At 42.8% G+C, this 144,179-nt stretch overlaps 6 protein-coding genes across 24 annotated transcripts in view; 3 read left to right on the top strand and 3 right to left on the bottom strand.

Moving 5' to 3' along the window:
- LOC118936488 (sialic acid-binding Ig-like lectin 14) overlaps positions 1 to 4,340 on the bottom strand; it is a 9,945-nt gene extending 5,605 nt beyond the window's left edge. For 2 of the 3 annotated variants that reach the window (XM_036973679.1, XM_036973681.1), the window contains exon 1: positions 462 to 678. The gene's annotated coding sequence lies outside the window, so the exon portion shown is untranslated. Of the gene's footprint in view, positions 1 to 461; positions 679 to 4,228 lie in introns of those variants that run through there. The other variant, XM_036973680.1, reaches the window with a different exon arrangement.
- LOC110516494 (sialic acid-binding Ig-like lectin 9) lies at positions 3,570 to 9,767 on the top strand. 5 transcript variants are annotated; one of them, XM_021594930.2, is made up of 7 exons: positions 3,570 to 3,714; positions 3,885 to 3,951; positions 4,075 to 4,413; positions 4,715 to 5,044; positions 5,147 to 5,434; positions 7,080 to 7,191; positions 8,716 to 9,767. In XM_021594930.2, the coding sequence occupies exons 2-7, from the start codon at positions 3,885 to 3,887 to the stop codon at positions 8,822 to 8,824; spliced, it is 1,245 nt and encodes a 414-aa protein (XP_021450605.2). In that variant the 5' UTR covers positions 3,570 to 3,714; the 3' UTR covers positions 8,825 to 9,767. The 5 variants fall into 5 exon arrangements, 2 of the variants coding, with proteins under 2 accessions (XP_021450605.2, XP_021450601.2); XM_021594926.2 differs by having other exon boundaries at positions 3,882 to 3,951; XR_005042247.1 differs by lacking the exon at positions 3,570 to 3,714 and having other exon boundaries at positions 3,734 to 3,951; positions 5,147 to 5,460.
- Positions 9,768 to 28,581: 18,814 nt separating this feature from the next.
- On the bottom strand, positions 28,582 to 46,536 carry LOC110516373 (myelin-associated glycoprotein). 5 transcript variants are annotated; one of them, XM_021594848.2, is made up of 13 exons: positions 46,383 to 46,536; positions 40,124 to 40,265; positions 38,978 to 39,123; positions 38,630 to 38,705; positions 37,623 to 37,991; positions 37,053 to 37,349; positions 36,510 to 36,767; positions 34,399 to 34,659; positions 33,954 to 34,256; positions 33,565 to 33,664; positions 32,857 to 32,959; positions 32,440 to 32,493; positions 28,582 to 31,721 (listed from the first exon to the last, which is right to left on the bottom strand). In XM_021594848.2, the coding sequence occupies exons 4-13, from the start codon at positions 38,673 to 38,675 to the stop codon at positions 31,560 to 31,562; spliced, it is 1,953 nt and encodes a 650-aa protein (XP_021450523.2). In that variant the 5' UTR covers positions 38,676 to 38,705; positions 38,978 to 39,123; positions 40,124 to 40,265; positions 46,383 to 46,536; the 3' UTR covers positions 28,582 to 31,559. The 5 variants fall into 5 exon arrangements, with proteins under 5 accessions (XP_021450523.2, XP_021450541.1, XP_021450529.2 ...); XM_021594854.2 differs by having other exon boundaries at positions 31,560 to 31,721; positions 40,131 to 40,265; XM_021594861.2 differs by lacking the exon at positions 32,440 to 32,493 and having other exon boundaries at positions 31,560 to 31,721.
- Positions 46,537 to 52,756: 6,220 nt separating this feature from the next.
- Positions 52,757 to 76,735, bottom strand: LOC110516464 (lipolysis-stimulated lipoprotein receptor). Of its 5 annotated transcripts, XM_036973651.1 has the most exons (20): positions 76,721 to 76,735; positions 76,118 to 76,560; positions 75,262 to 75,309; positions 74,501 to 74,770; positions 74,240 to 74,275; positions 74,072 to 74,128; positions 72,544 to 72,610; positions 72,281 to 72,298; positions 71,618 to 72,158; positions 68,057 to 68,113; positions 60,303 to 60,632; positions 60,006 to 60,125; positions 59,388 to 59,444; positions 57,867 to 58,013; positions 57,053 to 57,256; positions 56,746 to 56,805; positions 56,288 to 56,416; positions 55,627 to 55,963; positions 55,019 to 55,493; positions 52,757 to 53,744 (listed from the first exon to the last, which is right to left on the bottom strand). In XM_036973651.1, the coding sequence occupies exons 10-20, from the start codon at positions 68,085 to 68,087 to the stop codon at positions 53,709 to 53,711; spliced, it is 1,926 nt and encodes a 641-aa protein (XP_036829546.1). In that variant the 5' UTR covers positions 68,088 to 68,113; positions 71,618 to 72,158; positions 72,281 to 72,298; positions 72,544 to 72,610; positions 74,072 to 74,128; positions 74,240 to 74,275; positions 74,501 to 74,770; positions 75,262 to 75,309; positions 76,118 to 76,560; positions 76,721 to 76,735; the 3' UTR covers positions 52,757 to 53,708. The 5 variants fall into 5 exon arrangements, with proteins under 5 accessions (XP_036829546.1, XP_036829552.1, XP_036829547.1 ...); XM_036973657.1 differs by lacking the exons at positions 71,618 to 72,158; positions 72,281 to 72,298; positions 72,544 to 72,610; ... (4 more) ...; positions 76,118 to 76,560; positions 76,721 to 76,735 and adding an exon at positions 67,586 to 67,632 and having other exon boundaries at positions 68,057 to 68,080; XM_036973652.1 differs by lacking the exons at positions 68,057 to 68,113; positions 71,618 to 72,158; positions 72,281 to 72,298; ... (5 more) ...; positions 76,118 to 76,560; positions 76,721 to 76,735 and adding an exon at positions 62,159 to 62,231.
- LOC110516351 (serine/threonine-protein kinase Nek8) lies at positions 62,103 to 111,969 on the top strand. Of its 5 annotated transcripts, XM_036973677.1 has the most exons (6): positions 91,422 to 91,548; positions 99,234 to 99,379; positions 109,110 to 109,248; positions 109,445 to 109,552; positions 109,724 to 110,215; positions 110,384 to 111,969. In XM_036973677.1, the coding sequence occupies exons 2-6, from the start codon at positions 99,234 to 99,236 to the stop codon at positions 110,912 to 110,914; spliced, it is 1,416 nt and encodes a 471-aa protein (XP_036829572.1). In that variant the 5' UTR covers positions 91,422 to 91,548; the 3' UTR covers positions 110,915 to 111,969. The 5 variants fall into 5 exon arrangements, with proteins under 5 accessions (XP_036829570.1, XP_036829571.1, XP_036829572.1 ...); XM_036973675.1 differs by lacking the exon at positions 91,422 to 91,548 and adding an exon at positions 62,103 to 62,222 and having other exon boundaries at positions 109,724 to 111,969; XM_021594836.2 differs by having other exon boundaries at positions 91,424 to 91,542; positions 109,724 to 111,969.
- Positions 111,970 to 125,215: 13,246 nt separating this feature from the next.
- LOC110516341 (serine/threonine-protein kinase Nek8) lies at positions 125,216 to 130,679 on the top strand. Its single transcript, XM_021594818.2, has 5 exons — positions 125,216 to 125,288; positions 128,481 to 128,626; positions 128,797 to 128,935; positions 129,129 to 129,236; positions 129,407 to 130,679. Exons 2-5 carry the CDS (start codon positions 128,481 to 128,483, stop codon positions 130,370 to 130,372), a joined length of 1,359 nt encoding a protein of 452 aa, XP_021450493.2. The 5' UTR covers positions 125,216 to 125,288; the 3' UTR covers positions 130,373 to 130,679.
- Positions 130,680 to 144,179: the final 13,500 nt, after the last annotated feature.

Raw genomic sequence — 144,179 nt, 5'->3', positions numbered from 1 at the left:
AATGTTTGACCCAAGTTAAACCATTTAAAGGCCATGCTACCAAATACTAATTCAGTGTATGTAAACTTCTGACCCACTGGGAATGTGATGAAAGAAATAAAAGCCAAAATAAATCATTCTCTCTGCTATTATTCTGATATTTCACATTCTTAAAATAAAGTGGTGATCCTAACTGACTTAAGACAGGGAATATTTACTATGATTAAATGTCAGGAATTGTGAAAAACTGAGTTTAAATGTATTTGGCTAAGGTGTATGTAAACGTCCGACTTCAACTGTATATAAAGCCTTATGAAGCAATGTGATGTAATGCCCTAAATGATTCATAGAAAATTACCATTACATTAAGTAGTCATAATCAAGTTTTAACAGTCATTCAATGTAACAAAACAAAAATATATAATGGTTGAATAGCTTGTCTTTCGATCCATGCAGAAAGTTAGACTGAATCAGCACATTACCTCTCTGTGTGCTCTCTCCTCCTGTTGATCAGGAGCCCTGTGTCTCTCTGATGGGTGTGAACTGTCACTTCATGTCCCCATTCTGTTACTCTCTCTAACTTGGTGCTGCAATCCAGGAAGTCCCTCTATACTGTATACCGCCCAGCCATACTGTATATAGACCATAATCAACCAACCCATCAAACCAACTTGGTTGACATTTAAGTCATTAAGCAGACATTCTTAACCAGAGAAACTTACAGTAGTGAGTCAATGCATTTTTGTACTTTTTCCTGTATTGGTCCGCCGTGGGAATCAAACCCACAACCCAGGCTTTGCAAGCACCGTACTCAAACAACTGAGCCACAGACTGCGATCCCAACACACACTGCAATACCCATGCCTTTTATATTTACATGCAGTTTTATTTACCATAAGAAAGATTTATACAAGAAAATGTGTACATATTTAAAGATTGGCTGTTTGTAACAAGTACATGTGAATAATATTTCAAATGCCTTGCATTGGATAGAGATACACTTGCAATATCCTCTATCTTTTTTAACCCTCTGTGGTCTGATGGATGAAGTCATTTCCCCAATACGCAAGATCTGCTGAGAAAAGGGTACTTACCTTTATATGAGTTAAAAACACATTCGCTGACATATTCTTCATTAACTCACAAGCATGCTGAATGCATTTATCATGAGCGACAGGTAGCCTACAGTTTAAAAGCGTTGAGACAGTAACTGAAAAGTTGCTAGTTTGATTAACCAAGCATCCAAAGTGGAAAAATCTGCGAAATAGGGTTTAATGTAGAAGACAGATTTTGGTTGAATGCATTCAGTTCCGCAACTGACTATGTATTCCGTTCATTATTAACATTAGAGGCTACTGGTTTGTACTCAATATACACTGCATGACCGGTTTGGGCCGTCCCCAAACTGTTTCCACAAAGTTGGATGCACAGAATCATCTAGAATGTCATTGAATGCTGTAGCGTTAAGCTTTCACTTCACTGGAGCTAAGGGGCATGGCCCGCACCATGAAAACAGCCCGAGGCCATTATTTGTCCTCCACCAAACTTTACAGTAGGCACAATGCATTGGGGAAGGTAGCATTCTACTGGCATCTGCCAAACCCAGATATGTCCGTCGGACTACCAGATGGTGAAGCATGATTCATCACTCCAAATAAAGCGTTTCCTCTGCTTCAGAATCCAATGGTGGCGTGCTTTACGCATTGCGCATGGGGATTTTAGGCTTGTGTGCGGCTGCTTGGCCATGGAAACCCATTTCATGAAGCTCCCGATGAACAGTTATTGTGCTGACGCTGCTTCCAGAGGCAGTTTGGAATTCGGTAGTGAGTGTTGCATCTGAGGACAGACAATTATTAGGCGCTACACGCCTACCAATTTGCGGCTGAGCCATTGTTGCTCCTAGACATTTCCGCTTCACAATAACAGTACGTATAGTTGACATGGCAGCTCTAGCAGGGCAGAAATTTGACGAACTGACTTGTTGTAAATATGACACCCTATGATGGTGTCACGTTGAAAGTCACTCAGCTCTTCAGTAAGGCCATTCTGCTGCCAATGTTTGTCTATGGAGACAAACATAGACAAACATGACTGTGTGTTCAATTTTTCCATTTGTCAGAAACAGGTGTGGCTGAAATAGCTGAATCCACTAATTTGAAGGGGTTTCGACATACTTTTGAAAAAATAGTGTATTTTGTGATGATTTTATAGCTTATTCAAAATCAGCAGCAAATTAGATTGTTTTTCTTCCACAATCATTCACTTATACATTTATATCAGAACCACATTTGAGGAGTGATGATTCCTCTTTCACAGTTGCATTATTTTTTAAACGTTAAAAAAAATATTTGACCATTACTGCAATTCCTCTAAAAACAATATTACCGTAAAAGCCATTATGCCTTCTTGGTCTTCAACTCGGTTTCCCATTACATTTTTATTGTATTTTAACCAGACATGTTAGTGCATCTTCACAGAGTTTGACCAACCCTTACAACACTCTGTGGGCCCTAGTTTAGTTCCTCTTCACACTTTGTGACTGAGTGCTAAAGTTTTGCTATATTTGTTAGGTGGGGTTTAACTTCTCCTAAATACTTCCGTTTAAACTCTACACCATGTTCCCTGAAATATATGTGTTTCTGCTGTTGAAAAAGGGCGTAAAGTACAGGTCTCCTGAGCAGGCCTCATGCTGCAGCAGGGACAGTATAGCAAACTGTCTTTACAATACCTGCTATCGTGACTTTTATAAGGGATTCTAGATATGGCTTCATTTGGGCTCAATTCTGGTGGCATGAGCCTCAACCTGTTGGCTACTCCTGCAAATGCCTTCCAAAGTCTCTCATCAGTATGCACCAAACTACAGATACTCACACAGTTGGTACCTAAACTAAAAGCCTTGTAGAGTTATTCTAGCCATTGTAAGTCATAGTCAAACTGAATGGAATTTAAATGAAATTTAGGGTAAACCTAAAGTGTGTTAACAACTAAGTAAAACATACTCAACTGATGCATTTGGCACAATCGTTGTGACCAAACGGGGGTTTTCTGCACAAATATAATTACATAAGCGTTGGAAGCCTGCAGTGGTTGTTTGAACTCTTTATTGTATCACCAAAATATCAGCTATCACAACCATGGTGTCAAATGCGTCGTACATCAGTTGTACAACCTAAGTGTGTATGGGGCCCAAAGATATCTGTTGAGTCAGATATTAGTGAACTATTAGTAAAGATCAACCAGCAGCATAAAGTATAGTTGTATATGGTCTACCAATGACTTTTGGTTTGAATTTGGTTGTTTTTGTAATACATTGAGATGCACTAAAAATGCATTCCCAGGATAAAACTGACCAATGTGAACCATATGCACAGTTATTTTCATCTGAAATATGAACTGCCCTCATGCATTAGTTCAAAGACTAAACAAACAAGTATACCAAGGCCCTGAATGTTAATGCAGTATTTTAGGTTACTATGCTGACTTTAGTATATTCTACAACTGTTTCGAATTGTACTGACATTAACACAGTGTTGTACTGTGCAACAGTTTATATTGTTTCAACACAAAATTAGGTTGTGAAAAGGGGGAACTAAAGATAGATACTGACTCGACTCTGGCCTCTACAGATATTTTTACATTTCCCGCAGCCAGAAATGACAGAAAATATTTAGATATCTCCACCGAACAAAGAGAGCTAAGTGAGACAGACAGAGGGCTGGTACACAGTAGGGAGTGGTAAGTTGATTTATAACAATATAAACAAGTCATTAAGCCAGCATATTATGAAGTGATGAATCATTTGTGCATTTGGTTAGCTGTTGAGGGAAATAAATTGTATACTCTCTATTACAGCATAGATTTGTATCTCATAAATCCTGATTTCTTATGTCTTGTGATAAAAGAAGATGCTGGTTGAGATCTGCACCGTGGCTATCTGCTGGGTCATAACAGCAAGTTGTAGTCAGTGCATAGGTACAGTATAATGCTCTATGACTTGACAAAAGAGTATAGTAACATGTTTTGGAATAAGATTACTCTCTTTGTCAGCTTTGGCGAGTCAATTGTTAAATGTATTACTATACTGGACATTTTTAGAGCCTCGTGAGACAGGTACAAACTTCTCCATCACAGTGACCCAAGACGTTACAGTAGAGGCTGGACGGTGCATTCCTATATCATGTAAATTCACGTACCCAGGCAACATTACTGAATACGTACGAAGAGTCTGGTTCAAAGGAGATGCACTTACGCCTGTATTTGAAAAAGATGCAGAGGTGTGCGGTGTTGTTTGGCAGTCCCTGAGAGGTCCTGAAAGGTCTTGCAGCTTTTTCCTCGAAGACCAACAAGAAGGAGAAAGCGAGTATAGATTCAAGTTAACATGGGGAGGTGATCAAATGTATGTCTTTCCTGAGAGGGTACGAGTCTCAGTGTCTGGTACGTCAGAATCTATGTCAACAATATACTACTTTCCTTCTCTTAAATCACACTACAGATTATAATGAGTATTACTGTATTGGTCTTTGCCTGATGAAAATATCACCTTATGTGTCCAAGTGAGAATAAATGTAGCCTACACACTCTGAATTCTAATCATGTTCAATTCCAGCGTATTTTGTCACTGATTCAGAACCTCCAAATGATAATAATCGTGTTCTTCACATCACAGCACAATCTGAATTAAAATGCTTGAAAAATGAATTGTCAAAGTGATCAAACTTTGCCAAATTCTGTTTAGCTCTAACCCAGAAGAAGCCCACTGTGGAGACACCCCCTCTCACAGAGGGAGAGAGGGCCACACTGACCTGCAAAGTATATTCACTCAAACTAAATGACCTCTGCCCGCAAAGACTGGAAGAAGATTTTGTTGGAATAGTCTGGAGAGGGACAGAGAACTTAGGCATATATTTTGGGATAATGAAGCCATCAACAGCAGAAAATACATTCAGTGTGAATAAGTTGTATTTCACTCCTAAATCCGAACATCACAACATCAACCTCACATGTATGGGCATCTACAAGAAGGCCAACATTACTGTGGAGAAAACGGTGACTTTAACAGTAAAATGTACATTCACCTTTCAGAGCATTCCCTCATTATCAAAATACATTACAGTACTTACTCTTCAAGTCTCTGTTAGGTAAACAAGTATTTATTTGTCTTCCCTAGACCGTCCCAAGTTCCTGAATGGCTCGGTGTGTGTGGTCCAGGCAGAGGTCCTGACCTGTGTGTGTGTCAGTCAGGGGGTTCCCTTACCAGTGATTGCTTGGCCAATGTTAGGGGTCTATATTAGTTACAGTGTCATCGTCTCCAGGAGTGCCCAAACCGTGAACAGCACCATCACCATGTCTGCCTCAGAATACAAGAACAGCAGCATGGAGTGTGTCAGCAGAAATGTAATTGGCCAGACCGAGATGGAATTCCCCGTACTACACCAAGCTGAAGGGAGCCTGACACGTAAGTTCTTCAGTTGAACATTCTATGTATGTATAGGACTAGTGTTACATTTTACAATTTGAGTGAAGATGAATCACTAATTCATTTCTGCTCAAATTCAGCTCAAATCACACCGACAAGGACGATGACATTTTCATCGTGCAAAAGTTGTGTCAAGTGCAAAATTCACCATTCATCTCATTATAATGTGGCAATGTGTTAATTTTGAACTTTTCTTCAACAATGTTTGTAATAAATAGGTGACTACTCATTATATGCTGTTTATACTCAGTTTATGCAGAGTTGAAAAAACTATAGTTTCATGATCACCTCTTTATAAAGCACATTGTTTCATGGTTCGGGCTAGGCCCTTTAGTTCCAGTGAAGGGAAATCTTAACGCTACAGCATACAATGACATTCTAGACGATTCTGTGCTTCCAACTTTGTTGCACGTTTGGGGAAGGCCCTTTCCTGTTTCAGCATGACAATGCCCCAGTGCACAAATCGAAGTCCATACAGAAATGATTTGTTGAGATCGGTGTGGAAGAACTTGACTGGCCTGCACTGAGCCCTGACCTCAACCCCATCGAACATCTTTGGGATGAATTGGAACACCGATTGCGAACCAAGCCTAATCACCCAACACCTCACTAATCGTCTTGTGGCTGAATGGAAGTATGTCCCTTCAGCAATGTTCCAACATGTAGTGGAAAGCCTTCCCAGAAGTGGAGGCTGTTGTGGAGGCTATCATAGCAGCAAATGGGGGACCAACTCCATTTTAAAGCCCATGATTTTGGAATGAGATGTTTGACGAGCAGGTGTCCACTTACTTCTGGTAATGTAGTGTATGTCAGATACTACATTTCCATCCACAGTTTTTATGATAGTAAAGTCATACCGGATTTTTTAAAAAGTATGACATCTGTGATGGAAACAGGAAGTTTCGATACAATTTTATAAATGCAGACAGATCATTTGTTCGTTCGACATGGTGGGATATCTATGCGAGAAATGGCAGTGGAAACGCCTTTATCCGCAAATATTGAAATAACCACCATAATATCGAAGTATAAAGTTGGACTCAAGCACTGATATGGTGTGTGGTCCTCCACTACGATTCAGGAAACCATGCAGTTTATTAGGCTACAAATGAAATCAATGATGAACTTCACAGGGTGGTGCACGGTTATCCTGATTCTACTTTGAAATAAATATCGAAGGTCTTATTCTAATGACATGATCGTTGCTTGACTGCCTTTTGACGAAGATAAATATTCTCGCTCCTGTCCATGATAATTTCATCATGTAGACTAGCCAACCAGCACAGCCTTCCCACACTGTATATGTGAGCTGTTAGTCTTTATGCATGTGCCAAAATCAGATTAGGCACATTTGCTATTTACCGCAACAGTTTTTTTGACAAAACTATCGCTAAAGTTATTAGGTAAATGACAACTTAAGTGAAAAACAACATTTTGTCTGGACTGCGTCATCACACACTGATTATATCTGAAACAAGTTCGTTTGCACATTTGATTCTGCATGAACATCTGTCGCCAATTGGATGGAAACCTAACTAGTGGGGTAAAGAGTAAAAAGTAGAATAGTGTTGGATCAATTAAACAAAGTGTTTTTGTACCAATGAATTTGTATCACTTCCCATAGATATCCCTGGGTCAGAGAAGAGGGATGTTGCAGTCTTTCCCTGGATAATCGTTGGCTTGTCCCTCAGCCTTAATGTGGCCCTCCTTGTCTATCTGACCAGCGCTTGTAAATGGTAAGAAAACATTACAATACCACAGTTTCATACATGAGGACATACGACATAAATTCAGGTGGCATAAAATGCTTATCATTGTTATACTGAGCTTTGGCGCGCTATGTTCAGAAATCCACAGGCTCGAGCGGTCACGACATCGCAGACAAAAATTCCAAATAGTATCCGTAATGTTCGTAGAAACATATCAAACGTTTTTTATAATCAATCTTCAGGTTGTTTTTACAATATATAATCGATAATATATCAACCGGGACTGTAGCTTCTTCAATAGGAGAGAGAGAGAAAATGGCTGCTCCAAGCTGTTGCGCATGCTGCTGGCACTCAGCCATCCCCTTACACGATGTGATCTTTCTCGCTCATTTTCCAAGCCTGAAACTATCTCTAAAAACTGTTCACACCATGGGGATGCCATGGGAAAAGGAATCTGGTTGATATCCCTTTAAATGGAGCGAAGGCAAGCTATGGAACAGAGAACTTTCAGGAAAAACGGGTTGGATTTTCCTCAGGTTTTCGCCTGAAATATCAGTTCTGTTATACTCACAGACATTATTTTGATGGTTTTGGAAACTTTAGAGTGTTTTCTTTCCTAATCTGACAATTATATGCACATTCTAGATTATTGGCCTGAGAAATAGGCAGTTTCATTTGGGTATGTTTTTCATCCAAACATCAAAATACTGCCCCCTACACTCAAGAGGTTTAAATGGACCGCCCTAGCCCGTAAATTCGTCACTCGTTCATTCCAAGATCACTGCCACCGGTAGCTTGTGGGTGCTTTATATGCACAACTGTCAATTATGATTGCATGTGTACTTACATTAACTATATAATCATTAATATACACCTACTGTACTAAGCTAGCAAATTAATTAGCTACCTTACATTAGCCTGCCTAGTTACTTCTGAAGAAGGAAACATTTTTATTTCTGCAATTTCCAAAAGCTAACCAAACAAAAACATGATTACTTTTATGAGACGTGTTTGTTCATTAGTAGCACAATTTCTAACTTATTTACATGAGTTTTACTTACACTTGTATGTTGACTCCATATTGATGTTGAGGTTCTAAGTTTTGGCTGACTTTTCTTATCGGATGTACAATCATTGCGATTTGAGTTATGGGGCGTTTCAGGCTCCGAAGTGAACATAATTGTACACTCGCAAACTCCATTAAAAACGAGGGCTGAGGGGCTTACGTTGCAAACTTCCCTTGGCTAATCATTTGGACCGATGACAAATATGGCCGCAGGGGCTGAGGGTTTAGGGGCCGAGGGCTATCTATCTCCCTTGAGTTTGAAACGCTACCCACCTCTCCAACAGGTTTATGTATGTGTGTCTTTCAGGGGTTGGGTTAAAAGAGGTTGGACCTTGTGTGCAACTGACCATTAAAGAGATCTTATTCTTAAATAACAGGTTGCAACATATCGTACAGTAGATGTTTCCTTTATGTTATTATTTTCAGTTCTGCACAAATTGACCCTAAAATCATCTCAGAGAACAATGTTTTTGTGACTTAAATAGCAAAAAGGGTGGACAGAAGAGAGCTAAAGAAGAAGATAGTACCTACATCTCATTGGACAAGGCAGACGTGTCTCCTGAATATGACATCATCTCCCCGAATCCCCATTGATCCTCTGCTTGTGATAAACTTCTACTTTATTTTAGCGTTTGGTTCTGAGACTTGATTTTGCTCTTTTATTTAAATTTCAATTATTTTCTATTGCTATACTTTTGTTGCTGTTGCTTGAGCCCTGAAAACATTTTGACGTGAATAATGTCTCAGGATTTATGCACAAAAAAATAACTAAATTGTAACAGTTTTTCTGTAAAAGCACATACGGAAGCTACAAGTTCGTGATATCTTCCTCATGTTCAACTATGTTAATCAAAATGGTATGCAGATAATCAAGGTACCACAGTATAGAACGCCGTTTGGGTCTTTCCGTGTCAAAAAAGATACACATCAAATAACACTATTTGACACATTGAATAAGCTTATAATTTGACATGTCAAATAAAACAGTTTAATTGTAGAATGTTGTGTTGGACCGCAACGTCTGGGCTAGCAGCTAGCTTTAGCTTAGTCCCTAGCAAGAGGTTGCCACATGTTGTTCGCCTGTTGAAATTGAACTTCAGTTCACGACAAGAAATAGCTAGCCAGCTCCTAAACCCTGGTGCCCAAAGTTAACGTTATATACTGCCAGCTAGCTTCATGATGCTCGACCAGACCGGGTTATGTGTTGTGAAGCTAGCCACAATAAGGAGTAGGCATAATAGTGGAATTTGCGATTTGACTTCAAAATAAAATTCCTCTTTGACAGTGATGCAGAAGGTAACAACTGGTGGAATCATGCCATATTTAGATTAGATCATGTTAAACAAGGTTGGAATGTGAAGCAATGAAATGGGGTATCAGCCTACTCGGTGACACCCACAGAACACGACTGTGAAGAGTTTACTCAAATATTAGCGCTGTAGCTCTTATTGCGGGACTGTGACTGTGAAATCGCCTCCCCAGTCAGCCTATTGTGTGTATTGACATTCATATTGTACTGTACAGCTTTACCTAAGGATTGGGGATCAATGAAATAGGGTATCAGTCTACTCAATACCCAATATATTTTTTCACAACGTCCTCCTCAGAGTTATCAGACTCCAAAACATCCACACAGTATTGTTTTTCCTCTGGAATAGTGTTCAATACACATAGCTTGACAATAAATGTGTCTCAGTTCAGTTGTTTCAGAGTCCAGCAATAAGAGCTACAGTACGACAATAATGTTCTCTGGGTGTCCTGAGTAGACTGAGACCCCATGTCATTGATCCACAATCTACAGGTAAAGCTGTACTGTGAAATAAGTATATATTTTAAAAGTTTTAATTCACTTTTATTTAACCGGGTAGGCCAGTTGAGAACAAGTTCTCGTTTACAACTGCGACCTGGCCAAGATAAAGCAAAGCAGTGCGACAAAAACAACAACAGAGAGTTACACATAAACAAACGCACAGTCAATAACACAAAATATATAAAAATAGAAAAAGTTATGTACAGTGTGTGCAAATGTAAAAAGAATTATACAAATATATATGAAATATATATGAAGAAAACTGATATATACAAGGGACGGGACAAGACAATCAAAACAGACATCCCCACTGCTACACCACATTGGTTTAGTATGCTCCCAATGCAATTCTAAAGCATAATCCATCCAGTGTGATTTCAACAGATTTTTGTCAAATTAACAAATTATTGTATTTGGTTGATTTTATATAACAGCATTCCAACCTCTTTTGGCATCATCTATTCAATTATGGCATAATTCTACTATTTGTATTAATTTGCATCACTGTCAATGACATACTTTTATTTTGAAGGTTAACCGCAAAATCCACTATTGTGGCTCATTCTTATTGTGGCTAGCTTCACATAGATGGGCCGACCACCATTAATCAAATAAGAACTGTCTTATAAATTAGGGTTATTTTAGATGATGACACCTAGCTATATAGTTAGCTAGCTACTATAGCTACAGAAAACAGATTATTTCGTTTTGCTATGTTTTTGGGGAAGAACATTGTTTGCATCCATAAGCTAGCTAACTTTTTTTATGACCAGCACTGTAGGTGCGCAGAGAAAACTTTACCAGCATCTTTTATATTATTTTGTATAAAATATATTTTTTATTCATAATACAAAAATCAACTTACATTGCTACATCAAACATACATCAAACAAGAAAATACTCAAACATACAAAAAATCTATAAAATAATACAAAAAATAAACAATTTTAGTGCAATTGTATTAACTCTGAAAATATCTTATTATAATGATTCAGGAATATGTTATTCTTGTTGTTATTCACTAGGGTTAATGTTTTAATAAGATAATTTAATTCAATCAGAAAAATGTGTAATTTTGGTATAGAATTTTGGAATTTTTGTTTGTGTATAAAGTATTTGGCAAAAATAATAAAAAAATTAACAATCATTTCAGTGGTTTTGTTATCATTGCAATAGTAACATATTATATCTTTCATGTTAAAAACATAGGCAGTGTTCATAATGGTAAATAAGTATTTTGCAAGGTTTTCCATAAATTCTAACACAAATTTACATTCAAAGAACAAGTGAGACAGATTCTCACCTTCTTTTTCACAGAAAACGCAGATATCATCAATAGCTAGCTATACATTTGGACATCATAGAATTACATGGATATATCTTATGTAAAATTTTGAAATGCACTTCCTTTACTTTGTTTGGTAAACAGTATTTGTAAGGCCTTAACCATGGATTTTTCCAAACAATGTCAGGAATAAGCATGTTCCAGAAAAACCTTCCTCTCGGTGTAAGTTGGTTTTGTGAATTAAGAATTTGTCTTATATATTTATTAGAACACGATCCCTCAAGAAAGCCCACGCCTTCCAATCTGAGTTCTGGATAAACTTTGTGATCATTCCTAAAATGAAGATGAGTTTTCATAAGTGTAATTAGACCACTGGGAACAGCTTTGATCACAGAAATGAACTCTCTGAAAGGTATTGGAAACTCTTTCAATGTTATAAATTGTTCATATGTGAGAATATTACCCTTGTTGTCTAAAACATCAAGAACAAAGTCAATATTCCTCTCATGCCAGCTGGGGTAGAACAATGACTTATTCCTTACAGTTATGTCTGAATTATTCCACAAAAGAGCTTTATGTGGGGAAAGATTGTACAGGAAACATATTTTCCAGGCCATTAAAGCTTGTTGGTGAAATTTAGCCAAATTTAGCAGGTAATCTTTCAGGAATAGAATTACATTGCAGTAAAAATTGAAGACCTCCAATTTATTAAACACATTATTTGGAATGAAATACCATATTGAATCAGTATTGATCAAACATGTTTTCAACCAGTTTATCTTGAAAGTGTTATTTACGTCAACAAAATCCAACACTTCTAGACCGCCTTCAGCTCTTTTGTTTGAAAGGACAGATTTTTTTAGTTCGTGAGACTTATTTTTCCAGATGAAGTCAAGAAAGGTCTTATTAATCTCTTTATAAGTAGCTGGATTTACACATAACAATAATGAGGGGTACACAAAACGAGACAGTCCCTCTGCCTTGGACAGAAGTACTCTCCCAAGTATAGAAACATCTCTTTGTAGCCAATTATTAAATATATTTTTAGTTCAAATTCAAATGTTGTCTGACTAAGTGGTTTTTTGACAGATGAATTCCTAAATATTTAACAGGAATATATCATTTACAGGAATATTTTCTCTTTCTTTATCACCCGAGTCAAATAAACATAAGATTTCACATTTAGAAACATTCAGCATTAATCCTGATGCAATAGAAAATGCAGTTATAGCATTAAGGGCATGGGCGACCTGGTCTTTGTCTCTTAAGAAAATAATAGTATCATCAGCCAGTTCGGAGATTTTGATTTCTTTGTTAAAAATGGTTAAGCCATACAAATTTGCATTATTCAGAATATCTAGAGATAGAAGTTCCACAACCAAAATGAATAAAAATGGCAAAATTGGGCATCCCTGTCGTGCACTTCTGTTGATACTGAATCTTTTGGAAGTATTAAGGTTTAGTAGCACAGAACTATTTATATATTTGTATAAATAGTTATGTGCTACTAAATCCAAAAAGTTTAAGAGACCAAAAGAGAAATTCATGTTCAATTGTGTCAAAGGCTTTACAGAAGTCCAGAAATAAGACAACCGCATCTGAGTCAATTGCATCTGAATAATCTATAAGGTCCAAGACTAAACGAATGTTAGAGTTTATCTGACGGCCCTTCATAAATCCTGTTTGGGTCTCATTTATAATGGTATCTATTCTATGTCAATGAGAGAAGGGTCTTTATCGGGAATCAATGAAATAAGGCCCTGTTTCATAGTGGATACCATTTCCCCATTTTTTATGCAATCTTGAAACATATTGAAAATTGGGTCTTCTCGTAAATCCCAAAACTGTCTATAGAATTCAACTGACAGGCCATCAGGGCCAGGTGATTTCCCATTTTTCATTGAATTCAGAGCCTCTCTAATTTCTTCAATTGACACAGGTGAATCGCAAACTGAGTGGAAATCATCCTCAATTACAGGGACATAATTATGAATGTGGCAAATGTAGCTTTCACAACCATCTTCCTGAAATTGAGAGCTGTTGAGGTTTTCATAAAAGGAATTGACAAATGATGATATTGTAATGGGATCTTTGCATAAAACATCATTAGTTTTGAGTGCAGTTATACATTTTCTTTTGTAGTTTCTCTTTTCAAGTGCAAAAAAGTAACTAGTGTTTTTCCCCCCCTCTTCAATCCATTTTACTCTTGACCTTACAAAGGCGCCCTTTGCCAGATCCATGTAAAGCTGTTCTAATTCTAGTTGTCAAGAATTGAACATAGACTCCTCTTCTTCAGATAGATGATCTTTCTTTAGAAAACTGTCAAGCTTGCTCATCTCCTTTTCTCTAAGGTTCTTTAATTGCATCAGCTCTTTGGAGCGTTTAATGGCTACCACTCTGACTTTATATTTGTCACGTAAATCTAGAACAGATTTATTCCTAACTTCCCCTTTTTTGTTACAATTTGTTATAGATGTAGATCATCAGTTGGCTCCCATTTCTGATCATCACTTGATTTACCTGAATTTACAAGATACAAAAAAATCAAAAGGTACTCAAGGATATTGGAAATTAAACAACACATGTCTTCAAGATACTACTCTCATTGAAAACATCAATTCATTAGCTAAAGATATATTTTTTGAAAGAAAAGACTTGGGTCATGGAAGTAGATGGGAACTTTACCAGTATCATAGCATATGAAATATGAGTTATAGTGTAATCAATGTGTAATAAATACATAAAAAATGATTTAATGCGTCCAATTATTATGTGACGTGCATCATTTTCAGGTCCTGATTGGTCAACAAGCTTTTTTAGTGTTATTTAGTGTTATTTGTTATTTGACGTGTATCTTTTTTGACACGCCAAGACCCAAACGGTGTTCCATACCACAGTTGCAAATATTATCAAGTGAAATGGTTTTAAAAATGCTTTGAGTGATGTCGCTTCTGCAAACAATGAGGGGTGGTGTGGGAGGAATAACTGTTACATACTGTATTAATTTAGTCATACTAATACATGGAGATATAGAATGTATTTGGGGTGTATTTTCCTTACTGTTTTGGGTATGAGAGAACAGATAACACACTATATAGATAAACTGAGTGGGTCACATTCTCTGTTGTTTACTTTATTTATTTGTTGTTTGGACCCAAAGAAAGATGGCTTTGCTTGAGGCGGGACAGACTTGTAAAATAAAGAGAGTGATCAAACATCATCTTAGAGCTCATATTGTCATTAAGTAATAACAGTGGTAAGTTGCAGAAAGATTGAAGAAAGATTGAAGAAAGATTGCAGGATTCTGACTGGCAGCTTCATTAAATAGTACCCGCAAAACACCAGTCTCAACATCAACGGTGAAGAGATGATGGCCTTCTAGGCAGAGTTCCTCTGTCCAGTGTCTGTGTTATTTTGCCCATCTTAATCTTTTCTTTTTATTGGCCAGTCTGAGATATGGCTTTTTCTTTGCAACTCTGCCTAAAAGGCCAGCATCCCGGAGTCGCCTCTTCACTGTTGATGTTGAGACTGTTTTTTTGCCGGTACTATTTAAGGAAGCTGCCAGTGAGGCCCTGGCCTTGGTGAGGATCCTCAAACCCATGATGGCCTCCACCATGCAGGCCACCAGGGGAACAGGGATGTCTGACACCTCGCCAGAGAGCAAGGTGGCCGCCCAGACCAGGGTCTTCAAGGCTTCCCTCTTCTGGGGTACCAGGGCTGGGGAGAGAGTGGGTAAGGCCAAGAGGAGGGCATGGGCCTGGATCTCTGGGAGGTCCCTCCATCTCCTCCAGGAGGCCTGGGAAGTCAAGTTTCTTCAGACAGGAGGGCCTCACTGGGAACACCTTAAGCCAGATACGGCTAATCAGGAGGTTTTCCACAGCATCCTTGATGTCCGACAGCTTTTAACACTTAGAATAAAATAATTCTAAGTGTTAGGTAAACAAACACACAATCTTAGATCCAACTAACTGTCTGGTCTACAGTACTAATGCATACTTCCTCATATGCCTTACCTTTGACCTGGATGGAAAACCTGAGGACAGACCTTAGTAGGGAAATACATCTTCATTATTAATAGCAGATACTGTATATCCTCAATACAAGTGAAGTATGCTGACTACGTCTGTTAGATCTATATACAGGCTCTGTACTGTGAGTGGAACATTCTAACATTCTTAATACAGTATGAGTCCATGATGCTCACACTGACAAGTGGCAGGTGATGTAATATGTAAATTAACAGTTTTATTTTATTTTAGTGCACACAATATCGTGTGAATGTGTAATAACCGTTGATCTTAGCGCCACCCATTGAATTGTATTGACGACTATGATGGTATCAATTCAAACATATAAAAACATGACTAGAGCTTTCATTGTCTGTGAGTACGTAGTACAACCATTGAACATTAGGAAAACACATTATTACAAAAAAACAAATTCCCTCTCTGGACATTAATATTTCACTCCTGAGCAAGGAGGATGTAAACGAGTAGGCAACGTTATTGCCTCTAAACCAATCAGCAAAAGTTGTAATTCCTTTCCCAGTTTGGTGTATTTATGTATTCAAATTTCTGTTTGACTTCCATGATAATGCTTTCATTTACTCTATTGATACTTAGTCTGAAGTGAGTTTTCAAACAGGGCCTCATGCCCGATATCTGCAAAAGTATCACTTCTCTAAAACAGGGGTTCTCAACTGGTTTTGCCTGGGACGCAAATGGAGTCACGACCCAACATTATATACTGTTGATGACTCCATTTTGTAATGTTGTATTGCAGCTGCCTTCTCGGGCAGGCTTCACTTGCAAAATAGACTCCATCTCACGGTCTACTCTTATGGCATTAAATAAAGTCATTACACCGCCATATTAACTGAGAAAACATTAATTATAAATTCAAGACAATAAGCCATTTTAATTAGGCGACCAGTTCAGGAGTGGGGTGTAATAAATGACCACTCAGAACATGACATCATAACCAGTCCAATAATGTTAATGAACAGTAACACATACCCTCTTTTAAAATGTATTGAACTGGTTAAAAACTTTAAAAACTTTAAAGTTGTGAAACTATTCACATTGTAATGGATGATTAAGATTTCCTAATGATTGCTGTTTTTTCAAATGTAATGTGAATGTCAGTATTAATTAACAATAACAATTAACACAGTGAACAATAACTAATTAATCTGTTTATTTATTGTGTGTGTCTTTGCATGCGCAAATAGTTTGATAAGTTTATTGAAGTCTGGGGTGTTGATCAGATTATGAATCCCTAAATCAGCATTAGGAAACATGTCAATACTCCCGTTCGAAACATGATTTGCCCAACCGGTAAGCTTCATCTTGAAGGCATCCATTACATCCCTCTGTACAAATCGATTGTGCCCCCTCCATTGCATTGACACATTGAGAGAATTCAGATGATCAAAAATATACACCAGGTAGGCAACCTGTGCGAGCCATTCCTCACAATCGAAATGTTCGGCCAGAGGTGACTTCTTTTCCGAAAGACATGTCCTGGATTCTGCTCATGGTGTCATTGGATAGGGGTATGGTTTTACGTTTGTTGGCGGCTGACTCTCCCAAGATTTCAGTGCACATATCAATCGCAGCAGGGAGTATGAGATCCTCTGCGCTGGCGTGGGCTTTTTTGCATTTAGAAATGCGGTGGGCCACAAGGTATGATGCGCGAAGTGCCTTTTCTTGTACTGTGCATACGATCTTCAATTAAACTTGTGAGGCCTCTAGATATTGACACCTCAAGAACGTTATTGTATTGATCAGTGAGTGTGGGCAGCGCGAAAACCCACCAAGTCCGAACGCAGCTTGTCATTTCACCACTGCGACTCGCTTTCACTTATGGGACGTGCTCCAAGTCAGCAACAACAATAAGAGGCCGTATCCTTTCAAAATAAACGTTTTGGTGTGGAGGTTACCTTTCAAAATATTTTTTTATTTAAGTCCCACGACCCCTAAAATCCTGCCCCGGCGACCCCCCAGTTGAGAATCCCTGCTATAAAACACAACAACTTCAAAAGAAACAACCCCCACAAGAACACAACCAGACTTTCAGTGTGAAAGGGACTTGAACAGTGTTCGTTTCCTGCTCCTGTAACCCACACCACACACTTGGGTTTTATGTTCTGTGTCAAATCAAATCACATTTTATTGGTCACATACACATGGTTAGCAGATGTCATTGTGAGTGTAGTGAAATGCTTGTGCTTCTAGTTCCAACAGTGCAGCAGTATCTAACAAGTAATATCTATCAATTCCACAACAGATACACAAAAATCTAAGTAAAGGAATGAAATAAGAATATATACATATAAATATATGGATGAGCAATAAGAGAGTGGCATAGGTAAGATGCACCAGATAGTATAGAATACAGTATATACTGTAATGAAACAGGTCTTGAACCCTTGACCTGCCGGGGCGGCAGGGTGGCCTAATGGTTAGAGCGTTGGACTAGTAACCGGAAGGTTGCAAGTTCAAACCCCCCAAGCTGACAAAGTACAAATCTGTCGTTCTGCCCCTGAACAGGCAGTTCCTAGGCCGTCATTGAAAATAAGAATTTGTTCTTAACTGACTTGCCTGGTTAAATAAAGGTAAAATAACAAAAATAAAAAAAAACCTTCTAGCCCGAAGTTCAGTGCGCTATTGACTGTGCCCCAAAAGCATGCTCGAGGGGCCAGAGTCGATATCCGCGCTTATAAACCCAGGGTCGTTACAATACATATGAGATGGGTAGTGCAAGAAATGTAAACATTATTAAAGTGGCATTATTAAAGTGACTAGTGTTCCATTTGTGCTATGTTCCATAGCAGCTTCTCGGTGCTAGTGCTGGCTGTTTAACAGTCTGATGGCCTTGAGATAGAAACTGTTTTTCAGTCTCTCGGTCCCTGCCCTGACCTCACCTTCTTCACCCCGAATCATAGCGGGGTGAACAGGCAGTTGCTAGGTGTTGTCCTTGATGATCTTTTTGACCTTCCTGTGTCCTGGGGGGCAGGTAGTTTGCCCCCGGTGATGCGTTGTCAAAACCGCACCACCCTGCGGTTGTGGGCAGTGCAGTTGCTGTACCAAGTGGTTATACAGCCCGACAGGATGCTCTCAATTGTAAAAGTTTGTGAGGGTTTTAGGTCAAAATGTTCAGCGGAAACAAAGGAAACCATGCGAGAAACCTCTGCGGACATCTGAGAGTTTCAGGGTTAATTGTAAACATCTGCGTTCCAATCAGAGCCTGTTGTTCTGTCTTCACTTACACCAGCAGATGGTTGAGATCACCTTAAATCAGTTTCCTTTTCTGATAAATGAGTATTATGATAAAAACTCAAACTGAGAAAGGGTTAAGAAGTATGTAGGATTGTAAGTAATGTGGCTTTGCAGTTGTCATGTTTAATGGATTGTCTCCATCTAGTGGGGTTGTTGGTAGGATATGATCTCGAACCATAGAGATAGATGGAGGACTCTAGCGCCCAAAATCCGGTTTTAGCATGGGCAGAGCCGTTGAGGACTTTCACCATTTTGAAGTTGTTAACTGGGAGGGACTTCCTATTGGTTAAAGAAGGATCACATGATTCCATCTGGGTCATCAAGAGGGATCAGCCAATGAATTATACCTGTGAGCAAACATTCCCTACCTGTTACGTCCGTCGTTAGAAGAATGAGACCAAAGCTCAGCGTGGAAAGAGTTCATGATTTTTAATAATGAACTCCGACAAATAACAAAATACAAAAACAAACATAAAGTTTGGCAGGCTCCACAGCAACTATGCAAAATCATGATCCCACAAACTAGGGTGGAAAACAGGCTGCCTAAGTTTTGATTCAATCAGAGACAACGATAGACAGCTGCCTCTGATTGTGAACCATACCCGGCCAACAAAGGCATAGAAAACTAGAATGCCCACCCAAATCACACCCTGACCTAACCCTGACCTAACCAAATAGAGAAATAAAAAGGCTCTGTCTAAGGTCAGGGCATGACAGTACTCCCCCCCCCCCCCCCCCCCCCCGCCGACCGTCGCTGGAGGCTCTGGACTGCCGACCGTCGCTGGAGGCTCTGGACTGCAGACCGTTGCTGGAGGCTCTGGACGACAGACCATCCCTGGAGTCTCTGGACTGCGGACCGTCGCTGGAGACACTGGACTGCAGACCGTCTCTGGAGGCTCCAGGCCATGGATCATCACTAGAGGCTTCGTGCCATGGATGATCACTGGAGGCTTCGTGCCATGGATCCTCTCTGGAGGCTTCGAGCCATGGATCATCACTGGAGGCTTTGTGCCATGGATCATCACTGGAGGCTTCGGGCCATGGATCATCACTGCAGGCTTCGGGCCCTGGATCATCACTGGAGGCCTGGTGCGTGGAGCCGGCACAGGATATACTGGGCCGTGGAGACGTACCGGAGGTCTGGAGCACAGAGCTGGAACAACCCGTCCTGGCTGGATGCTCACTTTAGCCCGGCAAGTGCGGGGTGCTGGCACAGGACGCACTGGGCTGTGAAGGCACACTGGAGGCATAGTGCGTAGAGCCGGCGCAGGATATACTGGGCCGTGAAGGACTACTGGAGGTCTGGAGCGTAGAGCTGGCACAACTCATCCTGGCTGGATGCTCACCCTAGCCCAGCAACTACGGGGCGTTGGCACAGGACGCACTGGGCTGTGAAGGCGCACTGGAGACACGGTGCAAAGAACCGGCACCAATTGTACCGGAACGGTGACACACACCCCAGGGCGAGTGCGAGGAGGAGACACAGGACGCACCGGACTGGGGAGGTGCACCGGAGGCCAGATGCGTGAAACCGGTGTCCATGACACCGGACTGGTGTCACGCTCCTCAGCACACCCGCTCTGCAGTGCTCTCAACGCCAGCACCTCTCTCCGGAATATTGCGTCGAGCTCCTCCCACGACACCCTGACTGGCTCTGGTTCACCCCTCGGCTCCGCCAACCACTCCGTGTGCCCCCCCACCAAAATATTTGGGGGCTGCCTCTCGTGCTTGCATCGTGTCCTTGATTCCTGGTCTCGTCGCCATTCCTCTCTCGCTGCCTCCGCCTGCTTCCATGGCAGGGTCTTGTCCCCTGCCGTTACCTCCTCCCAGGTCCAGGATGTCCTCCACTCCTGGGCACGCTGCTTGGTCACTTGGTGGTGGGATCTTCTGTTACGTCCGTCGTTAGAAGAATGAGACCAAAGCGCAGCGTGGAAAGTGTTCATGATTTTTAATAATGAACTCCGACAAACTACAAAATACAAAAACGAACGTAAAGTTCTGCAGGCTCCACAGCAACTATGCAAAATCATGATCCCACAAACTAGAGTGGAAAACAGGCTGCCTAAGTATGATTCCCAATCAGAGACAACGATAGACAGCTGCCTCTGATTGGGAACCATACCCGGCCAACAAAGAAATAGAAAACTAGAATGCTCACCAAAATCGCACCCTGACCTAACCAAATAACGAAATAAAAAGGCTCTCTAAGGTCAGGGCATGACACTAACTGCATGTGGGAGTATATCGCCAACCTTGGCTTTATACCTGTTCATATAACACACTCTTGGTGGCAGTATGCACCCTTTCATTTTGCTTGCCAACTCATAGAAGTTGGAAGAAGAAAATTTACTACTTCAAAATGGAGATGGCATCAATGGCGCTGTTCTTGCTCTCACGGACGCCCTAATGGGACAGATATAATGATGCGAAATCTATCTGAGTCTGTGTCGAACAGATGCATGTTCAAAAGTAAACGTAGAATAAATGGTGAATGAACTGAAATAGATCTATAATAAGCATTTCTTCATTTTGAAGAAGAAAAAAAATCTTCTGATGAAAATGTGTTTTTTCCTTTATTTAACTAGGCAAGTCAGTTAAGAACTAATTCTTATTTTCAATGACGGCCTAGGAACAGTGGCTTAACTGCCTTGTTCAGGGGCAGAACAACAGATTTTGACCTTGTCATCTCGGGGATTCAATCTTGCAACCTTTTGGTTACCAGTCCAATGCTCTAAATACTAGGCTACCTGTCAGGGACGTCCAATTGGTGGTGCCCCCCCCCCCCCCCCTTTTGTAGGACCACAGATCAATTTCCAAATACCAAAAAATATACAATAATAATATTTGTGGGGAGGGGAACTCAGTCGAGGTCTCAACTTGCTGTTGAGGTGCATTTTCGAAATGTGGTTCTGTATCAGCAGTTTTTCTCTTGTTATGTCATTCAATGACAGTCACTAAACTAGACCATGTCAGCCAAAGATCTTTTCAATTGGTTAGTTAGTCTAGCGGCCAGCTAACTAAACTTGTCACAATCATGGTCGAATTACCAACCGAGGGGTCTCCATTGATTTTGTTAGTCACTCTCACTCAGATATCATATTAAAAACTGCAAACCTTTTTCTCCACCCTATTGTAAAATCTGTAGATTTGCAGCAAACTTGCTTTAAAACTGCAACATTTTCTCTATGACCCATGGCAAAATGTGTAGTTGCAGGAAATTACCTCTAAAACCTACATTTTTTCTCTCCGCTGTCAAGAGGGGAGACCTAAAATGTTGTGCTCGCAAGATGGGGGAAACAACATTTTACTTAGGGCTCCCAAAAGGATAGGTCCGGCTCTGACTACATGTGTGTGTATGGGTGTGAGTATGCAGACCCGTGAGCCACTGCGGCCCCCCGTGATGCGTTCATATTTATTGCGGCCTCCACCCCCATCAAAGTTGCCCGTCCCTGATTTATACCACTGATAGCCTAAAATTACTCTTGAACTAAATTTGTGGAGATGGTAGGTTGGAAATAGCAACAACAAAAAATACACCATTAAACATTATTTGAACAGATTTTGGAGAACAACAACTGAAAATACACAAAACCATGAAATGAGGTAGTGCCTCCATATAAAACAATTCTGCAATAATGCACACTTATAAATAGAAAAATATTCTCATAGATGGGATAGCTGACAATGTCATAAAAACGATATGCATGAGGATGATTCCGGATGGCCAGATATCTAGCATCGTAGGTGGCACGTTCCAGCATGTTTTATGTTGTTCTTGATACTATTTTTTTTGCTAATTTGTCAAGAAATTGAAAGCCAGCTACCAACAACTGCAACAATGTATTTGAGAGACAAAAACTACTCATTGTGCAAATGTCACGTCCTGACCTTAGTTCCTATTGTATGTTTCTATTTTAGGTTGGTCAGGGCGTGAGTTGGGGTGGGCATTCGATGTTTTTGTTCTATGTTTGGTATTTCTATGTGTTTGGCCTGGTATGGTTCCCAATCAGAGGCAGCTGTCAATCAATGTCTCTAATTGAGAACCATACTTAGGTAGCCTGTTTTCCCACTCTTGTTTGTGAGTGGTTATTTTATGGATAGTGTTTGTTGCACCTGTCAGAACTGTTTAGTTTCTTCCATTCACTTCGTTATTTTGTTTTTGTGTGTTCATTTAAGAAATTAACATGGACACTTACCACGCCGAGCATTGGTCTGAAATGTCATACTCGTCATCAGACGACGAAGAGATCCGTTACAGAACTACCCACCACCAACGGACCAAGCAGCGTGGGGAGGAGCAGCAGCGCTATCTGGAGAAATGGACATGGGAGGAGATACTGGAAGGCAAGGGACCCTGGGCACAGGCTGGGGAGTATCGCCATCCACAGGAGGAACTGGAGGCTGCTAAGGCTGAGCGGAAACACTACGAGGAGTTGGTACGGCTGGCAAGAAAGCCCGAGAGGCAGCCCGAGGGAGGAGGAACACGGGGAGTGTGGCAGAGTCAGGAGTCAGACCTAAGCCAACTGTAAGGAGCCAAAGATGGAACCAGAGCCGGTCAGGGTGGAATTGGAGGTGAGCGAAGGGAGCGAAGCAGAGAGTGAAGGAGTTAATGGGGAGATTGGAGGAGAGAGTAATGAGGAAGTTGTTGTGTTGGTGCATGAGGCACGACATCCGCCCGACGGAGCGTGTCCAGGATTTGATGTCACCTGAGTCAGCTCTCCATACTCGTCCTGAGGTGCGTGCTAGCCGTCTGGTGAAGACTGTGCCAGACCCACACACCAGGCCTCCTGTGCGCCTCCCTAGCCCTGCACATCCTGTGCCAGCTTGGCGCTACAGCTCTCCAAGCCGTGCTTACCGTGGCGGGCGTCGTACTGGTCAGGCACCGTGTTATGCGGTGGAGCGCACGGTGTCCCCAGTACACGTTCTTAGCCCGGTGCGCTACATCCCAGCTCCCCGCATCTGCCGGGCTACCTCCAGCTCTGACCCAGAAGTCCTCAGTGTTGACTCCTCCTCTGACAGAGGGAGAACCAGCTACTCTGACCTGCATCGCCCCGGGGATGTGCTCTGGAACTCCTCCTAACATCACATGGACATGGAGAGGAACAGGAGACAACATCACTGAGCTCAGAGACAACACCACCATACAGATAAGAGAGGACCTGGCCATGGGACAACAACCCACTTCTCAACGTTGACCTTTACCCCTCAGCTGAACACCACAACATGATGGTTACGTGTCAAGTAACCTTCCAGAAAAAATATCAAATTGAAGAGACAGTAACTTTGAATGTGACATGTGAGTACCGCTTATCCTACTACTTCACTAGAGATGAGTGAACAGGCACACTTTATTCAGGCAGACGAAAAACACCCGGACGCAACTGCGTCACAACACTCTGGAACAAGGAACAAAGTGATAGCGCAAAAATACACAAAATGGCACAAATAACCAACCCACGGGTTATAACAATACCCGGCGCAAAACCAGCCTGAAGAGACACACACGTAACAAAAAAACAATACCACACACAGACATGGGAGGAACAGAGGATAATAGACACGTAGAGTAATGAGGGGATGTAAACCAGGTGTGCGGGAAAACAAGACAAAACAAATGGAAAGGTGGAGCGGCGATGGCTAGAAGACCGGTGACGTCGACCGCCGAACGCCTCCCGAACAAGGAGAGGGACCGACTTCGGCGGGAGTCTTGACACTTCATAATAAGGGAGACTTGAGGGGGAACTTGGCAATTGTGAACTGTATACAATTAATTACAATAATAGGTTGTCACTGTAACTGGTAATAATAGTCATAGTACAGCTCCCTGTGATTTTCACTTTCTTCAAGTATGTATATGAACTTGGAAGTCTGAATTGATACTCTCCAGCATCATTCTCTCTGATGTCGTTGATGATCACACTACAGTTCTTCTTTGTCAGATCAGTCTCCAGTAGAGACACTCTGTTTAATACCCTCCTGAGCTTGAGAGGGTTCTTTGGAGTGGAACATTATATTTTCATCCTTATCACATCTGTCACTTGTAGTGCACTTGAACCATACTGCAGCGGTAGGCTTGATGTTATCAGGGTGAGTGATAGTACATGAAATAACAGCACATAGTCCCTTCTCTGCTGTTATTTCTGCTGGACTGAAGGTGATGGTCCAGGATGATGCTGTTGGTGGTGCTGCCAGTTCTGATGGAGTGAAATGAATACAGTCATGAGTAATACAGAAAGCACATCACTTGTTCCTAACATTTTTCAATTGCGACTTCCGGCGAGCGTTTACAGTGAACACTGAGGCTGTACCCTTACAGTTTTAGACAGTAGCCAATAGGCTTTTGTGACTATTTGAGCATATTGTTGGCACACCAATAAAATCAATGGAGCAAGTCCAAAAACATTTTTACATGGAAATAGCTTTTGATTTCTATTATATAGCCTACAGTAGCCTATATGTGGTGTCCAGGCCTACATTGCATGATACCTTTAAAGAAGTTTCTACATTATGAAGGGCTTGACATTAATTCATGATTTTTTACTTGGTCTGAAACTCCATGGACCAAATAGGTGACTGTAAATTGCATTGTATTGTGTTGTATGATGCAAGAAACCACTTTACAAAATAAAAATAATAATTATTACCATAAGAAAATTAGACAATGTAGGCTACCCCTCTGCCTATTTGCATATTCAAGATTGTCTCAAAATACAACACTGCCCCTTTAATTAAGACTTAAGCTTTTAACCTGACTGGCTTTTCAAAGACAGCTTGAAATGTAGCCGACAGATTTTGTGCTCTTGTAGGAAGCAGTAACTCCCCATTGCTGACCTATACTTCTCTATAACTGGGCTAATAAATTGCTAACTAGCGAAACATATCATCAAATGTGCACACACGTGGCTCTGATCTTTTCTGAAAAGCGCATTCATTCGCTGCTGATTGAAAGACCGCTCGTGGGCTACCCAGACAATATAACTCTACTCCGTTGCGCTCTGGCTCTGCCTACAACAAAATCACAGTCTCAATCTTGCAGTTAGATTTGTTTTCGTTTGTTGCATTGAAAAGGGGTTGATATAATGTTGATTCGATCACAGAAAAAAACGTTGATTTATATAGTACAAACTAATGGAGCGAACTCGGTGAAGTTCAACCTCTTGCCTCTCTGCGTGCAACTTTGTGCCCAGCCTTACTGTACTGTAAATATACCATAATCAACCCAAATCCATCAGTGTATTTGAAGAATCATCAGATGACCTGAACGTAATATCTGGCTATATTGAATCCTATGTTTATTTGGTGATCCCCCAAAAACATGTAAGACATTTCCTAACAACAAAGCATGGGTGACCAAAGAATTGAAAGTGGTGTTTAACAAGAAGAAACGGGTTTGCCTCTGGGAATCCACTCGAAAGAAAAGACCAACAGAGAGCTGAACAAATAAATAAAAAATGTGAGATGCCAGTACAAGGATAAGGTGCAACAGATAATGTCACAGGGAGGCTCTCGGTCTGCCTGGATGGTCATTCAGAATATGGCAAACACCCCTTCAAAGGGAGGTGCCCTGTCTTGAAACAGCAGTGTCTTCTGCTCTCTTCCAGCGGTACCTGGATACATTGGTCCAGGCAGAGGTCCTGACCTGTTTGTGTGTCAGTCAGGCAGGGGGTTCCCTTACCAGTGATTGCTTGGCCAATGTTAGGGGTCTATTTTAGTTACAGTGTCATCGTCTCCAGGAGTGCCCAAACCGTGAACAGCACCATCACCATGTCTGCCTCAGAATACAAGAACAGCAGTGTGGAGTGTGTCAGCAGAAATGTAATTGGCCAGACCGAGATGGAATTCCCCACACTACACCAAGCTGAAGGGAGCCTGACACGTAAGTTCTTCAGTTGAACATTCTATGTATGTATAGGACTAGTGTTACATTTTACAATTTGAGTGAAGAAGAATCACCAATTCAAGTCTGCTCAAATTCAGCTCAAATCACAGACATCGAGAACAACATTGTCATAGAACAAAAGTGCAAAATTCACCATTAATCTCATTATAATCTGGCAATGTCTCAGCTCCTGCTTTTCCTAAGTTTCTATTTTTCTCACCCTCCTGGTATTGACCCTTACCTGTCCTGACTGAGCCCGCCTGCCTGACCACTCTGCCTGCCCCCCTATACCTTTGTCTCTACTCTGGATTACCGACCTCTGCCTGCCTTGACCTGTCGTTTGCCTGCCCCTGTTGCTGTAATAAACATTGTTACTTCCACAGTCTGCATGTGGGTCTTATCTGAAGCATGACAGTACAAACTGGCCATGACTGACCCAGCAGACTTGGACCAGCTCCGCAACGCCATCTCCTCCCAAGGAGCCACCATTGGTAGGCACGAGGAGTTGCTTCGCGGTCTGATGGAAGTGTTCCAGGCCGTGGTCGAACGTCATGATCTAGCATTGGACGCATTGCAGGAGCAATTCCGTAGGTTGCCTACTAGGCAGCCTACCATGATGATAACCTCCCAGCCCCAGCTGGTAGCAGCGCCGTCACCCCGGTTCCCTGGGAACCCTGCTTACCTCCCTCGGAGCACTACGATGGAGATTCCAGAACCTGCCGGGCTTTTCTCTTCCAGTTCTCCCTCGTTTTCGAGCTGCAGCCTTCTTCGTGCTCCTCGGACCAGCTGATTTCCGGGAGTGTATTCGCCTGGGCCACGGTGGTGTGGGAGCAACAATCTGTCATCTGCCTCAGTCGGAAGGGATTCGTGATAGAGGTGAAACAAATTTTTGAGCCCCTCACCCAGACTGCTGTCCTGTACATTTGCCTCTTCTCTGGATTACCAACCTCTGCCTGACCTGACCCTGAGCCTGCCTGCAGTCCTGTACATTCATCCCGCTACTCTGGATTATCGACCCCTGCCTGACCTGAACTTGAGCCTGCCTGCCGTCCTGTACCTTCGTCACGCTACTCTGGATTATCGACCCCTGCCTGCCTTGACCTGTCATTTGCCTGCCCCTGTTGTAATAAACATTGTTACTTCAACACAGTCTGCATTTGGGTCTTACCTGAAGTGTGACAATTATGAAGTTCATCGTATTTTTTGTACTTATTTTCCACTTTGAAAATGTCACCTGAAGTGCGAAAAGACAATTGATCAAGAAAAAGTATATCAGTAAACACATTTCCATCCAACGTTTTTTACTAGTAAAGCCATAACGTATAAAAGAAAATCATGACATCTGTGATGAAAACAGGAAGTTTCGGTATAATTTTATAAAAGGTAAAACTACAATCCCACAGTTTCACACATGGCATAAGGTTGGGGCGGCAGCGTAGCCTAGTGGTTAGAGCTTTGGACTAGTAACCGAAAGGTTGCAAAATCGAATCCCTGAGCTGACAAGGTCTGTCGTTCTGCTCCTGAACAAGGCAGTTAACCCACTGTTCCTAGGCCGTCATTGAAAGTAAGAATTTGTTTTTAACTGACTTGCCTAGTTTAAATAAAGGTAAAATAAAATTATTATCATTGTTATATTAATCTTTTTTTATCAATAAATTATGCAAAGTAGGACTGTCTGAGCAAGATAAATGATACTCAAGGAAATCCTTTTAGCTCTGTTATGGTATCTGAAATTTGCAACTAGAGACCGTAGCCTACCAGTTAGAGAGACGAGCCAGCAACCGGAGGGTTACCAGTTCCAATTCCGCGTCCGATGGGAAAACAGGAGGGTTTCTGGTATAAAATTCTAGATGCCATTGCCTGCCATTGTGCCCTTGAACAACCCTCCACAACAACAGCTCCCCGGGCACCAAGTCACAGGTTACTGTTTTTTGGCATGAATCTCATTCTGGAGGCAGCTCTGCAGAGTGGTCAATAGCTGACACAGCCCCAAAGTCATAACATCTGATGTTAAACCTAATTAACCCTTGCCTTAACCACACAGCTAAACCTAATGCCTAACCTTAAATGACATTTTCCATTGCTTTACGTTTTTTGGTGTGTGTGGAAGCGCAGAAACCATTTTTATGTGAATGAATTAAAACCTTTTTCTGAGTTAATGTCTCTGGTTTTATGCAACAACAAAAAAAAGCAACATTTTAACCAAATTATGTTGTATTTTAAGTAAAAGCACATAAGGAAGCTACAAGTTTTTGTTATCTTCCTCATGTTCAACTATGTTAATAAAGATGTTATGTCGATAATCAAGGTAACACATTTGCACATATTATCAAGTGAAATGGTTGAAAGAAAAGCTTTGTGTGATGTCGCTTCTGCAAACAATGAGGGCTGGTGTGGGAGGAATAACTGGTACATACTGTATTAATAAAGTCATACTAATACATGGAGATATAGAATGTATTTGGGGTGTATTTTCCTTACTGTTTTGGGTATGAGAGAACAGATAACACACTATATAGATAAACTGAGTGGGTCACATTCTCTGTTGTTTACTTTATTTATTTGTTGTTTGGACCCAAAGAAAGATGGCTTTGCTTGAGGCGGGACAGACTTGTAAAATAAAGAGAGTGATCAAACATCATCATAGAGCTCATATTGTCATTAAGTGAAAACTGTGGTAATTTGCAGAAGGATTGCAGAATTCTGATCGGAATTATTGTGTCAAAAATATAAAAAAAAAAAATCATCACAATAACAATAATGAATACCACAAAGTAAAGAAAGTACAAATCTGCTTTCCAACACACTATGTGACAAACAAATTAGATAAGACATGAACAGCGCTTCTCCATTTTGTTTCCAGGTTTAGAAAGAAATTAACCCCCCCATGTGGCGTTCAAGAGAACTGACGACAGTAAGTGTTACTAAACTGATGTCCATATTGGCATGTCTCAACGTTGGGTAACACATCTTGAGCACTCTGACATTACTTCTAGTGACTAAACCATGTCAGAACAATTACATAAAATATGTTATTAACAGTCATGACAGCTGACATAAGCTTGACAGCTGACTTGACACCTTCATGGCACAAATCTTTGCTTCAGTCAGCTTATTGGCTTAGGATACCGCTAGCCAACTAATTTACATAAATATCCATTTGTGTCATGACAGTGTAAAGGGTTGTCAGTATTTTGACATCAGTTTTCACGACCGAAAATGACATGTGTTATGTTATGACAGCGTTATGTCACCCTTATGACAGCGTTATGTCACCCTTATGACAGAGAAGTCAGTTAAAGTGTTACCAAACCTGTATCCGACTTGCCTGTGTAAATCATTGTTGTAATACTGAGCATGTACTGTACATACCGTAGTATTTTTACACATATGGCTGACAGCATAATAGTCATGCAGGGTATTTATTTACATAATGTATACTGGTATCTTTTTACCCATCCATATGCAGCTTATTAATATTGTATTAACAGTCATTGTTATCAAGTGATGCCATTAGTGAGCTTGGGGATTACATTACATGAGTTGATCACGTATATTTGAACAGCACAACCAACTGGTATATCAGCTTTAATGTTGTGCCACTCAAACGCCTCATCTGATACAACCGTATAGGATTAGGCTTCGATTTCACAATTCACAACCATTGAAGAAGACATTTTGGGAGAAGCGGTCTCCGGTAAAGTGATACTTTGAAACACTGTGATCAGTGTTCGCTGATCTTTCAGCACTGTTTGCACACACACACACACACATTGTCTCAACGAGATACATTTTGGCCTGCTGTGCAAGTGCTACCGTGGAGTCATGTATGCCAGATTGATCCAAAAAATGTATTCTAACCCATTGGTTCCCATTTAAGGATAAGTTAACACTTATCCTTAGCAAAACAGAGAAATCGTCCAAAAATGCTATAATTAAATCATGGGCAACAGCATAAACAGAACATTCTGTGTTAGCCCGGCACAGTTCCCGAAGAGCAAACCACAATTCAACCAGTGCTTATAATGCATAAGAACTAAAAAATCAGCCCACTTTCTTGGACGAACAGAACCTTGTGTTCAAGGCTGGACAAACCTCTAAGAGTATCCATCTTCTCTCTTTATATAAAATCAAATAAATATTCATTTCTCATCATCATCAAAAAGCCACTGAGTCACAGCACACATCACTATTGAACTATATGTGGGAGCAGAATATGTGAGATGAAGATGACTGGCTTCAGTTGGATATGTATCAGGCCTGACGTTTGTTGAACACTGGTCAGTGTTGACAACCACTGGATCAGGAAGAGAGAAGAGATCCTTCATTTCCTCCAGGTCCAGGGTCAGAAATAGAGATAAGAAAGTAAAAAGCACAAAATACACCCCTTTCCCAGACACTTCGACTGGCAGCGGACACAGTGGAGAAGGACTATAATGGACAGATCTAGATAGTTAGCCTGGTATCCAAGCTGATTGCGTTGCCTTTCACAGGAAAACTGGTGAGCGCAGCGTTCAATCTGGTTTAACCAGGCTAGCTATAAGTATGATATAGGGTGACATACAGAAGGGGAGCCCCAGAAAATGTGTTACTGTGTCCCAAGCTTGATAGCAATGCCAACAATTAATGGTATAGAGATGGGAATAGCAACATTGAATCTAGATGATACAGTACAGTAACTAAAACATTGTACCTGTTATGAGGAAATGTTGTGACTATGACCAGTAGGGTAAGAGCTGGGAGACCGAGAGCTGCTGATAATACAAAGATCTTTTTACATTGTCCACTGGGCCGTGTTCCGACCTTGCAAGTAGCTACCAGCAGTCCTGGGTGGCGAGATGTCACTGGGGCTCCCCCTGGAGGCTTGGGGGTCAACTAACGGGGGCATCATTTGAAATGAGTCAGGGACGGGGGGAGACGATGGGGGATCTCGGTGTGATGGTGAAGGGTGGTGATGGTGTCCACGGGGGAGGGGGGAAGACGTTTGAAGAGGGGGTGAATGACGTGAGGAAGGGGGCGACAACATGGCTGCCACTGTGTCCCGCGGTGACGATGGGTCAGGGAAGGATCGCGATTCATTTGGCCTTGATCTCGGTGTAGTCGCTGCCGTCATCCCCCCTCCCTGAGGTCCCCCCATCCCTGGAGCGCCCCCCCAGAAACTCCAGGGCGGCATAGTTCAGCTCTTGCCTCTCCAGGTCTGCCATAGAGCCCACAGGTTGATAATCCCCGTCTTCTCCCTGTTGAAGGTATGGAAAGAGAGAAGGCCCATTCAGACTCACAGGTTATACCTGCGCAGTGCCACCAAAGCCATTGACACCTCAGAACATAGAGTGTATAAAGGAATAACATGACAGACATTGAAAGAGGAGAAAGGAGGGTTAGTGGTTATTGGTGAGCAGAGGCGTAAGACAAGGAGATTGAGGCGGTTTAGCATTTCCTGTTAGTATCGAGGCAGCCATGCAACAACAGTCGTGGAAATGAAAGGAGATACAGCGCATGGAAGCGGATCTCAGACAGCAGACGAATATGGGCCAGATCTGGTTGTTTGGTGACACATACAGTATAGCTCAGTTTTGGCACCACAATGCGTCATATGGCCCAAATATGGTCCGAATGTAGGAGCTGCGAACTGGGGGAGGGTTGGCACTTTGCTTATGGGCCATCTCTGGCTTGATTTAAGTGGCCCTAACAACATCCCATAGTTATTGGGCTACTTTTGGTCAGAATGTGGGCCACATCCACCTTGCCGGGCAAGGTCTGGACATTTCATGCTACAGATCCACTTCAGGACCGTAACACCAAGTGGTGAACTCGGCCAAACGGTAAATCATAATATTTTAGATTATGGCCGAATTTGGGCCATCGTATAATTTTGCTGTCTGGGGTGTGTGAGGGATGCTGTCTACCACTGAGACTTGGAGTTGGGGTTGGGGCGGGGTTGTTCAGGAACCTTACCGTGCTCTCCTCTAGAATGGAGTTAAACTTTGAGCCCAGAAGCTCTGTCTTAAGCTGTGCAAGAGTTAGGAAAGAGAAAAAGAGACAGAAGAACGCAGAGAAGCGATGAAGCAGAAAACAGTGGTTTGGAAAGGTTTTGGTCGCAGCTACCCCAGTGGTACTGGGACTGATAGCTACAGTGGTACTGGGATTCTCAGGCTAGGCCAGTAGTTGGCTGGGGAAGTTTACATTTTCTCTTTAACATGAGAAGTTTGAGTATCTCCACGGAATTAACCTTACTGTACATCAAAAATGGGACATGATTTGAACGAGTATAGTATCAGTATCAGCAACGGGTAAGCTATCATGTTCCCGTCTAAGACAGATCTGAGAATGGTCATTATCTCCATTATTGTCATCATCATCAACATGTCTCACCACTTTCTTCCTCAAACATTGTTTGTCCTTCTTGACTGTGCTGTAGTACAATGCTGGGTTCTCCAGTTTAGAGACCAGGTCCTGCCCAGGGTTGCCATTCTCTCTGGGGGGTGGAGTCACAAGATCAGACTCGGTCTCATGGCCACTAACTAACTCAGGGTGACACTCCAAGCCTGGGCATCCATTTTAAAACAAGGGCCTGTTTCCCAACATAGTTAATGATCTACAGGCCTATGGTTCATGGTTGTGGTCGACGTTCATGGTTGTGGTTAATGTTTCATGGGTTTAGTAGCGGTTGAGCCGACACCCTCTCTTAGAGCGACTTCCTGTAAAAGCTTTTGTCTGAATGTGATGTATAGCTAGCTATAATGCTGAAGCACCTTAGTTAAGTAGGCTACCATGGCTGTATTTTTAGCATAGCAGGTCAAGGGTACAAAGCAGTATCAAAGCAGGGAATTGAGCCTGCAAACTTTAGGCTACAGTTAGTCTGGCTTGCTAACCCGCTAACTCGCTCTGGCGTTAGCATAACTAATGACCATGATTCTCACGTGCGTCCATCGATCAATCATTCACTCATGAATACACACAGAGGTGTTTTAGAATGGATGGCTAGGCTGAAGTGTTTCCTTATCGTCAATTCAAACAGGAAATGACCACCTGTAACTCGCATCGACCCCTGTCACAGTTAGTGGAAGGGTGGATACTCACTTCTTGTTGTTATGGCCCACATATCTCACTGCTGCGATGATGAAGGCGATGACAGCCACTCCACCGATGGTGCCAACGATCACTGCCATCATGTACTTCTCTAACGTCGGACAAGAACATCATATTGAAGACAGTGTAGAAACAGAAAATACTGTTTAACTAGGTCATGGTACTGTAACTTATTTACTTCGAGATAATTCCATTTCAATATCAATCCAATGGGGTAGCCAGTTGGTGGTCTTACTTATACAGTCAATCTACATATCATATACATGTGCTACACATCGCATTTCAATTCAATCTCTCATGTATGCTTGGCTATACAATTGTTTGCCTTTTAATGGTATGCAGTTCTGTGTTTAACCATGAACCTGAACTTGTGTACTCACTCTCCTGCTGTAGCTCCAGATGAAAGCTCTCCGACCCGTACGTGTTGCTAATGCTGCAGTGCACATTGACAGCACCGTTGCCCAGGCGCTCGCCCTTCTCCCGTAGTTTGATCATGCCCGTGGACGTGTGGCCGTCCGTGTGCGTGTAGTAGTTGTAGCGGCCGTCCGTGTCGTTGACGGTGATGTTCTTGTCGGGGAGGTAGAACTCGATGATGGGAGCAGGGTTACCCGTAGCCATGCAAACACACTGGACTCCCTCCCTCACCACTGTGCACTTGGACTCGTCCAGAAGGACTGGGGCGTCTGAAGAGAGGGTGGAGGTAGGGCTATGACTGACATGTAGAGTGGGATGGGATGGTGTAGCGTAGTGTAATGTAGTGTGGTACAATACGGTGTGATATGATACCACATGTTATGATACATCATGACATGATGACCCACTCACATTCCACAGTGATGTTGAGGGAGCTGCTGGCTCGTCCGTGTTCGTTCTCTGCCAGGCAGCGGTACTGTCCGTCTCCCTGAGGGGTGAGCTTCAGAAGCTCCAGCACAGACACCTCTGCGGCCGTGATGGTGCCCACCAGCTCCCCGTCCTTCAGCCAGGTGAGGGTGGGCGTGGGATTGCCTTGTGTGCTACATTGCAGGGAGATGGAGGAACCTTCCAAAATGGTCAGGGAGCCATTTACCACTGGCTCACTGGGAGGGTCTGCAAGGAGTATAGAGAGGTGATGAAAGGTAGAGTTAAATGAGGAGAAAGAAAGGAGTTGAACAAAGGAGTCAGTTACAGAGGATGAAATGTTGTGCTGTGTATCAACAAGAACAGGAAGCTATGGGCCAGGTTTATCACATAACTAATACATTGTTATATATATTGCGCATTACTACTTCACAGGAGACACATTTGAATTTTTTTAAATATTTTTTTAATTCATAAAAATAAGTTTTGGGGCAGAAATGCCTTCTGAATTATGTGCACTTTCATGTGCCTTAATATCAAACTTGTATGCCATCTGTAAATATGAATATAATTGTTAAATTACGAGCCTAGTTGGTTTAGCCACAGAAAAAGAGGGAACTAGCCATGATTGGCTGAGATAATGGATGGGCTGGACAGGCTGAGATAATGGATGGGCTGGACATGCCGAGAGATGAGTTCGGACTGGTCTGCCATGTATGCTTCTGTCTATAATGAGTTGCTCAGTATGTCTAGGTCATCCTTTCTAACACAGATTTTTCTGAAAGATAGTTCTCCACTTTCTGGAGGACCGAGTTTTGAAATCAGTGGAATTCCCTGTGGAAGCAGAGCATGATAGCTAAGGAGATGGAGAAAATGTAAGCGTTTTATAGCAAATGTGGAGGCAGTCAAAAAGAAAACACGGAAGTCTGCTGTATAAAACACATGTCTCCGGATTACATCTTCATAATTAAGGGCAACCATGTCATCCGTGACAGAGGGAGAAGCGTTCATCCATGTACTGTAAGAGAGTATAGCTAGCTATATTTTCAGATATTATACATTTCTAATTTTGTCAGAAAGTCGTTTTCATTACAAGTTAAAGCGTACCGTTAGCTAGCTAGTTAACGTTAGCTGGCTGGCTCGCTAGCAAATATTACGTGTATGATCTGTGTAGTAATATTATTCGTATCGCAGAGCCATTTGCTAGTAAAGCTACCTGTAGATTCATGTAGGGTACTAATGCTATGAGTTGGGATAATGGTTCATTGTTTAGCCAGATAGCTAGTTATCTACATGTCTAAACAAAAGACTCCACTATGCAATTAGCCATTTCACTGTACAGTTTACACTGTGCATGTGACAAATAAACTTTTTTATTGTATTTGTTATAGTGTGTGTTTACCATAGACTGTAATGTGAAGAACAGCATGACCTGCCCCAAAATCAAATTAGGATATAATGTTAGGCCAACGAGACAGTGTCCAAGTTAAAAAATTAAACCATAAGCTATTTTCTGTAATTAGCGAACCATTAACTTGTACATAATAATCTTGTTGTGAGTTTATTTTCCTGTAATGATTAACTGTATACAGGCATGTTGATAGAAGTAGTATAAACCAGCCTATAGTCTTAAAATCTTTGGTTGTTTAGTACATGACCATACTCACTGTTTAGCACATGGCCTCACATGTGAATCCTTACAGAGATGGGTGAGGCTATGTCTTAAGAGGGTGTGAACAATGCTGAATGGGTGTAGACAAAGAAGAGCTCTACAGTAGGTCTGCCAAAACATTCAAGTGCCATTTTCTTAAAAGTGGGGTTACAAGTTAATCAACTTTCAAAGCAGAATTAGTTTGGCATTGTTCCTCAACTTTAATGTTTGATATACCATTTTCTAGTCTCTACTTTTATCCAATGTAAAAAAAAACACTGTTTCAAATTTGACTAAATAAGACCGAATCGAGCCGGTCGGTCACATATGTCACCGCAAGTGACAGAAACTAAAATGTCAGCTTGGTTGACATACTGTATAACTACAATGATTAAATGTAACTATTTTTGATTATTCCACAAACACCATGTTGCACAATGACACTCACACAAGACGGCCAGGTACATGGACGTGTTCATGACGCCGTAGCCGTTATCCCCCACACAGGTGTAGATACCCTCCTGAGAGGGGGTTAAGTCCTCCAGGGAGAGCGAAGCATTGGAGGCTGTGTCCCACAGCTGCTCCTGGTCCCCAAATAGCCAGGAGATCCTGGGAGGAGGGTTACTGTCCACCTCGCAGTGCAGCGTTACCGAGCTGCCCTCCATCACCTCCGCGGACACGTTCACCCACACCGAGCGAGGGGCATCTGGGGTGAGAGGAAGGGGAAGGTGGGGTTAGACTTGTAAAAGTGACAAGTGTATTACCTGGTTAAACCAGACCCAACACTGCGCTCATCATGGTTTCAAAGAAAAACAAAGGTGAAACGTAAAAAAACAGGTTCTGGATGCCAGGCTAACATACCCAATGCGTACCATGTCGCAATCATGCAATACATTGCTAAATCAAGTTGTTATCCTTCTACTGTAGATGGAGAATAATGGGTGACTGTCGATACTGACAATGGTTCTGCAACGGTCAGTTGGTCACTTACACTTGACGTCCAGAGAGATGAGTCTCTCGTAGACCAGGGTGGTGTTGGGGTAGGAGACCCTGCAGCCCAGCAGCTGACCGTTGTGCATGGGCCTGGGGGTGAAGGTGAGCGTGCTGGACAGCACGGCTGTGTTGCTCTCTGCCACGTAGTCTGAGGTATACTCAGGTTCAGGCAGGTAGTCTGTGTACATCCATTGGATCTCTGGGCTATTCTCTGGACAGTTGTCTGGAGCATAGCAGGTCAACTCCAGATTCTCGTCAGCGACTATCTCCTCAGGGATGTCAATGTTCGGCTGGTCTGGGGGACAGAGAGGACATAAGTGAACAAGTGAAAATTCACCAATTCACAATATTTACCTATTCTCGTTAAAACTACAATAATTATAATCACAGCTAGTGCAATCCTAGCCTGGTCCCAGATCTATTTGTGCTTGCCATCTCCTACTGTCAGTGTCCACAGTAGTGGACAAGACAGCACAACATATATGGTACCAGGCTAGGGCAAACCAGCCCATAAATGTGACACATTCAATTATAAACATGGCCTCTCAGGGTCTCTCAGCAGGCTTACCCAGCACCTTGAGCTCAGAGAAGTCTGGGTAAGTGTAGATGTTGGCACCGCCCAGGTCGGCACGGAAGTAGTACCTCCCTGAGTGCTCTGTACCAATATTACTGATGAGCAGAGTGCAGTTCCTCTGGTGCAGGTCCCCGATGAGCTTGGTACGCCCTTGGTAACTTTCATGTACGATATCTGTGCGCGTCTTGAACACCACAGGTGGGAAGAGCTGGGGGTAGGGCTGGCCAAAGTACCAGATTCCGTGGATGCCGTAGTGCAGACGGATACCGGACGGGTACATGAATGTGCAGGGGATGACCACGCAGGAGTTGGTCATGGCCGAGATGTCCCTGGGTATCCATACGTTCCACTGGCCACTGACATCTGAGGGAGGGAAGGAGGGATATGGGACTAAGATTGGAAATGGGAATATTGAGAGCGAAACTGTATACTGTATTAATGAACAATAAATCTACAATACATCTAGAGTTTCAAATGGAATCACTGAGAAAAGATGAACAGAGAGACAAAGAGAGAGAGAGAGAGAGAGAGAGAGAGAGAGAGAGAGAGAGAGAGAGAGAGAGAGAGAACAGAGGATGATATCATGATGTTATCCCTGCTTGAGACGGTAAGAGCAGAGACCCTATGTGGAGGAAGCATATGTCTCACTCTCACCACTGGCACCACTGTTCAAGTGAGAGGGACTAGGTTGAGCCAAGATGGACACCAGCCAGCCATCACAAAGCAATGGAACAGTAGGCTGATTCGCTGCTGCCATGTGTGCCAGTTGGACCCTGTGACAACGCTGTACCCTTTTGTTTTAGTGTTGTTTGCTGTAAGTTTGACACACTCTAAAAAGTCAACTGTCAATCAGTTTCACATTGCAATTGCATATCTAGAATCCTGGATTATCTTAGCATTACATCTGTAGTCTTCAAGGGAATTTATCGTCTTAGTTATTGTGATGTAATCGAGTAGTTATTCACACTGACAAGAGGGAATGAGAAACACACAGGTTTTACCTTTGATGATTAGCAACAGCGGCAGAAGCAGCTCCAAACACCACATGGTGTCTATTTAACCCTGAACCGGAGGCCTCTGCAACAGACATCGGACCTCAATTACACATCCACAACTTCACACTTTACCATTCTGTTCTGGACCAATGGAGCCCAATGCTATGTGATATATATTGAATATAATATTATAGTGACATATAAGTATGTGGTGACATGTAGCTGCAATGGTTAAATGTCTTTTTTTGTTTGTTTACATATTCTTACAAGCCTATGTCGCTTTTATCTCGGGTAACAATGACATATGTCAACATGATTGTGTGTAAAAAGACAGTAGACATTACTGACTATTACCTTGAATTGCTCAATGGGCGAAAAGTAGCCAAGACAGAAAATATCTGATTCCTCAGCTTGGTGGTCGCAGTAGTAGTAGTAGTAATGTTCACTAGAGGGTGCCCAATCACACCCAGACACCTCAACAGCCCTCTCCCTTAACTTCTCTGTAAAAAAAAAAAAAAAAGTGACATCAGCATCAGGCGATGACATCAGCCCTGCTGCCTTAGATGGACAGCAGGCTCTTCACTGGCACTGGCACATAGACATGGTGACGCACACTCTCTGAGTGCTAGTAGAGTCACTCATTAGGCTATTCATACGTAAGTCCCAGGTCTTCGACGGACAGTCACTGTTGGGCCCTGTTCAGAACCACGACTCACTACCCTAGTCCCTAGGCCCTTATCCGTTACATTACATCATGGCGTCAACCATCATCATTTGGTCCGTTGGTTGTTTGGACCCTTTACTCTGTATCTACCAGTCTGTGTCTCCCCCTGCATGTCATCCATGATGCTATGGAGGCAATGACTTGTCTTTGGCCCCCCTCCGAGCAGCCGGTGGCTGCAGATGGTGGGCCTAAGAGTGGATTGTGTTGGAGAGCTCCATGATTAACACATCACTACGTCCCCAGACAGTCTATAGGCTGGTAAGCTGTGTTGCTACGGAAAATAAGGGCAAATTCTGTTGGTTTTAGGCAGTTTGGCCACAACAGCGAGAGGTTATTCTGGGCTGAGGGACACGGACATCCCATTCTCAAACATGAGATTGTACGCACACAAACAGCCTGCTCGTGCGCATTTCCAAACTGTGTCGTAACACTTATACACACAGACATACACATTTCAAATCCAAAGTAAAAAATACGGTCCCACATACAGATCACTTCAAAAGTTGACTTGGACCCCTTTAAACCAAACCATGAGGCTCTAGGTCAGGGCAATCATAGCCAATGCCAGTAAAATATTTCTTAAACATTGCGCCAATCTGCATTAGACAAAATCCCAAGAGAAGGGACTGTGTCTGAGCTGAGAGTCAATGCATCAGCAATGGCGGGATGAACAGAATAGCCCGGAGAGCAGGGCACTAACACCACCAGCAACAACAACGAGAGCCATTGATTGACAGACAAACGGCCTGCACAGAGACCAGCCACAGACCACTTGCCTCATACCAGCTTCAGCACCAGGCTCCGGCTCCCTCTCGGTTCCTCCCCTCGGTTCTGTCGGTTCTACGTTCTCCCCGGGCGTGTGGTTCCCTTGTGCGTCTCCGCAGGTTGTAAAATCCTGTCTGCCGGGTTCTATGGATTCTAGGACAGGGGATGGGGAGAGAAAGAGGGACAGAGGCAGAGAGAGAGAGAAAGACAGGGAAAGAGGGAAAGAGAGTGACTGTGTGAGCTGCAGGCTGCGGTGAATGTGTGTGGTGGGTAGTTTTGAATATGAATTCAAACATTTCTCTGCCTTTTCCTAGACCCACTCCACGCATTCCTGTCTTCTACTGCCCTCTCTGCTGTGGCCAGTCTGTCTCAGACCATGGACCAGGCCTTTGACTCTCACAACCAGGTCAAAGTAACCCTGCTAGCATTAGATAACTTCCCCGCTAGAACCTACTGTATCCACAAAGAGCCAGTGACCTCAGGGTGAAGTTGAGTCATAATACCACTATGACTAGTGACTATGACAAGAGGAGCATGGCTGGGTGTATACCCATACAGATGAGAATATTCTCCATTTCCAAACAGTTCCATTGGAATCATACATCCCCTCAGCTAGGGGCTTTAGTTATTGTACGGTGCCCTCGTTGACTACCGTTTGCAGCCAAAATGAGTAAAAAAAAATTTTTTTTTTTTTAACTAAGCCAAAAGATGCTAACCTGGGATTTTGATCTAGAAATGAACAACGACGGTTCTTATTTTATTACTTAAAAATAAGTATATTGGTGTTGTAAAATGTTTTGGGCATTCCCTTGGAACACACCAAATATTTTCCCACATAAGGAATGTTTGTGGATGTGGGATGACAACAGGGTCCAGCAAGCAACTAGGAGGACCCCCTACTTTACATATCAACGCAACAAAGAATACTTCTATTTCATAGTGGAGCGGTTGTTACAGTTTAAGTGGCGTGAGTCACTGTCTCCAAGAGCCATTAAGCCATAGGCCAAATGATGACATCCACCAAGCCATGGATGTTTTCAAGGGAATCCCAACACAAACACAATTGAGGACGGGCTGAGTAGGCTTGGGTGGGGGAGGTTGGTAGAGTCAGAGTGAATACCTCATTCACAGACTGGAGCCTGTACAAACGAATGTGCAGCATGCCACAGACCCCTACACACACGTGCAGCACACGGCGTGCCAACACACTTCGCACAGTGGCCCTTACGGCGCCACGACAGCTATGTGACCTTCCTCCCTGCCCCCTCCTCTCTCCTCCCCCATCCTCCTCCACTCTCTGTCGTTCCGTTGGGACAAAGCAGTGTTTCCCTGCGCCATGGTCATTTTTGTGTGTGCCTGTGCCTGTGCGTGCGCCTGTGTGTGTATGTACGTGTCCACATGGGGAGGGTTCCTCCTAAGAGCTGAGAGTGTATGCATGCTCATCTGCTAATCTGACCACTATCGCACTGTCATTGTTAGCACTGTTGGCACGGCAACATTTTCCAAACTGCTATACTTTAGTTAATGGTATTGAGACAAAAATAACACGTTGATGAAATCATTTTATAAAGTTGTTTCTTATTCATGATTGTCGGGTTCTGTGTGTTATACAGTTATAACAACATTACACTGCTACAGGTCACAGTTCTGTATTGTGATACACACTGTAGTTGAAATGTACAGCGTAAGCAATGACCTTAGTGTGGACTTTCACTCTAGAAACATTCACATTGTATAAATGACTGCAACACAAATTCCCCTTTAGGAGTCTATGGGAGAATCTCAATTGGCTTTGCTCGCCTCCTGCATCCTCTCCTCTGTCCAGGGAATCTGGAAACAAATGTCCTTGTATGAAATGAGACTCTCCTTCTCCACTCAAGCATCAGCAGGCAAATTACGTTTCTAGAGGTGGAATCCCAAAATAAATGTGTAAAGTGATAAAAAATAAAAAAATGTAGCTAGTTGTGCAAGACGTTTTAATGGTCAAATAATAAGTAGTGTATCATTTTTAAATGTGTGCATGCTTTTCTCATTCAAGAAAACAACAGCTGATTCAAAGGAGGTGTGGCCTAACGGCGCTAGCCGCCGCTAGGATGCTCTTGTGGACACTCCTTCGTTCGCCAACTAACGAATTGACGCTGTCCTCAACCTCTCGACCACTTATCGGTTTCCGGGTCACAGAGGAGAGGAGGACGGGGGAGTCGAGGAGAGGATGTACTTTTGCTCAATTGAGAATCTCCCTAGGCGTACACTCGATCACTCCTCCTGTTCTTTATAACGTTTCACATAGCCTGTGGGGGCTGGATTATCCCAGCGCCAACACAGGTAGTTAATAGACAGAATAATCACAGGCATCCTTATACCTATAATTTAATTCTATCAATTATTATTCAAAGATAATATCACAGTGTACACTGTGCATATGCCCTAGTGTAGGCTATTTCCATGACGAATAGTGCAACAATGAGACTATCGACACAGAATCAGTAGGGCAGAAACAAGCCATGACACCTTGCCATATCACCATGACTCACATTCCAAATGATCAACCAACAACAAATGGCCCCACTGTCCTCAAGAGAATGAGCCAGCTTAGCCAAGATAATTTGTATTCTTAATATCATATACTTTATGTATGTGAGTGCTCGCTGGTGGCTCATAGGAATAAAGGAAACACTGTACGCGGAACACTGCCCATTGTGAGGCAGAAACTGGAGGAATTCTCCGGAACAGGTCAGCTCACAGCTTGCATTGCTGTTTGCCTGTGACGAGCGCTGGTCCACAAGCTCTGGCCCCCACTAAAATACTCCAAGGAGCAGATGGTCTTAAAGCCCTTTCCCCCCTCCCACACACACAGCACTCGGAGCTGCCTGTGAGAAGCCCACCCCTCCACAATCACTCCATATGACACATTCTGTGTGAGGTAGAGTGCTGCTTATAAGGCCACAATTACAAACTGTAAATTGATGACAAAATGCAGGTGTGACATGTACAGTGCCTGTACAGTTCCTACGTGTGCATGTACAGTAACAGTCAAAAGTTTGGACACACCTACTCATTCAAGGTTTTGCTATGTTCTACTTTGTAGAATAATAGTGAAAAAATCAAAACTATGAAATAACACATATGGAATCATGTAGTAACCAAAAAAGTGTTAAGCAAATCTAAATATATTTTATATTTGAGATTCTTCAAATAGCCACCCTTTGCCTTGATGACAGCTTTGCACACTCTTGGCATTCGCTCAACCAGCTTCATGAATGCATGTCAATTAACATGTGTGCCTTCTTAAAAGTTCATTTGTGGAATTTCTTTCCTTCTTAACGTGTTTGAGACAATCAGTTGTGTTGTGACAAGGTAGAGGTGGTATACAGAAGATATCCCTATTTGGTAAAATACCAAGTCCATATTATGGCAAGAACAGCTCAATTAAGCAAAGAGGTCAGTCATTCTGGAAAATTTCAAGAACTTAAAAAGTTTCTTCAAGTGCAGTCGCAAAAACCATAAAGTGCTATGATGAAACTGGCTCTCATGAGGACCACCACTCAGAAATTGCAGCCCAAATAAATGCTTCACAGAGTTCAAGTACCAGACACATCTCAACATCAACTGTTCAGAGGAGACTGCGTGAATCAGGCCTTCATGGTCGAATTTCTGCAAAGAAACCACTACTAAAGGACACCAACAAGAAGAAGAGACTTGCTTGGGACAAGAAACACGAGCAATGGACATTGAGATTTTTGGTTCCAACTTCCGTGCCTTTGTGAGACGCAGAGTAGGTGGGGGTGCTTTGCTGGTGACACTTTCTGTGATTTCTTTAGAATTCAAGGCACACTTAACCAGCATGGCTACCACAGTATTCTGCAGTGATATGCCATCCCATCTGGTTTGCGCTTAGTGGGGCTATCATTTGTTTTTCAACAGGACAATGACCCAAAACACACCTCCAGGCTGTGTAAGGGCTATTTGACCATGGAGAGTAATGGAGTGCTGCATCAGATGACCTGGCCTCCACAATTACCCGACCTCAACCCACTGGAGATGGTTTGGGATGAGTTGGACCGCAGAGTGAAAGAAAAGCGGCCAAGCTGGTTGAGAGAATGCCAAGAGGCAAACGGTGGCTAATTTGAAGAAGAATCTCACATTTGTTTGGTTACTACATGATTCCATATGTGTTATTTCATAGTGTTGATGTCTTCACTATTATTCTACAATTCTGAAAATAGTAAAAAATAGAGAAAAACCCTTGAATGAGTAGGTGTGTCCAAACTTTGGACTGGTACTGTATGTGTGCATCCAGGCATTTATTTTCTGAGTGCATTTGTGTGTGTGTGTATGCACTTGCATGCATTCAAGAGTGTATTTGTGTTGGTCTATCCTAATGTGTGTATCCTCTACCTGGCAGCCGTGTGTCTCTGGACCAGTATCCAGTACAGTGCCTCCCAATGCAGTCCCAGCACAGTGGACAGATGGTGAACCACAGGCCTCCTCTCTCTCTCTCTTCCACCCTGCCCAGTAGGGGGCGGCAAACAGAGCAGTCACCTGCATAGCCCTAAAGGCAGGAGGCCAAGACCTACAGCGGAAAGATTTGTATCGCCATTTTCAATCCTCCCACAAACCTCCTCAATGTCCGAATCCCTTGCCTTCGCATAACCTTCTATGCTGGCATTATTTCCTTTTGTACCACATATAGATTGAAGGTGTGTGTTGGTTTATTCCTCCCTATAAAGTACTTTCGCATCAGCAGGAGAAGAGCCAGAGAAAGGAACCTATTTCTTAAGACTATTTAGCCACAATGGTGCACATGAAGAAATACATCTCTTAATATAGTTTCTGTAAAAAGCTTTTGTATGTGTTCAGCACACAAGGACATTATGGCACAATAAGCTTTAAAACAGTCCGTCCGAATTTGGAATCTTCATTTACTGTAGTGTCTGCTTTCAGATTTCTAAATAATTGTGGTGAGACACTGGCAAAAGCTCTGGTAAAAGCAGGAACTGTTCATTTCTCTGTGGTACTCGGAGGATAATCTGTCCTGTGATTATTGCATGGCTTTCACTAGCCCCCACTCACGCGCACACGCACGCACACACACACACACACACACAATACTCAATCACAAGATCACTCACTTGCTCATTTGCCACTTCACTTACCCACTCACATTAGAATCACGTTGAAATATGTATTTTAGATATTTTTTTACTGCAAATGAAAATCAAGAAGAGAAGCATTCTCGTTTTACTCGATGTCTTACCAATTTCGCGTCATGCCGCTGAGTATTAAATGAAAAACAACTGAAATCCAATACATTTGCTATATCACTGTATTATTGAGGACACATTGAACCCTTATACAGACACTGCTCCTCATACCTTCAATATTACTGTAGAACAGCAAGAGTCGTTCAGGTGTAACAACTCATCCAAAGTCAACACCTAGACCAGTGGTTCCCAAGCGTTTATGAACAGCGGCACACCTTGATGGGATAAACATTTCGTCAGAACACCTAACATTAACCTATTAACTTATAATGTATTAATGCATAGTTCCTTACTCATTATGATTCATTTGAGTGTAGGCTACCCCTTTAAGAGCATCCAGGAATCCACGCCCCCCCCAAAAAATAACAAATGTGCTCAGGTAGTTTTGAACGGTTTGAGCTAGAGAGGAGCGGTTTTCTGCATTGTAAAGGTTCATCCACGGACACAAAGCCATGATCGGTTTGTTTCTATGGCAGAGGCTGTGGTACAGCTTAGCCTAATCAGACTTGCCTGTGCTAATGGTTCTTGTAGGCAAAGTAAAATTATACAAATGACTTTGCTCTTGATGCCAACCTGAGCATATTGGACTTGAAAAACAACGGTACAGATATAACCATGTGCCAATGTCAATATATTCTTAATGTATTGTCAATGTTTTATCTGAGCGCACTGGTGCTCCCAAGTCAAAATTCCATGTGCATTCCACAGGTCAGGTCACCTTTATAAGTAAGGGATCAAAACAATTCAGCACACCGGTTGAAAACCACTGATCTAGACATCTCTAACAAAATGTACGACACACAGAGAGGCCAAAAAGCACTGAGCAACCAAGTCAATAGCCTCCATCAATTGAAGTAAATAATCAATCTTGGCCATAAAACCAACTAACTCCATGGACCAACTAACTCCGACTATCTCCATGGACCAACTGACTCCAACTATCTCCATGGACCAATTAACTCCAACTAACTCCATGAAAAGGATATTGTCCAGAGCTTTTACTCACCTGTGCAGTCAGGTGAGTGTCACAGGCGTTTCTCTCCCTCTCTTGGGCTTCTAGCCTCAGCCCCAACAAGCCTGTCCCCAACAACAAGCACACGTACTACTATAAGCTAACCGTCACGCCACCACTCGCGCTGCCATGAAGAGACCTCTCGCTCCTCTCTGTACCATGCCCCATCAAGAAGGGGGGGGGTAAACTGCCCACCCTCCTCCTCTCCCATATGGAAATCAGTCTCCTCAGTGTACCAGCATTGTTCAGTGCCTTTGCCTCGAGGCCCAGCCATTCATAAATGCACACCCCGCACCGCCTTGGCCACAATGACCTCCACTGTTCCCACTCATCCCAACAGACGTGGGTGAGGCTTTGAGCTCCAAGACCCTTTCCATCCAACACGGCCATTTGTTTAACATTGGATGGGTCCGAGCATATTCGTTTGTTTTGGATTGATGGAGTGCCACATCCTTGTTTGAGGTCACTACTATGCCAAAGGGGAATGGGAGAGGGGACGGGGAGAAAGGGGACAAACAGGGTAAAGAGATGGGAATTAAAATAACAATGTCATTGTATGGAAATGTTAGTTGTTGTGTGGTAGAAGACCTCTCAGAGGCTAATACAGTATATGCCACTCATGTCCATATGTAATCTATAGACCGATTTCAACTATAGCTACAGTACTTGTAGCTGCCACCTAACCTGGCCAAAAGAGGGCTTGACCGATACATTTTCCACCACAATCTTCTAAACGGCTGGATATTGAGAATAATGAAAGTCACTAAATTTGACCATACTGAACTGGTGTTTGAGGGCACAATGAGGAGCATGTGACCTCAAATCGCATCACTTCCTGCGTGACCAGCTCATAAACCATGGACGCATGGTCAAAAACTACTTTACAGGTCTCAAGGGGCCCTATCCTTCCCTCCAGCCCAATTTTCTATGACCTTGTCCAAGATTGAAGGTTGACAACTCAAATGTACTATATAAGAAGGAAGGGCAATATATTTACCGAACAAAAATATAAACGCAACATGTAAAGTGTTGGTCCCATGTTCCATGAGCTGAAATAAAAGATTTGCCAATACATTCCATCCACCTGACAGGTGTAGCATATCAAGAATCTGATGAAACAACATGATCATTACACAGGTGCACCTTGTGCTGGTGACAATAAAAGGCCACTCTAAAATGTGCGGTTTTGTCAGACAACACAATGCCACAGATGTCTCAAGTTTTGGGGGAGAGTGCAATTGGCATGTTGACTGCAGGAATGTCCATTAGAGCTGTTGCCAGAGAATTGAATGTTCATTTCTCTACCATAAGTCACCTCCAACATCGTTTTAGAGAATCTGGTAGTATGTCCAACCGGCCTCACAACCTCAGACCACGTGTAACCTCGCTGGATTGTCTGAGACCAGCCCCCCGGACAACTGATGAAACTCAGCATTTACAGTATGTCTGTAATAAAGCCCTTTTGTGGGGAAAAACACAGGTCCTGGCTCCCCAGTGGGTGTACCTATGCCCTCCCAGGCCCACCCATGGCTGCGCCCCTGCTAGACCTGTGAAATGTATTTATTTAAATTGACTGATTTCCTTATATGAACTGTAACTCAGTAAAAAAAAAAAATGAAATTGTTGTATGTTGTGTTCATATTTTTGTTCAGTATATTTACAAAATGTATTTCATGACACAAACAATTATAACAATAACAATATTAAGGATGATATGACCACTTAAATTAAGATATTGAACAAATCTATTGGGGCAAATTCAGGTGGCACAGCCTCGATCTGAAAATGTTTGCTTCCATTTGGAGCCTTCTGAACATGACCCATTGACTAGAGTGACTGTAATTGCAGTATGAGAATATTCACATGTGTTTTTAGGGCCAGAGGAAAGGTCTAAATATGGTTAAATGCTGAAAACCAATGATATGTACATGGCATATGTCCATATACAGATAATAATACTGCAATATTATTATGATATTGCGATATACACTGAGTGTATACAACATTAGGTACACTTTCCTAATATTGAGTTGCACACAGTTTTGCCTTCAGAACAGCCTCAATTTGTCGGGGAATAGACTCTACAAGGTGTCGAAAGCATTCCACAGGGATGCTGGCCCATGTTGACTCCAATACCTCCCACAGTTGTGTCAAGTTGGCTGATGTCCTTTGGGTGGTGGGACCATTTTTGATACACACAAACTGTTGAGTGTGAAAAACCCAGCAGCGTTTCAGCTCTTGACACAAACCGGTGCGCCCGGCACCCTACTACCATACTCCATTCAAAAGCACTTACGTTTTTGTCTTGGCCATTCACACTCTAAATGGCACGCATACACAACTCAGTTGTCTCAAGGTTTTAAAATCCTTCTTTAAGGTTAACCTGTCTCCTCCCCTTCATCTATACTGGTTAAAGTGGATCTAACAATTGACATCAATAAGGGATCATAGCTTTCTCCTTGATTCACCTGGTCAGTCTATGTCATGGAGAGAGCAGGTGTTCCTAATGTTTTTCAGACTACACACTCAGAGTACACACTCTGTATTGCTCAGGCCTTTATTAGAAAATAGAGCATGATAACACAATGTTGAGGGGAGCTGCTCCCTGTGCCTCTTGACTTAACCTCTCTCCACCCAAGACTCCTCCACCCCCCCCCCCCCCCCCCCCCCCCCCTCCTCCTGACACAGTAGCCATTGTCTCCCAGATCCTGCTGGGAGAAAAGAACAGCACAGCTCGAGCCTGACACCGCACAACACTGGGAAGTCGATGTGCACAGATAATTGTCTTTTAATCACAACAATCCCCTTTTCTCTCTGCTCTCACTCCTCTCTCTCTCTCTTGTTGTATTTTTCTCTCTTCTGGTGGCATTAGCTAATTCAACCCATTGCCCTTCTTGTTCTACGATTTCTCACATTAGTCTTCCATTGTTTGGTCATGGCAGCATTCAAGTGAATCATGTTTCTTCTTCTGCTTCTTCTAGTTCACTGTCATCACCACCACCATCATCACCCACTACCATCGCCAAATACACACTTACTCACTTACTCTCTCTCTCTCACACTCACACACACACGCACACACTTACTCTCTCTCTCACGCGCACACACACACACTTACTCTTACATACATGCACACACCATCCCCTATTTTTAGTGTATGATGTAGGCGTGTTTAGGGGGTTTTGGGCTCTTGTTGGACAGAGATGGCCAGGCCAGAGTGAGAGGGTGAGAGAGCAGAGCACACACTGAGAAAGGATCCACACCTACCCATCCACCTTTGGTGGACAGGAGAGATGCATGGTTGTCATTTGTGACCTCCCAAGTGGAGCAGCAGTCTAGCGGTGCTCAAGGCGTCACTAAAGACCCGGGTTCGATCCCGGAATGTATCACAGACGGCCGTGATCGTAAGTCCCATAGGGTGGCACACAATTGGCCCAGCGTCGTCCGGGTTAGGGGAGGGCTATACAATTAGCCTGTCATTGTAAATAAGAATTGCCTAGTTAAAAAAAGGTTAAATAAAAGAAAATGTGACTTATTGGTACGCTTAGAAACAGGGTGTCAGTAGAGACATCAATCAATCAATCAAATGTATTTATAAAGCCCTTTTTACATCAGCCGATGTCACAAAGTGCTGTACAGAAACCCAGCCTAAAACCCGAAACAGCAAGCAATGCAGACGTAGAAGCACGGTGGCTAGGAAAAACTTCTTAGAAAGGCAGGATCCTAGGAAGAAACGTAGAGAGGAACCAGGCTCTGAAGGGTGGCCAGTCCTCTTCTGGCTGTGCCCGGGTGGAGATTATAACAGTACAACAGTCAAATACCTAAGCTCTTAGGGTACTACTCTCACTGATATATATATATATTTTTTTTTAAAGAAACGTAAACTCATTATTTTCTCTCTCATTGATTAACATTCATCATCATCATCTGATGATACTAGCTTGCTATCTTGGTACATTCCAGACCTGGGTTCAAATACTATTTGAAATCAAGTACTTTATCTGGTGCTTTATTGAAGTTGCCTGGCTTAATGGATCAATAGAATAATCAAAACAATATATGCCATCTGGCACTTTATGCAGGCTTTATGCAGGCTAGAGCAAACTCTCAAAGTATTTGAAAGATTTCAAATAGTATTTGAACCCAGGTCTGGAAACTTCTGCTACATTCTACCATCATTGAAGTCTCATGACATTATGATGACATAGAATGATAATGTTGTCATTACGTCCATCTGTTCCAGCCATTGTTGGGTCCAAAGAAATCGGGTCACTAGATTATTGGATGTGTCTGTCACTACTGGCTTGTGTCCCTGTGGAACGGAGGATTTGCTCCCCAAACTGTGCCCCACTTGGCCTCATACCCAATTCTGGCTCTATCTTGGGAACTAAATCAACTATACTGAGATATAATACCAAGATCATCTGAATTGGTTTAAACTGGTTGTCCCTATACTAAGATACAATGCCAAGATCAACTGAATTGAATTTGTTTAAACTGGTTGTCCCAATGGACCCTTCTCCCGAGGCACCTCATCTTATTTTCTAAAAGCTCAAATGGGATCACCCTCTCGAATAAGAAGAGAATAAGTGTACAACACTTTGACGGGATATGAAACAGCACTCTACCCATCTAGCTATCCTAGTTGTTCTGTTACAATGTTGCGTATAGACCCAAGACAACATACTGTACATTACTGTGGCATTAATGAATTGGTGTGAGTCATGCTGTTGTTTTCGGCCTTAAAAAAAGACCACGGATGAGGAGAGAAACTCTGTTGCTATATCAAGGCTTCTAAAGCCGTACCCTGTCCCAAACCTCCACAGCTTTCACACGAAAACAACTCTTATGTTATAAAAGGTCACCAACTCACTCTCACAATGCCACACTCCCCCTGTCACCAAAGCCTGAATGTGGCTGCCAACAACCACCAGGTGCTAACACGTTTGAAAGACACGAGGCTGAACTCACAAACCACACCTTGTGAACTGGTTTGTGATAACCAATGAATTGTAATGGTACCCTGATACAGAGCATGCAATACAGTGAGGTATTAAAGGCAAACAATGGAATACAATGGAAGCATTTCAGCAGACTATTAAATAAAGTAGTGTTACGCAACAAGACAAATATTGCTCTCAATAGGTATTACAGCCCAGAACAGACTGATGCAATTAAAAATAGTGATCAAAATCAAAAGTCAAGTAACATAATTGCAATAAAATCAAGATGAGTAATCTAAAGCTAAAATGAAACATAAGAGCACAAGTCCCATACATGTGGTATGGCTCTTACCTCATCAGTTGATATGCACCCAATGAAGAGCTCTAATGCCCAGCAGATAGGAACCAGCAAGTCCTCCTCTCCTATGGCATCTGCCTTCTCTCCTACTCCCTCCCGCTCTCATTTTCTCCTTCTCTCTCTCTCGCTCTCTCCATTGTTGAATCAATCAAAGAAAACAAAGGAAAAACACAATTCTGTATCAGTTGTATTACTTTTAATATGTATTCATACCCTTAGGATAAATATGTCAAACATAAATCACTGTCTTTATATAGGCAACAACATTTAATTGTAGTGCCAGGCAGGTTGTAGTGAGTGAATAACATTGATTTAAAGATAGTTGGGCCCTCTTTGTGGAACATTTCAATATAAAGCACGGCTTTCAGCCAATCAGCATAAAGGGATCGAACCACACGGTTTGTAATTATCTATATAACTCTTAGTTTGCATATTTGCTTTCATATCATTAGATCTATCCAAAAACAGGGTGACACAGGAAAATCTGGTGTGCTGGCAGAGTTGATGTACCAAGCAGGTGGCAGCTGGGCTCTTACCTGGTACAGTACCAATCCTCATGACTTGCCATAGCAAAATTTGTCAACAATTAAATTCCTGAACACATTTCAATAACAGGTATAAACAAAGGCCACCATTCAGTCAGACCCAGTGTTACAGCACATCCATCACGTCTACATATTGGCAGACATTGAACATGGAGATTGAACAAGCAACGTGAAAGGCCTTTAGAGTAAAATCTATGGAAATAGGAAAGAAAGCATGGTTATGATGTTCATGTGGTGAAAATAGTAGATACCCATAAAGACAAAAACAAATACTGAAATACTAGTGTGCCTTCTGTATGTTATACAGCATTCCCTAAATGATACTCCCTCAGCGAACAGCTCTTCTTCATGCCACAGAAACAAGACAGTGACATCCAGTGGTACCTCCTAGAACAGCATGTCAGAGCCTATTATAGAATTTTCACCCGGTTTCCAATTGAAGTCAACGCATGACTTAGTGACTATTTGACTTAAGTAGAAGTTTGCCCCATAGACTGTATTTTTATATAGAAAAAAACCCTGAGCATTTTGAAAAAGCTTTATTGTAAAATTACGCTTGTTGTAAATCACAGTCAACACAGTACGGACAGTGGGTATGACAAGTAGACTGTACAACAATGGAGTAAGTACATTTTTCATAGCAATAATAAAATTAAAATTAAAATTAAATGAACAAATATAATCTGCCTATGGCTGACATTATTCATGACAAATATCATTGTTGGACAGACAGTTAAAACTAATCCAAAACTCTAAATACGATGATAAACAATGTAAAAATAACATGGCTATTATTTGATTTTAGTCATTAGAGGCTCTTATCCAGAGCAATTAGGGTTAAGTGCCTTGCTCAAGGGCACATCGGCAGATTTTTTACTTAGTTGGCTCGGCGATTTGAACCAGCGACCTTTCGGTTAGTGGCCCAACGCTCTTAACCGCTAGGCTACCTCCCGCCCTAATAAAATCTATTCCATTTTAAATGTACAGCATGATCTCATTTTCATTTAAAAAATCCATGACTTCTCACAGTAAATAATTACTGCTTTATAATCTTAAAGCTCCGGGTTACTCACATTAACTGTAAGATGAAAATGAATGGTTAAAAAGAGTGAATGAAAACCATTTTTGGTTTACTTTGGCTATTGCAATTCCAGTGTAGGCTACTTTAATTAAGCCTTGGTATGTTCAACCACACACTACACTTAGTGCTTCAGTTAGAGCTATTCTGTACATTAAAAATAATTGAGAGGACATAAGGCTGACAATGTTTTCAGTAAATATGAAGCACACAATTACTAAATTACCCCCAATAAGGTCATTTGTACATAAATATCCAGCACCAAATTTTGATATCTGAGTTTAGGTATTGAAAATAAAATCACGGTATCAAGTTTGCAACATTAGTACTATTGACATAGACGACTAGTAATTGTGTTACGGGACAGATCAGTTACGCTGGGGGATACTAAACGTCTCACACCACCAGGCTCTCCCGACTCACGGCTCCATTCTGAAAAGAAAAGAAAGAGAGTTGAAACAAACAGAATGAGTTGGCCTAGTACTGTACTATAAGCATTACTGTCAGTCTAGAGACAACAAGCATACATATGAGAAAAACATGCTGAAACATACCACCACAATTCTGGCAAAACTAGGATCTGGATATATATTTTCTTCTGCTAAATATGATTATACCATTTTTTGTAACTAGCATTAAAAGGGATACTTCAGGATTTTGGAGCCCTTTCTACTTCCCAAGAGTCAGAGGAACTCGCTGTAGCCTCTACGAATCCGAGAGTGGAACTCTTCTCTCGTCTCTAACATATAGGCTCCCTTTTTGTGAAAAGTCCCTTCACAAGTCAGAATGCTGAATAAACTTAATTTGAACATACTTTACTTAATCTGACACAAAATATCCAGAGTATTGTTATTAACCTGACTTTCAGCATTGCTGGTCTGTATATCGGTTTGTAGTTTCAATAAAGATGCAATTTGCACGCTACTTGCACAATATGTCAACAATGGCCAATCTTAACCGAAGTACAGACCGAAAGTTGTCGCAGGCAATTAGCTGGCAAATTTCAGAAGCACTTCCAGCTGATTGTGATGGAATGCACTCCAGTCGACAAAGTTCGGGTTACATTCGGCTGTTCTTTACATATTGTGCATCACGTGAAATGCATCAAGACATGGAAAAATACATGCAACATAAAACTACCAGCGCCGCAAAAAGTTGGGTAAACAACACTTCACTGTGGACATTTGATCTCCACTACCTTGAGGTAAGAGGACCAATAGCACGACATTCATTTTAGTCAACATTCTGGCTTGTAGAGACTATTGTGTCTTTTTTACAGCGTCTTCTTTGACTGATTATCTATGGAATAACCATGGTAACAGTGATGTTTAGGTGAAACTTGTGGATACGCTTTTAATGTCTCAGCATCCTGTATGAACAAAGTTAGTGGTATCTTCACTCGCAAATGCTAACTAGCATTAGCGCAATGACTGGAATGCTATGGGGAACAACATGCTAGCTTTTGCTTCAAGCAAGACACAGAGACATAAAAAGGGCATCCACAAGTTCATCGGACTCTGGGGAAGTAGATAAAGGGCTTCATTGCCAAAATCCTGAAGTATCCCTTTAACTATGTTGATGAAAGTAGTTCTATGAAAGAAACAATCAACGAGGCATTATGGCAATGCAGTAAATAACGCTGTGGCCTTGAGTGGCACCCTGAATGCTCAACGCCCATATGCAGAACCCTGTGATGACTGACTGACCTTGCGTAGGTTGCTCTTCTTGGAGGACGTCAAGCTCTCGTCATCGCTAATGTAGGGAGGCGGGTGAGGGGCTGGGTAGTTGTCGTCGTAGCGACGGTCGGGGTAGTTGGAAGGCGGGGACATGGGAAGTGGAGGGGGTCCGCGGGGGGCCCTGCCTCGGTCCGAGCGTTCGCTGTCGCTGTCCAGGCGCTCGCGGCTCCTCGCCCTCTGCTGCTCGCCTAGACGCTTCTTCTCCATGGCTTCCCGCAGAAAGCTATCATCGTAGGCGTCCCGCCCACCACCCCGGCCGCCACCGCGCTCCCGATCACGTTCGATGTCCATCAGGTCGTCACGGCTACGGCTGCGTCTCCCCTGGAGACCGCTGACCGGGCTGCCTCCGCGGCGACGGTCATCAGGGGAGGGCTTGCGCCGTCTGCGGTCGTCAAATTCACGGCCGCGGTCGTAGCCGCCGCGGCTGCTAAAGTCATCATCCGAGCTGAGGGGAGAAAAAAAAACTGTGGGTAAACAACTGGGTCGAATCATTATCTTCCCCAGATTTGACCTTTGAGAAGTAAGACTCATGCACTAGAAGGAGAAAGAGTGAGAGAGGCGCCAAATAAGAACCTCACCCTCTCCTTTCTCTGGCTCCTCCTCCATCACGGCGGTGGGGAGGGTAGTCTTCGCGGGGATCCCGGGGGTCTCTGGGGTAGCGGTCTCGGCGGGCGATGTCATCTAGGTTGTCCATGGAGCGGGCCCGTCCGTGGGCCCCCATGTGGGGGGAGGGCCCACCTCCTCGCCGCGGGTAGTCGTCACGCCCCCGCTGGCCGTGCGTGGACACGCTGCTGATGGTGCTCATGGCCTCGTCCTGGTCGTACACGGTGGCGAGGGGCGGGGCCTGGGAGCGGCCACCGCCACGGCCCCGTGGGTCGTCGTGTAAGGAGCTCACCTCGCTCATCCCCCCATCCACTGAGAGAGAGAGAGAGAGAGATGGGGGGGGAGAAGGAAAAAGGAAGAGGATGGGGAAACGCACAAGATAAAGTGCAAGTCAGAGTTAAAAAAGCCCTATCACATTAACATTACAACACATTAAAGTCGATGAAGCCAGTTGAAGGCTCCGTGTGAAATGAACAAACACTTCCCCCTTTCACTTGAACAACACCCACAAAACACAATATTGAACTGATCCTAGAACAGCACTCCTACTCTGAGGCTCTTTGTGATTACAGGCCCCGAACTCTGCAGTACAGTACAGTTGACATGGCTGTGTTTATGTGTAGGTGTAAGACTCACAGCGGTTGTACTTCCCAGCGGCTTCACCAGACCGGGTGGGGTCCAGGTTGGCTAGCTGTCTCTCCATGTAGTAGATGGCCCGCGTTGCATTCCCATCTGGGTCCACCTGGATACGGTAGCCACTCCGAGCTGAGGAGGGAGTAAATCATGAGAGATTGTGACAAGCAGGGTTGGTCTCAATTCCATTTCAAGTAAACAAAAAAAATGTTGTTTGCTTCGTAAACTAAAATTCCTTTGAAAAGCAATGTGGAAAATTTGAATGGGAATATCAGTTTAATTTGTGAATTGACTGAACGGAAATGGTAATGAGCCCAACCCCGGTGACAAGATGAAATATGCTGACATTTTTCAGCCCCCGAGATGATTCGGGAGCGGAGCTGTAGCTCTGGTTAGACTTTTGTATTATCACAAATAATCAAACAGACTGAGAATTTGCACTAAGCATTTTAACCACTCACTTTGGTCTCCTGCGCCACTGTCCTGGTCATGCAGCAAAGGCACCTGGGAGCCATGTCCAACTACAAGCAGAAAACAAAAACAGAGATTATCAAAAGGTTCCTCACACCAGCATTGAAAACCACATTGCTGAGAAAATGTGCAATACTGGGATTAGCCCACAGGTTCCTCGCACCAGCATTGAAAACCACATTGCTGCGAAAATGTGCAATACTGGTATTAGCTTACAGAGGGGAAAAAAAGTTGCGCATCAAGTCCTTGCTTTTATCAAGCTAATTGTCACGTTAAAACTGGAGGGGCTGTAGTTACCCGAGCTGGCGCCGTCGTAGTCCCGTCCGTAGCCGTTGGGGTGTAGTGGGGGGCCGCCCATTCCCTGGGGTAAGGGCAGCATGGGTATGCCGGGCTGTTGCATGACCCCTCCGTAGGGTGGCTGGGCGTACATGCTGGGAGCGTAGAGCGTGGGCGCGTAGTTGCTGGGGATGCCTGACTTCACCGCCTTGCCTGCTTCGTACACTGAATTGAGAGGAGTGAGTTCACAGTGTTACGACACATTGACGTTGTAGTTAGGTGGCATACTGTAAATACATATTCTGGAGGACTTACTTCATTTGCCGGTGTGTTGTGCGTGAGCAAAACCTTAAGTCTTTCTATGAATTGTATTTTATTTAACCTTTATTTAACTAGGCAAGTTAGTTAAGAACAAATTGTTATTTACAATGACGGCCTACCTCGGCCAAACCCTAACCCGGACGACACTGGGTCAATTGTGCGCCAATCTAACGGGACTCCCAATCATGGCTGGTTGTGATACTGCCTGGAATCGAACCAGGGTCTGTAGTGACTCCTCTAGCACTGAGATGCAGTGCCTTAGACCACTGAGCCACTTGGGAGCCCAAGAAGATAAGAGCGCACAAAGCGTATAAATAATATGTAATAATAATATACATGAGAATGGCAAATGAAAGGTAAACAGTGCCAGGGTCACAAATTCACAACGTGAAACGAAATGAGAAAAAGGAGTTTGGTTGAATGGAATGGGCATACTAACGTGAAAGTGGCATCGAAGCAGGATGCTCTGTGCCAAGTGGAAAAGGGACAAGTAGGGGTAGAGGGTGGTACTTACGTGCCCGAGGGCAGCAGCATTTCTCTGGGCAGCAGGGGCAGCGGATGTAGCAGCAGCAGGTGTGGGGGCAGCACTGGCACCAACAGATTGCTATGAGGAGCAACAGCAGCAGGAAGCCAAACACTACCAGTACTACCAACAACCAGTCTGTATACAGAGAAAGAGTAGGGGGGGGGGGGGAGATTATAATTATGCATGTATAGACAAGCTAATGTGTTTGCCATTCAGTCAAGATGAAACATCTCCTCTGCGTTCTCTGGGTGACTATCAGCATGGTTGAATATTAACGTTTCTGTATTTACATAGCACTTGTTCATGAAGTTCTAGGTTTCCTGTGGCTCTGTTTAAACCAGAGAAGTAGAGGACTTCCATTGTTCAAAAAGACAACTTGACAAATCTAACTTCTTCAAAAATGTGGACAAGAATGTGACAATTTACTAGTCTATCAAGAACACTGGAGAACAGAGCCCTAGTATCGAAAAATAAACATTTGTATTAGAACCTGTAGCTTGGCTAGTCCAATGGTCGGTCTAGTATGCAAGGCTACAGTATGAGTAGTGTGAAAAGTCACAAGGACAAGCAGTAAACAATGGAGCATCTACACGAGAGGTTCATTTCAGACATCAGAGAAACCAGATAACACAGGTTTCGGTTTTCATTTTTTTCAAACAATGGGTTCAGTGAGTCATTCTGTCAGATGAGGGAGCTAGCTGTACGGGAAAGAAAAACAATACATGCCAATATACTGAAAGAGGACATATTCAACCACACATTTCCTATAAATGTCATAGGCTGCAGTCTGACTGAAGAGTTATTTTGCGGTTTGAGTCAACACAAAACAGACCAGAGCTATGTGCTGAGTGGCCCCATATTACAACAATGTCACAGCTTTTAGGGCTATCATGATGTTCTGCTGAGAGTTTTGTGGTCTCGACCATGAAGGAGAGAAAATAATGTTACAGTTGAATATAACTTTTTAACCAATGCAACCAACTAATTTTATATTTCAAGGGTTAATTATCCATTGTTTGAGTTGTTGTGAGGGGACTTCCCTAAATTTTTAAAGAGGTGTTTTTTGGTAGCTTTTTAGCTGTCTGTCAGTGCACATTTTGAGATGTTAAGCAATGTGGTTCCTCATTCTAAAGTTAGACCTTGAAGGTGCTGTAATGTTTAAAAATAGACAACAAAGGCTTGATTCAGTACAGACAAAATTGTTGCACGAACTACCTTGATAAAAACACCAACAAGCTTGTTAAAGTCAACCAGGCTTGATCAATCAAACCAGCAAAACCGTAGTTTTGTCGGCCTTTCTCAAGGGAGGCTGCTTCTTTGACTCTATATTTTCTAACTACATTGACCACATGTCGTTTCATTCAAAGCTATGAGGTATTTGCAAGAGGGTTCAGGCCAAATGTCATTCTCCTGAAACTGAACCTAAACCGTGACCTAGTTTACTAAAAAAACAGGGCTCTTAGGTTAGGGTTGAGCTCTACTGGTTTTAAGGGGCAAACTGGAAAGTACCTTCCATAACCAGTAAGTCAATCTCAGGCAGGAGATCAGTGGTATTTGACTTTCTCTCTGTGAAAGAAAGAAAGAAAGAAAGCCACAATTATTTTTAAAAGCCCCAACTATCTTTCTAATAAATGACTACACTTTTGCCCTCTTGAGTCTCCCTCACAACAACTTGTCCTTCTTGGAAGTCCCTGCTAAGTGGTTCATGATTCATGAATCACTTCAAAATAGAAGTCATGGATCCTTCCGGAGAAACTTCACTCAGCCTTGATGGGTGCCGTCTCATTTATACAGAATCCGGAGTCAAATAGCACATTTGGAAATTGTGGAACTGCCTGAAAATTGGATTTGGCTTTTCAAGATATTTTACATTTGATTGCTACTGCTATTAGATTTTGTGTTGCTCCACATGGTGTCCAGCTAACTCAACAAATAAACCCAAGAGAACTAAGGAGAAACTAGCACAGAGAAAACAAGTGATTGTTCCTCATAAGACAGCAGTTCTGTGAGGAGCAGTAGTATAGGACTTGGTGGAAATGGAGGGGGGGGGGTGGTGGTGGACAGGTGGAAGATGACAGCAGGTCTGGGGAGCTCTAAAAAGGGTCTGTGAGGATAGGAGCCACTCACCCAGCACTATGAGCTCAGTGTAGTCCTCGCTGTTCCCTGTCAGGTCTTGAGAAGACACCACAGAGCACACGTACACGCCGCTGTCTCCCCACGCCGTCTGGGCAAGGTTCAGGTCTGCGTCTAAAGAGACAAGTACGGTGGGTTTGAGGAGGGGACACTGGCAACAGACAAGACTCACTCTGATATAGGAGCCTTGTAATGGAAGTAACACGCAGACAGAGAGAGACAGGCACACATACCGCTTGCCCCCCCCCCCACACACACATCACATTTGAAATCACAAAAAGTCAAACTCACTGTTCAAGATGCTGACTTTTCGCCCCTGGTACTCCTCGCCCAGAGTGACAGCACTGCCCTGCTTGGAGGCCACGATGCGCACTGTCCGCATGTTGTCGGCACACTCAATGTTGGCGTTGTAGTTAGGGTTGTTCTGGGACAGGATGTTGTCAGCGCTGCTGGGGTTCAGGGCTGCCTGGATGGGGTCCCTGCAGTAGGACTTGTACCTCCAAGTGATGACAGGCGGCTGCGTGGAAGACGTCTGGAAGTTGCAGGTGAGCGTGACCGGCTGGAACAGGATGACCACGTACCTCTTGACAGGACACTGGACAGAGATGGCCATGGTGGAGCCTGGAGAGAGAATAGGAGTGTTTAAAGAGGATAGTTTGTCTCAATGCATGCAGGTAGAGATAGATATCTTCACCACCCATAAGTGTGCAAGAAAGTGTTTGTTGTTAACTAAAGGCAGTGTACTTTTCTTGTGAGTACATTATTTGCTAAATTTTCTAATTTGTAATTCAGCAGCTCTGTGAGAGTGAAGGTACTCTGTGTGAGGCAGGAAGCTGACCAGTCTGCAAGTGACAGTCACAACGATATGTCATACCTAAAGACTGGTATCATAGAGAATAGATGCAATGACTCACCAAGACCTTAAGCTGTGCATGTTCCATCAACAAAACTCTACATGAGTAAAAGCCTAGCCCTAAATGCTGTAATAGTTCAGCTTTGACTGAATTATACATTTCATAGGGGGTAAAATGGTATCAAATGTATAAGGCAGACATTGGCATCTGGCATGAACATATTAGATGTCACTTGGCTCCATCAGAAACTTCAACTTGCTAAGATTGCTTCACCGCTCTTCAATTGTCAAAAAGGTAGCATCACTGTGGAATTCCTGCTAGATAGACTAATCTGTTGAACTACAGTTTCATATCATATTTGGAGTAGGGAGATAGTCTGACTAGTATCGTTGATGTGACATTATCAAAATCACACCCCTTCACCTTATTCCAGGCCATGTGTGTGCACAAAACAATGTCAGGAGTCAAACATATTATGATATGATGAATACTTCATCTGAAAGTAAAAAAATAAAATAAAAGGCTTTGACTATGATTCAGGCATTAAAATGAAAGTGTCTAGTAAACCTTAGTTTACTGTATTCTGACATGTAAATATAGATTGTTGTCCACCACTGGAGAACTGGATATCTGTGATTTAACTAATGAATCACAAATCCACTAATGATTATCTGAAAAATACATAGGACTATTATTAACGTTATACATTTTCTTTCTATAGGAAAAACACTCAATATTACTTATACGGTGGTGATTTTACAAAGCCTACACACAACTGTAAAAAATACATAAACATAGTATTTCGGGCACGTGATGATGCCAACGGGTACATAGCATTTATACATGTTCAAATGAATACAGATGTAGCCATTTGGTGATCAACACCTGACAAAACAACGAACTCCAGAGATCCAGGTCACCTCTAACGATGAAAAATAAAAAATACAATTTAGCACTTTTCCCTACGAATTCGACATCAAAATAAGTTCATATAAACGGTTTAAAAGAAGACGTTTATTAAGAAATACACAAATCAGTAACTAACTTATTGATTAAATTGTGCCCTGACCCTCCCTTCTCGAAAAACATTGCATTTCCTCTCCCTACCTGTTGCCATAAGGACGGTCACGACAAAAATCAGGAACATCTTTCGATCCGAAGTGAGTATATTTTAGAGAAGTCTCAATTTAAAAACCTTAATGTAAAAACCATGTATAGTAATTAATTCAAGGCCTGCATAAATGCCATTAGAAACCTTGTAGAACCCCAAGCATGTATTGTTTTTTTCTTAACTAGGTAGGCCTTCCGACATTTTGTCTCACGGCGTAGGTATGCGAGTAGGAGGCGGACCGGACAGGTGAGATTGCCAAACCTCTGGCACAATGGGGGGGGGGGGGGCTTTTGATGCGAATCCTAGGGCTAGCCATTGGAAACTAATATTCGTTTCCAATAGCGAGCCCTAGGATTTGAATGTGAAATATGTTGGAATTAAAAAAATATATATATATTATTACAGTTTTAGTTTATCGCCCTCTGCATTGATAATCTACATTTGAACGTGACCTGGGATACACCCATTCCACCTCAAACTACCGGTAGCGATAGTTGGTATGGCCTAACTCGAAACTAGTTTTTTTTGTTTTGCCTGTATGCTAAGCAGCAGCAATGTGGTGATCTCAATCTCATTGCCTAGTCAAACACTGTTTTATGAGGATGGTTTGTTTATAAGTATAACCCTATGCGTGAAATGCCAGTATTGCCAGGGCTTTCAATTGTGGGTTTCAATTTCTATTTGAGTTTGAGTTTTGGTCTTCAACTGTTTCATTTTCTTTGAAGAAAATTCGTTTTACACACAGTTTTCACTCTGAATATCCTTAGCGATGGTATCCTACACGTTTCACATTTGTTTTGATACCGAGGTAAAGCCAGTTTCAGGTTGGATATTCAATAATTGCGCTTTCAAACCACTTGAGCCACACTCCAGATAAGTGTCATGATGTTGGAAAAATTGCACACACAACATTGCAGAGGTCTTATTTTCACAATTTGGACATTATTAATTTGCCTTGCAAAGCTAATAAACATGTGGAAATGTGAGCACCATTTTGTATTCCAAGTTGAATTGTGTTGGTCTTGTGACTCAAACGAGGTTCAGAATGTACACTCAGTGGGCCTACACATTGCACACCCTTTAGTTGGTCTATTTTCATCTCACACGGTTTTACATTCATTTTTCAAACTTTTATTTCAACAGCTCCTTGGTCATGTGACCTACTGGACTCAAACAAGGTGCAGAATGTCTACTGGCTACCCTTCTATATTGCACACCCTTTAGTTTGTCCATTTTCATCAAGATTTTACATGAATTTAAACATTCACATTTCAATGGTCCTTGGTCATGTGACCTGACTTTAAACACAATTCAGAATGTACAGTCGTGGCCAAAAGTTTTGAGAATGACACAAATATAAATTTTTCAAGTTTGCTGCAGTCTTTAGATATTTTTGTCAGATGTTACTATAGAATGCTGAAGTATAATTACAAGCATTCCATAAGTGTCAAAGGCTTTTAATAACAATAACATGAAGTTGATGCCAAGAGTCAATATTTGCAGTGTTGACCCTTCTCCAATACCTCTGCAATCTGCCCTGGCATGCTGTCAATTAACTTCTGGGCCACATCCTGACTGATGGCAGCCCATTCTTGCAAAATCAGTGCTTGGAGTTTGTCAGAATTTGTAGGTTTTTGTTTGTCCACCTGCCTCTTGAGGATTGACCACAAGTTCTCAATGGGATTAAGATCTGTGGAGTTTCCTGGCCATGGACCCAAAATATGGATGTTTTGTTCCCCGAGCTACTTAGTTTTGCCTTATGGCAAGGTACTCCCTGATGGCTACAGTTATGTTCTGAACAAACATGAACATTTTAAGAAATGTTAAATATTCGATTGATATACAAAGTTCTGTCATACTTTCCAGGTCTATACCCAAACAGTTTGAACTTCTAATTTTAAAAATTAACCTCTCCAGAAATAAGTCTCTCACTGTTGTCGCCTGCTATCGACCCACCTCTGCTCCCAGCTGTGCCCTGGACACCATTTGTGAATTAATCATGCTGGAAAAGGCATTGTGCGTCACCAAACTGCGCCTGGATTGTTGGGAGAAGTTGCTCTCGGAGGATGTGTTGGGAGCATTCTTTATTCATGGCTGTGTTCTTAGGCAACATTGTGAGTGAGCCCACTCCCTTAGCTGAGAAGCAACCCCACACATAAATGATCTCCGGATGCTTTACCGTTGGCATGACACAGGACTGATGGTAGCGCTCACCTTGTCTTCTCCGGACAAGCTTTTTTCCGGATGCCCCAAACAATCGGAAAGGGGATTCAGAGAAAATGACTTTACCCCAGTCCTCAGCAGTCCAATCCCTGTACCTTTTGCATAATATCAGTCTGTCCCTGATGTTTTTCCTGGAGAGAAGTGGCTTCTTTGCTGCCCTTCTTGACACCACGCCATCCTCAAAGTCTTCACCTCGCTGTGCGTGCAGATGCACTCACACCTGGCTGCTGCCATTCCTGAGCAAGCTCTGTACTGCTGGTGCACCAATCCTGCAGCTGAATCAACTTTAGGAGATGGTCCTGGCTCTTGCTGGACTTTCCTGAAGCCTTCTTCACAACAATTGAACCGCTCTCCTTGAAGTTCTTGATGATCCGATAAATGGTTGATTTAGGTGCTATCTTACTGGCAGCAATATCCTTGCCTGTGAAGCCCTTTTTGTGCAAAGCAATGATGACTGAAAGTGTTTCCTTGCAGGTAACCATGATTGACAGAGGAAGAACAATGATTCCAAGCACCATCCTCATTTTGAAGCTTCCAGTCTGTTATTTGAACTCAATCAGCATGACAGAGTGATCTCCAGCCTTGTCTTCGTCAACACTCACACCTGTGTTAACGAGAGAATCACTGACAGCTGGTTCTTTTGTGGCAGGGCTGAAATGCAGTGAAAATGTTTTTGGGGGATTCCGTTCATTTGCATGGCAAAGAGGGACTTTGCAAATAATTGCAATTCATCTGATCACTCTTCATAACATTCTGGAGTATATGCAATTGCCATCATACAAACAGGCAGCAGACTTCGTGAAAATGTATATTTGTGTCATTCTCAACTTTTGGCCACGACTGTACACTCAGTGGGCCTGCACATGCTTTAGTTTGTCCATCTTCATTTCATGAAATTTTACATGAATTTTCAATGTTTTTCCATGATACTAATTTCAATAGCTCCTTGGTCATGTGACCTACTGACCTCAAACAAGATTCAGAATGTCCACTAACTATCCTTTTATATTGCACACCCTCTAGCTTGTCCAATTTCATCTCACACTTTTTTTAAAACATGAATTAGCCTGCTCTGCCCTTCAGTGTCAGTGTCACTCAGTGTCAGTCATACACCTATTCACTTGGGCCTTCTCCCTGGGGCCTTCCTGATCTCCAGGCAGGCCCCCATTGACCTGGTGACCTCTTGACTCCTGGCCTCTAGGCCTACACTCCCTGCCCGCCCACCTGCCTGCCCTCTCCCTGGACCTGAGTGTACAGCTTACTCCCTGGAACTACAGACCTCCAGGCCTCCACACCTACTCTCCCTACCCGGTCAACACCCCTCTCCCTTGGCCTTAGAGTATAGCTTACTCCCTGGAATTACTAAAATGTCTATAGTCCCGCTGTCAGGAACCATGTGCACCTGGTAACCTGAAACAAGCTCTGTGCACCTGGTGACCTGCCTGCTTTTATCCGCTCAGAGACAAAGTCCCCAACCCAACCTCCACAGCCTGAGTGCTGCCCCCAGCCCCTGAATCTGTCCGCCCCTGCTCGGACTCTGAATGCCCCCTGCCTTGGGGGAGGCCTGCTCGTGCACCTGGTGACCATTTGACTTCCACAGCGAGTCCTAACCTGACTCACAGTCCCATCAGAGGATGGGCCTGGGCAGATGGGCGACCACAACCTAGCCCCCTACCTATCCAGAGCCAAATGTCTTATGCCTTCGACCCACCTGCCTGGGCTCTCTCACACTCTGAGTCTTTCTGCGTTCACCTGGTAACCCGTAAGTAAAGGAGGAGGATGGTGGAGGAAGACGCCCTCCGTCCCCGACAAAAGCTTGGATCGAGGGCTGACTTTCAATAGATTGCAGCGAGTGAGTGAGCTGCTCTGCTACGTATGAAACCCTGACCCGGAATCAGGTTGTCTACGAGTGATTTAGCAACAGGTTCCCCACAAACATGCGGTGTGCATCAGGAGAGGGGCGACAACTCATCTGTCCGCACCCCAACCCCGTCACAGACGGCTTTCCTCACCTGCCAAAAGAGGCAGGTTATACCGGGCCAACCGAAGATCCGCTGTGCTATGGTATTGTTACATTTAAGTGGATTCTGACTTGGAGGCATTCAGTCATAATCCCACAGATGGTAGCTTCGCACCATAGGCTTCTTAGCCAAGCAAATACACCAAATGTCATTAGAATCACACCCTGTGGTATCATCAGAGACATTTTCTGTCTTACAAACTGGACATCAGTTGCCGCTACTAACCTTCAGCGGACTTTAACTGTGTTTTTACACCCAATCGACATCAAGTGCCAGTGCAATACTTATAGGCTTGAGAACCAAATACCCATTGCAGTATCTAGCGGCACTACCCACATCAGATGTAGGCCTTCCTCCCCAGACAAGCTGGAGATGCCTCTCCCCACTTCGTAGGGCATGAGCCAGATCCATGAAATGCCCTATCACTGCGGGGCCAATGGGTTTAGTCTCCGCCTCAAGTCTAGTGAGCATAGAGGAGACCTCCCCACCTTCAATGTGTGGGGCCAGCAAGCACCGTAGCTGAGGAGTTCCACGAGAAGGGCCGCCACCTGCTGGACCCCCCCCCCAGAAAAAGGTCCGCCTTCGGCCCTCTGACGGACACCACCCCGACGAACCCCCGCATGCAGCCCCTTGCGAGACCACGCACGAGAGAACGCGAGATGGGCCGCACAACGAACTTCTAATAGTGATGAGAGGGCGACAGAGCAACTGCTCCCCCAGCCCCGCTTCGCACCCCTGACTGACCCAGACCGTAGAGCCAATTCTTATCCCGGATCTTTTTTGCCAACTTCCCTTATCTACATTGTTATAACATGCCAGAGGCTGTTTACCTTGGAGACCTGCTGCGAATATGGGTACGGCCCAGTGTGAGATTTACACCATCTCCCCTGGATTTTCAAGGGCCAGGGAGAGCTCACCGGACGCAGCCAAAACCACAAGGCTTTCCAGGGCTTGGACCCCTTTCTCAGGGCGAACCAATTCCAGGGCGCGATGCCCTTCACAAAGAAAAGAGTACTCTCCCCGGGGCTCCCGCCAGCCTCTCCGGGATCGGTCGCGTTACTGCACTGGATGTCTCGCTATTTAAATAATTTAAAATGGTGCAAGATGTAAATCAACAACAACAAAAAGTGTGTGCAATGTGTGTCTATGCCATTCGGTTAGCTACAACCAGTTTTAGGAGTAATGGTTAAAGAGCTATTGAAATTTGATAAATAAGATTTGTCACTATGTTGACGGCCCCTAACTGCTGTTTGTGGACGTAAGGAAAACTACAGGCAAATATCCGTTGAATATCCAACCTGAATCTGGCTTTACCTCGGTTGTTCTTGATTGGGATTCCTCAATCCCCTTCATACAGATGCTTACCCATGAAGTACCTTCTTTATTTTAGCTGGTTCGGCTTTTTCACATCACTGTCAGTTATGAAAGATAAAAGAGGTCCCTTTCAATGCAATGAACATAATAATAATGTCATCCAGATGCATAACATAGGAGACAATTATTCTGGTTTCACACTATTAACTTTTCTCAGTAGGCCTGGCTACATAGATGGTGACAAAATATTGGCAGTCCAATAATTTTGTTTTACTTTTGTCAGATTTGATTCAATAGCAAATCAATTCACAACCTTCCACAGAAGGTGCATATGCCTACTGTAATATAGTACACATAGTTGGTTAGAAAGCAGACACCTCAACAAATGAATGTCAGCATACATGTATGTCTCAGGGTGTAAAGCAACAGGTTATTTTGGATCTGGGTTGAGCATGCAGTGTGAAGCAGAGACCGAGCACAAAGGACAGCTTTGATAGATTTATTGTGAAAGACGGAATTCACCTGGGTGAAAATGGCTCCCGGCTGTTGTCATCAAACATTGGGAACGTTGTTGGTCAACTAAATAGACATGAGGACAATATTAGCATTACATGTAAGTCAGTTTTTACCATCTCCTCATTGGTCACTGTGAGAGTTCCACATGTTGTCTGAAAGTGGTGACATGCCAAATGGTGCTAACTGGAGAAATGTCATTGCTATTCTTGCTTTGTTTTCCTAACAGGTATAATCCAATCTTTGAGTATCCTGTTCTGAAATCTCAAAGTATAGAATCCATATGATTTTAAATGCAGAAAAGGTTTGACATTTTTACATGTTAATATTTGTAGTTTATTACCTAAAATTGATCATGTCAAGATCTGGGCCTCACAGGCAGACCCTGATATTTATATTGTATCTGAGACCTGGTTAACTAATAAAACCCTGGACTCTGATGTTGCTACGGATGGTTACAATGTGTTCAGGGCTGGTAGGAAAGGCAAAGGTGGTGGTGTTGCTATTTACACAAATAATCTTTCTGTGTCTCTGTTAAAGGCTACTTCCAGTCCTAAACTATTTGAATTGTTGGCTTTAAGTCTTCAGTTGTACAAACTCAAGAATAACAGGTATCGGAATCTATCGTCCACCTTCTGCCAAGAAGTGTGTACTAAACGGACTCACTGATTGAATTGCCATTTTCATTACCCCAGAGGTGTCGATCGCTGGAGATTTCAATCTTGCATGGTGAACGCAGGATGCGGATTGTCTAAATTATTTTTGTACTAATCTAAATTTGACTCAGCTGATTACAAAGCCCCCACGTCCAAACTTAAAGGACCCTACAAAGTCGACTTTGACCTCATATTTACAAATATGCTGGGAGTGGGGTATTTGCTTTGACCACTGTCCCATTGCATGTGTCAGGGATATATGGATGCTTCGATCCAAACCTTGTTTTATCAACAATATACATTTCAATGAGCAGGCCTTTTATTTTTGACCTTTTATTTTGGTGACTTTATTGCATCTATACCTGACCCAGACTTGGCTCTGAACCACTTCTCAAATGTTTTCAATTGTATTGTAGATAAACATGCTCCCTTTAAAAAAATGTGAATACAAAATCGATCTTGCCCTTGGTTCAGTCCAGAGCTATCTTAAGTTTTATAAAACAGAGATGCTGCCTAGGCCAAAGCTAGATTCACAGACTCGGGCCCAGACTTGCAGTCTTTTAGGCGGTTGAGAAATCTGTGTAAAATTTGTTTAAAAAAAAAAATATATATATATATATATATATATATATATATATATATATATATATATATATATATATATATATATATATATATATATATATATATATATATATATATATATATATATATATATATATATATATATATATATATATATATATATATATATATATATATATATATATAAATAAATAAGAAGCAAAAGTGTATTAACATAATAATCAGATATCTGAATGTACAGGGAACCAAGCTCCATTTTGGAAAGCAGTTAATTCACTGAAGGGTTGTAATCTCCTATTCTCTCCCCAATAAATTAATTTAGATTGTCCCTATTACTGACAACATTGATATCATTAATGCATTTAATCACAGTTTTATCTCTGCAGGCTTTATATTTGAATGTATTTTCAAGCCAGCTCTTGAAAAGAGTAGTTTGGATGTAGATGGTGAAAGTTTATTGAATGATACTGAAAATGCTAGTCCGGAGTTCTCGTTTCAGAAATTCACTGATAAAGAAGTCCTGGATGCTTTGTTAACATTAGACCCCAAAAAACTACAGGGGCTGATCATTTGGAGCCTTGTCTGCTTAAGTGTGCAGCACCCCTTATCGCTGGCTCAGTAGACCACATTTTAATTTAACATTGTTATCAGAAAGTATTCCAAAAGCTTGGAAATCTGCATATGTGCTGGCACTCCATAACGGTGGGGACACAAAAGATCTTGACAACTATTGCCCCACTTCAAGACTCATTGTTTAGCTACAATTCTTGAATCCTTGGTTCATGTACAACTTTGTTCCTTTTTATCTGATAATTGTATTAATATAAACCAATCTGGGTTTAGGCCTGGGCATAGTACTACCACAGCAACCACGCTAGTTGTTAATGATCTTGTCAATGTCTTCGATGCTAAAAAGAGCTGTGCTGCCTTGTTTATTGATCTGTCAAAGGCAGTCGACACTGTTGATCATTCTGTTTTGCTGAAGAAATTATCAAGAGTAGGCCTGGGATATAGAGACTGTTTACAGTTTTAGAATTATCTTCAGGCCATCTTGATCGATGGGGTTAAATCAGAATTTCTTGATTCAAAAACGTGTTCCTCAGGGTTTGATTTTGGGTCCATTATTGTTAACTTTGTATATTAATGAATAGGAAACACTTAATTCTTTTAGCATTCATCTCTATGCAGATGACACAGTTTTGTATTCCTGTGCCACCTCAGTGCAGCAGGCCATTCGTGAACTTCAACATGACTTTGATTCAATTCAGAAATCACTTACAGATCTTAAATTAGTGTTAAATACAAGTAAAACCAAGCTCATGCAGTTCTCTAGGTCACCAAATGTTGACCCTAAGGACCTGCATATGTGCGCTATAAATGGAGCACAAATTGAGCTTGTTTCTCAATATAAGTACCTGGGTGTCTGGATTGATGACAAGTTATCCTTTGTAATGCATATAAAAAAAATCTGACTAAGAAGCTAAGATCCAAGATTGTTCTTTTTATATCGAAATAAATCATGCCTTAGTATTAAAAATAGGAGAACGATTGTTCAAACAACTCCCTGTATTGGATTTTGGTGAAATTGTTTACATGCATGCGGCAACCTCTATTTTAAAACCCTTCCGCAATACGTTTTATCACAGGGGACAATTTTAGGACTCATCATTGTAGTCTGTATAAAATGTGTGATGGACCTCTGTCTGTAAGAAGAGCTCTGCATTCTCTTTTAGTTATTTACCAAGTAATCTTAAAGAAACTCCCTCCGTATAGAACTTCATTAATTAAGATAAGAATCATAAGTTACCAAACCCGTTCACAGGAATGGACAGCACTACAGATCCCTTCAGTCCCCACAGATCTGGGAAAATCGTGTTTGGTTTTTGCCCCTAATTTGTGGACCAATAGAAAGAGTTCACTGCAGCTAGATGTGATGGTGCCACTCAGGCAGTTTAAATTATTGATTGAGGACCTCCATGTAGTTAAATGTGATTGTTTTTATTAAATGTTAATTGTGTTCTGAAATATATTGTTTTAATATTCTGTTTTTATTGTAATGTGTACAGGGCTCTCTTGTAAAAGAGATTTTAATCTCAATGTGACTCCCTGTTTAAAATAAAGGTTAAATTAAAAAAAGACAAGCATGGTTTTATCCACAAAAACTGTTTGCAATCACAAGTTCCAGAATATTATCTTATTCTTTTGTGATTTCTTTACTATTCTTCTTATCAATCACTTTACTTTTTAAAAACATAGTTCAAATTGGAAAAACAAAGAAACGGGAAGCAGTGCAGCACAAAAGGCAGGCGTCCGTCTTTAGAATTATTACCATTACAGCTCTCAAACGTTATTAGCCATGTGCTCCCATCAAACAGCAAACAGGATCCACCATGCCTCTAGACTGCATCTCTCCCTGTGGGCAGCTGTCTAGAACTACAAATGACAGGGTTTAAAATGCACCGAGCTCAATTTACAGGATCACTTAATTCTTCATTCAGCATCATTCTTAAAATAGTGGTGATCCTAACTGACCTAAGACAGGGAATTTTTACTAGGATTAAATGTCAGGAATTGTGAAAAACTGAGTTTAAATGTATTTGGATAAGGTGTATGTCAACTTCTGACTTCAACTGTAGGCAAGTATATGGAAAACATATATAGGAAAGATAATTTTTCTAAAGGCATGCACTGTCATTGTAACTTTTTTCCCCTTATAGAAGTGTCCAGCACAAACGATACAATTGTAGTTTCTACTAGTGTTAACAACTCATAAGACATGTTTGTTTGAAAATGTAGAACGCTTCACTGTTCCTCTCCCAAATGCTCCACTGCATGTTCCTCATACTTTTGTCATCTACAGAGCTTCAGGCCTATAGAGAGAAATTAAAATGGATCAAAAGCCTTACTTAGGCCAATAAGAATAAATGTGTGTTGTTTAATAGCTGTCTTACCCATCACCTGAGGGGTGGGGGACAAATTTAACCAAACCTACCTCCTCTCTTGACGATCGCTGTAAAAACACAAAAGGGGAGAGAGAAAATAACATTGAGCCATAAGTTTAGCCATTTTATTGGTTGTTGCTGTTTTAATAAATACATTAGCATTTTATTGTATAGAATGTTGTGGTTGGATTATGATATAAAATAGAGAATAGCCTTCCTAATTATAACTTGATATCATTTCATCTGTTTTAAAGAGGTCATCAAATCTGGATAAGAGGTCCCTTAAATTTGTAATCTTAAATTGTGTACATACCGTTCAATCTTGCGATAATAGAAACAGATTGACACTGACACGAGGCCAATCCCAGCACAGCAGACCACTATGGATAAACAAACTCAGGTTGTTTCTTTTTTTCCTGTCTTTCAAAGATAATTTGTAAAAATCCAAATAACTTCACAGATCTTCATTGTAAGGGGTTTAAACACTGTTTCACATGCTTGTTCAATGAATCATACACAATTAATGAACCTGTGGAACGGTCATTAAAACAGCTTACAGACGGTAGGCAATTAGGACTCTGAAGAGGCCTTTCTGACTCTGAAAAACACCAAAAGAATGATGCCCAGGGTCCCTGCTCATCTGCGTGAACGTGCCTTAGGCATGCTGCAAGGAGGCATAAATTGCAATGTCTGTACTGTGAGATGGAAAAGACAGCACTCCAGGGAGACCGGACGGACAGCTGATCGTCCTCGCAGTGGCAGACCACGTGTAACAACATCTGCACAGGATCGGTACATCTGAACATCACACCTGCGGGACAGGTACAGGGTGGGGGCAACAACTGCCCGAGTTACACCAGGAACGCACAATCCCTCCATCAGTGCTCAGACTGTCCGCGATAGGCTGAGAGAAGCTGGACTGAGGGCTTGTAGGCCTGTTTGTAAGGCAGGTCCTCACCAGATATCACTGACAACGTCGCTCACCTATGGGCATAAACCCACCGTCGCTGGACCAGACAGGACTGGCAAAATGTGCTCTTCACTGACAAGTCGTGGTTTTGTAAAACCAGAGGTGATGGTCGGATTTGCGTTTATCATCAAAGGAATGAGCGTTACACTGAGGGCTGTACTCTGGAGCGGGATCGATTTGGAGGTGGACGGTCCGTCATGGTCTGGGGCGGTGTCACAGCATCATCGGACTGCACTTGTTGTCATTGCAGGCAATCTCAACGCTGTGCGTTACAGGGAAGACATCCTCCTCCCTCATGTGGTATCCTTCCTGCAGGCTCATCCTGACATGACCTTCCAGCATGAAATGTCACCAGCCATACTGTGCGTGATTTCCTGAATTTCCATTCCCCCCAGAAATGTCTGGGAACTTACAGGTGCCTTGGTGGAAGAGTGGGGTAACATCTCACAGCAAGAACTGGCAAATCTGGTGCAGTCCATGAGGAGGAGTAGCACTGCAGTACGTAATGCAGCTGGTGGCCACACCAGATACTGACTGTTACTTTTGATTTTGACCCCCCCCCCCTTTGTTCAGGGACACATTATTCAATTTCTGTTAAGTCACATGTCTGTGGAACTTGATCAGTTTGTCTCAGTTGTTGAATCTTATGTTCAAACAAATATTTAGACATAAATAAACGCAGTTGACAGTGAGAGGACATTTCTTTTTTTGCTGACTTTATTTTCATACTTTTAAACTACAAAATATATTTTGGTCTTGACATTCCCAACTCTAGTATCAAAAAAACAAACAGGTAATGGGTGTTTATTCAAGTTACACAAAACACCAAAAGTATATTTTTTAAAAACAGTACTGGTACATGGATACATACCAATAACGGCAATTCCACCAGGGTTGAGGGTACCAGAAATATCACCAGGGATAAGGTCTTAGGGGATACAAAATAATATTTGATTTAGAAATATGGTATTGATCTTTTATAGGTGAATATAACACTTTCTATTTTATAACATCAATGTTTTAACAGATGTTTGTTTACCTGTTACACGATCAACAGTCTTCATGGCTGGGCAGTCTGTCATTAAAACAGTTCATGATTATAAACATCAATCGAGCGAAGGGTATTTAAATTACTTATTTCTAGAATAACAAATCACATTTAAAAAAACAAAAGACAATATGCAACTGTGAAGATACATTTCCCATCCTGACAGTTGAATAGTAATGTTATATCAATCTGTTTTGTCACATTTGCTTTAATTCACTATTGAGTCCGATTTTAGCCATATGTTATACTTACCAACCATAAAGATGTTTTTCAATCGGATGCCATCAACCTCCCAGTCGAGCGGCCCAGCTGCTTCCCAGCTGTCTGAGCAAAAGAGGGTTATATCTCTGATATCAGCAAGACACAAAACACAACTCCGACTCTGAGGAGGTGGTGCAGAGGTGGTGGAACAACTTGTGAGGTTTTCGATGGGGTTACTTCTCTGATACACTATGGTGTCATTCGATCCATATATTGTCTGCACTTTTGCACATCCGTCGTCATTGCAGGCTGGACAGCTTCCTGAGGTAACACACAAAAAGGAGGCATGGATGAACACAAAGGCAGCAAGTAGGAACATTAAAATGAACACTTGGAATATTACGTTTTTCTCAGAAGTTTGACCATATAGATGGATTTAACTTTAAAATCTCCATGACATTTTTATTGATGGATTTGAAAATAATAGTAAAATGCCACACGACAAAAAATCTGTGGTTGTTTAAAGCAGTACATATCTCATACAGGGTGGGAAAGAGACATAGGGAGGGGGTGAAACAGAGGGAGTGAGAGAATGACACTACTAGTTTCAACTGATCACACAGCCTCACTTACAGGAGTGTTCCTGAGAGCGAGTGTTCCACTTCCTGCATGTGTGTCAGTCAAGTTGAGCTCATTACATGACTGGCTGCTCTATCAATCTAAACACACATCAGAATGTATAGAGCTTTTTTCATTGCAGAAAATCATCTCAAAACATTTAAAGAGCAAACGGATAAAAAGGCAGAGCTCACCATTAGAGTCTTGAATTAGTGCAGTGATGATTAAGAACTGAAGAAACACTGGAAACACAGGACATTATGATTATTTTGTTTGTTTTCATTGTAACAATCACCAAAAAGCACCTATTTTGTTCAACGTTATTGATTCCAACACAAGCTGAAATAGAACATGTATGGATTGAAAAAGTATCATAAGTACTACAAACACAGTGTACTGTTTGACAGAGTGGTAGACTGTTTCATCAACGTGAAAGAGAGGATGTCATTGGTGTTTCTCTACAAGTAGGGTGAGTCAACATGTCTTTTTCTACTTGCACGAGCACACAGAAATCCGAACCATGGACAGCCACATGATATTTAGCTCACGTTAATTGGACTAAGTTGTTTTTTGATATATTTTAGTTGTCACTGTATTAGACTAAACATAGGTGTTTTGATGAGGTTGAAGTTGAAATGGTGCTGGAATAGTGGATGCAGCTCCTGTTTTCTTTGCGAATTGTGGTAACTCTCCGTGGTTCTAAATCAATAGTTTAGTGGTTAGACAATTTCTGAAACATTAACTTGCTTGACCATGCTCTAGATCATGTAACTGTTTGTTATATGCAATATGCTTGCTTTGTGGACTTCCCTGGACAGAGGTTGCTCTCTGGTCTTGTGATGAAACAAAGGTGTTTGAATTTTTTCTGCCACTGTCTTCTTATTGTCTCAGCCTTAGGCCTATATATCACGGTCGCAAGGCATATGAACTAACAGGTTATAGAGTAAACAACGCAAGTATCACAACACATGGCTTGGCTTCCCCAGTGATTTTTACTCTCGCACCCGCTACTGCAAACATAACAATGCAAGTGAAAGGAAAAATACATACCAGTATATGTCACATGCTCCATCCCAGCCCCCCTTCTTCTGTAAAAGGTCATTTTAATTTGTTGACGAGCTGCAAGTTCACTCACACACTGGGTAACAGGAAGTCGCTGGGTAACGGGAAGTGGGAGGCCTTTCAACTCCTGACTTTGAGCCACGGTTAATTTAAGATTTGGGGCCTCTTCATCTCTTCTGTAGGTAGCAATGTTCCATTTTGCACCTCTCTTATACCCCGTTACACCATCCATTGTTGCTGGGCCTTTCTTTGGAACCAGAGCTCGATGCAGAGTATGATGGTCGGGGATGGACTGCCTCAGCATCTTTTCCAGAGTTGGTCTCTGGTTCAAAGGCAGATATGGATTTGCTGGGTGCTGCTATCACCCCCATTTCGGATTGGTGATCCCCTTGAGGACTCATACATTTTCTTCACCACTGTAGAGACACAACCTGGACGGGTAGATCTCTGGTCAGTCCCATGAGTGTAGAAATCATCCACTTGACCATTTTTCTTAACATGACTAGAGATAACTAGCTTTGTTTAAACTCAATGCCAATCCATGATCTAAGCAAACATGTGCACACACAGACGAGTTATTTGTAGACTTACCCACTTTCCTGAGCATGCTGCAATGATCCACCTGTGGGGTAAATAAAAACAGTAATTATGAATCATTATCGTGACGTTGGGAAAGCGTAAATAGGGGCCTGGGGAATATGATGTTGGCATAGTTAAATTAATCAGCCGTTAAATGCTTACACATTAATAATCTACTGCCAAATAACAACAAGAAAAATAAAACTCTACATTTTTGTATGAGTATGAGTTGCGTTATGGACCTTGTGATGTCTGAGGACAGGTCTTTTTTCTTTACTAGGCTACTAACTATTGGAATTGTAAATGGCATGTCACACGTTATTGGAGTTACACGCGCCTTATCTAAACATTTAAAAAAAAATAACAGGTCAAGAGAAATAGCACAGGCTAATAGAAATACAAAAGTCCTATAATAGCTTATTTGTCCAATTACACACACTAAATAGGATAACGATTAAGCTGAATGAACCATTAATCTTCAAAAATGTGATAATCATAAATTATGTCGATGATTCACCTGGCAAAATTGAAGTTGTATTAAAACTACGAGTTTAAGGCAGGCAAACATTTTATATAGTACTACCCCACGAAATACAGGCTATTCTGCACGGGCTACATACATTTTTTCATGTTCCGTTTAGGCTATGCTTTATCAAACTATTCATCATTTATTCAAGATTTAGCTTAGCTACCAAAAGGTTTCGACATGGAATATCTCTCCAATATTGGATTCCGTAATTGATTTATCTAGCAGGCTATTTACTTTTTTCAGACTTTCTGGGAGCCCCAGGCTATACCATTTATTGATACAGCATAACGGCATTCATTGCAATTCTGACTGTCACCCAAGTTCATAGACATTGTTTTAAGAAATACACCCATAAACGTGTTATTTTATGACCTCGGCTTACACAAGCTGGAATAGAACATGAATTAATTGAAAAGGTATCATAAGTACTGCAAACAGTGTACTGTTTGACAGAGTGATAGACTGTTTCATCAACGTGAAAGAGAGGATGATGGCATTGGTGTTTATCTACAAGTAGGGTGAGTCAACATGTATTTTTCTACTTGCACGAGCACACAGAAATCCGAACCATTGACAGCCACATGATATTTAACACGCGTTAATTGGACTAAATAGTTTTGATATCTTTTAGTTGTCACTGTATTAGACTAAGCATAGGTGATTTGATGAAGCTGGAATAGTGGAGGCAACTCCTGTTTTCTTCGCGACTTGTGGTAACTCCGTGGTTCTAGCCAAAAAAACAAATAAATAGGCCTGTTTAGGCTATTCGATGCAGACTGAGACCCCCGCTGTGAAAATTGCTGAACTTCGATTCAATTTTAATATGCTAAAATGGGCTACTCTAGACAGCATTATCAAAGACTATGATAACTAACCCCATACAGTTTTCACCTTTCCTCCGTGACCGTATTATCGGAGAACAATTATCGGGCTTCTGCGCGCAACATGTCTACGAAGTTCAGAAATAGCTTAGCAGGCCTTACTCAGCCCAACCGGTACCGTTAAAAAAAACTCCGGCACCGTATAGGCTATTCCGAGCACAATAATGAACATTCAAATCATACAAGTTAAGTTAGATGATATATTTGAATGTAGACTTAGTCAGCTTTGTGATAATAATAAGCATTGTCGCGAAGTTTGAGTGAGCCCAGTACGTGTCGGGTGTAGCCTACAGTATGCTTTAACCGACTTCAAGAAAATACACATGCTGGACTGGACAGTACCGGTATGATCCTTATATAAAGAGTAATTGAAATTTGAGAAACATCTCCGCCTGGTGTTTCAAATGGGCATAATAGGCCTATTCATATTAGCCTAAAATTAAAGCTGTATTACATATAGAAAACCGGTTCTAAAGGGCTCTTCTACAGGGGCAAGGGTTCCTTCTCTTTGGAATAAAGGCTTCACCCAACTTTGTTGGGTGAAAAGGTTCTACTTGGAACCATAAAGGGTTCTTCACCTTGGACAAGCTGAAGGACCCTTTATTGTTCTAGGTCGGGTGTTCCCAAACTGGGGTACGCGCAGTACCGTCCGGGGATCGCCAAATACAAAATGTGATTCACATTTATACATGTGTATATATTTCACATCACATTTTCAAACAGTCCATTTCTATTTTCCAACGGGGCTATACATTTGGGTGTTTTTTTTCTTGCCTGAGTAGTCTCGTTTCATTACTCAAAAATAAAATTAAACCATCTAGTGTTCAGCGAAATAATAACAACACAATGTGAAATACAGGTAGCCTAGTCAAATAATTAACATTCAATCACATTAACCGTAACTCTCTTGCGGGAATTCCACTAAACGTCAGTATGTAGGCAAACGTAACTGCTGCTCATTCCGTTTGTTTGAAAATTAATAATAAAATAAAAAAGTAAGGCCCGCGTCCATAGATGCACATACCAGCTCTACTGGTAGTACTGCTACTAGCAGCAGTACTACATCTGCACCTGTCGATGACACAAGTTGTTCTGCTTCCACAAGCACATCCACTGCTAGCATCAGTAATTCTACATTTGTTGTTAGCCCAGCTAGCATGGACACTGACAGTTGTGAATCTGATGCAGCCGAGGAGCTACTGCCCCCTTACCTGGGAAAGCCCCGAACAACAGACCGGGACGTTGGACAATGGAAGAGGCACAAATATGATGAGAACTACATTTATTTGGGGTTCACTTATATTGGGAGTAGTGCCTTTCCTCAGCCACAGTGTGTTATATTTACAAAAGTATTATCTCATAACTCGATGAAACCTTCACTCTTGCGCAGACATTTAGAAACAAAGCATGCCAATTTGAAAAATAAGCCACATAAGTTATTTGAGTGAGAATTAAGATGACTTTTGAGTAGTAAGACATGTATAAAAGCAACAGATACCATTAATGAGAAGGGGCTAGAAGCGTCTTATATGGTGAGATACCAAGTGACTAGGACAGGCAACCCCTATACTATTATGGAGGACTTAATTGCTCCTGCTGCCACAGATATGGCTGGGACAATGCTGGGGGAAAAGGCCAAAAAAACTATACAGATAATATCTTCATCAAACAACACTCTTTCATGACGCATCAGTGACATGGCTGGAGATGTTTTGAAAAAAAAATCTGTTTTGCATACAAGCCAGTGAATTCTATGCATTAACAGCTGGATGAGTCAACAGACTTGGCGGGCCTGGCACAGCTCCTGGTATATATCCTTTACATTTATGGGGGGTCAATTAAGGTAGACATCCTTTTCTGCAAACCACTGGAAACTAGGACAACAGGAGAGGATATTTTTAAAGTACTGGACAGCTTTGTTACATCAAATGGACTTTGGTGGTCAAGATGTGTTGGCATCTGTACTGTTGGCACAAAAGCCATTGTAACGGATGTGAAATGGCTAGCTAGTTAGCGGTGCGCGCTAGTGGCGTTTCAATCGGTGACGTCACTTGCTCTGAGACCTTGAAGTAGTTGTTCCCCTTGCTCTGCAAGGGCCGCGGCTTTTGTGGAGCGATGGGTAACAATGCTTCGTGGGTGACTGTTGTTGATGTGTGCAGAGGGTCCCTGGTTCGCGCCCGGGTATGGGCGAGGGGACGGTCTAAAGCTATACTTTTACACCATGACAGGGAGACCTAGTGGAGTAGTAACTCACGTGCAAGCAGTTGCTCCCGACGTTACTTGGAAACACGGCAGCATCCAGAGGCTCTTGCTGCCAAGAGAATGCCTGACAGCTTGAAAGACGTTTTGGACACTACAGTGAAAATGGTTAACTTTGTTAAAGCAAGGCCCATGAACGCTTTTACAACAGAAGTGTGCTGGTTATCAACGGGAAAAGTATTGACACGTTTTTTTTTAATTGAGAGATGAGCTTTCCTTTACTGACCATAATTTTCACTTGTCTGACTGCTTGCATGATGACAAGTTTCTCACACAACTTGCCTATCTGGGTGTTTTCTCTCACCTGAATGATCTGAATCTAGGATTACAGGGACTCTCCGCAACTATATTCAATGTGCGGGACAAAATTGAGGCTATGATTAAGAAGTTGGAGCTCTTCTCTGTCTGCATTAACAAGGACAGACACAGGTCTTTCCATCATTGTATGTTTTTTTTGTGTGCAAATGAACTCAAGCTTACGGACAATGTCAAATGTAGTGAAGCACCTGAATGAGTTGGGTGCGCAATTACGCAGGTACTTTCCTGAAACGGATGACCCCAACAACTGAATTCGTTATCCCTTTCATGCCCTGCCTCCAGTCCACTTACCGATATCTGAACAAGAGAGCCTCATCGAAATTGCAACAAGCGCTTCTGTGAAAATTTAATTTAATCAGAAGCCACTGCCAGATTTCTGGATTGGTCTGCACTCAGTATCCTGCCTTGGCAAATGACGCTGTTAAGACACTGATGCCCTTTGCAACCACTTACCTACACTACCGTTCAAAAGTTTGGGGTCACTTAGAAATGTTCTTGTTCTTGAAAGAAAATCAACTTTTTTGTCCATTTTTAAAATAACATAAAATTGATCAGAAATACAGTGTAGACATTGTTAATGTTGTAAATTACTATTGTAGCTGGAAACAGCTGATTTTTTATTTTTATGGAATATCTACATAGGTGTACAGAGGCCCATTATCAGCAGCCATCACTCCTGTGTTCCAATGGCACATTGTGTTAGCTAATCCAGGTTTATAATTTTAAAAGGCTAATAAATCATTAGAAAACATAATTGCAAAAGGGTTAGCACAGCTGAAAACTGTTGTGCTAATTTAAAGAAGGAATAAAACTGGCCTTTAGATTAGTTGAGTGTCTGGAGCATCAGTATTTGTGGGTTCGATTACAGGCTCAAAATGGCCAGAAACAAAGACCTTTCTTCCGAAACTCGTCAGTCTATTCTTGTTCTGAGAAATGAAGGCTATTCCATGCGAAAAATTGCCAAGAAACTGAAGATCTCGTACAACGCTGTGTACTTCTCCCTTCAAAGAACAGCACAAACTGGCACTAACCAGAATAGAAAGAGGAGTGGGAGGCCCCGGTGCACAACTGAACAAGAGGACAAGTACATAAGAGTGTCTAGTTTGAGAAACAGATGCCTCACAAGTCCTCAACTGGCAGCTTTATTAAATAGTAACCGCAAAACACCAGTCTCAATGTCAACAGTGAAGAGGCGACTCCGGGATTCTGGCCTTGTTGAGACCTGTGTTTTGCGGGTACTATTTAATGAAGCTGCCAGTTGAGGACTGCCAGTCAAAACTGTAACTCAGCCACTCAGGAGCATTCACTGACTTCTTGGTAAGCAACTCCAGTGTAGATTTGGTCTTGTGTTTTAGGTTATTCAAATAAAATGTTATTTGTCACGTGCCGAATACAATAGGTGAAATGCTTACAGTGAAAGGCTTACTTAAAAGCCCAACAATGCAGTTTTAAGAAAAATAACGTAAAATAAAGTAAAAAAGAGAAGTTAAAAATAACAAATAATTAAAAAGCAGCAGTAAAATAACAGAGCGGCTATATACAGGGGGTACCGGTACAGAGTCAATGTGCGGGGGCACAGGTTAGTCGAGTTAATTGAGGTAATATGTAGGTATAGTTAAAGTGACTATGCATAGATAATAAACAGAGTAGCAGCAGCGTAAAAGAGAGGGGGGGGGGGGGGAAATGCAAATAGTATGGGAAGCCATTTGATTAGATGTTCATGTGTCTTATGGCCTAGTGGTAGAAGCTGTTAAGAAGCCTTTTGGACCTAGACTTGGCGCTCCGGTACCGCTTACCTTTCGGTAGCAGAGAGCACAGTCCATGACTAGGGTGGTTGAACTATTTGACCATTTTTTGGGGGGCCTTCCTTTGACACCACCTGATATAGAGGTCTTGGATGGCAGGAAGCTTGGCCCCAGTGATGTACTGGGCCGTCCACATTACCCTCTGTAGTCACAGCCGTGTACACACTACCCTCTAGTCACAGCCGTGTATATCACCCCAAGCAGATACCTCGACGGCTGTTACTGTAATTACGTTATTTCCAATATGTTTTCATTAATTGAATTCACTTAGTCTATTTTATGAAAATTTGTAAGATTCTTATTTGCATAAAATAGACAGAGACCAGTCTTGTCAAAAATGGATAATAGTATTTATTCTCGGAGCGCGCTGCCACGTAACCACGAACAACAGTTTATATACAAAACATGACACCATTTCATTGCTTCTAGAATGAATCTCCTCCTCCCGACCAAGAATAAAGCAAGTTCAAAGTTCATTCCAACGCACTAACACACACACAGGACACAACATAACTGAATTAACTCTTGACCCCTCACCATTATCGATCACCACTTAGCTGACAGTTCTAGTTAACAGAACCTAAAACACCCCAGAGCTAAGTTTCGTCGGTTCAACCATAGGTTAACGACCCTATCTGCTTACTTAACCCACAACCCATTCCTCCCCAGACTAGTTGGAATGGTGTTCATTATGTTTAATTACTCCTTGTCCATGCCACATAATCCTTTCTTATGAACTCATATTGTTAATCAGATATACTAAAACAGAGTATAAGTTTACTTAGTTACAGTTCTATTTAAAATTAGGATATTGTTTAGTCATTTATTCATAAAATTCCTAACAAAGTCCCTGAAAGAACTTCACTGGACTCTACGTAAACTTGAAACTTTATATCCTGAGTCTGCATGTATTGTAGCTGGGGATTTAAACAAAGCTAATTTGAGAACAATGTTACCTAAATTCTACCATTCTACCACATTGATTGTTGCACCCGCTCAAGCAAAACATTGGACCACTGCTACTCTAACTTCCGCGATGCATACAAGGCCCTCCCCCGCCCTCCCTTCGGCAAATCTGACCATGACTCCATCTTGTTGCTCCCCTCCTATAGGCAGAAACTAAAACAGGTCGTGCCCGTGCTTAGGTCTGTCCAACGCTGGTCTGACCAATCGGATTCCACGTTTCAAGATTGCTTCGATCATGTGGACTGGGATATGTTCCAGGTAGCCTCAGACAATGACATCGACGTATACGCTGACTCGGTGAGTGAGTTTATTAGGAAGTGCATTGGAGATGTTGTACCCACTGTGACTATTAAAACATTCCCTAACCAGAAACCGTGGATTGATGGCATTATTCTAGCAAAACTGAAAGCGCGAATCACTACATTTAATCATGGCAAGGCAACTGGAAACATGACCGAAAACGAACAGTGTAGCTATTCCCTCCGCAAGGCAATCAAACAAGCAAAGCGTCAGTATAGAGACAAAGTAGTCTCAATTCAACGGCTCAAACACAAAACGTATGTGGCAGGGTCTACAGACAATCAAATATTACAAAAGAAATCCGGCTCCGTTGCGGACATCGACGTCTTGCTCCCAGACAAATTAAACAGCTTCTTTGAGCGTTTTGAGGACAATGCAGTGCCACCGACACAGCCCGCTACCAAAGATTGTGGGCTCTCCTTCAATGTGGCCGACGAGAGTAAAACATTTTAAACGTGTTAACCCTCGCAATGCTGCCGTCCCAGATAGCATCCCTAGCCGCGTCCTCAGAGCATGCGCAGACCAGCTGGCTGATGTGTTTACGGACATATTCAATCAATCCCTATCCCAGTCTGCTGTCCCCACATGCTTCAAGATGGCCCCATTGTTCCTGTTCCCAAGAAAGCTAAGGTAACTGAACTAAATGACTATCGCCCCATAGCACTCACTTCTGTCATCATGAAGTGCTTAGAGAGACTAGTCAAGGATCATATCACCTCCACCCTACCCTACATCCACTCCAATTTGCTGTGCAACTGGGTCCTGGACTACATGACGAGCCGCCCCCAGGTGATGAAGGTAGGAAACATCTCCACCCCACTGATCCTCAACACTGGGGCCCCACAAGGGTGCGTTCTCAGCCCTCCTGTACTCCCTGTTCACCCATGACTGCGTGGCCATGCACACCTCCAACTCAATCATCAAGTTTGCAGATGACACTACAGTGGTAGGCTTGATTACCAACAACAACGAGACAGCCCTACAGGGAGGAGGTGAAGGCCCTCGGAGTGTGGTGTCAGGAACATAACCTCTCACTCAATGTCAACAAAACAAAGGAGATGATCGTGGACTTCACCCAATGTCACAGGAAGGCCAAAAAGATCATCAAGATCAAACAACCACCCGAGCCACTGCCTGTTCACCCCGCTATCATCCAGAAGGCGAGGTCAGAACAGGTGCATCAAAGCTGGGACCGAGAGACTGAAAAACAGCTTCCATCTCAAGCCCATCAGACTGTTTATACAGCCATCACTAACATAAGAGGCTGCTGCCAACATACAGACTCAAATCACTGGCCACTAATGAATGAATTTAATAATGGCATCACTAGTCACTTTAAATAATGCCACTTTAATAATGTTTACATATCCTACATTACTCATCTCATATGTGTATATACTGTATTTTATACTAGAGGTCGACCGATTTAATCGGAATGGCCGATTTAATTAGGGCCGATTTCAAGTTTTCATAACAATCGGAAATAGGTATTTTTGGGCGCCGATTTCCGATTATTTAACTAGGCAAGTCAATTAAGAACACATTCTTATTTTCAATGACTGCCTAGGAACTGTGGGTTAACTGCCTTGTTCAGGAGCATAACGACAGATCTTCACCTTGTCAGCTCAGGGGTTTCAATCTTGCAACCGCAGTTAACTAGTCCAACGCTCTAACCATTGCACTCCACGAGTAGCCTGCCTTTTACGTGAATGAAGTAGAAGCCAAGGTAAATTGCTAGCTAGCAGTAAACTTATTTTATAAAAAACAATCAATTATAATCACTAGTTATAACTACTAATCCAGTTTAGCAGGCAATATTAACCAGGTGAAATTGTGTCATTTCTCTTGCGTTCATTGCACGCAGAGTCAGGGTATATGCAACATTTTGGGCTGCCTGGCTCATTGGGAACTAATTTGCCAGAATTTTACGTAATAATGACATACATTGAAGGTTGTGCAATGTAACAACAATATTTAGACCACCCGTTAGATGAAATACCGAACGGTTCTGTATTTCACTGAAATAATAAAAGTTTTGTTTTCGAAATTATAGTTTCCGGATTCGATCATATTAATGACCAAAGGCTCGTATTTCTGTGTTATTATGTTATAATTAAGTCTGATTTGATAGAGCAGTCTGACTGAGCAGCAGCAGGCCCATAATCATTCATTCAAACAGCACTTTTGTGCGTTTTGCCAGCAACTCTTCGCAAGCACAGCGCTGTTTATGACTTTAGATTTGCTTGCAGCGCTAGGGGAATAACTACTCCAAATCTAAAAGCGAGTGACGTTTGAAACAGTATTAGCGCACACCCAGCTAATGGCTGGTGTAACCAATGTGAAATGGCTAGCTAGTTAGCTGGGTGTGCGCTAATACTTGTTTCAAACGTCACTCGCTTTTAGATTTGGAGTAGTTATTCCCCTTGCGCTGCAAGGGTCGTGGCTTTTGTGGAGTGATGGGTAACGATCCTTCGAGTGTGGCTGTTGTCGATGTGTTCCTGGTTCGAGCCCAGGTAGGGGCGAGGAGGGGGACGGAAGCTATACTGTTACACTGGCAATACTATAGTGCCTATAAGAACATCCAATAGTCAAAGGTATATGAAATACAAATGGTATAGAGAGAAATAGTCCTATAAATACTATATTAACTACAACTACTATATTAACTACAACCTAAAACCTCTTACCTTGGAATATTGAAGTCTCATGTTAAAAGGAACCACCAACTTTCATATGTTCTCATGTTCTGAGCAAGGAACTTAAACGTTAGCTCTTACATGGCACATATTTTACATGGCACACATTTTTACATGGCACATATTACTTTCTTCTACTTACTTTGTTTTTGCATTATTTAAACCAAATTGAACATGTTTCATAATTTATTTGAGTCTAAATTGATTTTATTGATGTTTTATATTAAGTTAAAATAAGTGTTAATTCAGTATTGTTGTAATTGTCATTATTACAAATAAAAAGTAGACCGATTTTTAATCGGTATCGGCTTTTTTGATCCTCCAATAATCGGTATCGGCGTTGAAAAATCATAATCGGTCGACCTCTACTTTATACCATCTATTACATCTTGCCTATGTCTCATGGCCATCGCGCATCCTCATATTTATATGTACATATTCTTATTCCATCCCCTTACGTTGTGTGTGTATAATGTAGTTGGTGTGAATTTGTTATATTACTGCACTGTCGGACTAGAAGCACAAGCATTTCGCTACACTCGCATCAACATCTGCTAACCATGCAGTTGCCATACGGTCGGAGGCCAAGCAGTTGCCATAACAGGCAGTGATGTAACCAGTCAGGATGCTCTCGATGGTGCAGCTGTATAACTTTTTGAGGATCTGAGGTCCCATGCCAAAGGCTTTCTTGTGCCCTCTTAATGACTGTCTTGGTGTGTTTGGACCATGATAGTTTGTTGGTGATGTGGACACCAAGGAACTTGAAGCTCAAAACCTGCGCCATTACAGCCCTGTCGATGAGAATGGGGGCGTGCTCTGTCCTCCTTTTCCTGTAGCCCACAATCATCTCCTTTGTCTTGATCACGTTGAGGTTGTCATCCTTGCACCACCACACGGCTAGGGCTCTGACCTCCTCCCTATAGGCGGTCTCATCGTTGTTGGTGATCAGGCCACCAATGTTATGTCATCGGCAAACTTAATGATAGTATTGGAGTCGTGCCTGGTCTGCTGAAAGGTTAATTAATCTTCCAGTGTCTGGTGGAAAGCAAACTGAACCAGGTTTTCCTCTAAGGTTTTACATGTGCTTAGCTCTATTCCGTTTCTTTTTATCTTGAAAAACTCCTCATTCCTTAACGATTACAAGCATACCCAAAGCATGACTAAGCCACCAATATGCTTGAACATATTGAGAGTTTCGATTTGCCCCAAACATAACATGTATTCAGGACAAAAAGTTAAATGCTTTGCAATTTGTTTTTGCAGTATTACTTTAGTGCCTTGTTGCAAACAGGATGCATGTTTTGGAATGTTTGTATTGTACAGGCTGCTTTCACTGTCAATTAGGATATTGTGGAGTAACTACAATGTTGTTGATCCAGCCTCAGTTTTCTCCTATCACAGCCATTAAACCCGGTAACTGTTTTAAAGTCACCATTTTCCTCATTGTGAAATCCCTGTGTGGTTTCCTTCCTATCTGGCAAATTAGGAAGGACACCAGTATCTTTGTAGTATCTTTGTAGTGACTGGGTGTATTGATACACCATCCAAAGTGTAATTAATACCTCATGCTTAAAGGTATATTCAATGTCTGCTTTTTTGCATTTTTACCCATACATAGGTGCCCTTCTTTGCAAAGCATTGGAAACCGTCCCTGGTCTTTGTGGTTGAATCTGTGTTTGAAATTCACTGCCCGAATGAGAGACCATACAGATAATTGTATGTGTGGGGTATAGAGATGAGTTAGTCATTAAAAAAATCATGTAAAACACTGTTATTACGCACAGAGTGCAACTTATTATGTGACTTGTTAAGCACATTTTTAATCCTGAACTTATTTAGTTTTGCCATAACAAAGGGGTTGAATACTTATTGACTATTCAGCTTTTCTTTTTTATCGATCTGAAGAAAGAAAAATATAAAACATAGTTCCACTTTGACATTATGGGTTTTTGTGTATAGGCCAGTGACAAGCAAATCTAAATTTAGGTATTTTACAATTCAGCCTGTAACACAACAACATTTGGAAAAAGTCAAGGAGTCTGTATACTTTCTGAAGGCACTAAATATTATTTGCTACCAAAGTTAGGCTGCCTGTTAGGCTGCAAAAAAACAAAGGCTCATTGCAGTCATAAAGTGTTGTCATGTACATTGTTATGGAAGGATACCAAAAGATAGCCCTAATTTGGTGAAGAACAGAACCCAGCAGTGTGTGTATTATAGAGCAGCAGCATTAGATGGTCTCTAACTGAATCATGTGACATTATTGTCCCCTAAAAAAATTCAGCTTATGTTGCATTTGAATCCGTCCTTTCCATACCATGGCTCAACTCCTGGCACACTTTCTCTATTTGTTGTAAAAAATATTGCGGACCACTCGAGAGGTGGGACAAGTACTGGATTGAGCAGAGTAGCTCAGGTGTCCGAGGCTTGGACACTCAACACAGTTATAACAAACAATGATCTTTATTAGAAAATACCAATTCATAGGACAGCGTGGACCAAAGATGTATTTACAATGACAGCCTAGGAACAGTGGGGTAACTGCCTTGTTCAGGGGCAGAAAGACAGATTTCTACCTTGTCAGCTCAGGATTCAATCTAACCTTTTGGTTACTGGCCCAACGCTCTATAAACTTTCTAGGGAGTTTTTCCTAGCACCATTGCTTGCTCTTTTTCGATTTTAGTCTGGGTTTCTGTATGAGCACTTTGAGACAACTGCTGAAGTAAAAAGGCCTTTACAAATCAATTTGATTGATTTAAATGTAAATCTAGGACACTCCAATTAGTATATGTTACGTTTCATATGGTATTTATTAATTTGTGAATGTCCAGCATCCATTTCGTATGACATGTTACGAATTGGAATTTGTACAATATGTTACAAATTTGAAAAATATATGATGTTACAAATTTCTAATTTGTTGTGGCTAACATTAGTTAGGTGGCTAATGCTAACATTAGCTAGGTGGCTAATGCTAACATTAGCTAGGTGGCTAACATTAGCCAGGCTTGGGGTTAAGCTTAGGTAAAGGGCTAGGGTTAGGGGAATGGTTAGCTAACATAGTTGCAAAGTAGCTAAAAAGTAGTAAGTAGTTGCTAAAATGCTAACGGGCAACCTTTTAGGTTTCTAGACATTCGCATTATACGCCCACCCATCTTGCGTTAAAGGGATATATTATGGGTGTAAGATGGCACAGTGATGCCATCTGTTGGTAAATGTTTATTACTGCAACTCTTGTGTTTTACTGGGGTGCTTGAGATACCCAGATGTGTTGTGATGTACTGAACAAGACTGGTTACTCGCATCAATGCCTCTGTCTCGTCATTTAACATTCAAACAGGATACTAGTAGTAGTTTCACAAGCCAGTGCTAACTAGCATCAGCACAATGACTGGAAGTCTATGGTATCTACTAGCATGCTATAAAAATGTATCCACAGTTCATCTGACTCTGGGAATGTAGATAAAGGGCTTTATTGACAAAATCTTGAAGTAACCTTCTGTCTTATGCAGGGGTTGGAACCAAAAATGATTTCCCAATCATTTCATTATGAACAGAACCATTATAACCAGCAAAATACAGTTCTGAATCGGTTTTTAAACCTTTGAAATCTGATTTTAACATTAAATTACTACGTATAGAGCAGCTTGCTATGGAGTGGGCAAGCGCTGGGTATCTAGACATGCATTATCTGAATTAGGCTCAAAGAATTATCTGGGATCCTTGGGACATCCCTACCCCATTTTAAGTTTAACATTTAAAAAGATTAAGGTAAGGACTATGGTTAAGATTAGGGTAGTGGTTAAAGTTAGGTTAGGGTTTAGGGTTGGGACATTCCAAGGATTCTGGATAGCACTGACCTTTGGCATTTCAGATCGGCAAATCAGATTATGACTCGTGACTCGCTCCATTGAGAAATCAGAAACGGAGATTATGGACTGCTTTGCCAGCGCCGATTGGAATATGTTTTGAGACTCCGCCGATAACATCGACAAGCTAACCACCTCTGTCACCGGCTTCATAAGTGAATGCATCGGCGAAGGTTCGCTGCTCCTCCAATCAAAAGCCCTGGATAAACTAAAGGACAGGGCTACCGCACACAGGGCTATCACAGACAACCCTGAGGCTACGGCTGAGGATAGGAACAAGTACAAGAAGTCCCGCTACGACCTCCGCAGAGTCATTAAACAAGCAAAAGGTCAATATAGGAATAAGGTGGAACCATACTACACAGGCACCGACGCCTGCCGAATGTTGCAGGGGCTATAGTCCATTACGGATTAAAAAGGAAGACACAGCTATGGTCTACCCAACAATGCCTCTCTTCCAGAAAAACTCTATGCATTTTATGCATGCTTAGACATTAACACTGGACTGTGCATGAGGGCCCCCACCAACCCAGAGGACTGATCTCGCGCTTCGAGGCCGGCGTGATTTAAGTTCTTTAATGAGATCAACACTGGCAAGGCCGTGGGCCGGAGAGTATTACAGGGCGAGTTCTCAGCACATTCACAGATCAGCTGGAAGGCATATTCATGGTCATTTTCAACCTCTCCATGTTCCAGTCTGTAATCCCAACATCTTAAAATGACTGCCATCATTCCTGTTCCCAAGAACCCTAAGGCTTCTTGCCACAATGATTACCACTCTGTGGCCCTCGCATCTAATCCTGAAGTGCTTTGAAAGGCTCGTTATGGAACACACCAGCAGACACCCTAAAAAACTTGAACTGCGGATACTTGCAAGGGTTACAAAATACAATATACATCAAAGCACCAGCTCCCCCGCCAAGACCTGCCTGTGCTCTCGGCCCTGCCTTATATCAGTTTCTCTGCCTTATATCAGAGTCCCGGGCAGAGTTTAGCAAGCAGGAGCAGGTATGAGCAATTAGTTAATTATTTGGACATGTCTTTTCTTACAAGCTGTCCCACAGTTTCATCACAGTATGACACCAGATAAAGGGGTGTTAATACTTTAGGGGTGGGGCAGAGGAGAGGTAAAAAACACAGACAACTGTGTTCTCTCATGTTTAAACCTGACACAGCAAGACAGCAGCCATTCCTGAACTAAACTGACTGAGGTAGAGGTAAGATTATTTTCTTTTTTAAGATATAAACTGTATTTGATTCACTTCCCATTTTATAACAAGCATTAAGTTAATCAACTTTCCTTTTTAAAGTAGAACAAAGGAAATTGCGATTTTATATGAATATGTTGTATCAATATCCAATTAAATGTAAGTAGCTACTCGAGAGGATTGCAAAATGTTATTGCCTATCATGAGGCATTACAAAAACATGTATATCTGGTTTCTAGAGGTGTCAGCGTAATTTGCCCAATGTGGCCAATAGTGTAAAGGCTATGTCAGGAGAACTGCACATTGCTGGGGGGAAAAATTAATTTTCATTCCTGTATATTTACAGTCCCTTCAGAAAGTATTCACCCCGCTTGACTTTTTCTAAATTTTGTTGTGTTACACTTTACACGATTTTTATTCACTGGCCTACACACAATACCTCATAATATCAATGTTTTTTGCAATTAAAAAAAAATGAAAATCTGAAATATCTTGTCAACTATTCAACCCCTTTGTTATGGCAAGCCTAAATTAAGTTCAGGAGTAAATATATGTTTAACAAGTCACATAATAGGTTGCATGTACTGACTTTAAAACAATTACAGAGTTGAATGGCTAGGATGGGAGAAAACAACTAAGGATGGATCAACAACATTGTAATTACTCCTCAATACTAACCTAATTGACAGAGTTAAAAGAAGGAAGTCTGTACAGAGTAAAACATATTCCAAAATGTGAATCCTGTTTGCAAGAAGGCACTAAAGTAATACTGCAAAAGATGTGGCAAAGCAATTAACTTTTTGTTTGGGGCAAATCCAATACAACACATTACTGAGTACCACTCTCCATATTTTCAAGCATAGTGGTGGCTGCATCATGTTATGGGTATGCTTGTAATTGCAGCAGGACAATAACCTAAAACACAAGACCAGATCTACACTGGAGTTGCTTACCAAGAAGACAGTGAGTGGCCAAGTTACAGTTTTGACTTAATTAAATCTACTTGCAAATCTATGGCAAGACCTGAAAATGGTTGTCTAGCAATGATCAACAACCAATTTGGCAGAGCTTGAAGAATTTTGAAAAGAATAATGGGCAAATGTTGCACAATCCATGTGTGGAAAGCTCTTAGACTTACCCAGAAAGACTCACACTAGTGACGCCTCAAGGCACGGCATCTCAGTGCTTGAGGCGTCACTACAGACACCCTGGTTCGTATCTAGGCTGTATCACATCCGGCTGTGATGGGGAGTCCCATAGTGCATAGCCCGCAATTGGCCCAGCGCCCTCCAGGTTTGGCCAGGGTAGGCCGTCATTGTAAATAAGAATTTGTTCTCAACTGACTTGCCTAGTTAAATAAGGTTAAATGTTTTTGTTTTTTTACAAAAAATGATAAATCGCTGCCAAATGCTTTCTACAAAGTATTGACTAAGGGGTGTGAGTACTCTTGCTAATGAGATATGTATTTCTGTATTTCATTTTCAATACATTTGCAAAATTAAAAATGTTTTAACTTTGTAATTATGGGCTATTGTGTGTGTAGATGGGTAAGAATTTTGTACAATTTTATTCATTTTGATTTCAGGCTGTAACAACAAAATGTGGAATAAGTCAAAGGGTATGAATATTTTTTGAAGACACTATACATGCTCATAGTTTAGCAATTCGCTCTTTTGCTTAAATAGCATGAGCTATGAATTTATTATTGTAATGCGTTGTCACTCCCAACATCAAATCTTTTCAAATAATTGTAGTGTTGGGAACAGAAGTAGGGGTCACATTATATTTGATGGCAGGCCACAAATGGTCGCTGAAAGGTATTTACCTATCTTGATGGCTGTCCCTCAGACAGCTTTCCTCCTATACATCATTTATGTCTTGCTATGTCTCTGTCTAATCTCCACTGAGTGTACAAAACATTAGGAACACCTTCCTACTATTAAGTTGCACCCCCTTTTGCCCTCAGAACAGCTTCAATTCGTTGGGGCGTGGACTCTACAATGTGTAGGGATGCTGGCCCACGTTAACTCCAATACTTTCCACAGTTGTGTCAAATTGGCTGGATGTATTTGGGGTGGTGGACCATTCTTAATTCACATGGGAAACTGTTGAGTGTTAAAAACCCAAGTAGTGTTGCCGTTCTTGACACACTCAAACCAGTGCGCCTGGCACCTACTAACATACCCCTTTCAAAGGCACTTTAATATTTTGTCTTGCCCATCCACCCTCCATTTATTCATGTCTCATAAAAATCATTCTTTAACCTGTCTCCTGCCCTTCATCTACACTGATTTGAAGTGGATTAACAGGTGACCTCAAGGGATCATAGATTTCACCTGGTCAGTTTTGTACACTCAGTGTATATTGTTACTATGCAAATGGATGACACAACACAGGATGTGACTTTTTGTTTCTGTGCAGAGTATGAAATAACCTGTTTGACATCATTTTACCCCGCTGGCATAAATAGGGTACTGCGCTATCAGGAATATGGGAGTGCCTCAATTGTTGTTGGTTGGTATTGAATGGATTAGAATACCAGTTTAGAATTAATAGAATTTCCACATTAATATATGAGAAATTGGTAGTGTCCGAATACCCATACTACATACTTAAACTGCATACTATGTACTCATCGTTGCATAATATTTAGCACGTACCATTTAGTAAAAAGTGTGTCACGGATGCAACGCAGTAGCAGCTCCTGACTGGCTGAGTAGGTGGGGCGGGACCGAGTGCAGGTAGATTTTTTCCAAATTCAGCAGACATGCACTATTAACCAGCCTCATAGTAGCTAGTTTCCAATTTGATTCATTTCTGTAAACTCGGAATAGGAATGGAGTTATAGGCCTACTCAGTCTGCCTAATCACATTCGACCCCATAGCCCATACAGCATCTCTTCTATTTAAAAAGGACTGAAGACAGAAAAATATAATTTGGTTCCATTTCAACATATTTATTAGTGAAACCAAATGGCCTAGTACACATAGCAAAACACTTCAAATGTTCAAAACGAAAGGCTATTGCACAGGAAAAACGTGGACAGTCGGGTGCATCGCAAATTCAGAACTGCGTGACAGCAACATAATAAACTAAAGCACAGATCATTGAGAACGAGATCAGAATGACTGCTAAGGCTTGATCCATAAAGTAAATAAATAGGTAGTCTAGCCTAAACTTAAACAAGCCATATGTTCAAATCAAAAGGCCTGATTCAAAAATGCACATATTAAAACATTCTATTTTCTCATACTGACAATGCGTCATGCGCGTTGTTTCCCGCTATTCGTTGATTCCGCTAGGGCATCCCCACCCATATCCTGTAGTGTAAAGTAACCTACTTTAAAAAAAATACTTTCAAGAACTACTTAAGTAGTTATGCTGTATTTTTACTTTACTTTTCTATTTCTGACAACTTTTACTTCACTATATTCCTAAAGAAAATGATTTACTTTTTACTCCATGCATTTTCATTACATTTTGAATGCTTGGCAGGATAGGAACAGAACATCCTGGTCATCCTTACTGGCGGACTCGCCAAACACAAATGCTTTGTTTGTAAATTACGTTGGAGTGTGCCCCTGGCTATCCGTAAATGTAAAAAAATAAATGTACAGTCTGGTTTGCTTAATATAAAGAATTTGAAATTATTTATAATTTTATTTTTGATATTTATATTTGGTATATTTTAGCAGTTTTAAATTTGATACTTTCAAATAAAATAAAAATGCATTTGTCACATGCGCCAAATACAAGTGTAGACCTTACCATGAAATGCTTGCTTACTTAAGCCCTTAACCAACAACGCAGCTCAAGAAAGTTCAAATATTTACTAAATAAACTAAAGTAAAATATTTAAATAAAAAGTAACACAATAACGAGGCTATATACATACCGATATCGTGTCAGTGTGCAGGGGTAGAGGTTAGTCAAGGTTATTTGTACATGTAGGTAGGGCTAAAGTGACTATGCATAGATAACAAACAGCGAGTGGCAGCAGTGTAAAACAAAGAGGGGGGTGTCAATGTAAATAGTCCGCTTTGCCATTTGATTAATTGTTCAGCAGTCTTGTGGTTTGGGGGTAGAAGCTGTTAAGGAGCCTTTTGGACCCAGACTTGGAGCTCCGGTACCACTTGCTGTGCGGTAGCAGAGAGAACAGGCTATCAAATCAAATCAAATGTATTTATATATACATTTATTTAGCCCTTCGTACATCAGCTGATATCTCAAAGTGCTGTACAGAAACCCAGCCTAAAACCCCAAACAGCAAGCAATGCAGGTGTAGAAGCACGGTGGCTAGGAAAAACTCCCTAGAAAGGCCAAAACCTAGGAAGAAACCTAGAGAGGAACCAGGCTATGTGGGGTGGCCAGTCCTCTTCTGGCTGTGCCGGGTGGAGATTATAACAAAACATGGTCAAGATGTTCAAATGTTCATAAATGACCAGCATGGTCGAATAATAATAAGGCAGAATAGTTGAAACTGGAGCAGCAGCACAGTCAGGTGGACTGGGGGCAGCAAGGAGTCATCATGTCAGGTATTCCTGGGGCATGGTCCTAGGGCTCAGGTCCTCCGAGAGAGAGAAAGAAAGAGAGAATTAGAGAGAGCATATGTGGGATGGCCAGTCCTCTTCTGGCTGTGCCGGTTGGAGATTATAACAGAACATGGCCAAGATGTTCAAATGTTCATAAATGACCAGCATGGTCGAATAATAATAAGGCAGAACAGTTGAAACTGGAGCAGCAGCACAGCCAGGTGGACTGGGGACAGCAAGGAGTCATCATGTCAGGTAGTCCTGGGGCATGGTCCTAGGGCTCAGGTCCTCCGAGAGAGAGAAAGAGAGAAGGAGAGAATTAGAGAACGCACACTTAGATTAACACAGGACACCGAATAGGACAGGAGAAGTACTCCAGATATAACAAACTGACCCTAGCCCCCCGACACATAAACTACTGCAGCATAAATACTGGAGGCTGAGACTTGGATGAATGGAGTCTTTGACAATTTTTTGTGCCTTCCTCTGACACTGCCTAGTATATAACTCCTGGATGGCAGGAAGCTTGGTCCCAGTGATATACTGGGCCGCACGCACTACCTTCTGTAGCACCTTACAGTCGGATCCTGAGCAGTTGTCATACCAAGCAGTGATGCAACCGATGGTGCAGTTGTACAACTTTTTAAGGATCTGGGGACGCATGCCAAATCTCCCGAGGGGGAAAGGTGTTGTCGTGCCCTCTTCACGACTGGCTTGGTGTGCTTGGACCATGATAGTTTGTTGGTGATGTGGACACCAAGGAACTTGAAACTCTCGACCCGCTCCACTACAGCCCGTCAATGTTAATGGGGGCCTGTTCGGCCCTCCTTTGCCAGTAGTCCACGATCAGCTCCTTTTGTCTTGCCCACATTGAGGGAGAGGTTGTCCTGGCACCAGACTGCCAGGTCTCTGACCTCCTCCCTATAGGCTTTCTCGTTGTTGTTGATCAGGCAGTGGTGTCGTCAGCAAACTTAATGGTGTTGGAGTCGTGCTTGGCCACGCAGTCGTGGGTGAACAGGGAGTAGAGAAGGGGACTAAGCATGCACCCCAGTGTTGAAGATCAGCGTGGCGGATGTGTTGTTGCTTACCCTTACCACCTGGGGGCGGCCCTTCAGGAAGTCCAGGATCCAGTTGCAGAGGTAGTGTTTAGTCCCAGGGTCCTTAGCTTAGTGATGAGCTTTGTGGACACTATGGTGTTGAACGCTATGGTGTTGAACGCTGAGAACACTGAGAACACTGAATGCTGGGGCGGTATGCGAATTGGAGTGGGTCTAGAGTTTGAGGTTTTGATGGTGTTTATGTGAGTCATGACCAGCCTTTCAAAGCACTTCATGGCTACCGATGTGAGTGCTACGGGTGGTAGTCATTTCGGCACGTTCCCTTCGCTTTCTTGGGCACAGGGACTATGGTGGTCTGCTTGAAACATGTAGGTATTACAGACTGGGTCAGGGAGAGTTTTAAAATGTCAGTGAAGACACTTGCCAGTTGGTCTGCGCATTCTCTGAGTACACGTCCTGGTAATCCGCCTGGCCCCGCGGCCTTGTGAATGTTGACCTTTTTAAAGGTCTTGCTCACATCGGCTACGGAGAGCGTGATCACACAGTTGTCCGGAACAGCTGGTGCTCTCATGCATGCTTCAGTGTTGCTTGCCTCGAAGCGAACATAAAAGGCATTTAGCTTGTCTGGTATGATCGAGTCACTGGGCAGCTCGCGTCTGGGTTTCCCTTTGTAATCGTTTGCAAGCCCTGCCACATCCGACGAGCGTCAGAGCCGGAGTATTAGGATTCAATCTTAGTCCTGTACTGACACTTTGCCTGTTTAATGTTTGGTCTGAGGGCATAGCGGGATTTCTTATAAGCGTCCGGATTAGTGTCCCACTCCTTGAAAGCGGGCAGATCTAGCCTTTAGCTCGGTGCAGATGTTGCCTGTAATCCATGGCTTCTGGTTGGGATATGTACACACGGTCACTGTGGGGACAATGTCGTCTATGCACTTATTGATGAAGCCGGTGACTAAGGTGGTATACTCCTCAATGTCATTGGATAAACAACGGAACATATTCCAGTCTGTACTAGCAAAACAGTCCTGTAGCGTAGCATCGACTTCATCTGACCACTTCCGTATTGAGCTAGTTACTGGTACTTCCTACTTTAGTTTTTGCTTGTAAGCAGGAATCAAGAGGATAGAATTATATTCATGTTAACCAAATGGACGGCAAGGGAGAGCTTTGTATGCGTCTCTGTGTTTGGAGTAAAGGTGGCTAAGAGTATTCTTTCCTCAGGTTGCACATGTGACATGCTGGTAGAAATGGGGGTAAAACGGATTTAAGTTTGCCTGCATTAAAGTCCCTGGCCACTAGGAGTGCTGCTTCTGGATGAGCAGTTTCTTGTTTGCTTATGGCCTTTTACAGCTCGTTGAGAGCGGTCTTAGTGCCAGCATCAGTTTGTGGTGGTAAATAGACGGCTACGAATAATATAGATGAAAACACTCTTTGTAGATAGTGTGGTCTACAGCTGATCATGAGGTACTCTACCTCAGGTGAGCAATAACTCAAGATTTCTTTAATATTAGACATTGACACACCCCCACCCCTCGCAAGTTCATTTAAAACCAGGTACATTCATACTTTTACTCAAGTAGTATTTTGCTGGACTTTTACTTGAGTCATTTTCTATTAAGGTATCTTTACTTTTACTCAATTATGACAATTGGGTACTTTTTCCACCATGCGTATATCTAATTGTTCAGCAGTTGTCAAAGCCAAACTGAGAATGACATCCGGGCATTTAAAACATACTTGATTTTTTAAATGTTGCATACTATTAAACTTTCTTTTTTCACATACTCAAACAACCTACTATTTAGGACGCAAGTATGGGTAGGCTATTCGGACACGGCCACTGTCTGTAGAATTTCTCTGTTCTACAGTTGCAACATTGTTTGCTTTAGTTTGTAGTCAACAGACACACCCTTCTCATCCACTCCATGATTTTCTTCGGAATTCTCTCTTTGTCTTTGTAACTTTGAGAGAATTGACTTTGTAGGTTGTACTTTAACCTTACAATAGTACTATAACAATTGTTATGCAGAGGTCAATGCTTTTGTAGTTTTTGGTCACATTTCTATCGGCTCTTGACCCCACTGCCCACCAAACCCCCTAGATGGAGTATTCCACCAAAACTCTTGCTGCTGGCTGCTTTGGGAAGATCTACAGGGAGAAGTACAATGACACCTGGGCTGCAATCAAGAAGGTGCCACAACACTTAATCAATAGGAGAGACCTGGAGAGAGAGTGTCAAGTATACAAGTGAGTATGACAGACAATGTGCTATCATGGTAGGTTGCTAAATGGTGATATCAGCCCAGAGTGAAAGTATTTTGCTCAGTGGTCTTTTTTTCATCTCTGTAGAAATATGGGAGATCTCAATTTTGTATCATTTATCTGAACTGTTTCTCCTAAGAGAATGAATTCTTGAGACAAATGAGCTCGGATTGAGACTTCCATTTGAGAAGCATGAGAAATAGATGAGATCTTATCATTGTATCCTCATCAGCTAATTTATTGCACCAGAAATGCCTTTTTGAGCATTTAAGAGATGCATTATAAAAATGTGCACGCATTAAACACATTCAAGTATCACAACAACAGATTCCTTAAATGTTAACAACTTTTAATGTTTAATGGGGTTGTTTCATACAACATTGTCAAACATACAAAGAAAATGACTGGGAAGAGGTTAGATTGCTTTTAATACAAAATAGTATTGCTTGCAAAATATCAAAATAGTTCAAATATGGCCTTCTCTAAAATAGGTGTGAAATTGAAAGTGCTGTCATTAACCCCATATAAAAACATGAGGTGGCGCACACAATAAAAAAAGTTGGTAGAGGTGCTGACTGACGGCAAGTAAAACTGTATGCTATTTAAAAATAGAGTCAAACACTATATACGGCTCCCAGTAATTTATTGGGTAAACCACAAACGCTTCGCCACCCTATTTAGACAGAGCCAAAGTGGAAAACTCCCTGCAAAATGCCTGGGGGAGCTGTCTAAAAAGTTGTCAGTCAGCACCTACCAGCTCATAACTGGTACAAACTGTACCAACTTCACACTTAGCGAAACTCTGTATAAATACTGAAGTCTGAAATTGAAGGTGTCATCACTAACCCGTGAACACTTGAACAGATGATTGTAAACATCTTACATGTGTCAAAATGGACCTGGGGTTCACCTGAAATGCAGATTAACCCAAATTAAATTACATAATTTATAGGGATTAGGGCTGGGAATTGCCAGGGACCTCATGATACAATATTATCGTGATACGATATGTTTTTGCGATTCTCACTATTCTATATGTATTGTAATTCCATACTGAGATTTTATTTCGATTCGATATTCCAAACATATTGCTCACCAACCAAATGTCTGCTGCAGAGAGATGAGAGCCATGCGAAAACAAGTTTTGATCAGTCACGGAAATAAGTGTTGAGAAAAAATTGGCTCCCTTTTTAAAAAGAAGAGGGAGAACACGCAATGAAGGAAAAATACTGGAGTTTTGGTGCAGGTACAGCCAACTAGCGCACAGAATTATATTGCGACATTGTCAAAACGATACAATATAGCGTCAAAGATTATATCCCGATATTTAACTGTATTGATGCTTAGCTTTATTAATATTAGGGTTGCCCTGATGCCAAAATATTACCCACAAAACAATGCATGTGTAATGAGTATGATGGGAGACAGAGTGCTGGTTTCAAGCACAGGGTAGGTGTTTTATTTGGTAAAGGAAAACACAGGAGGTGGCAGGGTCCAGGGACAGGCAGAAGGTCAACAGGCCAAAAACCTTGTCAGTGAGGATGGCCAAAAACTACGACACACAGGAGGACTAATATGGAATTAAACAGCGCTCTGACTAGAATGTGTACAAAAACAATACCTCACAATGATGGGGTGTTATGAACTGAACTAAATAATGTGTGTAAATGACATACAGGTGTGTGAACAGGTGATCAGAATTTAGGTGATTGGGATCTGGAGAGTGAGCTGCGTTCAGGGATCTGTGTGTTTGAGAGTGTGAGTTGGGAAGCAGACGTTACAGCATGTGAAAGTATCACGATACTACTGCAGAACTTTTTTATCACTGATATCCACATCTTGTATCACTATAACACTGAATTTTACCTCACGCTATTCACAAACTGTATATGACTGTGGTAGCTGCTGTTGTTGTGTGAGTGGTGGTTACGGTGTCTGCCGTGGTCTCTGGAGCCCAGGCTGTCTCATCTGTAGACCTTCTCCCCTCTCTCTCACTCTGAGTGGTGCGAGTGGTGGGAATACAAATGCTCTGTCACGTGCTCCCTCTCCGGCCTCTAGGTCACCAGGCTGCTCGTTATGGCGCACATGTGTCACCATCATTACGCTCACCTGTTTATCATCAGACTCCCTTGGACTCCATCCCTTCCCTGATTACCTTCCCTTTATATGTCACTCCCTTTGGTTCCTTCCCCAGGCGTTATTGTTTATGTGTCATGTCTGCATTTATGGTTCTTATTTTGTATTATGGTGTGCTTATTTATTAAAAAACACACTCCCTGAACTTGCTTCCCGACTCTCAGCACACATCGTCACAGAATAACGCCACACCTAAGGGAAGCATCAGGGAGTGTGTTTTTTGTGTCAGGTGGAATGACGTCGAGTCTGGGAGCCACTACAATCTTTCATCCCTCCGCCGGCTCGCCAGGCTCCACCATGCTCCCCTGCCTCCGCCAGGCTCCCCTGCCTCCCCTGCCTCCGCCAGGCTTGCCCTGCCTCCCCTGCCTCCGCCAGGCTCCCCTGCCTCCGCCGGCTCTTGTGCCTCAGTCGGTTTGTCAGGTTACCGTGCATCAGCAGGGGTGACGGTCCGCTCCTGATCCCCGGGGTCGTCCCTTTGGTTGGCCACCTGCGGCTGGAGCCGAACGCGCCGGGGAGGGGGTACCGTCACGTATGCTTACTCTCCGGCACTCTAGGTCGACATGCTCCCTGCTCAGCCAGATTGATAGGTTTCCAGCACCTCAGCAGAGGTGACCGGTCCGCTCCGGATCCCCGGGATCGTCATTTTGGTCGGCGTTCTGCGGCTAGAGCAGCGCGTCGGGGAGGGTGTATTTTCACATGTACTCCCTCTCCGGCCTCTAGGTCACCAGGCTGCTCGTTATGGCGCACACCTGTCACCATCGTTACGCGCACCTGTGCATCAGACTCACCTGGAATCCATCACTTCCCTGATTACCTTCCTTTATATGTCACTCCCTTTAGTTCCTTCCCCAGGCGTTATTGTTCCTGTGTCATGTCTGTGCGTTGTTCGTGTTTATTATTTTGTCTTACGTTGTGTTTATTTATTAAAACACTCACTCCCTGAACTTGCTTCCCGACTCTCAGCGCACATCGTTCCATGCTCTAACTTAACAGCGTCTGTATGTAATAGAACATACGTTTGGCATAGAGGAACTAGGTCACTATATCTGCTTGGATAAAATAGTAGCTAGCAAGATGGAGATCAGAGGTTCTTTTTAATGAATGCATTTCACAAGTGGCTAGTTTTCATCAACTATCTTCAGTAAAACCACAGCAAAGGTTTTGCCTGCAAACTTTTTTTTATTCTATTATTTTTATTTCACCTTTATTTAACCAGGTAGGCTAGTTGAGAACAAGTTCTCATTTACAACTGTGACCTGGCCAAGATAAAGCAAATCAGTGCGACACAAACGACAACAGTGTTAAACATGGAATAAACAAACATACAGTCAATAACACAATATAAATGGTGTGTGTATATACAGTGTGTGCAAATGACGTAGGGCAATAAATAGGTCATAGTTGTGAAATAATTACAGTTTAGCAAATAAACACTGGAGTGATAGATGTGCAAGTAGAGATACTGGGGTGCAAAGGAGCAAAAATAAATAACAGTATGGGGATGAGGTAGTTGGATGGGCTATTTACAGATGGGCTATGTGCAGTGATATGTGAGCTGCTCTGACAGCTGGTGCTTAAAGTTAGTGAGGGAGAGTCTCTAGCTTCAGTGATTTTTGCAATTCGATCCAGTCATTGGCAGCAGAGAACTGGAAGGAAAGGCAGCCAAAGGAGGAATTGGCTTTGGGGGTGACCAGTGAAATATACCTGCTGGAGCACATGCTGCTATGGTGACCAGTGAGCTGAGATTAGGCAGGGCTTTACCTAGCAAAGACTTATAGATGACCTGGAGCCAGGGGGTTTGGTGACAAATATTAAGCGAGGGCCAGCCATCAAGAGCATACGAGAGCATACAGGTCACAGTGGTGGGTAGTATAGTCACTTTGGTGACTAAACGGATGGCACTGTGATAGACTGCATCGAATTTGCTGAGTAGAGTGTTGGAGACTATTTTGTAAATGCCATCGCCGAAGTCAAGGATCGGCAGGATAGTCAGTTTGACGAGGGTATGTTTGGCAGCATGAGTGAAGGATGCTTTGTTGCCAAATAGGAAGCCGATTCTAGATTTAATTTTTGATTGGAGATGCTTCATGTGAGTCTGGAAGGAGAGACTTTGGTTTGCCTGGTGATTTGTTGGGAGAGTTGTCTGTCTGAAGAGGACCCACCCGGAAAAAATATCCCTTATCAAAGATGCCAAAATAGTCCGACATTGAAATCAGACCCTAGTCACTTGCCCAGGATCGGATTTTCTAGACTACTGTTATGCATGTTTATAGCCTAATGTTATATTTGTATTATTATCTTCCATAGACTCAATGTCACCCCAACAGGGTGTAGGGTGTTTCAATTCAAATAACCTTTATTTCCTGAGGGAACTTCATGTGTGGTGACATGACGGACTGACCTGGCAACAGAGTAGCCCGAGTCCTGTGACAACGGAGTCCAGGAGTGAGGTGTGTAGTAGTGCGTTCCTTTTCCCAGGGAGGAAGCAGAGGAGCCTGGGGTGTAGGGTTCCCCCATGGAGGAGGGGGGTGTGTCTAGATGCTGTTAACTGAAGCTCGTGTCCACAGAGCAGGGGCTGGTGCATCTGGGGTTAAGTGCTAGCATCCCTGCTGCCAAGCCAGCTATCTCAGAGGACAGCTTCCGCCTGATATCTGAAGACTGCACAGAAACAATGAGAAGAGCGGATTAGGTAGATACATTACACAAAAGCAGGCAATGAGTCTCAAGCATGAGGCACCATAAAGGTAAATCATAAATATTACATGAAAATGATGGTTGTGACAAGCCTCAGGTCAGGGCCTCCTGTAGGCACAGTCATCAGGTCATAATACTTCTTCCTCTACTGGCCTGCAGATACACACACTCTCACACAGACAAACATGTCTATAAAAATATATATAACTTTATTTGTCACATGCAGATGTTAATGAGAGTGTAGTGAAATGCTTGTGCTTCTAGTTCCGACCATGCAGTAATATCTAACAAGTAATCTAACTTAACAATTTCACAACAACTACCTTATACACACAAGTGTAAAGGAATGAAAAAAAATATGTACATAAAAATATATGAATGAGCGATGGCCGAACGGCATAGGCAAGATGCAGTAGATGGTATAAAGTACAGTATATACATATGAGATGAGTATGTAAACATTATTAAAGTTGCATTGTTTTAAAGTGGCTAGTGATACATTTATTACATCAATTTTTCATTATTAAAAGTGGCTAGAAATGAGTCAGTATGTTGGCAGCAGCCACTGCAGCCACTGTTTTTCAGTCTCGGTCCCAGCTTTGATGCACCTGTACTGACCTCGCCTTATGGATGATAGCGGGGTGAACAGAAAGTGACTCGGGTCGTTGTCGTCCTTGATGATCTTTTTGGACTTGTGACATCGGGTGGTGTAGGTGTCCTGGAGGGCAGGTAGTTTGCCCCCGGTGATGCGTTGTGCAGACCTCAATACCCCCTGGAAAGTCTTACGGTTGTGGGCAGAGCAGTTGCCGTACCAGGCGGTGATACAGCCCGACAGGATGCTCTCGATTGTGCATCTGTAAAAGTTTGAGTGCTTTTGGTGCCGACAAATTTCTTCAGCCTCCTGAAGCGCTGCTGCACCTCCTTCACCACGCTGTCTGTGTGGGTGGACCATTTCAGTTTGTCCGTGATGTGTACGCCGAGGAACTTTCCACCTTCTCCACTACTGTCCCGTCGATGTGGATAGGGGGCTGCTCCCTCTGCTGTTTCCTGAAGTCCACAATCATCTCCGTTGTTTTGTTGACATTGAGTGTGAGGTTATTTTCCTGACAACACACCTCCCCCCTGTAGGCCGTCTCGTCATTGTTGGTAATCAAGCCTACCACTGTAGTGTCGTCTGTGGACCTATTGGAGTGGGTCTAGGGTGTCAGGTAGGGTGGAGGTGATATGGTCCTTGACTAGTCTCTCAGAGCACTTCATGATTACGGAAGTGAGTGCTACGGGGCGATAGTCATTTAGGTCAGTTACCTTCGCTTCGCTATACACGACTGTGATTATGAGCAAAGAGAATTCTCTTGGTAGATAATGCGGTCGGCATTTGATTGTAAGGAATTATAGGTCAGGTGAACAAAAGGACTTGAGTTCCTGTATGTTGTGATGATCACACCACGTCTCGTTAATCATAAGGCATACATCCCCGCTCTTCTTACCAGAGAGATGTTTGTTTCTGTCGGCACAATGCGTGAAGAAGCCAGGTGGCTGTACCGACTCTGATGGCGTATCCCGAGTGAGCCATGTTTCCGTGAAACAAAGAACGTTACAGTCTCTGATGTCTCTCTGGAAGGCAACCCTTGCTCGGATTTCGTCTACCTTGTTGTCAAGAGACTGGTCATTGGCGAGTAGTATGCTCTGGAGCGGTGCGCCCGTCTACGGAGCCTGACCAGAAGACCGCTTCGTCTGCCCCTTCTGCTGCGCCGTTGTTTTGGGTCGCCGGCTGGGATCTGATCCATTGTCCAAACAGAGGATCCGCTTCGGGAAAGTCGTATTCCTGGTCGTAATGTTGGTGAGTTGACGTTGCTCTTATATCCAATAGTTCCTCCCGACTGTATGTAATAAAACCTAATATTTCCTGGGGTAACAATGTAAGAAATAACACATAACAAAAACAAAATACTGCATAGTTTCCTAGGAACGCGAAGTGAGGCGGCCATCACTGTCTCTATATGACAAGGTTGTCATATAAAGAAATGTAAAAACTTTCCAGTACAAAGATATTGAGTACAATCATTTCTCATGTCTCTATGACACAACTCTATGCATCGTGTAAAAAAGGCCATTCTGTTCCTCCTCTCTAGTCTCTAGCTACCCAGCTTTCCCGCAGTCCCCTTAGTCCTGTTAGTTTGGCAGCTGATGCATTGTAAATGTTTATCATAAGAACTAGCCTAAACACATATTGGCACTGACAGTTAAAATTATCAACACTAAATAGACACTTGTTAACTAGCTAACTATACATTTCACAATTCCAGAGGTAAGAATACACAGTCTATCAGCCTGGTCTCATAGACTAGACGCAACATAGTAAATGTAAATCCAGGACACTCAAATTAGAATATGTTACGTTTGGTATGGTTACATAAGACAGAAGGTTACTTCTGGCAAAAACAAAATGAGGGTGGTTAGTCGGGGTTGATGGGTAGGAGTATAACGCAAACCTCTAACAACCTGAAGGTTGCATGTTTGAATCTCATCACGGAAGACATTAGCATTTTAGCAAATTGTCAACTTTGCAACTACTTAGCATTTTAGCTAACCCTTCCCCTAACCCCTAGCCTAGCTAACATTAGTCACCTAGCTAGCTATATCTAAAAAAATAAAAAAGGTTAGCTGCTAGCCTAATAGCTACTCAGTTTGATATAGCAAGTTAGCTTGCTTGCTAGCTAGATAGTTGGCAAATAACCTAGCTAGCTAACGTTAGTTTGAGAAAATATGTTAATCTCTGGTAGCAAGCTAAGTTAAGTAGGTGACTTTAGCTAATAAATAGTTAAATTTACAGCATTTGCTGTTCGGACACTAACGTTAGTTAGCTAGTCAAGGTGAGCCAAAGAATCTACCTAGCTAACGTTACATTTTGTTAATGTAGCTAGCTAGTTGTCTAAATCATAACTAGTGGGTTGAAAATATTGTTATACTAACATTAGCCAGCTAGCTAAACACAGCTAACGTTAGCAATTTGCAATTCATACAATATGTTACAAATTTGAAAATACATATGTTACGAATTTGTATGATATGAATAACATTAGCTAGTGTTAGCCAGCTAACATTAGATATACTCTGTACATTGTTCCCTTACCCCAGTTTTTTTGAAGTCTTTTAATAGTCTACTTTGTTGAAAGTTTTGAAGTCTTCTCGTTGAAATCACAGCTAATATTGGGTAGAGGCTTGACAATTGAAAAGACTACAGTGAGTGAATCTCTAGTGAGCTAGATAACTCGCACTGAAATTTAAAAAATCCCGCCGGAACGTGATGTGGTTGTGGGCCAGTTGCAGCAGTTGGTCACAAAAAAATGCAGCAATGAGAATATTATGTGAAAACAGACATGTTTGAGAAGGAGCATCCAAATCATTGCAGTCATAATATAGTCAAATCAAGTTTTATTTCAGATCTAGCTGTAATCTCATTGTCTCATGCATGGAAACCTGTACAGGTGAATTCAATTATTTAAGATAATTTAGATCTATTATTTTGATTTGAATGAAACGAATATGAGCTACACGACATAACCAAAGGTATGTGGACACCTGCTCGTCGAAAATCTAATTCTAAAATCATGGGCATTAATATGGAGTTAGTCCCCTCTTTGCTGCTATAACAGCCTCCACTCTTCTGAAAAGGCTTTCCACTAGATGTTGAACCATTTCTGTATGGACCTCACTTTGTGCATGGGGGCATTGTCATGCTGAAACAAGAAAGGGCCTTCCCCAAACTGTTTCCACAAGGTGGAAAGCACAGAATCATCTAGAATGTCATTGTATGCTGTAACGTTAAGATTTCCCTTCAATGGAACTAAGGGACCTAGCCCAAACCATGAAAAACAGCCCTAGACCATTATTCCTCTTCCACCAAATTTTACAGATGACACTATGCATTGGGGCAGGTACTGTAGTGTTCTCTTGGCATCTGCCAAACCCACATTCGTCCTGGTGAAGCGTGAATCATCACTCCAGAGAACACGTTTACACTGCTCCAGAGTCCAATGGCGGCAAGTCCAACCACTCCAGTCAATGCTTGGCACTGCGCATGGTGAACTTAGGCTTTTATGCGGCTGCTCGGCCATGGAAACCCATTTCATGTAGCTCCTGACAAACAGTTATTCTATTGCTTCCAGATGCAGTTTGGAACTCGGTAGTGAGTGTTGCAACCGAGGACAGACGATTTTTACACACTACGCGCTTCAGCACTCGGAAGTCCCGTTCTGTGAGTTTGTTAGGCCTACCACTTCTCGTCTGAGCCGTTGTTATTTCCACTTCACAATAACAGCCAAATCCACTCATTTGATGGAGTGTCCACATACTTTTGTATATATAGTGTATGTGGTTGTTTCTAGACATTTTTAAAAATAAGAAAATTATTTGTGTCTCATTTTGGTGTTAAAGTGAGCTCATTTGTGTCTATGATAAAAAAATATATATATATATATATATATTTAACCTTTATTTAACTAGGCAAGTCAGTTAAGAACAATGACGTCCTATACGGCCAAACCCGGACGACGCTGGGCCAATTGTGTGCAGCCCTATGGGACTCCCAATCACGGAGAGTTGTGATACAGCCTAGATTCGAACCAGGGTGTCTGTAGTGACGCATCAAGCACTGAGATGCAGTGGCTTAGACCGCTGCGCCACTTGGGAGCCCAGTGGGAAACAAAGGGGGAAAAGATGATCTCTTCTTGGATTTTGCTTTACTTTGGGATACATGTGAAGATGAGGGTGCTGATGAAGGTCACTACAGAAGTGATTAGTTGTGCTGTCTGTAGACTCCAATGCCCTCATAACCCTTTCTCACCATTTTCTTTCACACTTTCTCTGTGACCTGGGACTACAGTAAGGCAATTCATCCTAACATAGTGAAGCTTCTGGGTAATCCAACACTCAAGGACTCTAAGTGGATCATCCCCATGGAGTTCATCTTTGGAGAAGAACTGGAGACAACCATCTTCAAATCACAAAAATCTCAAATACAGGTAGGCCTATGGATACCACTGCTGCCACCAAACATGCATGTGATAGTGTTGATGAAAGTTCACATAGAAAAACTCTAAATATATTTGATAAATAAGTATCTAAGCATACAGGATTTTCAGGGTGCCTTCCATACCTATTACAAAAAAGTGCAAGTTAACTCATCAGTTGATTATGAAAGCCTTTGATCTCCCACAGTTAACTCCATCTGTAAAGGCCACCATCATCACAGGCATGTGTGAAGGACTACTTCACCTACACAGCAAAGATATCGTCCATCAGGACCTCAAGCCTGAGAACATCATGGTGAGACAGGCATTAAAATGTTTTTTGTTGTTTTAATGTTCTTCATTAATGATGCAAGACTTTAGAAGCAGTTGTTCACCTGTTGTTGGGAATAAAGGACATTGTCACACTAAATGCTTAGATTAGATATAAAACAATATTTTTCCACCCCTCTCAAATGATCTCTTCCAGGTAGAGCATGACACTCACAGAGCTGTGATCATTGATATGGGGCTGGCCAAATTCTTCCGCAATGGCCTAAATTCTGCTGTGGATATGGGCAACGAGGCCTACTCTTCCCCTGAGGTCCTGCAGAGGCGGGGCCAACGAGACCAGCGTTCAGACGTGTGGGCTATGGGTAAAATCATTGCTGAACTCTGTGCCAGGGTCAGGCTGCACACCCCTAGTGTCTGTCCGGCTATGATCTATGAGATCCTCAGTCTCCAAGGCCAGCAGTACTGTAATGCTGTCTGTAGGATGGTGCAGAGCGACCCCACAGTGCGAGCCACCATGGCCGGGATCATGCCAGAGATGCGAAGGGCAGGGGGAGGTGGCAACACCGGGGAGCAACAAAGAGGACATCTTCTGACACCCTTTCCTCACACTGAGGTAAAAGACACATCGCCACGTCCTCATGCTCCCCCGCTATCAAGAGCTGAGTGCACAGCCTTGCCAAAGATTGAGGTCAAGACGACACTGCAACCACAACCCATACAGCGGTCACCTTCCCCGGCAAGATGGGAGCATGCAGCCTTGCCAATGACTGAGGTCAAGATGACACTGCAACCACAACCCGTACAGTGGTCACCTTCCCCGGCAAGATGGGAGCATGCAGCCTTGCCAATGACTGAGGTCAAGACGACACTGCAACCACAACCCATACAGCGGTCACCTTCCCCGGCAAGATGGGAGAATGCAGCCTTGCCAATGACTGAGGTCAAGACGACACTGCAACCACAACTCGTACAGCGGTCACCTTCCCCGGCAAGATGGGAGCATGCAGCCTTGCCAATGACTGAGGTCAAGACGACACTGCAACCACAACCCGTACAGCGGTCACCTTCCCCGGCAAGATGGGAGCATGCAGCCTCTCCAAAGCCTGAAGTCAAGAACTCACCATCTCCCCTTCCAAAGGTAGACCAGGGTAATGCACTGGTGGTTCCATCAGGCATGGTTCAACCCAGTCAAGATGTCATGAAACAACTTCTCTTCAAAGAGGCCCCAAAGGGTCTCCCATGCCCACTCCCTACGACGGGCATGGTGCGAATCCGCCGCTATGAGCAAAGGAATGGGGAAGTGGAGACTTGGGAGCAAAATGAGGTAGAGACTGAAGGAGGGAGGATAGTCAAGTTTGAGAATGTGATGTTTAACAACAAGTCATAAGTAGGTTATTGAGAGGTTGTGAAATAGTTGGGAATTGATTTGACTCTGCTTCTGAAATAGTTGGGAGTTGATTTGACTCTGGTCACTCTCCTTCCATCCTTCATTGTAAAAGTCTGACATGTTTATGGAGAGGGGGAAGAGTATATTTGGGAGGTGGGATAAACTAATGGAAGAATTCTAATGTCCAGTGAAACTATACCGGACGTACTTGTGCCTAAAAACAAAGCGACACAATATCCCACTACGTGAGACCAAAATATATATATATATATTAACAACAAAAGTTGTCTTGCACTGGTAAGAAGGAAACCTTGGAGTGTGTTAAGGTTGAGTAAGGATTTAGGGATGATCTTGAAAGTACTATCACTTCTTCTAATGCTACATCATGTTACAATGTTGCTCATCTGGATAGGTGACAGTGTATAGAGGCACCTGGAATCAAGTAACTATCTTTGAATGGTTTTGAAACCTTTTTGTTTTGGGAAACTTATCCCTGTTTGCTAATCAGTTGTCTCTTTAGCTCTATATCATACATTTGACTGTGTACATACAGTACCAGTCAAAAGTTTTGGGCACACCTACTCATTCCAGGGTTTTCCTTCATTTGTCCTAATTTCGACATCGTAGAATAATAGTGAAGACATCAACACTATGAAATAACACATGGAATTATGTAGGAACCAAAAAAGTGTTAAACAAATCCAAATATATTTTAGATTTAAGATTCTTCAAAGTAGCCACCCTTAGCCTTTGACAGCTTTGCACACTCTTGGCATTCTCTCAACCAGCTTCACCTGGAATGAACAAATTAATGTTTTTCCAACAGTCTTGAACGAGTTCCCATATATGCTGAGCACTTGTTGTTTGATTTTCCTTCACTCTGCAGTCCAACTCAATCCAAACCTTCTTAATTGGGTTGAGCTTGGGTGCTTGTGGAGGCCAGGTCATCTGATGCAGCATTGCTCTCCTTCTTGGTCAAATAGCCCTTACACAGCCTGGAGGTGTGTTGTATCATTGTCCTGTTGGAAAAACAAATGATAGACCCATTAAGCGTAAACCAGATGGGATGGCGTATCGCTGCAGAATGCTGTGGTAGGCGTGCTGGTTAATTGTGCCTTGAATTCTATATAAATCCGTGTCACCAGCAAAGCACCCCCACAACATCACACATCCTCCTCCATGCTTCACGGTGGAAACTACACATCCAGAGATCATCCGTTCACCAACTCTCCGTCTCACAAAGACACGGCGGATAGAACCAAAAATGTCCAATTTGGACTCATCAGACCAAAGGACTGATTTCCACCAGTCTAATGTCTATTGCTCATGTTTCTTGGCTCAAGCAAGTCTCTTCTTATTATTGGTGTCCTTTAGTAGTGGTTTCTTTGTAGCAATTTGACCATAAAGGCCTGATTCAAGCAGTCTCCTCTGAACAGTTGATGTTGAGATGTCTCTGTTACTTGAACTCTGAAGAATTTATTTGGGCTGCAATCTAAAGGTGCAGTTAACTCTAATGAACGTATTCTCTGCAGCAGAGGTAACTGAGTCTTCCTTTCCTGTGACGGTGCTCATAAGAGCCAGTTTCATCATAGCGCTTGATGGTTTTTGCGACTGACTGCACTTGAAGAAACTTTCTTGAAGTTCTTGAAATGTTCCGTATTGACTGACCTTCATGTCTTAAAGGAATGATGGACTGTCATTTCTCTGCTTATTTGAGCTGTTCTTTCCATAATATGGACTTGGTATTGTACCAAATAGGGCTATCTTCTGTTTACCACCCCTATCTTGTCACAACACAACTGATTGGCTCAAATGCATTAAGAAGGAAAGAAATTCCACAAATTTACTTTTAAGGTACACTGGTTAATTTAAATGATTTCCAAGTGACTACCTCATGAAGCTTGTTGAGAGAATACCAAGTGTACAAAGCTGTCATCAAGGCAAACGGTGGCTACTTTGAAGAATCTCAAATATAAAAATAAAGAAAAACCCTTGACTGAGTAACTTGTCCAAACTTTTGACTGGTAGTGTAGAAATAAGCAATTGTTTTGTATCAAATGTTTCTTACTCTTAAGAATAAAAGTAATTTTTCATGACTATATGCTGTTATCCTCTTTACAACAACAGTGTACAAAATAACCTTTTGCAAGACTGCCAACCAGAGCTGTGTTCAGCTACAGAAAGGGTATCCCACACAGTTCATCCAGTCAGAAGGAACTTCACAGGTGTTTGACTAATCTTTTTGTTTATTAATCATTGTATAAGGCCACTCTGCACTGTGCAGACTTCATTGATAGAGGAGAAATTAAATCAGAAATATCACGTTGTCAGTGAGCTCCCATCTTCTGGCGCCGTCACCCTGGACAGCAGATCCACATCATAATGGAGTGAAAGTCAAGTTATACATCAACTGAAGCCAAAGACCACACATACAGACATTATAATACCATATCATAAACCACGGCAGGAAGTGTTAAAAGGTACATATAGCATACGTCTTATGAATCACTACACAAGCATACACTTCAGCATGCTTCTGGAAACTCAAATGTGAATTTCTGTCACAGTGGTCAGTGTGTGTTTTTCTGTACATTCCACTCATCTAATGCAGGGTCTGTGTATCATGCATAATCATGCTTCATATGGAGTAGAAAAGGTCAAGACATAGCCTACATAGTGAAGCAGGTCATCCAAGAGATTCCTAGATCAGATAGTAGTGCGCACACAAAAACACACAAACCTCAGCATTCCTGCAGTCAGTGGAATCCCATCTAATCCCATCTATCTATCTGACCCATGTCAGCATGCAACCACCAGCACAGCTATCAGACATCCAATGCCTTCTAAGATAAACGGTCAACCCTGTTACATTATTTGCTGCTATTTAGGCTTGCCATAACAAAGGGGTTGAATACTTATTGACCCAAGTCAGTTCAGCTTTTCATTTTTAATACATTTGTAAACATTTCGAAAAACATAATTCCACTTTGACATTATTGGGTATTGTGTGTAGGCCAGTAACAAACAAAAAAATCTACATTTAATCATTTTTAAATTCAGGCTGAAACACAAAATGTGGGGAAAAATCAAGGGGTATGAATACTTTCTGAAGGCACTATAATTGGTGGAACAACCCATATGCTATTGCATTTTCAGTGACTGAAAGAGGTTTTTCATTCTATCTCCTAATCTTGCTATCACTAGAAACCGGTTCCATTCATAACTCTTGACCTGAAGTTTTATTAAAAGTAAAGTATGAGTGAAAGGACAAATAGAACAAAACAGGTTTTCTAAGGCAACATGGTTTTCAGCAGCCACCCTGGTGCTGTACATACAGTATATTTAAGCAATAAGGTCCGAGGGGGTGTGTTAGATTACCAATATACCACGACTAAGGGTTGTTCTTCTGGATATAGCCTTAGCCGTGGTATATTGGCCATATACCACGAACCCGAGGTGCCTTATTGCTATTATAAACTGGTTACCAACTTAATTAGAGTAGCAGAAATATATTTTTTGTCACACCTGTCACCATCGTTATGCGCACCTGTGTGTCATCAGACTCACCTGTACTCCACCACCTCCCTGATTACCTTCCCTATATATGTCACTCCCTTAGGTTCCTTCCCCAGGCGTTATTGTTTCTGTTCCAGTGTTATGTCTGTGTGTTTGTGTTCCTTATTTTTGTATTTATGTTTATTTATAAAACTCAAATCAAAGTTTATTTGTCACATGCGCCGAATACAACAGGTGTAAACCTTACAGTGAAATGCTTACTTACAGGCTCTAACCAATGGTGCGGGGGAAAAAAGGTGTGTGTGTGTGTGTGTGTGTGTGTGTGTGTGTGTGTAAGTAAAGAAATAAAACAACAGTAAAAATACATTTGAAAAAAGAGTAGCAAGGCTATATACAGACACCTGTTAGTCAGGCTTATTGAGGAGGTAGGTATGCATATATGTAGGTATGGTTAAAGTGACTAAAAAGTAAAAAAAAGTATACCATTTGGTTACCTGTTCAGGAGTCTTATGGCTTGGGGGTAAAAACTGTTGAGAATACTTTTTGTCCTAGACTTGGCACTTTGACAATTTCTAGGGCTTTCCTCTGACACCACCTGGTGTAGAGGTCCTGGATGGCAGGCAGCTTTGCCCCAGTGATGTACTGGGCCGCACGCACTGCTCTCTGAAATGCCTTGCGGTCGGAGGCCGAGCAATTGCCATACCAGGCAGTGATGCAACCGGTCAGGATGCTCTCGATGGTGCAGCTGTGAACCTTTTGAGGATCTGAGGACCCATGCCAAATCTTTTTAGTTTCCTGAAGGCGAATAGGCTTTGTCGTGCTTTGTCGTGTTGTTGATGTGGACACCAAGGAATTTGAAGCTCTCAACCTGCTCCACTACAGCCCCGTCGATGAGAATGGGGACGTGCTCGGTGCTCCTTTTCCTGTAGTCCACAATCATCTCCTTAGTCTTGGTAACGTTGAGGGATAGGTTGTTATTCTGGCACCACCCGGCAGGTCTCTGACCTCTTCCCTATAGGCTGTCTCGTCGTTGTCGGTGATCAGGCCTACCACTGTTGTGTCGTCAGCAAACTTAATGATGGTGTTGGAGTCGTGCCTGGCCATGCAGTCGTGGGTGAACAGGGAGTACAGGAGGGGACTGAGCACGCACCCCTGGGGAGCTCCAGTGTTGACGATCAGCGTGGCAGATGTGTTGCTACCTACCCTCACCACCTGGGGGCGGCCTGTCAGGAAGTCCAGGATCCAGTTGCAGAGGGAGGTGTTTAGTCCCAGGATCCTTAGCTTGGTGATGAGCTTTGAGGGTACAATGGTGTTGAACTCTGAGCTGTAGTCAACGAACAGCATTCTCACATAGGTGTTCCTTTTGTCCAGGATGGAAAGGGCAGTGTGGAGTGCAATAGAGATTGCATCATCTGTGGATCTGTTTGGGCGGTATGCAAATTGGAGTGGGTCTAGGGTTTCTTGGATAATGGTGTTGATGTGAGCTATTACCAGCCTTTCAAAGCACTTCATGGCTACGGACGTGAGTGCTACGGGTCTGTAGCCATTTAGGCAGGTAGCCTTTGTTCTTGGGCACAGGGACTATGGTGGTCAGCTTGAAGCATGTTGGTATTACAGACTCAATCAGGGACATGTTGAAAATGTCAGTGAAGACACCTGCCAGTTGGTCAGCACATGCCCGGAGCACACGTCCTGGTAATCTGTCTGGCCCAGCAGCCTTGTGTATGTTGACCTGTTTAAAGGTCTTACACACGTCGGCTACGGAGAGCGTGATCACACAGTCGTCCGGAACAGCTGATGCTCTCATGCATGCCTCAGTGTTGCTTGCCTTGAAAAAATATAGAAGTGATTTAGCTCGTCTGGTAGGCTCGTGTCACTGGGCACCTCACGGCTGTGCTTCCCTTTGTAGTCTGTAATAGTTTGCAAGCCTTGCCACATCCGACGAGCGTCGGAGCCGGTGTAGTATGATTCAATCTTAGCCCTGTATTGACGCTTTGCCTGTTTGATGGTTCGTCGCAGGGCATAGCGGGATTTCTTGTAAGCTTCCGGGTTAGAGTCCGCACCTTGAAAGCGGCAGCTCTACCCTTTAGCTCAGTGTGAATGTTGCCTGTAATCCATGGCTTCTGGTTGGGGTATGCACGTACAGTCACTGTGGGGGGGACGACCTCAATGCACTTATTGATAAACCAGTCACTGATGTGGTGTATTCCTCAATATCATCGGAAGAATCCCGAAACATGTTCCAGTCTGTGATAGCAAAGCAGTCCTGTAGTATAGCATCTGCTTCATCTGACCATTTTTTTATAGACCGAGTCACTGGTGCTTCCTGCTTTAATTTTTGCTTGTAAGCAGGAATCAGGAGGATAGAGTTGTGGTCAGATTTACCAAATGGAGGGCGAGGGAGAGCTTTGTACGCATCTCTGTGTGTGGAGTACTGGGGATCTCCAATTTTTTTCCCTCTGGTTGCACATTTAACATGTTGATAGAGATTTGGTAGAACTGATTTAAGTTTCCCTGCATTAAAGTCTCCGGCCACTAGGAGTGCCGCCTCTGGGTGAGTGGTTTCTTGTTTGCTTATTTCCTTATACAGCTGACTGAGTGCGGTCTTAGTGCCAGCATCTGTCTGTGGTGGTAAATAAACAGCCACGAAAAGTATAGCTGAGAACTCTCTAGGCAAGTAGTGTGGCCTGCAGTTTATCACAATATACTCAAAGCGAGTAAAATCTAGAGACTTCCTTCGATTTCGTGCACCAGCTGTTGTTTACAAATAATGGCAGCTTTCCTAGTTGTCTTCTGCAGGTCCGGACGAGGGATCCGGCTCTTCGTCCTCTGCATCGCTTCTTTTTGTGAATAATTGGGCTGTCTGCCCTGTGGGGTGTTTGGAGAATATCGTGTGAGTCCTGCTTGCTGCTGCTGTTGTTGTTGTTGAAGAAATCTTTGTCTAATCCGAGGTGAGTGATATCCTGATATCCAGAAGCTCTTTTCTTTCGTAAGATACGGTTGCAGAAACATTATGTACAAAATAATTTACAAATATCGCGGAAAGAAAATACATAATAGCACAATTGGTTAGGAGACCGTAAAACGGCGGCCATCTCCTCCGGCGCCAAACACTCACTCCTTGAACTTGCTTCCCGACTCTCAGCGCACATCATCGCAGAATAACAGCTCACCTAAGAGAAGCATCAGGGAGTGTTTTTATTTAATGTTTTTGTCGTCAGTGGGAATGACGTTGGGTCCGGGAGCAGCTACAGGCTCCCCTGCCTCAGCCGGCGACAGGTTCCCGCGCCTCAGCAGAGGTGACTGGTTCGCTCTTGATCCCTAGGATCGTCATTTTGGTTGGCGTTTCCTCTCTTCCTCTCCCCATACCATAAGCCCCTTTCATATGACTTGAAAGTCAGTGGAGTGGCGAGATATAGCTGGAGAAGCTAGTACCAGTACCGAGTCGATGTGCAGGGGTAGGCCCAAATGCTTCTACACCTGCATTGCTTGCTGTTTGGGGTTTTAGGCTAGGTTTCTGTACTGCACTTTGATATATCAGCTGACGTAAGAAGGGCTACAGTGCCTTGCGAAAGTATTCGGCCCCGTTGAACTTTGCGACCTTTTGCCACATTTCAGGCTTCAAACATAAAGATATAAAACTGTATTTTTTTGTGAAGAATCAACAACAAGTGGGACACAATCATGAAGTGGAACGACATTTATTGGATATTTCAAACTTTTTAACAAATCAAAAACTGAACAATTGGGCGTGCAAAATTATTCAGCCCCTTTACTTTCAGTGCAGCAAACTCTCTCCAGAAGTTCAGTGAGGATCTCTGAATGATCCAATGTTGACCTAAATGACTAATGATGATGAATATAATCCACCTGTGTGTAATCAAGTCTCCGTATAAATGCACCTGCACTGTGATAGTCTCAGAGGTCCGTTAAAAGCGCAGAGAGCATCATGAAGAACAAGGAAACACCAGGCAGGTCCGAGATACTGTTGTGAAGAAGTTTAAAGCCGGATTTGGATACAAAAAAAAATCCCAAGCTTTAAACATCCCAAGGAGCACTGTGCAAGCGATAATATTGAAATGGAAGGAGTATCAGACCACTGCAAATCTACCAAGACCTGGCCGTCCCTCTAAACTTTCAGCTCATACAAGGAGAAGACTGATCAGAGATGCAGACAAGAGGCCCATGATCACTCTGGATGAACTGCAGAGATCTACAGCTGAGGTGGGAGACTCTGTCCATAGGACAACAATCAGTCGTATATTGCACAAATCTGGCCTTTATGGAAGAGTGGCAAGAAGAAAGCCATTTCTTAAAGATATCCATAAAAAGTGTTGTTTAAAGTTTGCCACAAGCCACCTGGGAGACACACCAAACATGTGGAAGAAGGTGCTCTGGTCAGATGAAACCAAAATTGAACTTTTTGGCAACAATGCAAAACGTTATGTTTGGCGTAAAAGCAACACAGCTCATCACCCTGAACACACCATCCCCACTGTCAAACATGGTGGTGGCAGCATCATGGTTTGGGCCTGCTTTTCTTCAGCAGGGACAGGGAAGATGGTTAAAATTGATGGGAAGATGGATGGAGCCAAATACAGGACCATTCTAGAAGAAAACCTGATGGAGTCTGCAAAAGACCTGAGACTGGGACGGAGATTTGTCTTCCAACAAGACAATGATCCAAAACATAAAGCAAAATCTACAATGGAATGGTTCAAAAATAAACATATCCAGGTGTTAGAATGGCCAAGTCAAAGTCCAGACCTGAATCCAATCGAGAATCTGTGGAAAGAACTGAAAACTGCTGTTCACAAATGCTCTCCATCCAACCTCACTGAGCTCAAGCTGTTTTGCAAGGAGGAATGGGAAAAAATGTCAGTCTCTCGATGTGCAAAACTGATAGAGACATACCCCAAGTGACTTACAGCTGTAATCGCAGCAAAAGGTGGCGCTACAAAGAATTAACTTAAGGGGGCTGAATAATTTTGCACGCCCAATTGTTCAGTTTTTGATTTGTTAAAAAAGTTTGAAATATCCAATAAATGTCGTTCCACTTCATTATTGTGTCCCACTTGTTGTTGATTCTTCACAAAAAAATACAGTTTTATATCTTTATGTTTGAAGCCTGAAATGTGGCAAAAGGTTGCAAAGTTCAAGGGGGCCGAATACTTTCGCAAGGCACTGTATATAAATACAATTGATTTGAAATATGATTTGGGTACAAGGTAATTGATGTAGCTATGTACACAGGGGTAAAGTGACTAGGCAACAAGATAGATAATAGACAGTAGCAACAGCGTATGAAAGAGAGTGTGTGTGTGTGCCATCAGTATGCATGTGTGCACATGTTATGTGTTTGTGGGCATATGTATTGTGTGTGTTGGGGTGTCAGTGTAAGTGTGTGTGGGCATAGAATCAGTGCAAGAGTTAGTGCAAAAAGGGACAATGCAGGTAGTCTGGGTGGCCGATTTGATTAGCTATTAAGCAGGCTTGTTTAGCAGTCTTATGGCTTTGGGGTAGAAGCTGTTCAGGGTCCTGTCGGTTCCAGACTGGTACCAATTTCCATGAGGTAGTAGAGAGAACAGTCTATGGCTTGGGTGTTTGGAGTGTTTGCAATTTGTTGGGCCTTCCTCTGACACGGCCTGGTATAGAGGTCCTGGATGGCAGTGAGCTCGAACCCTGTGATGAACTGGGCAGTACTCAAGGGTTCCAGATCAAGCTAAAGTTTCCTAACCAATGACAACTCAAAACTCGCCTAAAAGGCCTGAACTAGCCCAAAGTTGTTTTTCACATCAAGAGGAGTTGCAATACTTTTACAATAAACCATTTTTCCAATATTGTAGTAACTTGAAATGACAGATGCAAAATTCGGTTTCCTCAAATCAATTTTTTTGTTGTGTGACATGATGTAATAAAATAATTATAGATATGCCACAAGAGAAAATATTATTCGCCCTTATAAAACTCGCCAGATCATTCTCTGTTGTTTCATCAATGTCCAATTAAATGTACAATGCTGTCGGAAAGTATTCAAAGCCCTTGACTTTTTCCACATTTTTGTTACGTGGCCTTATTCTAACTTATTCTAAATCATCCTCAGCAATCTACACACAATACCCCAGAATGTCAAAGCGAAAACAGGATTAGAAATTATTGCAAATTTATTTTTAAAAATCCAAACAGAAATACGCTATTTACATAAGTATACAGATCCTGTGCTGAGACTCGAAATTGAGCTCCGGTGCATCCTGTTTTCATTGATGATCCCTGAGCTGTTCCTACAACTTGATTGGAATCCACCTGTGGTTAATTTAAATTGGTAGGACATGATTTGGAAAGGCGCACACATCTGTCTATATAAGGTCCCACAGATGACAGTGCATGGCAGAGCAAAAAAACAAGCCAAGAGGTCAAAGGACTTGTCTATAGAGCTCCGAGACAGGATTGTGTCGGCACAGATCTGGAGAAGGGTACCAAAAAATGTATGCACCATTGAAGGTCCCCAAGAACACAGTGGCCTCCATCATTCTTAAATAGAAGCAGTTTGGAACCACCAAGACTCTTCTAGAGCTGGCCGCCCAGCCAAACTGACAATAAGGGGAAAAGGGCCTTGGTTAGGGAGGTGACCCAGAACCCGATAGTCACTGACAGAGCTCTAGAGTTCCTCAGTGGAGATGGGAAAACCTTCCAGAAGGACAACCATCTCTGCAGCACTCCACCAGTTAGGCCTTTATAGTAGAGTGTCCAGACAGAAGCCATTCCTCAGTAAAAGGCACACGACAGCCCACTTGTAGTTTGCCAAAAGTCACCTAAAGACTCTCACACCATGACAAACAAGATTCTCTGGTCTGATGAAACCAAGATTGAACTCCTTGGCCTGAATGCCAAGCGTCACGTCTGGAGGAAACCTGGCACCATCCCTACGGTGAAGCATGGTGGTGGCGGCAGCATGCTGTGGGGATGTTTTTCAGTTGCAGTGACTGGGAGACTAGTCAGGATCGAGGTAAAGAGGAACCAGGCAAAGTACAGAGAAATCCTTGATGAAAACCTGCTCCAGAGCGCTCAGGACTTCAGATTGGGGAGAAGGTTCACCTTCCAACAGGACAATGACCCTAAGCACACAGCCAAGACAATGCAGGACTGGCTTCGGGACAAGTCTGAATGTCCTTGAGTGGCCCAGGCAGAGCCCAGACATAAACCCGATCAAACATCTCTGGAGAGTCCTGAAAATAACTGTGCAGCAACATTCCCCATCCAACCTGGCAGAGCTTGAGAGGATCTGCAGAGAAGAATGGTAACAATTTCCCAAATGCAGGTGTGCCAAGCTTGTAGCGTCATATCCAAGAAGACTCGACGCTGTAATCGATGCCAACAGTGCCTCAAAAAAGTACTGAGTAAACGGTCTGAATAGTTATGGAAATGTGATTTCAGTTTTTTATTTTTAGTTTAAAAAATAATGTCAACTCGGTTTTTGTGTTGTCATTGTGGGGTATTGTGTGTAGATTGATTGAGGTGGGGGGCCGGGACAATTTAAAACACTTTTAGAATAAGGCTGTAACATAGCAAAATGTGGAAAATATCAAGGTGTCAGCATACTTTCCGAAGGCACTTGTATGTGTTGTAAAGAGGATTGCAAATGTTATTGCTCTATTCTAGAGGTGTCAATGTAATTGCCAAATGTGACCATTTCTGTAAAGCCAATGTCAAGAGAGCTGCACATTGCTTGGAAAAAACATTTTCATATTCTGCCTATTTACATGTTCATAGTTTAGCATTTCCCTCTTTGTTTGAATGTTTTGTCATTCCTGTTATCAAATATTTGTAGTGTTAGGACACATTATATCTGATGGCGGCCACAAATGGTCACTGAAAGGTATCTACCACTCTTGATATATTAATGTCTGTCCCTCAGACAGCTTTGCTCCTATTCATCATCTCTGACTTTTACATTTCGAATTACTACTTATGCTTTTTCTTGCTGTGACTATGAAATCAAATCAAATGTTTTTGGTAACATACACATATTAGCAGATGTTATTGTGGATGTAGCAAAATGCTTGTGTTCCAACAGTGCAGTAGTATCTAACAATACACACAAATCTAAAAAATTTAATTAAGAAACATAAATATTAGGACGGGCAATGTCAGTGACATTGAGTAGAATACAGTATATCCATAAGAAAGTAATTAAGCAGTATGTAAACATTATTAAAGTGACAAGTATTACATTATTAAAGTGACCAGTGATTCCAGGTCTATATACATAGGGCAGCAGCCTCTAATGTGCAGGGTTGAGTAACCGGGTGGTAGCCGGCTAGTTTGATGGCCTTGAGATAGAAGCTGTTTATCAGTCTCTCGGTCCCAGGTTTGATGCAAATGCACTGACCTCGCCTACTGGATCATAGCGGGGTGAACAGGCCATGGCTCTGGTGGTTGACGTCCCTGATGATCTTCTTGGCCATCCTGTGACATCGGTGCTGTAGGTGTCCTGGAGGGCAAGCTGTGTGCCCCCGGTGATGCGTTGGGAAGACCGTGTCATCTGTGGATCTTTTGGGGCGGTTTGCAAGTTGAAGTGGGTCTAGGTTGACAGGTAAGGTGGAGGTGATATGAACCTTAACTAGCATCCCAAAGCAATTCATGATGACAGAAGTAGTCATTTACTTCAGTTACCTTTGCTTTATTGGGTACAGTAACGATGGTGGACATCTTGAAGCAAGTGAGGATAGCAGACTGGGATAGGGAGAGATTAAATATATCCGTAAACACTCCAGCCAGCTGGTCTGCGCATGCTCTGAGGACGCGGCTAGTGATGTCGTCTGGGCCGGCAGCCTTGCGAGGGTTAACACGCTTAAATATTTTACTCACGACGGCCACGGAGAAGTAGAGCCCACAGTACTTGGGAGCGGGCCACGTCGCTGGCACTGTGTTATCCTCAAAGCGAGAAGACGGTCTTTTAGCTTGTCCAGGAGCAAGACGTGGCTGGGTTTTGTAATCCGTGATTGTCTGTAGACCCTGCCAAATACATCTTGTGTCTGACCATTGAATTGCGACTCCACTTTGTCTCTGTATTGACGTTTTGCCTGTTTGATTGCATAATGGAGGGAACAACTACACTATTTGTATTAAACCATATTCCCAGTCACCTTGCCGTGGTTAAATGTGGTGGTTCAGGCTTTCAGTTTTGCACGAATGCTGCCATCTATCCACGTTTTTTGGATTGGGTAGGTTTTAATACTCAAGGTGGGAACAATATCCCCTATACACTTCCTGATGAACTCAGTTACCGTGTCCGTGTATACGTCAATGTTATTCTCAGAGGCAACCAGAGGCATATCCCAATCTCCGTAATCAAAACAAAATCTAATCAAAATCTTGAAGCATGGATTCCAATTGGTCAGACAAGCGTTTCTGCCTATAGGAAGGGAAGAGCAGGATGGAGTCGTGATCTAATTTGCTGAAGGGAGGGCGGGGGAGGGCCTTGTAGCCGTCTCAGAAGAGGGAGTAACAATGGTAGAGAGTTTTTGATGCGCGAATAGTACACGCAATGTGTTGTTAGAACTTCGGTAGCGTTTTCCTCAAATTTGCTTTGTTAAAGCCCCCAGCTACAATAAATGTGGCCTCAGGATATGTGGTTTCCAGTTTTCACAAAGTCCAATGTAGTTCCTTGAGGGCCGTCGTGGTATCGGCTTGAGGGGGAATATACACGGCTGTGACTATAACCGAAGAGAATTCTCTTGGGAGGTAATACGGTCTACATTTGATTGTGAGGTGTTCTAGGTAAGGACTTGAGTTACTGTACGTTATCACATTCACACCATGAGTAGTTAATTATGAAACATACACCACTGCCTTCTTTCCGGAGAATTCTTTATTCCTGTCTGCGCAATGTACTGAGAACCTAGCTGGCTGTATGGACCGGGACAGTATATCTGGAGAGAGCTATGATTCCATGAAACAGAGTATGTTACAAGTACTTGATGTCTCTCTGGAAGGAGATCCTCACCCTGAGCTCATATACTTTATTGTCCAGGGACTGAACATTAGCAAGTAATATATTCTGAAGCGATGGATGGTGTCCATGTCTCCTGAGTCTTTTATTTTTTATTTTTTTATTTCACCTTTATTTAACCAGATAGGCTAGTTGAGAACAAGTTCTCATTTGCAACTGCGACCTGGCCAAGATAAAGCATAGCAGTGTGAACAGACAACACAGAGTTACACATGGAGTAAACAATGAACAAGTCAATAACGCAGTAGAAAAAAAGAGTCTGCCTCGAAGCCCACTCCAAATACCTCTTCTTGTCTTTTTGTGCCTGTGTAGAGTTTGACAACATTTGACTGTGCTGACATAAATAGTGTACTGTGCAATCTGGGAATGCTTCAGTTAGAGATGGTTGGTTGGTTGGTTTTGAATGGATTAGAATATCAGGCTACATTTTCTACAGAATTTCCACCTTACCAGGTGAGCAACTGTCTGTAGAATTCCTCTGTTCTACAGTTGCAACACTGTTTCCTTTAGTTTGTAGTCAACAGACACACCCTTCTCACCCACTTCATTGTCATATTTTCTTTGGAATTCTCTCTTTGTCTTTGTGACTTTGAGAGAATTGACTCTGTAGTGTATACTTACCACTACTTACCCTAACAAATGTTATGCAACAATAGTATGCACATGCGCCTCGCACACTTTCTGTGTATGACAGACCGACCACATTCTCTGTCATATCCAGAGAAAGGGGTGTGACTACTTTAGGGGTGGGACATGCAAGAGGTAAAAAGACACACAGCTGTGTTATTTTATGTTTACACCTGACACAGCAGGACAGCAGCCATACCTGAAGTAAACTGACAAGAGGTAAGGATAATTTAATTAGATTTGACCTTAATGTCCAGGTAGCAGATAATGGACCTTATCTGACATTTATGTAGTTGGTTCTGTATATTAATGTAACTAATATCAATGGGTTCTAACTTGACAAAATTATTTGTTAGTTTACAATTTTACAATTTATGCAACTCGCATATAAAAACCAGTGAGACTGCTGGAATGCCCTGAGCACAAGATTGTCATTTTTATGACTCATACAGTAGAGGAACATATTGCCTGTAGCCTACTTTACATGGTAAGCTGTTGCGCACCAAGTGGCACTTAACTCCACATCACTTCACTTAGTTATGGAAAATGTCTGTGAGGATTTTTGTACACTATTCACAACATATTGAAACAATTACTATCTTCATATCATCACAATCCTATTTCAGCAATAACATGTGGAAAAACCAGTGGTGGAAAAAATACCCGATTATCGTACCTGTGTAAAAGTAAAGATACTTTAATAGAAAAGGACTCAAGTAAAAGTGAAAGTCACCCAGTGAAATACTACTTGAGTAAAAGTATAAATGTATTTGGTTTTAAATATACTTAAGTATCAAAAGTGAAAGTATACACCTTTTCACATTCCTTATATTAAACAAACCAGACGGCACAGTTTTCTTGTTTTAAAATACAACTGTATTGCACTTTTTATAAGTGTTTTATTCACCGTGTGACGTTGACCACAGGGTGTTGTGGGATTGTTTCCAAAGTTGGAGCTGATTTGGAGAAAACCTCAAACACAACTTTTAGAACAGCATTACAATATTAGAACAATTGATTTGACATTTGGGAATGTTGTTTTGGGGGTGCTCTAAATTACTCTTTATATTTGCGTTTCTGGCATTTAGAAATAGGTGCTACACTGCCTTTAAGATTATATTAACTGCATTTGATTAACTTCCCATGTATAACAATCATGAAGTTTGCTTTTGTAAAATATAACAAATGAGATTTTGCGTGTTATATCAGTATCCAATGAAATCCCAGGAGGTTGGTTGCACTTTAATTGGGGAGGACGGGCTTGTGGTGATGGCTGGAGCGGAATGGGAGAATGGTATCAAGTACATCAAACACATGATTTGATGCCATTACAATCACTTTGTTCAAGCCATTATTATGAGCCGTCTTCCCCTCAGTAGCCTCCACTGAATGAAATAGATGTAATGTAAAGAGGATTGCAAAAGTTGTTGCTCCATTCTAGAGGTGTCAACTTAATTTGCCAAATGTGGCCATTTCTGTAAAGCCAATGTCAAGAAATATTAATGGGAAGAAATGGCATTTTCATATTCTGCGTACTTACATGCTCAAAGTTTAACAATTCCATCTTTGTTTGAATAGCATACGCTCTGAATATATTACTGTAATGTGTTGTCATTCCCAACATCAAATCTTTTAAAATCATTGCAGTGTTGGAAACAGAAGTAAGGGCCACATTATATATGATGGCAGGCCACAAATGGTCTCTGAAAGGTACACAACATGATCAAAAGCATTTCTAAAAACATTATGTCAGGATTGTGTGTAGGCCCTGAAGGGACTGTGTATATATACACTACATGACCAAAAGTATGTGGACACCTGCTTGTCGAACATCTCATTCCAAAATCATAGGCATTATCATGGAGTTGGTCCCCCTTTTGCTGCTGTAACAGCCTCCTCTCTTCTGGAAAGGCTTTCCACTAGATGTTGGAACATTTCTGAGGGGACTTCCATTCAGCCACGAGCATTAGTTAGGCCTGGCTCGCTGTTGGCGTTCTAATTCATCCAAAGGTGTTTCATGGGGTTGAGATCAAGGCTCTGTGCAGGCCAGTTCACACCCTTCTTGACAAATCATTTATGTATGGACCTCGCTTTGTGCGCTTGGGCATTGTCTTGCTGAAACAAGAAAGGACCTTCCCCAAACGGTTGAAACAAAGTTGGAAGCACAGAATTGTCTAGAATGTCATTGTATGCGGAAGTGTTAAGATTTCCCTTCACTGGAACTAAGGGGACTAGAACCATGAAAAACAGCCCCAGAGTTTATTATTCAATGGTGGCGAGGCTTCTGTGTGGCTGCTTGGCCCATGGAAACCCATTTCATGAAGCTTCCGACGAACAGTTCTTGTGCTGACGTTGCTTCCAAAGGAAGTTTGGAACCAGGTAGTGAGTGTTGCAACCGAGGACAGACAATTTTTTACGTGCTACCCACTTCAGCACTCGGCGGGTCCCGTTCTGTGAGCTTGTGTGGCCTACCACTTTGTGGCGGAGCCATTGTTGCTCCTAGACGTTTCACTTCACAATATCAGCATTTACATTTGATCGAGGCAGCTCTAGCAAGGCAGGAAAGAGAATGCAAAGTTGTCATCGAGGCAATATATTTAGATTTTTTTAAACACTTTTTAAGGTTACTACATGATTCCATTAGTGTTATTTCATAGTTTTGATGTCTTCACTATTATTCTACAATGTAGAAAATATTAACAACAAAGAAACCCTTGAATAAGTAGGTGTGTTCAAACTTTTGACTGGTACTGTATATGACAATGAATGTCATAACACAGCATGTGACTTTTATGTTTCTGTGTAGAGTTTGACAACCTTTGACTGTGCTGGCATAAATAGGCTACATTGCTATCAGGGATTTGGGAATGCCTCAGTTAGAGATGGTTGGAATGGATTAGAATACCAGTTTAGATTTTCATCAGAATTTCCGCCTTACTATGTGAGAAACTGTCGGTAGAATTCCTTTGTTCTACAGTTGCAGCACTGTTTTCTTTAGTTTGTAGTCAACAGACACACCCTTCTCACCCACTTCAATATCGTCTTCTGTTTGGAATTCTCTCTTTGTAACTTTGAGAGAAGTAACTGTAGGGTGTACATACTGGTACTTACCGTAACAATAGTACTATAACACATGTTATGCAGAGGTGAATGCTTTAGTCCACTGGTTCTCAATCCTGGTCCTGGGGACCCAAAGGAGTGCACATTTTAGTTTTTTCCCTATCCCTACACAGCTGAATCAAATTATTAACTCATCAAAAGGCTTTGATGATTTGAATCAGGTGTGTAGTGTTAGGGCAAAACCCAAAATGTGCACTCCTTTGGGTCCCCAGGACCAGGATTGAGAACCACTGCTTTAGTCATTTCTATTGGACCTTGACCCCACTGCCCACTCCCCACCAAACCCCCTAGATGGCGTATTCCACCAGCACTCTTGCTGCTGGCTGCTTTGGGAAGATCTACAGGGAGAAGTACAATGACACCTGGGCTGCAATCAAGAAGGTGCCACAACACTTAATCAATAGGAGAGACCTGGAGAGAGAGTGTCAAGTATACAAGTGAGTGTGACAGACAATGTGCTATCATGGTATGTTGCTAAATGGTGATGTTATCAGAGATGGTGTTGATGAGGGTGCTGATGATGGTCACTACAGAAGTGCTTAGTTGTGCCCTCATAACCATTTCTCCCCATTGTATTTCACACTCTCTCTGTGACCTGGGACTCCAGTAAGGCAATTCATCCTAACATAGTGAAGCTTCTGGGTAATCCAACACTCAAGGACTCTAAGTGGATCATCCCCATGGAGTTCATCTTTGGAGAAGAACTGGAGACAACCATCTTCAAATCACAAAAATCTCAAATCCAGGTAGGCCTATGGATCCCACCGCTCCCACCAAACATGCATACGACGGTGTTGATGAAAGTTCACATAGCAAATATCTGATAAAGAAGTATCTAGCCCTACAGGATTTTCAGGGGGGCCTTCCCAACATTATTAAAACATTTCTATGTGCAAGTTAGCTCATCAGTTGATAATCAAAGCCTTTCTTCCCCCACAGTTGACTCCATCTATAAAGGCCACCATCATCACAGGCATGTGTGAAGGACTACTTTATCTACACAGCAAAGATATTGTCCATCAGGACCTCAAGCCTGACAACATCATGGTGAGAAAGGCAATAAAGTTGTTTTTGTTATTCTGATGTTCTTCTTTAATGATGCAAGACTTTAGAAGCAGTTGTTCATCTGTTGTTTATCACTATCACATTATCACTGTAAATGAATAGACTAGAAATAAAACAATATTTCTCAACCCCTCTCAAATGATCTCTTCCAGGTAGAGCATGACACGCACAGAGCTGTGATCATTGATATGGGACTGGCCAAATTCTTCTGCAATGGCCTAAATTCTGCTATGGATACGGGCAACGAGGCCTACTCTCCCCCTGAGGTCCTGCAGAGGCGGGGCCAGCGAGATCAGCGCTCGGACGTGTGGGCTATGGGTAAAATCATTGCCGAACTCTGTGCCAGAGTCAGGCTGCACACCCCCAGCGTCTGTCCAACTAAGATCCAGGAGACCCTCAGTCTCCAAGGCCAGCAGTACTGTAACGCTGTCTGTAGGATGGTGCAGAGAGACCCCACAATGCGAGCCACCATGGCTGGAATCATGCCGGAGATACAAAGGGCAGGGGTAAATGGCGGTGGCGGCAACACTGGGAGGCAGAAAAGAGGACATCTTCTGACACCCTTTCCTCACACTCAGGTAAAAAATGCATTGCCACGTCCTCAAGCTCCTGTACAGCGTTCACCATCTCCATCGAGATTTGAGCGCAGTGCTTTACCAATGCCTGAGGTCAAGACAGTAGTGCCAGCTCCTGTGCAAGCGCCTTCTCCATCGAGATGGGAGCATACAGCCTTGCCAAAGACTGAGTTGAAGTTTGAGGTCAAGACAACACTGAGACCACAACCCGCACAGCAGTCACTTTCCCTATCAAGATGGGAGCGGGCAGCCTTGCCAAAGACTGAGGTCAAGAACTCACCATCTCCCCTTTCAAAGGTAGACAAGGGTAATGCTCTGTTTCCATCAGGCACAACTCAACCCAGTCAAGATGTCATGAAACAGCTTCTCTACAAAGAGGCGTCGAGGGGTCTCCCATGCCCACTCCCCACGACAGGCAAGGTGCGAATCCGCCGTTATGAGCAAAGGAATGGGGAAGTGGAGACTTGGGAGCAAAAGGAGGTAGAGACTGAAGGAGGGAGGATAGTCAAGTTTGAGGATGTGATGTTTAACAACAAGTCATAAGAAGGTTATTGAAAGATTGTGAAGTAGTTGGGAGTTGATTTGACTGTGCTTCTTCAGAGTGCGGGCCACTCCCCTTCCGTCCTTCAATGTAAAAGTCTGACATGTTTCTGAAAAAGGTGAAAGACTGTATTTGGGACAGGGGATAAACTAATGGAATAATTCTAATGTCCAGTGAAACTATACTATGTAACAATACATTTACACATTTTCTTACTACGGTAGGCTAAATGTGTATATACTGTATGAATATAAATATATATCTCAACAACAATAAAAGTTGTATTGCACTGTTAAGAAGGAAACCTAAGGCTGAGTAAGGATTCATGAATGATGTTTGAAGGACTATATCACTTTACAGTATTGCTACAATAACTATCTGTGAATGTTTTTGAAATCTCATCCCACTTGCAAATCAGTTGTATCTTTAGCTTGATATACATTTGACTGTATCATCTAAGACAAGAATATCTTACATTTAGCTTACACTTAGGACTTAGTCATTTTTCACAAATAGATGCTGTGTTATATCCTCTTTACAACAACAAAGTGTACAAAATGGCCTCTCTTCAAGACTTTGTCAACCAGAGCTGTGTTCAGCTACAGACATGGTATCCCACTCACAGTTCATCCACTTCATCCCGTCAGAAGGAACTTCAACACAGGTGTTTGAGTAATCATTTTTTTGTATTAATCATTAAGGCCAATCTGGACTGTGCAGACTTCATTGAGAGAGGAGAAACTAAATCAGAAATCCAGTATCACATTGTCCTTGACCTTGTTACATTTTCAGTGCACTGCGGGGAGCTGGAGCAGTCGACCTGGAAAGTATATCCACATCACAATGAAGTGAAAGTCTAGTTACACATCAACTGAAGCAAACTAAAGAGCACACATACAGACATGATAATACAGTATCATGATTTGATAAGCCGCTGCATGAACTTTTAAAAGGTACATGGTGCATATCAGTGGCGGTCGTGCCGTTTTAGATCAGGGAAGACATTTTTATTTCTATTACAGCATATTGAATGACTGTCATTCATATTCCATTCACCCAGCTCAATGTAACATCGATAGGTTTAGGCTACTACATGATACTGAAAAATTCCCTATAGCCATCATGAGGTTGCTACAACCTAGCCTATGAAAAAAGTTTACAATGTAGGTGTAAGGGTTTTCATCCTCCTCTTCTGAGGAGTAGCGAGAAGGATCGGAGGACCAATGCGCAGCGTGGTAAGTGTCCATATTGTTTATTTGAAAGACAAACTGAACACTAAAATACAAAAACAGTAAACGTGAACAAAACCGAAACAGTACCGTGTAGCTATAATGAGAACTGTGCTGACACCAGCAACTAACATAGACACGGAAACAATCACCCACAAAAACCAACACAAAACAACCAAAACATGGTTCTCAATCAGAGACAATGACTAACACCTGCCTCTGATTGAGAACCATATCAGACCAAACATAGAAATAGACAAACTAGACATACAACATAGAATGCCCACTCAGATCACGTCCTGACCAACACTAAAACAAAGAGTGCGGACTCCGGCCGCAAAACCTGAACCTATAGGGGAGGGTCTGGGTGGGCATCTGTCCGCGGTGGCGGCTCTGGCGCAGGACGTGGACCCCACTCCACCATAGTCTTTGTCCGCTTTAGTCTCCTCCTAGGAACGGCGACCCTCGCCACCGACCTAGGATTGGCAACCCTACTAAAGGGCCCTACTGGACAAAAAAAAACTCCTCCGGACTGAGGGGCAGCTCCAGACTAAGGGGTAGCTCAAGACTGAGGGGCAGCTCAAGACTGAGGGGTAGCTCAGGACCGAGGGGTAGCTCAGGACCGAGAGGTAGCTCAGGACCGAGAGGTAGCTCAGGACCGAGAGGTAGCTCAGGACCGAGAGGTAGCTCAGGACCGAGAGGTAGCTCAGGACCGAGAGATAGCTCAGGCTGGTTGATGGCTCTGGCAGCTTCTGGCTGACTGACGGCTCTGGCGGATCCTGGCTGAATGGCGGCTCTGGCGGATCCTGGCTGACTGGCGGCTCTGGCGGATCCTGGCTGACTGGCGGCTCTGGCGGATCCTGGCTGGCTGGCGGCTCTGGCGGATCCTGGCTGGCTGGCGGCTCTGGCGGATCCTGGCTGGCTGGCGGCTCTGGCGGATCCTGGCTGACTGGCGGCTCTGGCAGATCCTGGCTGACTGGTGGCTCTGGCGGCTCCTGGCTGACTGGCGGCTCTGGCGGCTCCTGGCTGACTGGCGGCTCCTGGCTGACTGGCGGCTCTGGCGGCTCCTGGCTGACTGGCGGCTCCTGGCTGACTGGCGGCTCCCGGCTGACTGGCAGCTCTGGCGGCTCCTTGCAGACTGGCGGCTCTGGCGGCTCCTTGCAGACTGGCGGCTCTGGACAAGTGGGAGACTCTAGCGGCTCTGGACAGGTGGGAGACTCTAGTGGCTCTGGACAGGCGGGACACTCTAGCGGCTCTGGACAGGCGGGAGACTCTAGCACCTCTGGACAGGCGGGAGACTAGCAGCTCTGGACAGGCGGGAGACTAGCAGCTCTGGACAGGCGGGAGACTCTAGCAGCTCTGGACAGGTGGGAGACTAGCAGCTCTGGACAGGCGGGAGACTCTAACAGCTCTGGACAGGCGGGAGGCTCTGGCGCCTCTGGACTGAGAGGCTCTGACGCCTCTGGACTGAGGGGCGGAGGCTCTGGCGCCTCTGGACTGAGGGGCGGAGGCTCTGGCGCCTCTGGACTGAGGGGCGGAGGCTCTGGCGGCTCTGGACTGAGGGGCTCTGGCGCCTCTGGACTGAGGGGCGGAGGCTCTGGCGCCACTGGACTGAGGGGCGGAGGCTCTGGCGCCTCTGGACTGAGGGGCGGAGGCTCTGGCGCCTCTGGACTGAGGGGCGGAGGCTCTGGCACCTCTGGACTGAGGGGCGGAGGCTCTGGCGCCTCTGGACTGAGGGGCGGAGGCTCTGGCGCCTCTGGACTGGCGGGAGACTCTGGCAGCGCCGTACAGGCGGGAGACTCCGGCAGCTCTGGAGAGTAGGAAGGCTCTAGCAGCGCTGGACAGGCGGGAGCACCTGTAGCCAAAGGACGAAGAGACAGCCTGGTGCGCGGTGCCGGCACTGGTGGTACCGGGCTGGGGACACGCACCTCAGGGTGAGTGTGAGGAGCAGGAACAGGACACACCGGGTTGTGAAGGTGTACTGGAGACCTGGTGTGTATAGCATCAAATCTTCCGGAACTCTAACACAAGTTTCAGGCTGAGTACGAGGAAATGAAACAGGTGGCATCGGACAGCTAACACGCTCCTCATGGCGAATGCCGTGCATGCTACGCCAAACCAACAGCTCTCTCTCTTCACTCTCCTCCAATTCCATCAACAACTCCTCAAATGTCTCATCATCTCCCATCCGTTCACTCTCCTCCAATCTGTCCAATAACTCCTCGACCCTCTCAGACTCACCCCTCAGCTTCGCCGACAGCTCCAAGTGCCCCCCCCCAAGATATTTTTGGGGCTGCCTCTCGGGCTTCCTTGCCAGTCGCGTTCCCTCGTATCGTTGGCTCCTCTCTCCGGCTGCCTCTGCTCTCCTCAATGCCTCCACCTGTTCCCATGGTAGGCGATCCCTACCAGCCAGGATCTCCTCCCATGTGTAGCAACCATTGCCATCCAAAACATCATCCCATGTCCAGGAATCCTGACATTTCTGCTGCTGCTGCTGCTGCTACCTCTTCTGCTGCCATTGCTTCTCCTCCTGCTGCTGCTGCCGCTGCTGCTGCTGTTGCTGCTGCTGCTTCTTCTGCTGCTGCTGCCGCTGCTGCTGCTGCCGCTGCTGCTGCTTCTTCTGCTGCTGTTGCTGCTGCCTCTTCTGCTGCTGCTGCTGCTGCTTCTTCTGCTTCTGTTGCCTCACCTGCTGCTGCTGCCGCCGCTGCTGCTGTTGCTGCTCCTTCTCAAATCAAATCAAATCAAATGTATTTATATAGCCCTTCGTACATCAGCTGATATCTCAAAGTGCTGTACAGAAACCCAGCCTAAAACCCCAAACAGCAAGCAATGCAGGTGTAGAAGCACGGTGGCTAGGAAAAACTCCCTAGAAAGGCCAAAATCTAGGAAGAAACCTAGAGAGGAACCAGGCTATGTGGGGTGGCCAGTCCTTTTCTGGCTGTGCCGGGTGGAGATTATAACAGAACATGGCCAAGATGTTCAAATGTTCATAAATGACCAGCATGGTCGAATAATAATAAGGCAGAACAGTTGAAACTGGAGCAGCAGCACGGTCAGGTGGACTGGGGACAGCAAGGAGTCATCATGTCAAGTAGTCCTGGGGCATGGTCCTAGGGCTCAGGTCAGTTGAAACTGGAGCAGCAGCACGGCCAGGTGGACTGGGGACAGCAAGGAGTCATCATGTCAGGTAGTCCTGGGGCATGGTCCTAGGGCTCAGGTCCTCCAAGAGAGAGAAAGAAAGAGAGAAGGAGAGAATTAGAGAACGCACACTTAGATTCACACAGGACACCGAATAGGACAGGAGAAGTACTCCAGATATAACAAACTGACCCTAGCCCCCCCGACACATAAACTAGGGGCTATTCCTGCTGCACCTTGGGGCGGCGACACTCCCCTGGCTTTGCCCAGGGTCCTCTCCCGTCGAGGATTTCCTCCCACGTCCAGGAGTCTTGTGTCTTCGGCCGCTGTTGCTGCTGCTGTTTACTATGCCGCTTGGTCCTTGGTTGGTGGGTGATTCTGTAAGGGTTTTCGTCCTCCTCTTCTGAGGAGGAGTAGCGAGAAGGATCGGAGGACCAATGCGCAGCGTGGTAAGTGTCCATATTGTTTATTTGAAAGACATAAACTGAACACTAAAATACAAAAACAATAAACGTGAACAAAACCGAAACAGTACCATGTAGCTATAATGAGAACTGTGCTGACACCAGCAACTAACATAGACACGGAAACAATCACCCACAAAACCCAACACAAAACAGGCTACCTAAATATGGTTCCCAATCGGAGACAATGACTAACACCAGCCTCTGATTGAGAACCATATCAGGCCAAACATAGAAATAGACAAACTAGACATACAACATAGAATGCCCACTCAGATCACGTCCTGACCAACACTAAAACAAAAAAAACACAAAATAACTATGGTCAGAACATGACAGTAGGTGCACACAGTTTAGCCATAGCCAGCTAGCTAACATAGCATTCCTCTCAAACACTAGAGTTTGAGTAGGCTAAACTAGCTAGCTGTATTCACTAGCTAAGAGAGTGAAAGTGAGAAAAAAATATACTACGAAACATAGCTCTCTCTCTCTCGCTCTTGCTTTTCCTTCATTCAAATAATTTTGTTAACTTTTCACCTGTTGTCTCTGAGTCAACTACTCACCACATTTTATGCACTGCAGTGCTAGCTAGCTGTAGCTTATGTTTTCAGTACCATATTCATTCTCTGATCCTTTGATTGGGTGGACATGTCAGTTTATGCTGCAAGAGCTCTGATAGGTTGGAGAACGTCCTCCGGAAGTTGTCATAATTACTGTGTAAATCTTTTGAAGGGGGTAAAAACCAGGAGCCTCCTAAGTTTTGTATTGAAGTCAGAGGACAACGGAAACTAGCTATCCTCCGGCTACACCATGGTGCTACCCCAGAGAGTGCTGTTGAGGCTACTAAGTACAGTACCAATCAAAAGTTTGGACACACCTACTAATTCCAGGACTATGAAATAACACATATGGAATCATGTAGTATCCATAAAAGTGTTAAACAAATCAAAATATATTTTTATATTTGAGATTCTTCAAATAGTCACCCTTTGCCTTGATGACAGCTTTGCACACTCTTGGCATTCTCTCAACCAGCTTCATGAGGTAGTCACCTGGAATACATTTAAATTATGGCAAGAACAGCTCAAATAAACAAAGAGAACCAACAGTCCATCATTACTTTAAGACATAAAGGTCAGTGAATACTGAACATTTGAACGTTTATTCAAGTGCAGTCGCAAAAACCATCAAGTGCTATGATAAAACTGGCTCTCATGAGGACTGCCACAGGAATGGAAGCCTCAGAGTTACCTCTGCTGCAGAGGATACGTTCATTAGCTGATCAGTGAAGACACTGGTCAGCTCTGGTCAGCTCATGCTCTGAGTACGCATCCTGGTATTCCCTGCGGCCTTGTAGATGTTAACCTGGGTAGAGGTCTTACTCACATTGGCTACGGAGAGCGTGATCACACAATCATCCAGAACAACTAGTGCACTCACGCATGGTTCAGTGTTGCTTGCCTCAAAGCGAGAATGGAAGGAATTTAGCTTGTCTGGTAGGCTTGTGTCACTGGGCAGCTTTTAGCTGGGTTTCCCTTTGTAATTTGTGATAGTTTGCAAGCCCTGCCACATCCTACAAGTGTCAGAGTCTGTCTAGTAGGATTCGATCTTAGTTCTGTACTGATGCTTTGATGATTTCTCATAAGCGTCCGGATTAGTGTTTCAGCTCTTTGAAAGCTGCAACTCTATCCTTTAGCTCAGTGCGGATGTTGCCTGTGTTGGATTTGAAATTTTGAACATTGAGATATTAGACATGATAGATCAGACGCATAGTATATTAAGGAGTGAAAGAGACTGGGACTTTGTAGAAAGACAGATAGCTGTGGAATATGTTGGTTGGACAAGAGGAGAGCAACGTGTTGATACAGGAGAGACAGATGGACATCTGTGGATTAGGTGAAGGAGGGGTTGAGGTCAGGAGGTGAGGACAGGTCCCCTGAAGGGAGTAATAAGGGTTTGGTAACTTGTTACTCTTTTCCTGTTAAACCATACGATGTAAGGATTGGAGAGAAGGAGGAGTGTCCTAAGTGGGATATATACAGTTGAAGTCGGAAGTTTACATACACCTTAGACAAATACATTTAAACTCAGTTTTTCACAATTCCTGAAATGTAATCCTAGTAAAAATTCCCTCTCTTAGGTCAGTTAGGATCACCACTTTATTTTAAGAATGTGAAATGTCCGAATAATTTCGGTCAAATGTTTCAGGTAGCCTTCCACAAGCTTCCCACAATAATATTCCTTCTGACAGAACTGGTGTAACTGAGTCAGGTTTGTAGGCCTCCTTGCTCGCACTCGCTTTTTCAGTTCTGCCCACAAATGTTCTATACGATTGAGGTCAGGGCTTGGCCACTCCAATGGCCACTCCAATACCTTGACTTTGTTGTCCTTAAGCCATTTTGCTACATCTTTGGAAGTATGCTTGGGGTCATTGTCCATTTGGAAGACCCATTTGTGACCAAGCTTTAACTTCCTGACTGATGTCTTGAGATGTTGCTTCAATATATCTACATAATTGTCTTTCCTCATGATGCCATCTAATTTGTGAAGTGCACCAGTCCCTCCTGCAGCAAAGCACGCCCACAACATGATGCTGCCACCCCCGTGTTTCACGTTCAGGATGGTGTGGCAGTGGCTTCTTCCTTTCTGAGCGGCCTTTCAGGTTAGGTCGAGATAGGACTCGTTTTACTGTGGATATAGATACTTTGTACCTGTTTCCTCCAGCATCTTCACAAGGTCCTTTGCTATTGTTCTGGGATTGATTTGCACTTTTCACACCAAAGTACGTTCATCTCTAGGAGACAGAACGCGTCTCCTTCCTGAACGGTGTGACGACTGTGTGGTCCCATGGTGTTTATACTTGCCTACTATTGTTTGTACAGGTGAACGTGGTACCTTCAGGCATTTGGAAATTGCTCCCAAGTGTGAACCAGACTTGTGGAGGTCTACATTTTTTTATGAGGTCTTGGCTGATTTCTTTTGATTTTCCCATGATGTCAAGCAAAGAGGCACTGAGTTTGAAGGTCGGCCTTGAAATACATCCACATCCACCTCCAATTGACACAAATGATGTCAATTAGCCTATCAGAAGCTTCTAAAACCATGACATCATTTTCTGTAATTTTCCAAGCTGTATAAAGGCACAGTCAGTTTAGTGTATGTAAACGTCTGACCCACTGGAATTGTGATGTGAAATAATCTACTTGTAACAAATTGTTGGAAAAATGACTTGTGTCATGCACAAAGTAGATGTCCTAACCAACTTGCCAAAACTATAGTTTGTTAACAAGAAATTTGTGGAAATGGTCTGCGGTTGTGAGGCTGGTTGGATGTACTGCGAACAATTCATTCTTTCGATTTATGACATTATTTTGTTGCCAACGTTTTATTTAGTCTTCTAGGGCAAAACATAATGACAGAACAGAAGATGCATGTATCTAATTATAGAATTATAGACAAGTTGACAAACAAATAGCCTAACAAAATGTAAGAAATTATTAGCAGAAACATATCTAAATCAGGCAAAAATAATCCTACGCCCCCTGTCAAAAAAATCTTTGGCTGTCTCTGACTGTAGCCTACAGCGCATTTTCTATATTAGCAGGTCAGCCTCTTGTGCGGGCCTCAGATTTTCACTTTATCATATGTAGTTGCGAATGGGTTATTAGCAATTGGTGGCAAGTGCAGGTGAACAAACAGCTGACCCACGCACCACTAATGTGTGTGTATATGTGATGGCCTCTAGTCCAGCAGCAGGAGCCACCCCCACCACTCACTACTGTAGGCATTGATATGAGGTTATGTTGAAGAGTGAAAACAATGAGAGAAGCACTGGTCCCAACATAACATGTTGTGTACGGTCACTGTAGGGATGATGTCATCGACACACTTATTAATGAACCTGGTGACTGATGTGGTGTACTACTCAATGTTGTCGTATGAATCCCTGAACATATTCCAGTCTGTGCTAGCGAAATCGTCCTATAGCTTAGCATCAGCTTTGGACAAATCTGGGTTTGATGGATGCCAGAAAATGTTACCTGCCCCAATGCATATTGACAAATGTACAGTTTGGTGGAGGAGGAATAATGGGACGATTCTGTGCTTCCAACTTTATGGCAACAGTTTGGTAAAGGCACATTCCTGTTTCAGCATGACAATGCCCACGTACACAAAGCGAGTTCCATACAGAAATGGTTTGTCGAGATCAGTTTGGAAGAACTTGACTGGCCCGCACAGAGCCCTGACCTCAACCCCATTGAACACCTTTGGGATGAATTGGAATGTAGACTGCCAGCCAGGCCGAATTGCCCAACATCAGTGCCCAACCTCACTAATGCTCTTGTGGCTGAATGGAAGCAAGTCCCCGCAGCAATGTTCCAACATCTAGTGGAAAGCCTTCCCAGATGAGTGGAGGATGCTAAAGCAGCAAAGGGGGGACCAGCTCCATATTAATGCCCATGATTATGGAATGAGAAACATGTTTTTAGAAATGTTAGCAAATTGATTAAAAATTAAATACAGAAATATCTCAATTACATAATGATTCACGCCCCTCTGTAGAAGCACCATTGGAGGCGATTACAGCTGTGTCATTAGGAGGAGGGCTTCACAAGGTTTGCACACCTGGATTGTACAGTATTTTACCATTATTATTATTTTTAAATCTTCAATACTATAATAAAAGCAAGCTGTAGTATATACATTGTAATATTTACTGTACTGTTTTTGTTTTATTATCTTTGACATGCAGTGCCTTCGGAAAGTATTCAGACCCCTTGACTTTTTCCACATTTTGTTACGTTACAGCCTTACACTAAAGTTGATTAAATAGTTGTTTTCCCTCATCAATCTACACAGAATACCCCATAATGAGAAAGCAAAAACAGGTTTTTAGAAATGTTTGCACATTTATGAGAAAGAAAACCTGAAATATCACATTTACATAAGTATTCAGATCGTTTACTCAGTACTCAGTACCTTTGGCAGCGATTACATCCTTCTTGGGCATGACGCTACAAACTTGGCACACCTGTATTTGGGGAGTTTCTCCCATTCTGTAGATCCTCTCAAGCTCTGTCAGGTTGGATGGAGAGCATTGCTGCACAGCTATTTTCAGGTCTCTCCAGAGACGTTCGGTCGTGTTCAAATCCAGGCTCTGGCTGGGCCACTCATGGACATTCAGAGACATGTCCCGAAGCCCCTCCTGCGATGTCTTGGCTGTGTGCTTAGGGGCGCTGTCCTGTTGGAAGGTGAACCTTTGCCCCAGTCTGAGGTTCTGAGTGCTCTGGAGAAGGTTTTCATCAAGAATCTCTCTGTACTTTGCTCCGTTCATTTTTTCCTCGACCCTGACTATTCTCCCAGTCCCTGCTGCTGAAAAACATCCCCACAGCATGATGCTGCCACCACCATGCTTCCCCGTAGGGATAGTGCCACGTTTTCTCCAGATGTGACGCTTGGCATTGTGAGTGCAAAATTGCAAGATTATGTTATAATACCTTTATTGCATCAAATGGTTGTTTTATGCAACAGAGTAGAGGGTTCTTATAACTCTATTGTGTCTGTGTGAACTGAAAGTGGGCCTCTGGGAGATAACACAGACAGGAGATACCGCATTCCAGAGCATGAGTTAATGTTTCTGTTTTATAAGGTACCAGGGAGAGATGACTCCAGGGCTAGACCTTGGTCTCTACACAATGAGATACTGTCTGCTGTGAATTATAAGTATCTTTCATACAAAATTTTACCTTGTGACCCATTCCATACATCTGTTGTTTGTCATGAACATCCAGGAGGACGGACTTTGCTGTAAAATGCTGTGGCTCAAATCCACTTGTTTAGTTCTCAGTGATCACCTCCAGGGGTGATTACCGACTAGCTCCATTACTGCAGTAATTAAATAATAAAGTTAGATTGTTTTGAAGAAATCTAAAAGTCTCTCCTTATGATTATAATAATTCCACCACAGCATTCAGGCCAAAGAGTTCAATCTTGGTTTCATAAGACTAGAGAATTGTGTTCTCATTGTCTGAGTGTCTTTGGGTGCCTTTTGGCAAACTCCAAGCGGGCTGTCATGTGCCTTTTACTGAGGAGTGGCTTCCGTCTGGCCACTCTACCATAAAGGCCTAATTGATGGAGTGACTGCAAAGATTGTTGTCCTTCTGAAAAGTTGTCTCATCTCCACAGAGGAACTTTAGAGCTCTGTCAGAGTGAATATCGGGTTCTTGGTCACTGACCTGACCAAGGCCCTTCTCCCCCGATTTCTCAGTTTGGCTGGGCGGCCAGCTCTAGGAAGAGTCTTTCTTGGTGGTTCCAAACTTCTTCCATTTAAGAATGATGGATACCACTGTGTTCTTGGGGACCATCAATGTTGCAGACGTTTTTTGGTACGCTTCCCCAGATCTGTGCCTCGACACAATCCTGTCTCTGAGCTCTATGGACAAATTCTTCAACCTCATGACTTGTTTTTTGCTCTGACATGCACTGTCAAATGTGGGACCTTACAGACAGGCGAGTGCCTTTCCAAACATGTCCAATCAATTTAATTTACCACATGTGGACTCCAATCAAGTTGTGGAAACATCTCAAGGATGATCACTGGAAACAGGATGCACCTGAGCTCAATATCGAGTCGCATAGCAAAGGGTCTGAATTCTTCCGTAAATAATGTCTGTTTTAATATTTAATACCTTTGTAAAAATGTCAAAAAGTGTTTTTGTTTTTTCATTATGGGGTATTGTGTGTACATTGCTGAAGGAGAATTAAAAAAAAAAAAATTTAGAATAAGGCTGTGACGTAACAAAATGTGGGAAAAGTCAAGGCAATAAACTCAGCGAAAAAAGAAAAGTCCTCTCAGTGTCAACTGCGTTTAGTTTAAGCAAACTTAACATGTGTAAATATTTGTAAGAACATACGATTCAACAACTGAGACATAAACTGAACAAGTTCCACAGACATGTGAATAACAGAAATGGAATAAAGTGTCCCTGAACAAAGGGGGGGGGGGTCAAAATCAAAAGTTAGTCAGTACCTGGTGTGGCCACCAGCTGCATTAAGTACTGAAGTTAATCTCCTCCTCATGGACTTCACCAGATTTGCCAGTTCTTGCTGTGAGATGATACCCAACTCCTCCACCAAGGCACCTGCAAGGTCCCGGACATTTCTTGGGGGAATGGCCCTAGCCCTCACCCTCCGATCCAACAGGTCCCAGAAGTGCTCAATGGGATTGAGATCCGGGTTCTTCGCTGGCCATGGCAGAACACTGACATTCCTGTCTTGCAAGAAATCACGCACAGAACGAGCAGTATGGCTGGTGGCATTGTCATGCATTGTCATGCTGGAGGGTCAGGATGAGCCTGCAGGAAGGGTACCACATGAGGGAGGAGGATGTCTTCCCTGTGACGCACATCGCGTTGAGATTGCCTGCAATGACAACAAGCTCAGTCCGATGATGCTGTGACACACCGCCCCAGACCATGACAGACCCTCCACCTCCAAATTGATCCAGCTCCAGAGTACAGGCTTTGGTGTAACGCTCATTCCTTCGATGATAAACGCGAATCCGACCATCACCCCTTGTGAGACAAAACCGTGACACGTCAGTGAGAGCACTTTTTGCCATTCCTGTCTGGTCCAGCGACGGTAGGTTTGTGCCCATAAGCGACGTTGTTGCCAGTGATGTCTGGTGAGGACCTGCCTTACAACAGGCCTACAAGCCCTCAGTCCAGCCTCTCTCAGCCTATTGCGGACAGTCTGAGCACTGATGGAGGGATTGTGCGTTCCTGGTGTAACTCGGGCAGTTGTTTTTGCCAACCTGTACCTGTCCCGCAGGTGTTGTTCGGATGTACTGATCCTGTGCAGGTGTTGTTACACGTGGTCTGCCACTGAGATGACGATCAGCTGTCCGTCCTGTCTCCCTGTAGCGCTGTCTTAGGCGTCTCACAGTACGGACATTGCAATGTATTGCCCTGGCCAAATCTTCAGTCCTGATGCCTCCTTGCAGCATGCCTAAGGCACGTTCATGCAGATGAGCAGGGACCCTGGGCATATTTCTTTTGATTTCTGAGTCAGTAGAAAGGCCTCTTTAGTGCCCTAAGTTTTCATAACTGTGATCTTATTTGTCTACTGTCTGTAAGCTGTTAGTGTCTTAATGACTGTTCCACAGGTGCATGTTCATTAATTGTTTACGGTTCATGGGAAACAGTGTTTAAACACTTTACAATGAAGATCTGTGAAGTTATTAGGATTTTTACGAATTATCTTTGAAAGACAGTGTCCCGAGAATGGGACGTAACTTTTTTTGCTTGTAAAAGATAACTTTTTCTATAATCTAGATAGGTAGGACTTTGGTCTGATCTTTTCTATAAATGGTAGGAACACAATATATGATCTATACTTGGCATGTTGGTTTCTCACTTATGGGTGGAGCAAATTGTGATATGGGGCAGGAGAATTGGCAGTATATATGCAAATGAAATACTGTAGTTAAAAAAGTGAAAGCGTAGTGTTTTTGCAGACTGTAGTGTTTTTGCAGACATTGCTGTATAATTGACTACAGTGCTTTTGTAGTAAGTACTGTAGTATTTACTATAGTATTCTACAGTACACTACAGCATTCTATAGTAAGTACTTCACATGAATGAGGGATACTACAGTGTATAGTATAGTATTTTACAGTATACTACAGTTTTATAGAATTCGATAGTAAGTATTGTGGTCTTCTATAACAAAATGTAGTATTTTTTCATGTGGGTCTCTTGGTAAAAAGTATGGTCTGCAGCGTTTCATGAGGTATTCTAACTCAGGCGAGCAAAAACTTGAGACTTCCATAACAACAGCTGGTTCACAACCTCTTATGTTAACAGAGACACTACCCATCCTCCCGTCATCTTAACCGGGTCTGTTGTCCGGTCTTGACGATGAAAAACCAGCGATGTATATTGTCCATGTCCTCGTTCAGCCACGACTCTGAGAAATAT

This window comes from Oncorhynchus mykiss, chromosome 3 (genome assembly GCF_013265735.2).
Source record: "Oncorhynchus mykiss isolate Arlee chromosome 3, USDA_OmykA_1.1, whole genome shotgun sequence".
NCBI classification, from domain to species: Eukaryota; Metazoa; Chordata; class Actinopteri; order Salmoniformes; family Salmonidae; genus Oncorhynchus; species Oncorhynchus mykiss.
The sequence above is the reverse complement of the archived record's forward strand: the minus strand, read 5'-3'. Positions and strand labels throughout refer to the sequence as shown.

Bases quoted from the DNA above. Each gene is read 5' to 3' on its own strand.
- LOC110516494 (XM_021594930.2), top strand. From the start codon at position 3,885: ATGCTGGTTGAGATCTGCACCGTGGCTATCTGCTGGGTCATAACAGCA. The intron at 4,414-4,714 runs GTACGTCAGAAT...AATTCTGTTTAG, and splicing joins GGTACGAGTCTCAGTGTCTG to CTCTAACCCAGAAGAAGCCC. The intron at 7,192-8,715 runs GTAAGAAAACAT...TGACTTAAATAG, and splicing joins CTGACCAGCGCTTGTAAATG to CAAAAAGGGTGGACAGAAGA.
- LOC110516373 (XM_021594848.2), bottom strand. From the start codon at position 38,675: ATGTGGTGTTTGGAGCTGCTTCTGCCGCTGTTGCTAATCATCAAAG. The intron at 33,665-33,953 runs GTGAGTACACAA...GTCCGACGTTAG, and splicing joins TCTGGAGCTACAGCAGGAGA to AGAAGTACATGATGGCAGTG. The intron at 31,722-32,439 runs GTAAGGTTCCTG...TACCTTCAACAG, and splicing joins CCATTCTAGAGGAGAGCACG to GGAGAAGACGGGGATTATCA.
- LOC110516464 (XM_036973650.1), bottom strand. From the start codon at position 62,012: ATGTTCCTGATTTTTGTCGTGACCGTCCTTATGGCAACAG. The intron at 60,633-61,972 runs GTAGGGAGAGGA...TTCTCTCTCCAG, and splicing joins GACCGTCCTTATGGCAACAG to GCTCCACCATGGCCATCTCT. The intron at 57,257-57,866 runs GTAAGTACCACC...CTCTCAATTCAG, and splicing joins ATGCTGCTGCCCTCGGGCAC to TGTACGAAGCAGGCAAGGCG.
- LOC110516351 (XM_036973675.1), top strand. From the start codon at position 99,234: ATGGAGTATTCCACCAAAACTCTTGCTGCTGGCTGCTTTGGGAAGATC. The intron at 99,380-109,109 runs GTGAGTATGACA...CTGGGACTACAG, and splicing joins AGAGAGTGTCAAGTATACAA to TAAGGCAATTCATCCTAACA. The intron at 109,553-109,723 runs GTGAGACAGGCA...GATCTCTTCCAG, and splicing joins TCAAGCCTGAGAACATCATG to GTAGAGCATGACACTCACAG.
- LOC110516341 (XM_021594818.2), top strand. From the start codon at position 128,481: ATGGCGTATTCCACCAGCACTCTTGCTGCTGGCTGCTTTGGGAAGATC. The intron at 128,627-128,796 runs GTGAGTGTGACA...CTGGGACTCCAG, and splicing joins AGAGAGTGTCAAGTATACAA to TAAGGCAATTCATCCTAACA. The intron at 128,936-129,128 runs GTAGGCCTATGG...CTTCCCCCACAG, and splicing joins CACAAAAATCTCAAATCCAG to TTGACTCCATCTATAAAGGC.